Raw genomic sequence first — 117597 nt, forward strand, 5'->3', positions numbered from 1 at the left:
GGTCCAAACATTCTCGGTACGTGGCACTAACAGCTTCTGTATATTGACTCACTTATCCACAAGGGTCCAAGATAAACACAAACTCACACAGGGATATCACAGCCACTAAGAATATACTGTTAAGCTAAACCTGTACAGAATATTGTCTGACTCACTTGCAACAGTAAAGAGCGACAGTAGTAAATATAGTAGTAAATACATCAAAGGTTTACAGTAGGCCCTATTATCAGACTCACTGCTGTTTGTGGGCGAGCTCATACTGTAGGGGTGTGTCGAGTAGTCGGACAAAACAAGTATTTTATTTACAGATTAGGCCATTTTCCTACGATTCTGATCCGAGAATTTTTCTTTCAAAAATATTTATTGGTTGGCAGCGCGCAACTTTCAATCAAGTGCAAGGTGCTAGATGGCCCTAAGAACTCAACTGGCTAGTTAGCCTGTCTGTAAAGAGAAGGGCGGGCTGTACGTTTACCCTCCTTCGCCGATTGGATAGAGCGAAGCTGTATTTCTCAGTCCACTTGCTTCACTCGCATGTTTCGGTCTGATCATTTAGATCGCTGCTGCATCCTACTACAAAACATCAGAACTCAAATGGCGAGGACGTTGGTTAGTTTGCAAGCTATCAATAGGCATAATATCTAACAAGCAGGCCGAGGGCAGGGAAAAAAAGATGAACCGCCGATGCACATTCTGACTGAGTAACAGCAAACTTTTCTGCCTGACCCACTTGTATTTATACATGTATGGCCAGATTGGCAGAACCCCTATCCTACTGGTAGTAACAGTACAGCTCCACTAAGCCTATACACTAAAGGTCAAAACGCCATATTATGTGACTCACTGTTGTTTGTGGGTAAGCTCCTCCTCCTTGCTGACCAGGTCCTGCTTGAGGTTGGCCAGCATCTCCACCGAAACGTCCACCTGGCGGGAGAGCTCCGACGCCTTGTCCTCCAGGTCCTGTTTCTCCTGGCCCAGCCGCTCGCTCTCATGCTTGGCCCGCTCCAGCTCGCCGCTCTTCCTCTCCAGCTCCGCCTGCAGCCGGCCCACGCGTGCAGCTATCTTCTGCTCCACCTGCAATGGAGGAGGGATTTTGGTTCCAGTCCAGTGGTGGTGATGGGGAGTACTTTTTCATTTGAGTGTCTTGGAACATATGTAAAAATATATATATATAAAAAATATAAATACAATTTTTAATTCTGGAAAAAAGGGGAGAAAATACAAAAATATATTTTTTACTTTTCTCTTCCAAAGAGGGGTAGTGGTGGGAAGAAATTCAATTAAATCAGGTGTTTCCCAAACCTCTTCTTGGAGTATTCTCAGCAGTTCCACATTAGTATTCCAGAACTAGCCTGATTCAATTAATGAGTTTCGTGGGCTTGGTGATTAGGTGTGGTAGTACTGGTATGCATTGAATAAATGGAATGGCTCGGGGCACTCAAGGAGAGGTTTGGGAAACACTGAAATAAATAAGATGATTACCATTACCTCCTCTGAGAGTTTCTCCAGCCTCTCGTCCAGCTCCAGACGCTCAAAGGCTCTCGCCTTCAGCCTGGCCAAGCCCTCCTCATAGGCCGCCTCCACCGCGCTCGCAGCCACATTCGCCGCCACTGCCACGGCCGTGCTTTGGTTGCCGTGGGAACCGCGGGGGTCCCCGGCTGCGCTCATGGCTTTCTTCACAAAGATCTCCCCCAGGGGAAACTCTACATTGGGGATGTAGCGAGCCGCGGCGTTGGAATTTGTGGATGAACCGCCGAGGTCGTCCGGGCAGGGAAGCTCACGGCACGGGAAGCGGCGCTCCTTGAAGTCCCTGAAGGCAGAAGGCCGGAGTTGAAGACCGTCGAAGGGGTCGTTAATGTTGTTGCTGCGGTTAATGCCGGGGACAGAAGGAGCGAGGAGAAGGTCTCCGTCGGCCACCAGGGGGAGTAGGGCTGCTGCGTCGCACACGCTGTTGGACTTGGAGAGCACGTAGAGCGTCTCGTAGGTATGGTTGTACTCCAGATGGGCGCGGAGGGAGGACAGCGACCGGAAGCGCTTGTGCTCCCCGCAACGAGGACAGCGGTAGGGCAGGTCCAGAGAAGCCATTCCGCGAGAGGCCGCCGGGGGGGGGCCTCACGCGGCACAGCGCTCAGCGGCGCCGATACGCCGCGGGCTTACTACTCACCGAGTACTGGGCGGATCCTCTCATGGTACAAAAATGGGGGCGGTGAGATGAGGGTGGCGGTGGGAGTTAGATGAGGGTGAGAAGGAAGAGGGATGTCTGAGGGAGGCGAGAAGACGACCAAAGGCCATTCACGCCATCACACATACTGGAAGTCTGACACACACACACACACACACACACACACACACACAGAATCTTCTTAGGTTGTCGTTTTGTTCCTCTTGTCACCGTTACTTCTGCCTCACCATTACCTTTGACCCTGAAAGAAATAGCGAAAGAGAGTTGACATTATTTTCAGTACTTATATAGACAACACTTTTTTTTGCCTTGGAATGTAATGGTGCACAATGCTATTGCAAAAACTAAAAAACAAGTGAGCGAGCATCTACTGCATCTAGCATGAGAGCTACTTTAAAAAAAAAAATGTAACACAGCAGAGCTACTCTTTTTTTTCGAGCTTCAAATAGGCCCATTCTTCTCCTCTTCAACTCTTCCCCAGCTCCCAGCTCTTACAGTGTTCTTTCTTTATACCTGGTAAAATAATGGTTCATCAAAAATAAAAGAATTCATCTGATTTTTTTTCCCAAATGATATATATATTTTTTTCCCCCAAATGATGTTCAGATGTAAAACAAGGGAAAAATACATTTGATACTTTTACTCAACATTACAATTGTTCATAGCGAAACAACGAAAGTGGATGTTCTGAGTCGATGTCATTGCTTCAATCATTAGATTGTTTCTGCACTGAGGAATTACTATCTTCAGATAAATGTTTTTATCATTTATCTGCAGATGATGTATCGAGCTCAAAAAAAGAATAGTAAAAGTATGCAAATCAGGGAGTCAAATTAACATCTTTCACATATGGGATTTGACGTTCACCAAAAAGAGACGTATAAAAAGAGCAGCTTGTTCGCAAACAACCCATCCCTATTGGCTACATATGCAACACACAGACAAAAAGTGGGCAATATTGCTGGGAATTAAGTGGCAGATAGTGTAAAGTATGGCTTTTTAAGCCAATAGTGTCTAACCAGGTTATGTGATAATGTCAATGTTGCGTTGACTAGATAGTAGGTGGGAGCTTGCAGTGTCTGATACTTGTGCGATTTGTTTCAAGACAGTTTGCAGTAGAACACGTGAAAATTGCATGTACTTTTAGAATTGTTTGGCGAGCTACTGGTAGCTTGCGATCGACCTGTTGGAGACCCCTGATCTACTGAATCATTGTATTAAGTCATTTGAGTTTGGTATAGTTAAGATCTAACTAAAGCAATGGTCACCAACTTGAGTCAAGATCACAGAGTCAAAATGTAAGCTGAAACCTACCGCACATCATTTTTTGTTTTACATGACAAAAACGTAAGCCTACGCAACATTAACCAATTAAAAACAGCTTTGTGCAGTAGGCTACCTTCCAGTACATTATCACTGCATATTGGCTATGCTTGAATTGCCTTGCCATTGCTGTTCTTCTCAGACCATTTTTTTTAAATTGTAGGTATACGACACTGGCAATAGATAATGTGTTGTATTACATGTGAGGCACATCTGAGTGAGCTTAATAATATACACTGCTCAAAAAAATAAAGGGAACACGTAAATAACACATCCTAGATCTGAATGAATGAAATATTCTTATTAAATACTTTTTTCTTTACATAGTTGAATGTGCTGACAACAAAAATCACACAAAAATGATTAATGGAAATCAAATTTATCAACCCATGGAGGTCTGGATTTGGAGTCACACTCAAAATTAAAAGTGGAAAACCACACTACAGGCTGATCCAACTTTGATGTAATGTCCTTAAAACAACTCAAAATGAGGCTCAGTAGTGTGTGTGGCCTCCATGTGCCTGTATGACCTCCCTACAACGCCTGGGCATGCTCCTGATGAGGTGGCGGATGGTCTCATGAGGGATCTCCTCCCAGACCTGGACTAAAGCATCCGCCAACTCCTGGACAGTCTGTGGTGCAACGTGGCGTTGGGAGATGGAGCGAGACATGATGTCAAAGATGTGCTCAATTGGATTCAGGTCTGGGGAACGGGTGGGCCAGTCCATAGCATCAATGCCTTCCTCTTTCAGGAACTGCTGACACACTCCAGCCACATGAGGTCTAGCAATGTCTTGCATTAGGAGGAACCCAGGGCCAACCGCACCAGCATATGGTCTCACAAGGGGTCTGAGGATCTCATCTCGGTACCTAATGGCAGTCAGGCTACCTCTGGCGAGCACATGGAGTGCTGTGCGGCCCCCCAAAGAAATGCCACCCCACACCATGACTGACCCACCGCCAAACCGGTCATGCTGGAGGATGTTGCAGGCAGCAGAACGTTCTCCATGGCGTCTCCAGACTCAGTGTGAACCAGCTTTCATCTGTGAAGAGCACAGGGCGCCAGTGCCGGATTTGCCAATCCTGGTGTTCTCTGGCAAATGCCAAACGTCCTGCACGGTGTTGGGCTGTAATCACAACCCCCACCTGTGGACGTCGGGCCCTCATACCACCCTCATGGAGTCTGTTTCTGACCGTTTTAGCAGACACATGCACATTTGTGGCCTGCTGGAGGTAATTTTGCAGGGCTCTGGCAGTGCTCCTCCTGCTCCTCCTTGCACAAAGGCGGAGGTAGCGGTCCTGCTGCTGGGTTGTTGCCCTCCTACGGCCTCCTCCACGTCTCCTGATGTACTGTCTCCTGGTAGCACCTCCATGCTCTGGACACTACGCTGACAGACACAGCAAACCTTCTTGCCACAGCTCGCATTGATGTGCCATCCTGGATGAGCTGCACTACCTGAGCAACTTGTGTAGGTTGTAGACTCCGTCTCATGCTACCACTAGAGTGAAAGCACCGCCAGCATTCAAAAGTGACCAAAACATCAGCCAGGAAGCATAGGAACTGAGAAGTGGTCTGTGGTCACCACCTGCAGAACCACTCCTTTATTGGGGGTGTCTTGCTAATTGCCTATAATTTCCACCTGTTGTCTATTCCATTTGCACAACAGCATGTGAAATGTATTGTCAATCAGTGCTGCTTCCTAAGTGGACAGTTTGATTTCACAGAAGTGTGATTGGCGAGTTACATTGCGTTGTTTAAGTGTTCCCTTTATTTTTTGAGCAGTGTATATATTTTGTTTACTGATGGCATGGTCTGATGGTCAGTCTGAGGGGAGGGAGGGGAGCAGTGATGAGGCTGCCTCTCACTCCCTCCGCTGAGAAAAGGGGACAGTTTTCCAGCTGATGGCGAAACGCAAGTCGCACTGCATTATTTCTGCCTCATGCACCAATTCATGTTGTTACTCCTATGACCAGAAAAAGTGAAATACTCCTCGATATATAAAAAGACAAGCCTTTAATAATAATAATAATAATAATAATAATAATAATAATAATAATACGAGTTTATCAGAACCCTGCTCATTCATTGCAGCTGGTTGTAGCGTGAGTGGAATTAGGGAGAACGTGCATTATGGTTTATAAAAGTTGACAGTGCTGAATAACAACTTAAACATGTACTTACTCAAACAGCAGCTCTTTGCTGTATTCGTTGAGTCGCTCGTCATGGTTTTAAACGGGTTTTTAAACTCGCAGTACCAATTTTACTTTGCGTTCAAGGCTTCTTTTACACTCTATGGCTCCGGGAAACTGTGCAGATTGGAAGATCTGAACTATCCGATTGGCCAGCTGTAGGCCTATAGGTGCACTTGATTTGCTCTCTGGGCCTGCCTGTTAAGCGGAGTTCTACCTTCAGAGACATCAAATGGATCCAAATGGGGACACTGAATCAAGTGCAGCTACGCAAGCAAAGCCAATTTAAAAAAAACAGGAAGGCAAGGCTTTATCGTTGTTGTTTCTTTACACAAATGTTTGGTGATCGACTAGGAATGCCTTGGAGATTGACCAGTCCGTGATCGACCGGTTGGTGACCACTGAGCTAAAGCATAGCGCTAATTGAAATACAGCCACAGAAAGCACTGATGCATTCACAGGTTTCCTAAAATAACAAATCTGCATCTCAGCCCACAAAAGGTGCTTGTTTGAGTCTGATGTTTGGAGGCAATGTGCTGCTGAGTCAACGCTGGAAACAAGAACAGACAGCACAGCATTGTGTCCCAAATGGCACCATATATGGGTCCTGCTAAAAAGTAGTGCACTATATAGAGAATGATGCCATTTGGGACGAGACGTTTTAGAGGGGACAACTGACAGGCTGAGCTCATTTTTAGAAACATCTGACATTTCAGTGAAACAAGGTCGAGAGACTGCCGAGGATGGAAATTGCTGCTGAATGAAAGATGAATCATTTCCTTGCCCTACCCTTCCCCTTCAGTGCATTGGCTTATCAGTTTATTTATTACCTTTTGGTTAGCACTAAAATATAGAACGAGAGACATCTTTCGATCCTATCCTCCCCCAATTATAGATCAGAACGAGATATGATTTTGTTAAAGCTATTTCACTAGACGAGCATTATCGAATGCAGCTCCATTTAACTAATAGCCTACCAGGCTAATTCGATTATTCCTACACACATCAACGGATAAGGGTTTTATAACAGCTAAGTGACCCCCAGAAACACAGACCAGATGGACACTGCCCGCTATAACAGACGCAAGTAGTGGAGAGAAAAAATAATCAGCGGGAACTCCTGCCAGATTCTCTTTGTGTATGGAACGGAGAGTCTCTCTGCCCCCCTTCCCCTAGGCGCATTCCCTCGCTCTATCACTCCCTCACCGTCGCTCTCGCTCCCTCTCTCTCCGATGCATTCTGAATGGATAGACTTCGGGGGCGGAGAGGTAAACATTGGGACCATTAGTCTGTTTATTTCGGTTTACCGCCGTCCTCGCTCGCTACATCTTCAGGGCGACCACGCTAAGTAGCCAACAATGAAGTCTAGAGGGTCGACCCGGGATGCGTGTCTGGTTTACCCCTGCCGCCACGGTCAAAGCCTCACAATTCTGCTCACTTTGTAGTCTCCTCACTCGACCCTGATTTTTTTTCTTCTCTGCCCTTCCATTGCAGGCCTTTGATTCCTGAACTGTGCCTGTCAAAGTCATCCCAAATCTAGGGCGGCCCGTGTTGACAACGACAATATGATTTGGCCAAAACAGAGCTGGGACCTGGCTTATTCCAGACAACGAGAGTCGATGAAAACAGCACCCAAAATGACAAAAGAACTTCAGACCAAGCACGTCAAATCTGATCCCTTTTTAATTAATTAATTTAGCTATGAATATCTCAGACAGTCAGCGTGACAACAGCAGGCTACAACAGTAGGGTCCATGTTAATGGCATTTAACAGTCCAGTGAGCCCACCCAGCCATCTGCCAATTAGAGTTCGGACGCAGAGTGCGAGCAGTTGGCCCGCTGTGGTGAACGTCACAACCGCAGGCAATTAACCTGAAAGTGATGCCCCTCGCTTAATTTAATCGAATTAATTCTGCATGGCATTTCATTGGTTTTTCAGGAACTATTGTGGCGTCCCCTGTACCGTCTGATCTAATGAGTGAAGCACGTTTAGCTTCAGCGCAGATTGTCTGCTGGGCTAAAAAAAGTCCAGCATGTGAGACGTTGAGGTCAGATACTGTATTAAGTAGTGGGTACCTGTACTGAATAACAAGGAGAGACTGGTGGGTTGGAGTTTCAGCTAAATCAGATCTGACAGTATTGATTGTGGAATTGACTGGTGGCCCCAATTTAAATACATGGTAAAAAAAAATCTCATCCTCAGCCACATTACACAAAGTCTTATGAGGATCTGTTAATAGGCGAGAGCAGCATTAGTGTGCTGCTGCCATAGAGACAAGCTCTCCACACACAGCCCCCTGAAGCACTGCTAGAACTTCAACTCACATATTGCAGCGCTGACAAAATCTTCATGACGTGGGACTCTGAAAATAATGTGGGCAGCACAGCCGACCTCTAACCTCACCCTAGCAAAATAGCTCATCGTGATGGCATGTCTATTTACCCTTGAACAAATCGCTTTCGTTATGATTAGCTTGTGCCGCGTTAGTGGCGCTGCCATAGATTGGCATGACGAGCCGGGACAAAGAAATCCCATCAGCGTGCCTCCCTATTCAATAGAAATGTCTTCCAGACACTGATCGTGTGCGTTAAAGGTCTGAGACCCAGCGCATTAGGCAGAGTGGGCTTTTAGGCATTCAGTGGAGGGGGATTAGGCATGAGGCTCTACAATGCTCATTAACATACCAAGCGGGTATGATAGTAGGCATAATAGCCTGGGCACAGACACATCCTTACTCAGATCAGTAGTGTTCTCATACACCGCGATCCCTAGACCAGTGCCTGGGTTCAAAAAGTGTTTGTTGTCTTTCAAATACTTTTGGAGTGTTCACCTGAGCTTGCCTGGAGTGTCAGATGGGCAGGGTTTGCATTTTTGGGACTACTCTATTAGTTACATTTCTGCCAGGTAAGCTCAATTAATACGTTTTTGAAAGAAGAAAAGTTACAATTTGGACGTCTGGATCTGAGGTGATGTGTTGTGCTCCCTATAGACTAAGTAACAATGGAGAAACAAATGCACTATATGGCTGCAACCCAATTCTCCACAAATGTGCACTTTCTTGTGTGGATTTAACAATGTGGTGGAAACTCCCACCTTCCAATGCACACCATTTCATGCTTTTAAATGAAAGGGAATTCCCAAGGGCACACACTTCTGGAAAAAGAGTGAGAAAAATCATCTAGAATGGAAAGAGTACTGCCAGTGTAGAACGCTCATTAAACCAGGAAGGCCATGGTCAGAGACGATAAAAGACACACCCAGAGAGATTTAATTGGCCAATTGGGTGGGAAGGAAGTGAAGCAGCTTGTCAGTCACGTGTCACTTCCTTTGACAGGAATGCAAACGTTGGCATCCCACTGGCCTGCTCTCACAGTAAGAACTCACTTGGATGTACAGTACTGCTTTAGCATAGATAGACACGTGCACCCCGGTACGGTTTACCCGCACACTTTCGCTTGACACAAAATAGCCCCTTCTAAAGCATTCTCCTCAATATCTGACTGTGTACACATCCAGTTCCAAACAGAACAGGAGACAGAGATGAAGCAATCTGATGTGCCAATGACACCACAGGGAGATCCTGTCCGATGCAGCGTTTACCTCAGTCAAACATAAATACACTCAAGCTGTAGCCCACTCACTGCCTGCAATATCCCCCATCCGCCTGCAGTACATGCAATAGTCATATAAAGACCCGGGTTCAAAGAGTATTTGCTATTGGTCATATACCTTCGCTTCAACAGGTGTCTCCAGTTTTGTTGACATATTGCCGTTGGTGATGTATCCCCTTTCCAAACATACCCGAGTTTGCCAATGGAACAATCACAGAAGTGCAAACCCCACTGCACTTGGCACTTCAGGCAGGTTAAAAAGGGTATATGAAAGAAAACAAATACTATTTGAACCCAGGTCTGGATGAACGGAAAACCACTGTCAGGGCCTGGGCGTAATTGAATAACCATGTACCTGACAGTCATGGATGAAGAGACTGTCATGAAAATAAAATGCCCATCAAAAATAGGCCTAAATTCTTTTTTGGATTAACTTTATTTTCATGTAGATAAACTTGACCTAATAACAGGAGTGTTCACTTGTGATTATAAGTATGGTTGCACATTTTGGGGAATATTCAGAGATGGAAACTTTCAATGGGAATTAACAGAAATATATGCAAATGAATACCATTTAAATGTAGATTTTTTTTGCATTAGATATATTTACCATATCATATGGACACAGAAACATAGGTAGACATAATTGCAAATGATTAAACCCTTCCATATAATTTTTAAAAAATATTTAGTTACGAATTGAACTTTAAAAAAGTTCACTCTTCACAAGGGATGATTTCACTGAACAACAAATGGGAATATTGAATGATCCATCGCATCTCCCAAAAACGTTTTCAACATTGATCTGTAAAATGATCATCTAGAAACTAAAGCTTTGGTTGTCTTCCTCTCAGGATTCCATGTCTTCTCCCTGGACCTCCTCAATGTCTACCTCTTGAACATCAGACTGAGGCCTCATCTTCACTGTCACTTTCCAACCTTGTTGAGGATGGCTCATTGTCAGGCTCAAAAAGCCTCAAATGTACAGATAAATAGCTAACACGGAACCCAAACCGTCTGCGCGCGTGCGCCATCGTGCATACATTTATTTTGGCCCCTACATCAAACGCAATGACAACACGCAGGTTAAAATATCAAAACAAACTGAACCAATGACATTAATTTGGGGACAGGTCGAAAAGAATTGAACATATGGCAATTTAGCTAGTTAGCTTGCACTTGCTAGCTAATTTGTCCTGGGATATAAACATTGAGTTGTTATTTTACCTGAAATGCACAAGGTCCTCGACTCCACCAATTAATCCACACATAAAACGGCCAACCGAATCGTTTCTAGTCATCTCTCCTCCCAGGCTTTTTCATCTTTGAACTTATATGGTGATTGGCAAACTTTCATAGTATTACCACGATGACCGGCAAAACAGTCTTTCAATTACGCACGTGGGTATAACGAGGAGATGGCACATGGGTACCTGCTTCTATAAACCAAAGAGGAGATGGGAGAGGCAAGACTTTCAGAGCGATCTGCGTCAGAAATAGAAAGGAGTTCTATTTTAGCCCTTGGCATTGCGCAATAAATGAATAACATGGATTTATAAATTGTTTTTTGAAGCGCACGCGACGTGTCTGGTCAGCATGTAAGCAGTTAGATTAAAACAACTCCTTTGTAAGATACTTTTTTTAAATAAAACATGCATGGAAACAGGTGAATTAACACTCAGCAGGCTAAAACCCACATGGTAGCAAAAACTACAGAGCAGAAATTAACTAATTAGAAATGTAAACACACTTTGCTGTAGGCTACTACTTACTAGTTAACAAAAAAAATGCATGTCATAAAATACACTGCTCAAAAAAAATTAAGGGAACACTAAAACACATCCTAGATCTGAATGAATGAAATATCCATATTAAATACTTTTTTCTTTACATCGTTGAATGTGCTGACAACAAAAATCACACAAAAATGATCAATGGAAATCAAATTTATCAACCCATGGAGGTCTGGATTTGGAGACACACTCAAAATTAAAAGTGGAAAACCACACTACAGGCTGATCCAACTTTGATGTAATATCCTTAAAACAAGTCAAAATGAGGCTCAGTAGTGTGTGTGGCCTCCACGTGCCTGTATGACCTCCCTACAACGCCTGGGCATGCTCTTGGTGAGGTGGCGGATGGTCTCCTGAGGGATCTCCTCCCAGACTTGGACTAAAGCATCCACCAACTCCTGGACAGTCTGTGGTGCAACATGGCGTTGGTGGATGGAGCGAGACATGATGTCCCAGATGTGCTCAATTGGATTCAGGTCTGGGGAATGGGCGGGCCAGTCCATAGCATCAATGCCTTCCTCTTTCAGGAACTACTGACACTCCAGCCACATGAGGTCTAGCATTGTCTTGCATTAGGAGGAACCCAGGGCCAACCGCACCAGCATATGGTCTCACAAGGGGTCTGAGGATCTCATCTCGGTACCTAATGGCAGTCAGGCTACCTCTGGCGAGCACATGGAGGGCTGTGTGGCCCCCCAAAGAAATGCCCACTGCCAAACCGGTCATGCTGGGGGATGTTGCAGGCAGCAGAACGTTCTCCATGGCATCTCCAGACTGTCACATGTGCTCAGTGTGAACCTGCTTTCATCTGTGAAGAGCACAGTTCGCCAGTGGCGAATTTGACAATCTAGGTGTTCTCTGGCAAATGCCAAACGTCCTGCACGGTGTTGGGCTGTAAGCACAACCCCCGCCTCCATGCTCTGGACACTACGTTGACAGACATCAGCAAACCTTCTTGCCACAGCTCACATTGATGTGCCATCCTGGATGAGCTGCCCTACCTGAGCCACTTGTGTAGGTTGTAGACTCCGTCTCATGCTACCACTAGAGTGAAAGCACCGCCAGCATTCAAAAGTGACCAAAACATCAGCCAGGAAGCATAGGAATTGAGAAGTGGTCTGTGGTCACCACCTGCAGAACCACTCCTTTATTGGGGGTGTCTTGCTAATTGCCTATAATTTCCACCTGTTGTCTATTCCATTTGCACAACTGCATGTGAAATTTATTGTCAATCAGTGTTGCTTCCTAAGTGGACAGTTTGATTTCAGTATGATTGACTTGGAGTTACATTGTGTTGTTTAAGTGTTCCCTTTTATTTTTTTGAGCAGTGTATATTCACCTCACCCAGTATTGTAATCAAAATTTACCAGAAAGCATGTAGTCCTTGGCTCAGACAGTTTAGTAGTGTGGACTCAATAGCATCTCATTAGTGTGCAAGATATTGAGAATCAATTGTACACGTGATGGAAGAATGCACTGTGCATGCAGAGGGTTGCAATGCAATTGAATTCGGGACAGTTTAACCAAAATATTCCACAAGACCTAGAATTGCCTTGTGTATCCCACAAAAAAACTTGAGGAATTTAAGCAAAATTCCCCAAATTCCGGCGCTTAACTACCCATTTACAATTTCCTGAAAAATTCCGGAAATTTACTGGAAAGTTTGACCCTTCTCAACCCTAATTATAAGCAATTGTTTTGCCAATATCTGGCATGGTATAGTTTGATACAGAATTTATAGACTGTGCTGCCTGCCCTCCAATCCCCGCAAAGTAGTATACTAGCCTAGGCTATACAGCGTTAGGCCGCAATGCACTTTTATGAAGGCAATGTGGTAGACTGCAGTTTGTAAACAGGGCATTTACCATTAATCCCTGTCATTTGGTTACATTTATGTTAATTTTACCGTTTCATTCTCAGAGTTGAAAAGTTATTTGCAGAGTTCACAACTTGCTACACACAACTTGCTACACTACACTGAGAAACAAGTTTTGGTTTATTTCATACCATCATTTACGCGCTCCATGTTAACGTTGACGGAGCGCACATGCCTGAACACGCATAGAAGTACCTGGCCTGCTTCTCGCAAATGTAGTAAAGTGCCTAACTGGGCTTCTCAGTGTTTTTTTCTTCACCACAAATTAGAATAGTTCCTCACAGTGTTTGAAAAATCTTACCAACACTCTTCCTCTTGAAAATCAACGTTGCTAATAAATAGGCTATGGACATGTTGCGCGATATATTTGTTTCTATTTTAATGATTGTCAAATTAAATCTTCATACTATAGAACAGCTGTCCCCTTCATACTTTCCTTGTCAATTCATTATCTTCCTGCCACAAGTAGGCCTACGATTAATACGTTTTAAGGAAAGGAGAAATATTTGCTTGTGTCTGACATACGCTGTTGGCTGTGATTGACTGGTGCTTTTACCGGGGCGTGCGTGTGTTTCCTAAAGTAGCCTTGGTGAACTCCATCTCTTTAATATGAATCAAAACGCTCCGGTCATAATTTAATCTTGTAAAGGGCCTCTCAATAGCTTAGAATAAATTATTGATTTCATTACGGCTTTCTCTTTGAAGAAAATATATGTTAATGAAACTACCATCGACTGACGGCATTAGCAGGGATTGTGACGTTATGCGAATATTTTGGTAAAAGTGTGAGAAACCCCATCGGACTTAATTTGAAAGGTTTTGTGTCAAATAGGATCTGTATTAAAAACAATGATTTGCAGAAAAGCCAACCGACAAGGTAGCCATAGATCTTAAATTTGACTCCATTAATGTGACAATGTGAAAATGACAGATCCTCTCCAACCTGGCATTTCTTCATTCGTTGATTACTATTTGTAAGTAATAACCGGAATAATACTGAAATACCAAGATAATAACGAAGTGTAATGGCTGGTTTCAAATAAGCATTTCCATGTAAACAAGTATACAAACAGAACTGTTACACACACACACCACCCCTCCCCCCCATGGTTGGCCTGGCCAATTACCTTAACCTCAAATACCAAGACCGTCACAGCCCGAACTACTGCATGTCTGTGAGGGAGCGGCTCCTCCCTTCCACACATAATCCTGTCTCTTCACAGCAGCAGGCACCTGGGGCTTCCACTGTGTTCTCAGAATCATGCAAGCCTGCAGGGGTAAGACTTGTACAAGGCAGTACAGTGTTGAGCTACGATATTTACTGTATCAGATGTTACTGTATTTTATTTTATCACTTATCCTCATGTCTACACAGCATTGAAATGGTTTTGTTCTGACTGACGACATTCAGTTGTTTCCCTGCATGACCCTATTGTGACTAACCTCAGCTCTTCAAGTCTAGACTTTAAAACAATGAAGGGGACCTTTAAAACTGAGATAACGTTTAAAAGAGCCTTCCCTGGCTGGCAGGCAAACTTTAACGATCTCACAAAACCTCTTTATTGGCGTCCGTTTCTATTCAGGCTTCCAGACAAGAAGGAAACAAAATGGAAATGAGACAGGATTAATGCCAAGTCAATATGCCATAAATCCCGGTGAAATAGAGCAACACCGTTATTTCAAATCAAATCAAATTTTATTTGTCACATACACATGGTTAGCAGATGTTAATGCGAGTGTTTTTTTATTTATTTTTATTTCACCTTTATTTAACCAGGTAGGCTAGTTGAGAACAGGTTCTCATTTACAACTGCGACCTGGCCAAGATAAAGCATAGCAGTGTGAGCAGACAACACAGAGTTACACATGGAATAAACAAATTAACAAGTCAATAACACAGTAGAAAACAAAGGGGGAGTCTATATACAATGTACAATGTGTGCAAAAGGCATGAGGAGGTAGACGAATAGTTACAATTTTGCAGATTAACACTGGAGTGATATATGATCAGATGGTCATGTACAGGTAGAGATATTGGTGTGCAAAAGAGCAGAAAAGTAAATAAATAAAAACAGTATGGGGATGAGGTAGGTGAAAATGGGTGGGCTATTTACCAATAGACTATGTACAGCTGCAGCGATCGGTTAGCTGCTCAGATAGCTGATGTTTGAAGTTGGTGAGGAGATAAAAGTCTCCAACTTCAGCGATTTTTGCAATTCGTTCCAGTCACAGGCAGCAGAGTACTGGAACGAAAGGCGGCCAAATGAGGTGTTGGCTTTAGGGATGATCAGTGAGATACACCTGCTGGAGCGCGTGCTACGGATGGGTGTTGCCATCGTGACCAGTGAACTGAGATAAGGCGGAGCTTTACCTAGCATGGACTTGTAGATGACCTGGAGCCAGTGGGTCTGGCGACGAATATGTAGTGAGGGCCAGCCGACTAGAGCATACAAGTCGCAGTGGTGGGTGGTATAAGGTGCTTTAGTGACAAAACGGATGGCACTGTGATATACTGCATCCAGTTTGCTGAGTAGAGTGTTGGAAGCCATTTTGTAGATGACATCGCCGAAGTCGAGGATTGGTAGGATAGTCAGTTTTACTAGGGTAAGCTTGGCGGCGTGAGTGAAGGAGGCTTTGTTGCGGAATAGAAAGCCGACTCTTGATTTGATTTTTGATTGGAGGTGTTTGATATGAGTCTGGAAGGAGAGTTTGCAGTCTAGCCAGACACCTAGGTACTTATAGATGTCCACATATTCAAGGTCGGAACCATCCAGGGTGGTGATGCTAGTCGGGCATGCGGGTGCAGGCAGCGATCGGTTGAAAAGCATGCATTTGGTTTTACTAGCGTTTAAGAGGAGTTGGAGGCCACGGAAGGAGTGTTGTATGGCATTGAAGCTTGTTTGGAGGTTAGATAGCACAGTGTCCAATGACGGGCCGAAAGTATATAGAATGGTGTCGTCTGCGTAGAGGTGGATCAGGGAATCGCCCGCAGCAAGAGCAACATCATTGATATACACAGAGAAAAGAGTCGGCCCGAGAATTGAACCCTGTGGTACCCCCATAGAGACTGCCAGAGGACCGGACAGCATGCCCTCCGATTTGACACACTGAACTCTGTCTGCAAAGTAATTGGTGAACCAGGCAAGGCAGTCATCCGAAAAACCGAGGCTACTGAGTCTGCCGATGAGAATATGGTGATTGACAGAGTCGAAAGCCTTGGCAAGGTCGATGAAGACGGCTGCACAGTACTGTCTTTTATCGATGGCGGTTATGATATCGTTTAGTACCTTGAGTGTGGCTGAGGTGCACCCGTGACCGGCTCGGAAGCCAGATTGCACAGCGGAGAAGGTACGGTGGGATTCGAGATGGTCAGTGACCTGTTTGTTGACTTGGCTTTCAAGACCTTAGATAGGCAGGGCAGGATGGATATAGGTCTGTAACAGTTTGGGTCCAGGGTGTCTCCCCCTTTGAAGAGGGGGATGACTGCGGCAGCTTTCAATCCTTGGGGATCTCAGACGATATGAAAGAGAGGTTGAACAGGCTGGTAATAGGGGTTGCGACAATGGCGGCGGATAGTTTCAGAAATAGGGGGTCCAGATTGTCAAGCCCAGCTGATTTGTACGGGTCCAGGTTTTGCAGCTCTTTCAGAACATCTGCTATCTGGATTTGGGTAAAGGAGAACTTGGAGAGGCTTGGGCGAGGAGCTGCCGGGGGAGGAGCTGTTGGCCGAGGTTGGAGTAGCCAGGCGGAAGGCATGGCCAGCCGTTGAGAAATGCTTATTGAAGTTTTCGATAATCATGGATTTATCGGTGGTGACCGTGTTACCTAGCCTCAGTGCAGTGGGCAGCTGGGAGGAGGTGCTCTTGTTCTCCATGGACTTCACAGTGTCCCAGTGTAGCGAAATGCTTGTGCTTCTAGTTCCGACAATGCAGTAATAACGAGCAGGTAATCTAACTAACAATTCCAAAAAAAAAAAAAACTACTGTCATACACAGTGTAAGGGGATAAAGAATATGTACATAAGGATATATGAATGAGTGATGGTACAGAGCAGCATAGGCAAGATACAGTAGATGATATCGAGTACAGTATATACATATGAGATAAGTATGTAAACCAAGTGGCATAGTTAAAGTGGCTAGTGATACATGTATTACATAAGGATGCAGTCGATGATATAGAGTACAGTATCAACGTATGCATATGAGATGAACAATGTAGGGTAAGTAACATTATATAAGGTAGCATTGTTTAAAGTGGCTAGTGATATATTTACATCATTTCCCATCAATTCCCATGATTAAAGTGGCTGGAGTAGAGTCAGTGTCATTGACAGTGTGTTGGCAGTAGCCACTCAATGTTAGTGGTGGCTGTTTAACAGTCTGATGGCCTTGAGATAGAAGCTGTTTTTCAGTCTCTCGGTCCCAGCTTTGATGCACCTGTACTGACCTCGCCTTCTGGATGGCAGCGGGGTGAACAGGCAGTGGCTCGGGTGGTTGATGTCCTTGATGATCTTTATGGCCTTCCTGTAGCATCGGGTGGTGTAGGTGTCCTGGAGGGCAGGTAGTTTGCCCCCGGTGATGCGTTGTGCAGACCTCACTACCCTCTGGAGAGCCTTACGGTTGAGGGCGGTGCAGTTGCCATACCAGGCGGTGATACAGCCCGCCAGGATGCTCTCGATTGTGCATCTGTAGAAGTTTGTGAGTGCTTTTGGTGACAAGCCGAATTTCTTCAGCCTCCTGAGGTTGAAGAGGCGCTGCTGCGCCTTCCTCACGATGCTGTCTGTGTGAGTGGACCAATTCAGTTTGTCTGTGATGTGTATGCCGAGGAACTTAAAACTTGCTACCCTCTCCACTACTGTTCCATCGATGTGGATGGGGGGGTGTTCCCTCTGCTGTTTCCTGAAGTCCACAATCATCTCCTTAGTTTTGTTGACGTTGAGTGTGAGGTTATTTTCCTGACACCACACTCCGAGGGCCCTCACCTCCTCCCTGTAGGCCGTCTCGTCGTTGTTGGTAATCAAGCCTACCACTGTTGTGTCGTCCGCAAACTTGATGATTGAGTTGGAGGCGTGCATGGCCACGCAGTCAAATTCAAATGGTTTCAGCCAAGGTTTTGCAAGATTAATATTCAGATTGGCTTCGTCCCAAATGACTCCCTATATAGTAGTGCAGTCGGCTTGGGCGGTATACCAGGGTATTTTGAAATACCCACGGCATGATTTTTTTAATACAGTCAATATTAAATACTTAGTAGTCAACTTGTGCAATAGCTCGGTTAATAGATAAAGCAGATTGTGTTCATAATTTTGCCTGTTGTGTTTTTTCATTTTGAAACTGTTCCCCAAAGTAGCCGATTGTAAACAAACATACGATGACTGGCTCAAAAAGCACACGGAAGCATTCGTGTCATGACGATCCAATGCTGTCCAGCTCAAGAGGTGTGGGCAAGTTACTAATTCACTACTAAAATGTTTGCCAGCTAAATACAGTATCTTATAAGTTTCTAAATAAATTCCCTTCAGCTCAGGGCTCCAGCTATGCATTAGGTTTGCTAACTTGCTAGCTCATGTGGCTAGCTTGCAAGATTAAGCTTCTTGGTTACATTGATTACAGCGTGCCTCTGAGTGAGGTATGGTAGTAGGTGCCAGGCGCATCAGTTTGAGTGTGTCAAGAACTGCAAACGCTGCTGGGTTTCACACTCAACAGTTTCCCGTGTATCAAGAATGGTCCACCAAGGACATCCAGCCAACTTGACAACTGCGGGATGCACTGGAGTCAACATGGGCCAGCATCCCTGTGGAACGCTTTCAACACCTTGTAGAGTCCATGCCCCCGATGAATTGAGGCTGTTCTGAGGGCAAAAAGGGTGGGGATCAAGGCTGAGTAGAACATTGAAATAATGTTTGCCTGTGGCTCTGCAGAATCTAGCGGGTCTAAAAATGGAAGTCTCAGGGGATACCAGCTGACTCCAGAATCCCGTTCTGCTGTGATGAAAGGATCGGTGGCATACTAACAGGAAGTTGAAATGACTCATCAGTGAAAGGTTGCAGGGAGAGAAAGAGTAGATCAAGACAAGGTGGTGGCAGTAGAGCGGGAGTGAAAAAAAACGAGTGAGGGCAAGCGGGCACAGAGAGCCGAGGGGTTGAGCTGTGGGTGTCGGGACACACGCACGCACACACACACACACACACACACAGGGTAGAGGAAACAAGTGACATGGAGGTAACAACAGACTGCAGCAGTAGACAGGCCAGGAGGGCCTCAGCCATTGTGAATAACACCTCTGACTTATATTAAGAGGGAGGGAAGAAGAGGAGATTGCTGGTGATTTGGTTAGCCAGCGTCCTAGGAAAGAGGGTGTATCCTTCCCAGTGAGGGTTAAGGAAGTTTAGCATTTTTGCTTTGAATTAGATTATACTAATTATGCTATTATAGTATGCATGATTGCTTTAGCCTTCCTGCCTTGACTGCAAGTCTGCATTGACTGGCCAAGCAGAGACAATAATGTAGTGTTTTGAGTAATCTTTCTGTTGTAGGGCTGAATCTAAGAGAAACCTATTCCCTACTACACAGTGTGCTAGTGATGACAAGAGCACTCAAAAATAGTAGCCTACAATATAACAGCCCCCTTTAAGACAAACAGATTAGAGGTTGACCGATTAAAATCGGAATGGCCGATTAATTAGGGCCGATTTCAAGTTTCCATAACAAATCGGAAATCAGCATTTTTGGACGCCGATTTTTTTTTTTTTACACCTTTATTTAACTAGGCAAGTCAGTTAAGAACACATTCTTATTTTCAATGACGGTCTGGGAACGGTGGGTTAACTGCCTTGTTCAGGGGCAGAACGACAGATTTTTACCTTGTCAGCTCAGGGATTCAATCTTGCAACCTTACGGTTAACTAGTCCAACACTCTAACCACCTGCCTCACGAGGAGCCCGCCTGTTACGCGAATGCAGTAAGAAGCCAAGGCAGGTTGCTAGCTAGCATTAAACTTAATCAATCATAATCACTAGTTATAACTACACATGGTTGATGAAATTACTAGTTTATCTAGCATGTCCTGCATTGCATATAATCGATGCAGTGCGCATTCGCGAAAAAGGACTGTTGTTGCTCCAACGTGTACCTAACCATAAACACCAATGCCTTTCTTAAAATCAATACACAGAAGTATATCTTTTTAAACCTGCATATTTAGCTAAAAGAAATCCAGGTTTGCAGGCAATATTAACCAGGTGAAATTGTGTCACTTCTCTTGCGTTCATTGCACGCAGAGTCAGGGTATATGCAACAGTTTGGGCTGCCTGGCTCATTGCGAACTAATTTGCCAGAATTTTACGTAATTATGACAACATTGAAGGTTGTGCAATGTAACAGGAATATTTAGACTGATGGATGCCACCCGTTAGATAAAATACCGAACGGTTCCGTATTTCACTGAAAGAATAAACGTCTTGTTTTCGAGATGATAGTTTCCGGATTCGACCATATTAATGACCTACGGCTCGCATTTCTGTGTTATTATGTTATAATTAAGTATATGATTTGATAGAGCGGTCTGACTCATAAGCAGGCTCATAAGCATTCATTCAAACAGCACTTTCGTGCATTTTGCCAGCAGCTCTGCTGTTTATGACTTTAAGCCTATCATCTCCCGAGATTAGGCTGGTGTAACGATGTGATGTGAAATGGCTAGCTAGTTAGCGGGGTGCGCACTAATAGCGTTTCAAACGTCACTCGCTCTGAGACTTGGAGTAGTTGTTCCCCTTGCTCTGCATGGGTAACGCTGCTTCGAGGGTGGCTGTTGTCGTTGTGTTCCTGGTTCGAGCCCAGGGAGGAACGAGGAGAGGGAAGGAAGCTATACTGTTACACTGGCAATACTAAAGTGCCTATAAGAACATCCAATAGTCAAAAGGTATATGAAATACAAAATGGTATAGAGAGAAATAGTCCTATAATAACTACAACCTAAAACCTCTTACCTTGGAATATTGAAGACTCATTTTAAAAGGAACCACCAGCTTTCATATGTTCTGAGCAAGGAACTTAAACGTTAGCTTTTTTACATGGCACATATTGCACTTTTACTTTCTTCTCCAACACTTTGTTTTTGCATTATTTAAACCAAATTGAACATGTTTCATTATTTATTTGAGGCTAAATTGATTTTGATGTATTATATTAAGTTAAAATAAGTGTTCATTCAGTATTGTTGTAATTGTCATCATTACAAATACACTTTTTTTTTTTAAATCGGTATCGGCTTTTTTTGTCCTCCAATAATCGGTATCGACGTTGAAAAATCATAAATCGGTCAACCTCTAAAACAGACCCACAGACCAACTGATTGACCTCCTTGAGCTATTAACACAATGAGCTTTCCCGTTCCATCAGTATCATCTCACTGGGTGGATGCAGAGAAGCTGACCTTTAAATTAGGCCCAGAGGGAATCGGAGGGAGACGACCCATCATGTGTCCATCACCATTTGGCTCTTAAAACAACGTCCAGTGGCTTTTAATTCAACAACAATCCATACTGCTGGCCCACAATAGATACCTAATCATCCAAATCAGAGGTTTGCTGAAATCAGAAGCACTGAAATCAGTGCCGAATTGCATCCCATTATCGGTAAGCACTGTACAGTTGGAGAGAGGTGCATCACATCCTCAATCTGATCTATGATAAAGTAAATGTTTTTGCCTGGAGGTGTGGAGAGAATAGAGAAGCAAGACAGGGTGTGGCTGGCTAATAACCAGCACAGTCTTCTACCTCTGCGGTGCTTCACGCGGAGGTGGTGTTGTGGCATTTAGCGGTGCCAAGACACTGCAAGGTGCAACACAAGCATCTGCCTACTCTTAGTCAGCGTTGTTCAGACTGTTCAATGTTTTTATTCTGAAGATGTGAACTAGACAGTTTACGAGTGAGAGGAATTAAATATAAATTTTATACAGGCATGCAATTAAACATATTGGGGAACGTTATGACAATAACTAACATGCGCCTGTGTTTTACTGTGTTCCCAGTGGCTCCACAGATTGCCATATCTCCTTACTGTATAAGGGCTTCTGCTAGGATTGTAAAGTTACAGCAACTTTCCCAAAATTCCCAGGTATTCAAGAAATCACAGTTAGCAGATTACACAAATCAGGAGGGAATAAACAGGAAATACAGATTCCTCCAACCAGGATTTCTGGAAAGGTTACCAGATTTTAGCTACCCTAACATTTGCCTTACCTTTAACACTGTGTTTACTGAAACCCCCAATGCTTGCTAGGCTTTAGCATGAGCGTGTCAAAGTGTTAGTCCTGAGGAAGCCACGGGTTCCTTCCAAGACAGGCCAATCACACAGCCAAGGGCTACGAACCTGACAGCAGAGAGCCAAATCCCATAGCCAGCCAATTGAACAGAATGTCGAAGTCCTCTTCGGGGATGCCCACTCTATTCAAAATGGACTGGACTGTGTCACACAATACCTTTCCTTCATGACAGTTGATAGGTGAAAGCCATGGTGGGAAGTGGAAACCTGTTCACTCCTTTCATGTATAAGTGGTTATGAAGGAAGGACAGGAGATCAGGATATTAATATTGGGTCACAGCTACTGTGTGAAGGAAAATAAGACAAGAAAAAAAAAAGGGTCAGAAACTTTCCAGGACATTTCTGAAATTTTCAGGAAATTTTCCAAGGGACGTTAAGCCCTGGAATTTTGGGAATTTTGCTTAAATTCATTTTTAAAAAGTTAGCTTATAACAGTGAACCTTTTTTGTGGGTTAACATAAGGCAATTCTAGGTCTTGTGGCATATTTTTGGTTAAACTATCCACAATTCAATAGCATTGCAACCCTCTGCATGCACAGTGCACTCTTCCATCACGTGTACAAATTATTCTCAAGATCTTGCACACTAATGAGATGCTATTGAGCCCACACTTCTAAACTGTCTGAGCCAAGGACTACATGCTTTCTGGTAAATATTGATTACAATACTGGGTGAGGTGAATATACACTGCTCAAAAAAATAAAAGGGAACACTTAAACAACACAACGTAACTCCAAGTCAATCACACTTCTGTGAAATCAAACTGTCCACTTAGGAAGCAACACTGATTGACAATAAATTTCACATGCTGTTGTGCAAATGGAATAGACAACAGGTGGAAATTATAGGCAATTAGCAAGACACCCCCAATGAAGGAGTGGTTCTGCAGGTGGTGACCACAGACCACTTCTCAGTTCCTATGCTTCCTGGCTGATGTTTTGGTCACTTTTGAATGCTGGCGGTGCTTTCACTCTAGTGGTAGCATGAAACGGAGTCTACAACCCACACAAGTGGCTCAGGTAGTGCAGCTCATCCAGGATGGGACATCAATGCGAGCTGTGGCAAGAAGGTTGCTGTGTCTGTCAGCGTAGTGTCCAGAGCATGGAGGCGCTACCAGGAGACAGGCCAGTACATCAGGAGACATGGAGGAGGCCAACAACCCAGCAGCAGGACCGCTACCTCCGCCTTTGTGCAAGGAGGAGCAGGAAGAGCACTGCCAGAGCCCTGCAAAATTACCTCCAGCAGGCCACAAATGTGCATGTGTCTGCTCCAACAGACTCCATGAGGGTGGTATGAGGGCCTGACGTCCACAGGTAGGGGTTGTGCTTACAGCCCAACACCGTGCAGGACGATTGGCATTTTCCAGAGAACACCAAGATTGGCAAATTCGCCACTGGCGCCCTGTGCTCTTCACAGATGAAAGCAGGTTCACACTGAGCACATGTGACAGACGTCTGGAGATGCCGTGGAGAACGTTCTGCTGCCTGCAACATCCTCCAGCATGACCGGTTTGGCTGTGGGTCAGTCATGGTGTGGGGTGGCATTTCTTTGGGGGGGCCGCACAGCCCTCCATGTGCTCGCCAGAGGTAGCCTGACTGCCATTAGGAACCGAGATGAGATCCGCAGAACTCTTGTGAGACCATATGCTGGTGCGGTTGGCCCTGGGTTCCTCCTAATGCAAGACCTCATGTGGCTGGAGTGTGTCAGCAGTTCCTGAAAGAGGAAGGCATTGATGCTATGGACTGGCCCGCCCGTTCCCCAGACCTGAATCCAATTGAGCACATCTGGGACATCATGTCTCGCTCCATCCACCAACGCCACGTTGCGCCACAGACTGTCCAGGAGTTGGCAGATGCTTTAGTCCAGGTCTGGGAAGAGATCCCTCAGGAGACCATCCTCCACCTCATCAGGAGCATGCCCAGGCATTGTAGGGAGGTCATACAAGCACGTGGAGGCCACACACACACACACACACACACACACACACACACACACACACTACTGAGCCTCATTTTGACTTGTTTTAAGGACATTACATCAAAGTTGGATCAGCCTGTAGTGTGGTTTTCCACTTTTAATTTTGAGTGTGACTCCAAATCCAGACCTCCATGGGTTGATACATTTGATTTCCATTGATCATTTTTGTGTGATTATGTTGTCAGCACAAACAACTATGTAAAGAAAAAAGTATTTAATAAGAATATTTCATTCATTCAGATCTAGGATGTGTTATTTTAGTGTTCCCTTTATTTTTTTGAGCAGTGTATATTTTATATGGCATACATTATTTTTGTTAACGAGTAAATAGTAGCCTACAGCAAAGTTTATTTAAATCATTTCTAACTTGTTAACAATTTGTTAGTTTTTTCTACCATGTGGGTTTTAGCTTGCTTGAGCATGCTGAGGAGTGTTAATTCACCTGTTTCCATACAGGTTTTAAAACTTTTATCTTACAAAGGCGTTGTTTAATCTAACTGCTTTACTATTTATCTGTACATGGAATTGTATTTGTTTTTTTTTGTTTTTTTAAGTAATCTTTACAGAAAACTGCCACGGGCACTATCTGATGTGTAGAGACATTTCACTGCAGCTAATGGAGAAGGAAAAGCTGTGTACATTTGCAAAGTGTCAAATCACATGTGAAGAATGCAACAAAGATGCATCTGGCCAAGTGCATAAAGTTCCCTCAGTGCACACAACAAGCAACCTCTGACAAAAGTCCCTCTGCTTCTATTCGAGGTGAAAATGATGAATCAGACACCATATCAATAACAACGGCTCATGGTCCTCCTGGAATCAGAAGTTTTTGACTCAATGGAGGAACGTAGTCAGAGAAATGCTGATGAATGTCTTGCTCGAGCTGTATATGCAACTGGTTCACCTCTGATGCTCACAGGCAATGTGTATTGGAAGAGATTTCTGAATGTTCTTCACCCAGCATACATCCCTCCAACCTGACATGCTTTATCTACTAATTTGCTGGATGCAGAGTTCAAGTGAAGGTCAAGCAAATCATAGAGAAATCAGACTGTATTGCAATCATCTCTGATGGGTGGTCGAATGTTGGTGGGCAAGGAATAATTAACTACATCATCTCCACCCCTCAACCACAATTCTACAAGAGCACAGACACACTGGTCTCTACATTGCAGATGAGCTGAAGGCAGTCAATGACCTTGGAACACAGACGGTATTTGCACTGGTGGCAGACAATGCTGCAAACATGAAGGCTGCTTGGTCTAAAGTGGAGGAGTCCTACCCTCACACCACACCCATTGGCTGTGCTGCTCATGCATTGAATGTGCTCCTCAAGGACATCATGGCACTGAAAACAATATATACCCTCTACAAGAAAGCCAAGGAAATGGTTACGTATGTGAAGGATCATCAAGTTACAGCAGCAACAGCCATTGGTGTGGTATTGTCATCAAGTTTGGCAGTCTCCTGGAGGGGAAGGAGTCTCTCCAAGAAATGGCCATATAACAGTCTGCTGATATGGACAGCCCCATCAAGAGGATCCTCCTGGATGATGTATTTTGGGAGAGAGTGGTAAAGCAGCCTGAAACCTATAGCAGTAGCCATTGCACAGATTGATGGAGACAATGCCATCCTGTCTGATGTTCAGACTCTGCTTGCAGATGTAAGAAGAAAGCCGTACTGCCCTGCCCACTTCACTGATGCGCCAAGCAGAGGAAACTGTAGTTCTGAAATACATAATGCATGAAGACTTCTGCCTGAAGCCCATACACACCGCAGCATACATGTTGGATCCCAAATATGCTGGCAAGAGCATCCTGTCTTGTGCAGAGATCAACATGGCCTATGGTGTCATCACTACCATGTCTCGCCACCTTGGGCTGGATGAGGGCAAGGTTCTTGGCAGTCTCGTGAAGTACACTTCCAAGCAAGGGCTTTGGGATGGAGATGCAATATGGCAGTCGTGCCAACATATCTCATCAGCCACCTGGTGGATTGGACTTTGTGGATCTGAGGCTCTTTCCCCTGTTGCCTCCATCATCCTCCAAATCCCACCAACATCGGCCGCCTCAGAGCGCAACTGGTCCTTGTTTGGGAACACACATCAAAACAGGCTGACCAATACAAGGGTTGAAAAATTGGTGGCCATCCGGGCTAATTTGAAACTTTTTGAGCCTGACAACGAACCATCCTCAACAAGGTTGGAAAGTGACCGTGAAGATGAGGCCTCAGTCTGATGTTCAAGAGGTGGACATTGAGGAGGTCCGGGGAGAAGACATGGAAGCATGAGAGGAAGACAACCAAAGCTTTAGGTTTGTAGATTATCATTTTACAGATGTATGTTGAAAATGTTTTTGGGAGATGCGATGGATCATTCAATATTCCCTTTTGTTGTTCAGTGAAATCATCCCATGTGAAGAGTCAATTCATTTATTTAGAGTTCAATTTGTAATTAATGATTTATTTATTTTTTCTATTAATTTTCTATTAATGCGCATATATTCCCGTTAATTCCCACGGAAAGTTTCCACCTCTGAATATTCCCCAAAATGGGACTAAGGCTAGGACAATAATCGTATGGTCACGTTAAAAAAAGTATAATTCCAACAACTATGGACAATAACAGAAATGTAAAATAAGAATTGTCATGAGTGTCAAAGCAGTTATAGGAGCAGGATATTCAACTTCATTTTCAAGTAGTTATAGTTCACCCAATTGGTAGCGACCAAAGTCCAGTTTTTTCTTAAACGCAGGCATGAGATATAAGCCTTCTGACCCTGGGTCTGTAACAAATGGTTTTGATTATACAACAATTGTATTCCTTAACATTCCAAATTATTGACATCACTGCATTTCCATCCAGTCAGTGAGATTTTTAAACAATGTAGAAATATTGTATAGGAGGCCATTGATTTGAGGTGGCAAAGCAACATGTATTGATGCGTGTCCACAATCCATATGTTTAACCGATGTTCGGGGAGACCGAGGGACACCAACTAGTGCTGTACAAATATCCATCGAGGATGGGATGTAATATTTAAATTGATTCAGACCCTGCGATCAAATAGTATTTGAGCCTCCCTGGAGTTTCAGATGGGCGGAGTTTGCACTTTAGGGACAATATCTGCTGCCCCATTGGGATTCTTCTCCACCACTACAGATCTCACACTCACCCAAACTAGACCACTCACTAAGGTGGGAAGATAGAGTTACTTTGATTAAGGAGGGAACTGGTAGATTGGTGAAGGGGCAGCTCTTGGTGAAGGGGCAGCTCTTGGCAAGGGATGAAGAGAAAAGGCAAGTGTCAGAAAAGCAGGCAATGAAATGCTGGGCTGATGGTGGTGTCCCAACTGGCACCCTTTTCCCAATAAAGTGCACTACATAGGGAGCCATTTGGGACATAGGTGATATTCCCCTTCTGACTGGGGATGGCCTTTATTCACACAACGGTAAAAGGTCTGATTGATCTGATTCACTATTATTGGAAACAGAAATATACGTGTCATGCTGATGGCAGAGTCAGGATTTGGCGTAAGCAGCATCAGTCCATGGCCCCATCCTGCCTGGTGTCAACGGTACAGGCTGGTGGTTTAATGCTGCAGGGAATGTTTTCCTGGCACACATTAGGTCCCTTGATACTAATTGGGCAATGTTTTCATGACCCAAAGAATTAAGGCCGTTCTGGAGGCAAAGGGGGGGGGGTCTGAACCAGTACTTGATGGGTGTACCTAATAAACTGTGTATAAGTGGTGCTGTATCGAATCTCCGTTCAAAATTGTGGGGAGAGCAGAGGCAGTCAACAACTGAGGTCTCAAATGTAAACAAAACAATCTCTCGTTACCGTCCCATAGTGGCAGTCAGATAGTGAAGTGGCGCTATGGGACAGTATGAGTACGATCAATGTTGTTTTGCCAGAGGTGATGTGATGTTGTATGTTTACTTGAGGAAAATGACTATGGGATTGGGACGCTCCACTGTCACTGTAGAGAATACTTGACACCTACACAAGTTAAATGACTATGGGAAGATCCACTGTCACTGATGCACGTACACACAGGAATACTTGACACCCAACTGTCTGAGCGACAGACCGAAAACATTCTGCATGAGAATGAAATTTCACTGAATATGCAGCATTCCTCCAAGGTAACTAGTGGTTAAAAGAATGCATTAGTTGACAGAGATAGTGCTCATCGGTCACCATTGTCAAGGAGATTTTCTTGAATTGCTTTGGGAATGTCTTCCACCCTGGGTCACTGTGTGGAAATTGAACAAAAATGTCCCCTGAATTTCTATTTGAAATTCAATACAAATAAATAGGCCTAACCTTTGGAGGAGAAAGAAACTAAATGTCAAATGGGATGTAAACTCTTCTTAGAGCTTAATATATTTGTACTGAACAAAAGTAGCTAAAATAAAAGATTCCAGAAATGTTCCATACATACAAAAAAAAGCTAATTTCTCTGATTTTGTGCACAAATTTGTTTACATCCCTGTTAGTTAGCATTATTCATTTGCGAAGATGATCCAGCCACCTGACAGGTGTGGCATATCAAGAAGTTTAAACAGCATTATCATTACACAAGGTGCACCTTGTGCTGGGGACAATAACTGCACATTTTAGTGGCCTTTTATGACAAACACAATGCCACAGATGTCTGAAGTTGAGGGAGCATGCAATTGGCATGCTGACGTCAGGAATTTCAACCAGAACTGTTGCCAGAGAAATTAACGTTAATTTCTCTATCATAAGCCACATCATTTTAGAGAATTTGGCAGTACGTCCAACCGGCCTCACAACCACAGACCATGTGTAACCACGCCAGCCCAGGACCTCCACATCCGGCTTCTTCAGCTGCGGGATCGTCTGAGACCAGCCAACCCGGACAGCTGAAGAAACTGTGGGTTTGAACGACTAAAGAATTTCTGCACAAACTGTTAGAAACCATCTCAGGGAAGCGCATGTGAATGCTCGTCGTCCTCACCAGGGTCTTGACCTGACTGCAGTGGGCAAATGCTCACCTTCCATGGCTACTTCATAGATTAATACAGGTTTCAACAGATGGCAGACAGCATACATGGCTGTGTGTGGGCGAGCGGTTTGCTGATGTCAGTGTTGTGAACAGAGTGCCCCATGGTGGCGCTGGGGTTACGGTATGGGCAGGCATAAGCTACAGACTAACACAATTGCAATTTATTGATGGCAATTTGAATGCACAGAGATACCATGACAAGATGCCCATTGTCGGGCCATTCATCCGCCACCATCACCTCATGTTTCAGCATGATAATGTACAGCCACATGTTGCAAGGATCTGTACACAATTCCTGGAAGCTTAAAATGTCCCATGTCTTTCATGGCCTGCATAATTAGACATGTCACCCATTGAGCATGTTTGGGATGCTCTGGATCAACGTGTTTGACAGCGTGTTTCCAGTTCCCGCCAATATCCAGCAACTTCGCACGGCCATTGAAGAGGAGAGGGACCACATTCCACAATCAACAGCCTGATCAACGCTATGCGAAGGAGATGTGTCGCCTGCATGAGGCAAATGGGGGTCACACCAGATACTGACTGTTTATCTGTGACCAACAGATGCATAACTGTATTCCCAGTCATGTGAAATCTATAGATTAGCATTTCACTGTAAGGGCTACACCTGTTGTATTCGGTGCATATGACAAATGACATTTGATTAGGGCCTAATGAATTTCTTTCAATTGACTGATTTCCTTATACCAGTGGTCACCAACCTTTTGAGTCAAGATCACTTTCGCAGTCAAAACAAAACAAGCAGAGATCTTCTGCTCAGATTTATTTAAACATGACTTGTAACAATCTAATAAAAACAGTTTTGTAGGAATGATGTTTGGGCAGTAAGCCTAATACATTACCACAGCATATTGGTTATATGCCTGGCAATATTGTTCTTCTCAGACCATATCAGCTTTCAAAACTCAAGCTTTGATAACAAACTAGATCAGTTGGTGTATCACTTGCGAGGCCCTGCGGACCGGACCATAAATTGAAATAATTAGCTTTTTTTTTTTACTGGACTGATGGTACCTGCATCTAATGGCCATGGTGCTTTCAAGACAACTGGGAACTCAAAAAAAAAGAGTCAAAAATCATGAAGTCTGTGATCGTCAGGTCGGAAAGTCAGAGCTCTAGAAAGATGCCAGAGTTTCCGACTTGGAATTCCAAGTTCAAAAGATTTTTCCCAGTCAGATCTCGTTTCGAGTTCCCAGTTGACCTCCCAACTTCAATGTGTTCAAGACGCCAATTTCCAAGTTGTTTTGAACACAGCATTTGTCTCAGCAGAGGGAGGGAGAGACTGACCAGAGACAGGACAGTCTCCCACCGAATGGCTAAACTCAAGTCACACCGCATCTGCCTCAGTCATGCACAAATTCATGTTATCCCTATGACCAGAGAAAGTTAAATATTCCTCTATATTAAAGTGGCCATGAGAAGCTGCTAATAATAATAAAAATGCAAGGATATCAATAGACTTGGCTACTCATTCGTTGCAGCAGTGCGAGTGGAAGTACGGAGAAACAAATGTTATGTTCTGTAATCGCGTTGAATTAAAAAAAGTGTTGAAAGTGCTAAATAAAAACTTAATCATGAACTCGCCCATAAAAATAGCAGCTCTTCGCTGTGTTCTTTGACCGTCTCTGTGGTCAGGGGTTTGTATCAAACTTTGCTGTGGCCGGGGAAGCTCTCTCGGCACGGTGGTTGAGCTAGCCGATTGGCTAGCCAGTAGGCGCACTTGATTTCGTCTAAGATCTCCCGGTCCTCCTTGGTAGGCGGAGTTTGTCTTTTCAAACAGAAATGGTTCAGAATGGAAACACTAAGGCAAGTGCACCTACCGCCAACACTGCAACGCAAACAAAGAGAAGGCAGGGCAAGCCTTTATAGTTGGCTCTTCTACAGAAATGTTTGTCAATCACCTTAGGAATGCCTTGAAGATCAACCAATCGATCGCCATCGACCAGCTGGCGACCACTGCCTTATACGAAGTGTAACCCAGTAAAATCTTTGAAATTGCTGCATGTTGCATTTATATTTTTGTTCAGTGTAAATATGTTACTGAAAGCTGTCATGTGACCTACATTATCCTCATATTGGCTAACTTAATTGCAGTGGTAATTGACAGGGAAGTGAAAATCACCTGTGATAGTAAGCCTGAACGCTCAGCTTATTCTAGTACAGACAGAGATGTTGTGGTGGGCTGACTGTCTTTACCTTTTAAAATGAGAGGAAACGATACCTTTCTTCACGAGCAGTGGACATGCAAATGTATCTCAAATGACTAAAAGTGTGTGCGCAGTGTTTCCTCTGAAAATAAAATGAGCAGTGGGTTTGGGGGGGTTGGGTCTGTGCATGCAAGTGTGCGCTTGTGTATTTGTTTGTGTCCATGTGCATGCAATTTCATATTGTGTTTCTGTCTAAAAGTAATGTCGGTCTGCTTATACAGGTCTAGTGAAGCCCCAGTGCACTACTTTTGTAAAATAAAATATATATAATAAATCCTGTAAAGTACACACACTAAAGCATAGCCGAGGGAAGTAGGGGTGCTGAGAGTGCTGCAGCACTCCCTGAATATCTATATATAATTTTTACATTTCAGGGGGTGCTCTAGCACCCACAGCACCCCTACTTCCCGCAGCTACGCTTTTAGTGTGTGTACTTTACTGTATTTATACTTGGGATATCCCTTTTCAAATGGGAAAAGTTTCAAAAATTACTTTAATTAAAGCTTGAATGACTTGACTTTAGTCCCATCTGATGCCCGACAGAGCAGCATGGACACACAAACAGCAAGTCAGTATTTCCCACAGTAGTCAGCCAGTCACACACAAACAGCAAGTCAGTATTTCCCACAGTAGTCAGCCAGTCACACACAAACAGCAAGTCAGTATTTCCCACAGTAGTCAGCCAGTCACACACAAACAGCAAGTCAGTATTTCCCACACTCAAGTAGCCTGTCTGTCACTTTAGGCAAAGTGCTGCTGTGGCTTCAAGAGCTGTGGGGGCAGATCTGGGAAGTTCTCTAAATGGCCAAGCAGAAGCAGTGCATAATGCCAACTCATAATTTCCTTCGGGACCTTCGCCTTGAGCTCAAGTGTATTTAGAGGGACAGCTGGAATTACTATGAGGCTCATAGCTGAGTAGTGGGATCTTTCAAAATATAAAGACATATTTAAAGTAAATGATATGAGGTATTATCAGATAGGCCCTAATCATATTGCTTTGATCTTTGGACATTATGCCCAAATAAATGTAATTTCTCTGGAGAGAAAAAAAATATGGATATACTGGAATAATAGTGTTTCTGTACTTAAAAGCTTTAAAAAATGTGCAAAAATAGGCTGGCTACATTACACGTTATCCGCTGAATAATGATTCCACCCGAATAGATTGTATCATGTTATGATGGGCATGGGCCAGATTGTCACTAACCGTCACGTAGCCTATGAGAAGCGAATTAGGCCGGTGACATAATGGATTCCGAACATTCGAATGACAACTGATTGATTAAGTGACAATTACGCACGTGCAATGAACGGCTATACATATTGATTGCAACAATCGCACTGACTGAACGTTATCAGTCTTCGTATGGGTGTGAAGACCCAAAGACAAGTGGCATAGGTAGCATACCGCAGCAGGAACATGCTGCTTGACTGTAGCCTGTCATTCATCAATTTAAATAACCCGAAGAAAAACAACATAGCGTAACATTGACAAATATCAATGCAGTCGTGTCGATACGGAGGACAACGTGTCCGGCGCGGGTAGTAGCGTAACACTAGCAGCATGCCCTGATTTTCTTGCCTACCATTTTCTACAGTGCACAGACCATCACTTGTGTGCTGCCTGCTAGCTCTAATTATGCGTTATTTTCAGCCATTCTCTCGAACGTGGTGTCAACTGATACATACACACAAACACTTAGCACTGCCATCCCTCCAAAATATTATGTAGGGTAAAAAGCGCTTCTCACCTTGCAATTTTCTCCCCATTTCTCGCTCGAGCGAAGGAGCCGCTCCAGCATTCGTTGACGTCACACGCCCCACTCTGCAGCATAAATACAGTAGGCTTGCAATAGAACGAGAGGGCGCACTGGGAGAGCGAATGAGAGAAAATAAGGCTGTTCGAGCTCGAATAAAGATTTCTGCCCACCGAAATCTAGAAGATGAAAGACATCCCTCTACCTGTGTGATTCCCAAGGAGCCTTCATTCCTGTGAACACAGGACATTAAAACACGATCATTCCCGGGAGAACTAGGATTTGAGATGAATGCATGCATACAGAGAAAAATACTACAAACAAATACTCTCTTTTTTTTATTTTTTAGAACATCCTTTTTTAAAGCATGTCAAAGTAGGCCCAGTCACTGCAACTGCATGTACTAGTAATAATGATCACCTGTCATGTCATCTATAATGGGCTCCTCACTTTATTTCAACCAATCACATTTGATTTGATCAACAAACCAATCAGTAATAAATGTATCAATGAGATTCTCTCTTTTTTTTAAGCGCCTGTATAAACGGGTAGGCAACAGCCACAAAGTCACAGGCTAATGCACTATAAAAATCAGCAGCTAGTGCAAGAGGACTAGGAGTCCTTGAGTATGGAAGTGAGGTGTCTGTCTGTCTGTCTGTCTGTCTGTCTGTCTGTCTGTCTGTCTGTCTGTCTGTCTGTTGAGGAGTCATGCTCATAGGGAACACAGGGCCATGTGGACATCCTGGTATTTTTTTTGTGTGAAATGTTTAGTTGTTGTGTCTCTGTAATGCTACGAACCACCTAGCAATTTTATGAAGTTGGCTTTAGCTCGCCCAGATTGGGAACCTATCTCCCAACTAGCAGGGATGCAGAGCAGCATATTTGGTTTCTTTAACTAAATAATCACCAGTCAGCTTCAAGATGGCCACCATTGTTCCTGTACCCAAGAAAGAAAAGGTACCTGAACTAAACAACTTCTGTCACATCTGTCATCGTGAAGTGATTTGAGAGACTAGTCAAGGATCTTATCACCTCTACCTTACCTGTCACCCTAGACCCACTTCCATTTGCTTACCGCCCCAATAGGTCCACAGATGACGCAATCACACTGCCCTAACCCATCTGGACAGAGGAATACCTATGTAAGAACGCTGTTCATTGACTATAGCTCAGCATTCAACACCATAGAACCCTCCAAGCTCATCATTAAGCTCGAGGCACTGGGTCTGAACCCTGCCCTGTGCAACTGGGTCCTGGACTTCCTGACGGGCTGCCCCCAGGTGGTGAAGGTAGGAAACAGCACCTCCACTTCGCTGATCCTCAACACTGGGGCCCCACAAGGATGCGTGCTTAGCCCCCTCCTGTACTCCCTGTTCACCCATGACTGTGTGGCCACGCATGCCTCCAACTCAATCATCAAGTCTGTAGACGACACAACAGTACTAGGCTTGATTACCAACAATGACGAGACAGCCTACAGGGAGGAGGTGAGGGCTCTGCATGTGTAGTGCTAGGAAAATAACCTCTCACTCAAGGTCAACAAAACAATGGAGATGATCGTGGACTTCAGGAAACAACAGAGGGACCTCCCCCCTATCCACATTGACCACAGTGGAGAAGCTGGAGAGCTTCAAGTTCCTCTGCGCACATGTCACAAAAAAACTGAAATGGTTCACCCACACAGACAGTGTGGTGAAGAAGGCGCAATAGCACCTCTTCAACCTCAGGATGCTGAAGAAATTTGGCTTGCCACCTAAAACTGTTACAGGTGCACAATTGAGAGCATCCTGCTGGGCTGCATCACCGCCTGGTATGGCAACTGCACAGCCCGCAACCACAGGGCTCCCCAGAGGGTGGTGCGGTCTGCCCAACGCATCACAGGGGCAAACTACCTGCCATCCAGGACACCTACAACACCCGATGTCACAGGCAGGCCAAAAAGATGATCAAGGACAACAACCACCTGTGCCACTGCCTGTTCACCCCACTATTATCCAAGAAGGTGAGGTCAGTACAGGTGCATCAAAGCTGGGACAGAAAGACAGCTTCTATCTCAAGACCATCAATGTTAAATAGCCATCACTAGCACATACAGTTGAAGTCAGAAGTTTACATACACTTAGGTTTGAGTCATTAAACTCGTTTTTCAACCACTCCACAAATGTCTTGTTAACAGACTATAGTTTTGGCAAGTCGGTTAGGACATCTACTTTGTGCATGACAAGTAATTTTTCCAACAATTGTTGACAGATTATTTCACTGGATCACAATTCCAGTGGGTCAGAAGTTTACATACACTAAGTTGACTGTGCCTTTAAACAGCTTGGACAATTCCAGTAAATGTCATAGCTTTAGAAGCCTCTGATAGGCTAATGATTTAATTTGAGTCAATTGGAGGTGTACCTGTGGATGTATTTCAAGGCCTACCTTCAAACTCAGTGCCTCTTTGCTGGACATCATGGGAAAATCAAAAGAAATCAGCCAAGTCCTCAGAAAAAAATTAATTGTAGACCGCCACAAGTCTGGTTCATCCTTGTGAGCAATTTACAATCGCCTGAAGGTACCACGCTCATCTGTACAAACAGTAGTACGCAGGTATAAACACCATGGGACCACGCAGTCGTCATACTGCTCAGGAAGGAGATGCGTTTTGTCTCCTAGAGATGAATGTACATTGGTGCGAAAGTACAAATCAATCCCAGAACAACAGCAAAGGACTTTGTGAAGATGCTGGAGGAAATAGGTACAAAAGTATCTATATCCACAGTAAAACGAGTCCTAGATCGACATAACCTGAAAGGCCACTCAGCAAGGAAGAAGCCACTGCTCCAAAACCGTCATAAAAAAGCCAACTACGGTTTGCAACTGCACATGGGGACAAAGATTGTACTTTTTGGAGAAATGTCCTCTGGTCTAGTGAAACAAAAATAGATCAGTTTGGCCATAATGACCATCCAAGGAACCAACCAGCCGAAGAACACCATCCCAACCGTGAAGCACAGGGGTGGTAGCATCATGTTGTGGGGGTGCTTTGCTGCAGGAGGGACTGGTGCACTTCACAAAATAGATGGCATCAAGAGGGAGGAAAATTACGTGGATATATTGAAGCAACATCAAGACATCAGTCAGGAATTTAAAGCTTGGTCGCAAATGTGTCTTCCAAATGGACAATGACCCCATGCATACTTCCAAAGTTGTGGCAAAATGGCTTAAGGACAACAAAGTCAAGATATTGGAAAAATCCATCACAAAGCCCTGACCTCAATCCCATAGAAAATTTGTGGGCAGAACTGAAAAAGCGTGTGCGAGCAAGGAGGCCTACAAACCTGACTCAGTTACACCAGCTCTGTCAGGAGGAAGGGGACAAAATTCATCCAACTTATTGTGGGAAGCTTGTGGAAGGCTACCTGATACGTTTGACCCAAGTTAAACAATTTAAAGGCAATGCATCCAAATACTAATTGAGAGCATGTAAACTTCTGACCCACTGGGAATGTGATGAAAGAAATAAAAGCTGAAATAAATCACTCTACTATTATTCTTACATTTCACATTCTTAAAATAAAGTGGTGATCCTAACTGACCTAAGACAGGGAATTTTTATTAAGATTAAATATCAGGAATTGTGAAACATTTAAACTCAGTTTATTTGGCTAAGTGGATGTAAACTTCCAAATTCAACTGTATATATGACTTATTTCCTGGCCACTTTAATAATGTTGACATATTTTGCATTACTCATCTCATGTACAGTGCCTTGCGAAAGTATTCGGCCCCCTTGAACTTTGTGACCTTTTGCCACATTTCAGGCTTCAAACATAAAGATATAAAACTGTATTTTTTTGTGAAGAATCAAAAACAAGTGGGACACAATCATGAAGTGGAACGACATTTATTGGATATTTCAAACTTTTTTAACAAATCAAAAACTGAAAAATTGAGCGTGCAAAATTATTCAGCCCCCTTAAGTTAATACTTTGTAGCGCCACCTTTTGCTGCGATTACAGCTGTAAGTCGCTTGGGGTATGTCTCTATCAGTTTTGCACATCGAGAGACTGAAATTTTTTCCCATTCCTCCTTGCAAAACAGCTCGAGCTCAGTGAGGTTGGATGGAGAGCATTTGTGAACAGCAGTTTTCAGTTCTTTCCACAGATTCTCGATTGGATTCAGGTCTGGACTTTGACTTGGCCATTCTCACACCTGGATATGTTTATTTTTGAACCATTCCATTGTAGATTTTGCTTTATGTTTTGGATCATTGTCTTGTTGGAAGACAAATCTCCGTCCCAGTCTCAGGTCTTTTGCAGACTCCATCAGGTTTTCTTCCAGAATGGTCCTGTATTTGGCTCCATCCATCTTCCCATCAGTTTTAACCATCTTCCTGGTCCCTGCTGAAGAAAAGCAGGCCCAAACCATGATGCTGCCACCACCATGTTTGACAGTGGGGAAGGTGTGTTCAGGCTGATGAGCTGTGTTGCTTTTACTCCAAACATAACGTTTTGCATTGTTGCCAAAAAGTTCAATTTTGGTTTCATCTGACCAGAGCACCTTCTTCCACATGTTTGGTGTGTCTCCCAGGTGGCTTGTGGCAAACTTTAAATGACACTTTTTATGGATATCTTTAAGAAATGGCTTTCTTCTTGCCACTCTTCCATAAAGGCCAGATTTGTGCAATATACGACTGATTGTTGTCCTATGGACAGAGTCTCCCACCTCAGCTGTAGATCTCTGCAGTTCATCCAGAGTGATCATGGGCCTCTTGGCTGCATCTCTGATCAGTCTTCTCCTTGTATGAGCTCAAAGTTTAGAGGGACGGCCAGGTCTTGGTAGATTTGCAGTGGTCTGATACTCCTTCCATTTCAATATTATCGCTTGCACAGTGCTCCTTGGGATGTTTAAAGCTTGGGAAATCTTTTTGTATCCAAATCCGGCTTTAAACTTCTTCACAACAGTATCTCGGACCTGCCTGGTGTGTTCCTTGTTCTTCATGATGCTCTCTGCGCTTTTAACGGACCTCTGAGACTATCACAGTGTAGGTGCATTTATACGGAGACTTGATTACACACAGGTGGATTGTATTTATCATCATTAGTCATTTAGGTCAACATTGGATCATTCAGAGATCCTCACTGAACTTCTGGAGAGAGTTTGCTGCACTGAAAGTAAAGGGGCTGAATAATTTTGCACGCCCAATTTTTCAGTTTTTGATTTGTTAAAAAAGTTTGAAATATCCAATAAATGTCGTTCCACTTCATGATTGTGTCCCACTTGTTGTTGATTCTTCACAAAAAAATACAGTTTTATATCTTTATGTTTGAAGCCTGAAATGTGGCAAAAGGTCGCAAAGTTCAAGGGGGGCGAATACTTTCGCAAGGCACTGTATATACTGTATTATATCTTAGCCTATGCCGCTCTGACATTGTTCATCCATATATTTATATATTCTTAATTCCATTCCTTATCTTAGATTTGTGTGTATTGGGTATATGTTGTGAAATTGTTAGATATTACTTAGATATTAATGCACTGTCGGAGCTAGAAACACAAGTGTTTCGCTACACGCGCAATAACATCTACTAAACACGTGCACGTGACCAATAAAATGTGATTTACAGACAGCTCAAGTGTTATGCTTAGAAATGCAGAATAAAATTGATACATTTCTTACATAAAATTAAGCATAATGATGATGGGGGGGGGGACTAGGGTGCATTTGTTGTGCATGCTACCTGTCTGTCACTTTGTGCAAGTGGACCATTAGCAAATTGCTACATGGTTAGGGAGGGTGACAGACAGGAATCTTTAAAAGAAAAGGGCAATGGACAAGTTAACTATTTTAATGTAACTCACTACATTAAAAAAAATGTTTACTAGCCCAACCCAATTGTCTATCAAGAAATTCTCAAAGATTGTTCCTCTGCTACCCTTGTCATTTCTCATCATTACAATCATTTTCCTTTAGATATCGAAAGAAAGCCCTAATGCTGGGTGGCATTCATTAGTGTACGCTAGGAAAACGTAAACAAGCATTACTCAGTCCCTTCCTGTTTGTCTGTTTTATTCAATGTGGTGTCTAGTGAATGCAACCCTGGTGTTTATTGTTCCCAATACGGATGCAGCCAGGACACAGTGTGCAATCAACGTGCAATACAATGCATGGATGATACTGCAGGTGTTGCCTGTCAGTGTGCGGTCTGATGTTTTGATCAGGGGGGGCTAAAGCACCACCTTGTGGCCAAATGACAAGACTGCACTCCATCGTTCACCACATCAAAGGGAAACGCCACCACTTTTCAACCTCATTTTCATTATTTCCAGCACAATACCAGTGTCACGTGTTTCTATGTTTTGTAGAAAAAAAATTAAATATTTAAATAGTTGACTACCTGATGACATCTTCAAAAGTTAACATTTCAAAAACGGATTCTCAAATACAGAGGTTTGTGGTGACTTTGGGAGCAAGAAATGTATTTGTAATTTTTATTTCACCTTTACTTAACCAGGTAGGCAAGTTGAGAACAAGTTCTCATTTACAACTGCGACCTGGCCAAGATAAAGCAAAGCAGTTTGACACATACAACAACACAGAGTTACACATGGAGTAAAACAAACATACAGTCATTAATACAGTAGAAAAATAAGTCAATATACAATGTGAGCAAATGAGGTGAGATAAGGGAGGTGAAGGCCAAAAAAAATGCCATGGTGGCGAAGTAAATAGAATATAGCAAGTAAAACACTGGAATGGTTGATTTGACAGTAGATGAGTGTGCAAAGTAGAAATACTGGGGTGTAAAGGAGCTAAATAAATAAATAAATACAGTAGGGGAAGAGGTAGTTGTTTGGACTATTTATAGATGGGCTATGTACACGTGCAGTGATCTGTGAGCTGCTCTGACAGCTGGTGCTTAAAGCTAGTGAGGGAGATAAGTATTTCCAGTTCCAGAGATTTTTGTAGTTTGTTCCAGTCATTGGCAGCAGAGAACTGGAAGGAAAGACGACCAAAGGAGGAATTGGCTTTGGGGGTGCCAAGTGAGATATACCTGCAGGAACGCGTGCTACGGGTGGGTGCAGCTATGGTGACCAGTGAGCAGAGATAAGGTGGGACTTTACCTAGCAGGGTCTTGTAGATGACCTGGAGCCAGTGGGTTTGGTGAAGAGTATGAAGCGAGGGCCAGCCAACGAGAGCGTACAGGTCGCAGTGGTGGGTAGTATATGGGGCTTTGGTGACAAAACGGATTGCACTGTGATAGACTGCATCCAATTAGTAGGGTGTTGGAAGCTATTTTGTAAATGACATCGCCAAAGTCGAGAATCGGTAAGATTGGTACCCTCCCTTGGGCTAGAAACTGGTTGCAGGGTTTGAAAATCACTATTTTTTTTACATTTAATCCTACCTTGTGACGTCAAAGAAAAGCTTTTTGTTCACCTTTCTTCATCTTTAACAGATAGAAACACACATGTAGACATTGGTTTGGTGCTGGAGATGATGAATAGGAGGTTGACAGTCAAGACTGCCTGGAGCTCTTCAGAGATGGGTCGTTCGTACTCAGGAATGAAATGGACGCGAGTGGGCTGAAACGGGGAGGGACTATCTGAACTTGTCCAATAAGAAACCCTTGTTCTTGTTTTCCGTTGCAAAACGTTTTGCCACACTGTGCATTGGCTGCTGGGTAATATTATCATGCACACTCAAATACATACATTTCCTTTAGGGGATGCTAACGGTATAGTGTATGTCCCAATACAAATCAACCACTATAGTTCTCAAGGATGTCCTATGCATTATGAATGGAATAGGGTGCCATTTGGGATGCAACCAAGGGGAGAATCCTGGTGTTGTTCAAGTGGCAGTTAGCCAGAAGATTCTGACACTACCGTTACGCTTGTTTACACTGAGCTGCACTGGGGTCGGAACGCCATCAAGGTTAGATTAAGACACTGTGGAGCCGGCATGAAATCAATGCAGGGATGGGATATGACACTGTACTCCAAATTGTACTTTTATCCAAACTGATACAGCGAGAAGATTGAAACACTGAGTTTTTCCAGAAAAATGGCCCTTTTTGTCCTCATGCTAGCAAGAGAAGCCACCGCAGCCATTTTGGAATGGCTGTGTCAGCCAATCGGCTCTTTTGTTGTTCAATGCAACAACACATCCTTGTCAGTGTTAGAATAAAACCTTAATTGCTTGGATTAAATTAAGATGAAACTGTACCAAAGTTCCAAGACAATGATGTCAACAAAGTACTGTGACAGATTTAGATCAGACACTTCTCCCATCTGTTCCTTTCATTCAGTTTTCTTATGAGAAGTGACGGCCCCATTGGCTGCTGGGTAATAGTAGGGCTGTGAACCTTTGTTGTCTCTTGATTGGCTGATTGAGACATGCTGTGCTTTGGTCTGCCTTCATCATCGCGCAAACAGCCGCAGCTGGTGTAGATATTATTAGTATCTGTTTGCATAGCAACCATTGTAATAAATAATATATGCCATAACACATGCTTTGACATTTCAGCACAATTGAAGTCACTTTTTTTCTCTTCCCAAGAGTGTATTTTAATGCTGGTTGGCCGTGAGGACGGAGGAATAAGAAAATAATAGAATGTAGGAAGGAAAAATGTCAAGAATGAGATTTGGAGACAACCTCTCTCGTCTAGCCTTTTCTTTGTACCTCGGCAAGGAAATGCATGTGATTCAAAAGACCTTGAATGACTGAGGACGTTGAATGATGCCAGTACATGTCACAGACAATACAGTACAGATACACACAGATCCAGAAACGGGCACGGAACATTTCAGAGACCGTGTCTGCGCCCCAAAATGGCACCCTATTCCCTACATAGTGTACTGCTTTTGGTCCACGGCCCATGAGGAATAGGAAAAGATATCATCCGAGACGGAACTAGTATTGAACATAATACTATTGCTCCCAAATGCAGTGATTATCTCAGCGAAGAATCTCTTTTTGATCCTATTGGGCCGTGTGACTGTGTCAGTTGCCACATGAAGTCAATAACCTTGTGTAAAGACAATATACTTAAGCATAAAATGTTCAATGTAATTGGGTGAAGTACACTTAAGTATCATAAATCATTTCAAATTCCTTGTATTAAGCAAACCGGATGGCGTTTATTTACGGATAGCCATAGGCACATTCCAACACTCAGACATCATTTACAAATGAAGCATGTGTGTTTAGTGAGTCCGCCAGATAAGAGGCGGTAGGGATGACCAGGGATGTTCTCTGGATAAGTGCATGAATAGGACCGTTTTCCTGTCCTGCTAAGCATTCAAAATGGAACTAGTACTTTTGTGTGTTAGGGAAAATGTATTGAGTAAAAAAATACATGAAGGAATGTAGTGAAGTAAAGTAGTCAAAAATATAAATAGTAAGTAAAGTAGAGATACCCCCCAAAAAACGACTTAAGTAGTACTTTAAAGTATTTTTATTTAAGTACTTTACACCACTGGATATTATCTTGAAGGAAAACTCCACTCAAAAAAATATATTTTGGTATTTGTTTCATTAGTCCCAAAATATTATATTCAACTGATGCGAAATGTTTTTAAGATATGTAACTTTCAAAATACAGAAATGATCCCCATATGATGTATTGTGCGTCATATGGTGCCACATTTTGCATCATACGATGCTACGTTTTGCATCAGTTGAATATAATATTTTGGGACTATGTCAACAATGTAATAATGAAACAAATACCAAAAGATAGTTTTGGGGTGGAATTGTCTTTTAGGATGGTGGAATACTGTACAGAACCTGCAGGTGCTGTTTCTCGACAGCAGAGGGCAGCAGTAGTGTACAAATAATAACAGTGTCAATCCATACTACTGTAAGAACTACTCATGATGTGACAGTACCTCATAAATCAGGTTAAACTAAGAACAGCTCCATTTTCAAAATGATTGGGTACTGCTGCTCACTCTTAAAGTGAATAGGAAATATCGGACAATGGACAGGTTATGATATACAGAGGGTTAGTCCCAAATGGCACCCTATTCAGAGCACTACTTTTCACCAGAGCCCTATGTGTGTCCAGGCAGAGTTTCTCCAGATTGATGAGTGCTGGAGGTGAACGGAATATGGTATTGATGAGGGTGAAACAATGGTTGTTGTACACTGACATGGGTATAGGAAGTAAGGGCTCACACGTACACACACACACACACACACACACACACACACACACACACACACACAGAGAGAGAGATCAAAGTCCAATTGTTTTTGTTGATGTGACATTAGTGGTCAGGGACTTGTTGAGAGAGGTAGTTGACTTCAATAGAATGACAACATTTTCACAGTTATATAGGACCTAACCAATCAGAACAGGTCTCACCGAGAAAGCGAGCCAAACTTTTCAAAGTTTGACACGTTCATCAGAAAGTCAAACGAGTTTGGTTTTGTTATCATGTCACTTAGGCAATGAGAAAACGGAGGACAAAACAACAAAACAACAAAAAGTCAAAGGGATCACTGGTCTGTACTCATTTATTACGTCGAGTACCAATTAAACACAATAAGTGGATTAAATGTAATAAATTGCAGGTGAAGGGCTTCATAACGATAGGAGCATTCTATGCATACCAATGTAAATCAGACATGATGATACCATGTGGACCACGGTGTGTAGAGAATCTCCAACGAGATACAGTCCATGGAATTACATATAGAATCCCTATAGATTCTAGATATCAATATACATTTAGACGTAAATGATCTCCATGGTGTAGTAGTCAAACAGATCAATGTTACAGTGTAGTTGCACACACTGCCGTGATGTATACAGAAGATGTGTAAAGGACCATGGATGAGTCCTTCTGTATGAAGAATAAATTCGTTTTTTTTTCCGGACAATATTGAAAGCTCCCTAATTACGACCGGCTGAAACCAGATTTATTCTATCCCATTTACGAGAACGATACATGGGTCTGATAGCGAAATCCATGTACACAATGGCAACGATTATACAGACCTCTGCATTTTCCGCTTGAGCCATACTGTCGATGTTGCCATGGTAACAGAGTATGTCTTATCAAGTATGGCTCTTGTTTTTTTGTTTTTTTTTTCCCAGTGGAACTTATTTTGGGCCGGCTTTCAGTGGGGTAGGTATGACAACAGGCTGGTGAGTTGCATTCATTTGCATATTAATACTGCGGAACAGCCATTGTGTGTTAGTTTTAACCCCTGCCTGAGGGACCTCATCAAATCACTGTCACATTACCTAGAACTTGGGCTAAATATAGAGGCTTTTATGCAAATGGTGTAAAACCCTTGGAAACTATAAATGGGTGGTCATTCAGATACGGATGGTGATATCAACAGCAACATCTTGTTCTCCTTCAGTAAGGTTCAATGGCGAGTTCTTGTTTATCACAAACCATGTGGACGACCATTGTCTTCTTCACACAGTGTATCTCGCGTAACACTATTAAATCCCAAAAGGACACAGAAGCAGAGGGGATAGAGATAAAGGGAAGAGACACAGCAGGAAGGGGCAGACGCGGGATTGAACCCCTGTCTCCAGTGGGAAAGCACGTACAGTATATATGCTACAACTAGACCGCAGGCTCTGCACCAGTGTTTTCTGTCTTAATGGTAGCTACTTTTATCTCCTCTGACAGTCTGACGGGCTCTCTGCCTATAGCAGGCTGGGCAGCCTGTCGATATGGCGTGAATAGCATAACCACAAAGTTCAGATATTATTTGAACTTTGGTCACTTTGTAGCCCCCGCTCGTCATCTCCGTGTACTTTGCGTTTCCTCCCTTGTTGAAAATAATGAGCAGGTTTGATGTAGGGCTACTATGGCCGGTAATGAGAGGAGTGTTGCTGTTCAGGCGACATGAAAGCTCTTCAGTCTATCTGGCCTCACAAGCGGCGGCCATTATGGAGCCGGATAGAGCGGTTAAAGCCCCCATGGAGGTCTAGTTGCGGACTTTATAATGGGGGTTGGCAGAAAGTGACCGAGGCTACAGCTGGGAACCCCTTTTAAACCATACTGGAGGGATGGAGCCGTAATGCACACGTTAGGTTTTACTAGGAATTCCCAACCTGATTCAAGGGTACAGTCAGAAGGGACATCAGAACACAAGCTGTATTGTCGGCTTAATAAAGTGGCTGTCTTGTGTACACAGGCTTTGCAGAGTGAAAGTGGGGGTCAGTCATAGGAGTATGTGTGCTTTCGCTATGTGGAGCTTATCAGAAAATACTAAATGTTGATAGCTTTGACAATAACACATCCACTCAAAGCCATGGCTAGAAGATGTATATTGTGGCACTCTTCAAAATGGTTTGGCAACATACATAAATGTGACAACTGCTTAAGTTAACAATCATAACGTGACAAGCTCTGTCGCTTTGATGTGCGCGTGTGTGTGTGTGTGTGTGTGTGTGTGTGTGTGTGTGTGTGTGTGAGTGAGTGAGAACGTCGAGTCCATAAATTCTTCAGCCATGTCGAGTAACAGGAAACGGCACATTCGTCAGCTGTCAATATCAATCTTGCCGTTTATCCTTATCATTCACGTGCAGGGGGACGCAACTGTCCTCTGTGGTAAACGAAAGAGGGGTGAATGAATGAAGAGGAGACGGGACGGTGATGGAGGGATCAGGGATCCCTCTCTTATCTGTCTACGGGACGAGAGGAAGGCCCCGGCGGTGACACGGTTAACGGTTAACCACCTTGTCCTGGGGACCGTGTGATCTGTTACCCCCTAGAGCAGCCCAGGAAACTGGCTCCCCTGCCCCAGGGTCCTGTACCTGGTTAATGGTTAAACCCAGCATCCTGCCACCAGCCATCATTTTGGATCCATAACAATAGAGGGTGCCTAGACCTGGATGGATGTACTGTGGAGGAATGGAATCCTCTCGTTGTCTGTCTCCCGTTGGCACGCAATGGTTGTTCAGTTAATGGTTAATGGGGGTACGCCTGGTCAATCGGATGGACTGTCAAGAGGGCACAAATACACACACAGGGGGATCCTGAGGATCGACTCATCTGATTGTACACAGATCATCCAGATAGCTTGTTAACAGGAAGTGGACCCTATGCCACCTGAGAGTTGATTGACAGTCGAGATGACTGATGCTATTCGTCTTTGTGTTGACCTCGATCCTTTCCAGTTGTAATATATGTTCTCTTTCGGAAAAAATTCCATGAGTTTGGAACTTTCTTTTTCTCTCCGCTTTGCATGTGCGTAACTTTTATAGGGAAGGATTTGTGAATGAAATAAATCCTTGGCCTCCACTCGAACACCGTGAACTAGATTGTATAGTAAAGTTATATTGTACCAATGCCATGTATTATTTAAACTAGGGGGAAGGATAATGTATACTTTTCAAACAGCCTTGTGGCTCTTCAAGTATAATTCACAGTCTGTTATTCAACAGAAACTTTACATTCTCCTATTTAGAACTTAGAAGTTGTTTAGTTGTCCCTTTCATACCGTTTCCCATATTCACCTGAGTTGAACTCATAATCACCTTAGCCACAAATGTAATTACCCAACACCGAACATTCATTTGCATTGTCACATGATCCATGGGAGTGCTATTAGAGCAGCAGACGACAAGGGAATTAGCGGCAATAACAAGAGAAAGTGTTTTGATTTTCATACGGCCAGCGATGCTCTGAGTCATTCATATGAGACCCCATTTACAAAAGGAAAAGAACAGCTAAACGTCTCTTTAGGAGCTCAAAACGCTCCAAGGGGCTCACATCCAGCGACAGTTTCCGTCAGTGATACTGACAAGGCCTGGGCTCTGGGTCAACTGAGGCTTTTGAGGGGCCCCTGTGTGGCCCCAGCATGGCGTCCATACACTCAGAACAGAGAGAGACGTCACTCTCCCCTTCCTCCCCCAGGTGAGGGTGACAATCCATCACCCGCCCAAAGGCCACAGCACTGGGGGTGCGGGGAGGGAGGAGCAGGGCTATTATGCGTCATTGAGGGGAGGAGAGGAGTGAGGGGGTTGTGACTTTGTGTGATGCTATACCGTTAACCCGGAGGGAGGTAAAACAGCAGGTACAAGCCAGGCTTGGAGGAACAGAACAGGGGATCCTCTAGCCAGCTACTACTACTCCACAACAGTCTGATAGTGTTATCCTATGGAGGTCTCCCTCTCTCTGTGTGTGTGTGTGTGTGTGTGTGTGTGTGTGTGTGTGTGTGTGTGTGTGTGTGTGTGTGTGTGTGTGTGTGTGTGTGTGTGTGTGTGTGTGTGTGTGTGTGTGTGTTTGTGTGTGTGTGTGTGTGTTGTGTGTGTTTGCGTGTGCGCGCGTGCGTCCGTGTGATGCTGGCTGAGGATGCATCCAAAATGGCCCACAATTCCCTATATGGTGCATTTGGTACACAGCCACAGTGTTTCCATATGGAGGTGTGTTTGTGTGAAGCTAGTTGAGGAGGAAGCCACGTGTGACGTTACACTATTGCCTGGGGCTGCAATGTGGTGTTTCGACTGGACGGATTATAATGTGTGGTGTGTCGATATGACAGACAGGTGACGTCATACTGGGTAGCCTACCTTTGTGCCCTGAGCACGGTCAACTTTAATTACTTTTCTGTCGCTTTATCTCAACGACTGATTGGGTCCCATCAGCTCCTATCAAACTGAGTATGAGACGTATTTGGCATGTTTGCCTCTGAGCAATTAGTTGACAATAATTCAGATAAACATGAAATTCAACATCATCTAAGAATGGATCATTTGGTCCTTTGTGGCTCAGCTGGTAGAGAATGCCAGCATAGTGGGTTCAATTCCCAGGACTACCCATATAGTGCATTCAGAAAGCATTCAGACCCTTTGACTTTTTCCACATTTTGTTACGTTAAACCTGATTCTAAAATGGATTAAATCGTTTCCCCCCCATTATCGATCTACCCACAATAACAAAGCAAAAACAGTTTTTTAGACATTTTTGCAAATATATAAAAAATTTAAAAATCAAAATATCACATTTATATAAGTATTCAGACCCTTTACTGAGTACTTTGTTGAAACACCTTTGGCAGCGATTACAGCCTAGAGTCTTCTTGGGTATGATGCTACAAGTTTGGCACACCTGTATTTGGGGAGTTTCTCCCATTGTTTTCTGCAGATCCTCTCAAGCTCTGTCAGGTTGGATGTGGAGCGTCGCTGCACAGCTATTTTCAGGTCTCCAGAGATGTTTAATCAGGTTCAAGTCCGGGCTCTGGCTGGGCCACTCAAGAACATTCAGAGACTTGTCCCAAAGCCACACTTGCATTGTCTTGGCTGTGTGCTTAGGGTCATTGTCCTGTTGGAAGAATTACCGTTGCCCAGTCTGAGGTCATGAGCGCTCTTTCATCAAGGATCACTCTGTACTTTGCTCCGTTAATCTTTCCCTCGATCCTAACTAGTATCCTAGTCCCTGCTGTTGAAAAACATATCCACAATCTTGTTTCTCATGGTCTGATAATACTCTAAGTGCCTTTTGGCAAACTCCAAGCGGACTGTCATGTGCCTTTTACTGAGGAGTGGCTTCCGTCTGGCCACTCTACCATAAAGGCCTGATTGGTGGAGTGCTGCAGAAATGGTTGTCCTTCTGGAAGATTCTCCCATCTCCACAGAGGAACTCTGGAGCTCTGTCACTGTGTCCATTGGGATCTTAGTCACCTTCCTGACCAAGGCCCTTCTCTGCCGATTGCTCAGTTTGGCCGGGCGGCCAGCTCTAGAAAGAGTATTGGTGGTTCCAAACTTCTTCCATTTAAGAATGACGGAGGCCACTGTGTTTTGGTGCCCTTCCCCAGATCTGTGCTTTGACACAATCCTGTCTTGGAACTCTACGGACAATTTCTTTGACCTCATGGCTTGGTTTTTGCTGTGATGTGCACTGTCAACTGTGGGACCTTATATAGACAGGTGTGTGCCTTTCCAAATCATGTCCAATCAATTGAATTTACCACAGGTGGACTCCAATCAAGTTGTAGAAACATCTGATCTGATGATCAATGGAAACAGGATGCACCTGAGCTCAATTTTGAGTCTCAGAGCAAAGGGTCTGAACTTATGTAAAAAGGTATTTTTGTTGTTGTTGTTGACCCCCTTTTTCATGGTATCCAATTGTTTAGTAGCTACTATCTTGTCTCATCGCTACAACTCCCGTACAGGCTCGGGAGAGACAAAGGTTGAAAGTCATGCGTCCTCCGATACACAACCCAACCAAGCCGCTTCTTAACACAGCGCCATCCAACCCGGAAGACAGCCGCACCAATGTGTCAAAGGAAACACCGTGCACCTGGCCACCTTGGTTAGCGCACACTGCGGCTGGCCCACCACAGGAGTCGCTGGTGCGCGATGAGACAAGGATTTCCCTACCGGCCTAACCCGGACGACGCTAGGCCAATTGTGCGTCGCCCCACAGACCTCCCAGTCGGTTACGACAGAGCCTGGGCGCGAACCCAGAGTCTCTGGTGGCGCAGCTGGCGCTGCAGTACAGCGCCCTTTACCACTGCGCCACCCGGGAAGCCGTAAAAAGGTATTTCTGTTTAGTTTTTTTACAAATTTGCACAACTTTCTAAAAACCTGTTTTTCACATTGTCATTATGGGATATTGTGTGTAGATTGATGAGGAACATTTTTTATTTAACCCATTTTAGAATAAGGCTGTAGCGTAACAAAATGTGGAAAAAGTCAATGGGTCTGAATACTTTCCCAATACACTGTACATAAAGAAATGTATGCACGCATAACTGTAAGTCGCTTTGGATAAAGTGTCTGCTAAATGGCATTTATTATTGTTATACTGTCAATCCACTAAGGAGAATTACTAGGTTTACATGGTTAGTTCCCCAGCTAATGGTTATAATTCACTGCTATAGCAACACAGTATTTGACATGCACACCATATCCCCTGCTAGATGATCGATGCTGTTACTACTGTAGTAGGTACATTTTGCATACATTTCACGCGGCTCAGATGTGCGATGCTTGATTTGATGGTTAATTCAGATGCAGGAAACAGAGAGCTGCGTGGAGCCTGGTAAGCGAATGCAAATCCTCACCCTGCTCAAGCTGAAGGTTCAGTGTACTAGCAGAGCCCGCATTCCGTTCAGCCCACTCATTTTATGCTGCTATTCTTTATGGCTCAGGCTTCTCTCTCTCTCTCTCCCTCCCTTCTGCTCTCTCTCTGTCTCTTTCAGGCTCTCTGATTCCATCCTGCCTGTGACAGAGGGGGTATCATTAACACACATGCACATGCACACACACACACACACACACACACACACACAAATGCAAGCATAAATGCACACACACACACACACACACACCGAGTATTCTCCAGGCCTCTGCCATTTGCAGTGACGCTCGGTGGGTGAGCCATCGTTAGAGGAGAGCGGTGCACTGGTGCCATCGCTTGGCCACAGTACATCTCCTTCCCCAGTGTTCGTCTGAATCGCGACAGTACAGCAAGACCGCAAACAGACGGCTCGTAGTGACACAGCTGCCACAAGACATGCCTCGTTAATGCTCCTCGAATGTCACCCCCCGAAGTCATCGCTCACTGTTCACACTGATCTGCCGGCCCTGGACACACGAGGCTTTCTTTTAGGAGAGGATTTGGTGTGATTGTATTCATAATGTATGACTGTTTGTAGATGTTTATTAAATTGGAGAACTTGAAACAGGCTGCCATGAAGCTGGATGCTTTGAGAGCCAGTTGGAAGGGGGGAAAGAAATGGGTCTCCGGCCAATAAAGGGTGGCTAAATGTAGTCGCACAACTATGACATGGTTGAAGTCCAACTCCAACATTCTGATACAACGCTTCGCTGTTGTAATTCGTTTCCACTAAGAAAAATGTATTGCAAGGTGTGAACTACACACACACACACACACACACACGCTACTCTGCAGACACTAGGAGTGCATCGCTGAATCAGCAGAGTGGTGAAGCCGATCCATCCATCACTGGGCGTGGCAGGAACCAGTCATCACAGGGGCCCCAGCGCACTACAGCTCAACCCAATCCGGGGAAAACAGGAGAGGTGTCCTGTAGAATCTATACACAATGACGGTCATCACAGACTGATCCATCACACTACACTAGAGGAAGTTGAGCCGCTGAGAGTCGCTGAGCCTGTTGCTGTGCTGCCAGTGCCACCGGCTGGACCGGGTTAATGGTTAACCCATTGCATCCTGTCATCCATCTTGGATCTGCCGGATGCTGTCCGATACAGGCGGGGCCACTGTCAGGGGCATTGTTATGGCCAGGGGGGCTGATAAAATCCCAATGTAGGCTAAGGCAACACTGAGAGAGGGGGGAGGGGAGGTTGTTGTCGTGACAGAGTGCTCCTGTCTTGGGTTCTCGCTTTGGGGTTTTCCTTGTCATTTCTTTGTTTCTAGTCTCATTGGTTTGGAATCAAAGATCTTCGTAAAAAAAACGACGTAATGACATGTCGATGACTCAGGGCTATAAGTACAACTGTAAGCATTTATTATCCAATGAGTATCAATTGTAATTGAATTTATTTAGACATTCCTCCAAATCTATCAGTTTGACGTCTTGCAAGAAGCCACAGGTATATACAGTGAGTAAACTTGCATTTAGTAATTTAGCAGATGCTCTTATCCAGAGCGACAACTACTGCAGTAGAGTACACCTAAGATATCATTTACATTGGTACAGTACATGATGGTACTGTACATTGCTAGGGTACATTGGTCATTTCCAGGGTAATTCATTCACATTTCCATTTAGAGCCGTGAATTTATAGATTCTCAATAAATGAATCCTACCAGAGATACTGGGAAACTGCATTGTCGCCCTGTGTTAACATGACATGTGTCCAAAATGGCACCCTATTCCCTTTATTTATTTGATTTGTTTCATTTATCATTTATTTATTTGGTCATTTTAAACACAAAACAACCGCATGGGGCTCTGGTCAAAGGTGATGCACTATATAGGGCAGGGATGGGCTCCCCTTTTTTTTTAAGGTTCTGGGTTCAATTTCCACAAAAAAACTCAGTTGGGGCCTCAATTTACGGTGGCGCGTTAGAATAGAATAATAGAACAAGGTGCAATTTCGACATTCGGGTTGTGCATCAGCAGTTTTTCTCTTATGATGTCAGTCACTGATAATCAGTCAATTAGCCCATGTCAGCTAACACTTTTTAGATTGCTAATTAGCTGGCCGCTAAACTATCGAAACTTGTTATCGTGTTGGAATTAACGGCTGGGGGCCCCCATTGATTTTGTTAGTCAGTCTAACTCCGATATCATATTAAAAACAGCAAACATCTCACTCCACCTTATGGCAAAATGTATAGAATTGCATGAAATTAGTTGTAAAACAGCTCATTTTCCTCTCCAACTTATTACAAAATTTGTAGAATTGCATGTTATAAAATTGCTAAATATTCTCTCAGAACCATGGCAAAAAGCGTAGAATTGCAGTAAACATGCTTTAAAATTGCAGCCTTTTCACTACACCCCATGGCAAAATGTGTAGAATTGCAGTAAACATGCTTTAAAATTGCAACCTTTTCACTACACCCCATGGCAAAATGTGTAGAATTGCAGTAAACATGCTTTAAAATTGCAACCTTTTCACTACACCCCATGCAGTAAACATGAAATGAACTCTAAAACGTAAAAAAAAAATGCAGTAAAGCTTTAAAATCAAATTTTCAGGGAGGCCAATCAAATGTTTTGCATGCAGACTCTAAAACGTAAAAAAAATTCAGCTGTCAAATAGGGTGGCCAATTCAAATTTTTGCATGCAGACCCCCAAGCCCCGTTCAATTTTCCGTGACCCCCCACATCCCTGATCCCTGATGCACAGTATACTATATAAAGCTGCACGTGCCATTTGTGACTCATCAACGGTAAAATTAGAGCAGACACTGCCTGCAAGGATCTTCAATCAATATTTGTCTCCAAGAATGCCTGTCATGGCAGATGCCCAGTACACTAACAATCCAGGGTTATTATGAGGGCCTTTGCTTTTTAACGGCTGCATCAAGGACGGTGGTGAATTGTCCAGCAGTGATTGAATTGCATTGAAGTCATTTACCTCGCGCCACGAAATGTTCACCTTTCTGTGCTGTGCACCCGTGCAACACCTTTGACTGGAGCTGTTACCAAGGAGATGTTGCGCGCGGGAATATAACAGCAAACGAAGACTCATTGACCCTTTGGTTTGATATGCAATTTGTCAGGGGAAGAAATAAGATAAATTAGTACAGTGCGTTTTCCCTCCCGTCCATCCGCTATAAGTGCCTCGCCTGATCAGTCATATTAATGAAGAAATTTGGCGCCTCCGGAACAATGGGAAAGAATTAGACACTTGGAGAACATGTTTGCATAACGAGCTCCTTTGCCGTTTTCAACAGTTTCTAGTCTTAATCACCTGGCGCTCTCCAGAACACCTACACCCTTCTTCAGGATCAGATATGGGGACCACCGGACCGGGAAATGATCTGAGCCGCGGCATTAATCCGCTAAACCTGATTGCTATTACCGCGGTGTGATTATGCAGCTTGATTACCGAGCCCACCCCAAGGACCATGGCGCGCCTGCTTCTACGCGTTCTCTAGGTGCGAATCAAATTACGCAGTGATTACTTTGTAACAGATCAATCGAGACGTGGCGGCCGGTGTGGTCATACACGATATAGACGTGCGTCTGAAGAAGGATGACTGTGATTATTAATGGGTACTTGAGGTGGCCTGAACGCTGTAGACTTGAACTGTTAAATCGGACCCTGATGCGTAATATAACCAAATGCATTCATAATACGTTTCAGAAGAGTGATTATTGGATTATTGCTGTAGACACAGAAATGTTTGGAGTTCAAGCATAGACAAGGGGGTTGTGTTGTGCTCTTGAGAGGCCTAGGGCAATAGCTACTTAAATAGGCGTTCCTTACCTCATTTCGGCCCGAATGTAGTGGACAGCTTGCGCAGTGGATGGAGTGCAACTTTTTTTTGATCGATTATAGGCATTTTAGTAGTGATTTTTTGAAATGTTATTATGGAGCTGTCTGTACCTAAACCATACACTGACCTGAACCACACAGGGGTTATTATCTAACCGTAACCCTTCTAGGTTATTGCATCCTAAGTCATAATGTTTGCAGATGTTGGATAAATGCCAAGAACAGAAGTGTGCTTGTGAGATCAAGATGGTATCCAACAAACCAAATGTACATGGAATCTTTTGAGTTTCCAATAGACCTAGTACACAAGGCCACACATAGGGTTGATAACCCTAACCCTAATTCGCTACATTGGTGTCGGAAGTGGGATGGCAGCCATGGGAGAGATGTGTACACGAGAGTGACTTGGCATAGAGAAGCGTGAGGACACGCTCTCCCAAAGGAAGGGGTAATGTAGCGAACTTAACCCAACACCTAGCATCCTCAACAACAAGGCATAACTGGCATAACGGATAAGGTGTTGGCTTGAGAGTCGCTGGACACGGGTTCGAGTCCCGGTCGAGGCTACCCCTGAATTCAGTACAATATCTAATCCTGTACTAGGTTTCATTCCCCGCGTCAGGGTTTTTCATTTTAATCCTCAGCCAAAACACGAATATCGTTCAGGTTGACTTCATATCCTGTTGAAATGCGATTAAATGGAAAAGACAATAGACAACTGGGCTACGTGTTTTGTCTCACTTGCCCCTTGGAAAGCATCAATCACACAGAAATTGTAGGGGATAGTCTCGACATATGAATTGAATTACTAAAACTCAATACCCATCACAGAACATTGACTTGAATGGGGATTTCCGTTCTAGTAATTCTACTTTTATGACTCTCCCTTTCTCCTGTAGTTGTCGTTTGCTCTTCATGTCAACCCTATGCATTACGGAGCTGACGGCTGGGGTCTGATTGACACAATGAGTTGTCATCGCCGTCGTGCAGGGCCTACCCCTGTGAAAACACAGGTCTCCGCGGGGGGTTCGCCAGCTTTCCCGACTGGACTACTTAATAGCCTTCATATAATTATTAACAACCACCGTGCGGCTCCAGCTCCATAAATGTCAAACTCTGAAAGTGGAGTTGATGCATTGCGGACTGGACTCTCATCTCCGTGAAATACATGGTTTGAAAGAACATTACCCATGTGTCTGAGAGCAACTCGTGTTCAGGCTGTTTAGGGGGGTTTGGTAATTACAGCTGAGATGGTTGAGGCTGCAGTCATGGGGTTCACCGGAGTCATGTTCTAGATCTGAATGCGGAAAAAGAATACCAGTTTAAGCTGCTCTGTGCGGAATTCCATCAGTGGCACAGTTCAACAGCTCTTCAGACTTCAAGTGTCTGGATAATGAATCACTGTAACTGCACAGCTATGCAATTCAGATTTCAACCACCCTCCACTGGACATGTTGGCTACTTAAACAATGTGCTATACCACTGAATACCCTGTCCCCCCCGTCCCTGTCCCCCTGTCCACTGTGCTTTTGGAAGTGGTGAGGATGGATTGAAGAGAACTGTTGCCATCCATAAGGGATGATGGACAGGAGTTGGTGATATACATTGAGCTCCATGTGGTAAGGGTCACATGTTTCACGCTGCCTGGTATGGTGCGTTGTGTTGTCAGAGAGACCGGGAGAGAACGCAGGCTCTTACGCACTGGTGTGGGCAAGGGGCAATGTTCTGCCAGGCAGCCACGTCACAGGCACACAGGGTGTTCTAAATTGCCTGCCTGTTTGCATGCCTATACACTACCAACGACAGATTGCCCGGAGAGAGTCCAAGCGAGTTGCCTGCAGAAGGAAGTGTGCTGAAGATCTCGATGGTCTCTCCTGTGTTATCCCGATATAACTCTCTCTGTCTCCTCTCTTGGTAATCACTACTCCCCTTCCGTGGAGGACACAACGGGCTGAGTTGCCTTGACCACAGTCAGGGAAGTTCCTGCTCTACTCTGCTCTAATGTTGACAAACAGCCAGAAAGACCATGCATAGAATAGAATAGAATAGAATAGAATAGAATAAAATAACTTCATTTTTTGGAGATGTTACTGTAGGCCTTTTCGCATGCAAGTGTTGGGAATTGAACTTTCATGACACAACGGCTTAACACTATATGATGTGACTGTGACACAGTATAAGTATTGTATTCAAAGATATTGGTTATTAAAAGCTCAAGTGTAGCACAATAATGGGCAATAATAATACATGAAGAATGCTTGTTTCTGTTCAGGCAACCTTATCAAGTCTAATCTAACTCATAAGTGACCAATGAGATCCCTGATCGCAAGCTCAAGAGCACAATAGCCAGATAAGAGTGCAATCTGTCATTTGCATAGAAATAATATTAGAAATTGAAATATCTCTTTCCCTTTTTTTCAACCTCTGACACATTGATTCAAATGGGCTCATTTGCATTTAGTAGACATACTGTATACTGGTAAAGACCAGCACCACACAAAAAGTCACAGTACCATTGAATTAGCAGGGCGTGTTATTGAAAATGTTATTTCCTTTGTGCATATTTCTTTTGATAAGTGACATGAAGGATACGAATGATGAGCGAGTCAGAGCAACAACTGTCAGTGGGTAACATTCTCTCGACACAGACTGCATGAAAAGGAGGAGGTCAAAAGGGAAGATTGCAATGCTACTGGGTCACAAGGAGACAAAGAGAGAGAAACAAACAATCATCGATCTCTTATCTATCCGCATTGTGGGAATGAATGACAGGTTAGACGGGGGAGAGGCTAAACATAGAGACATACAGTATCTCTATGGGGCCCTTTGAGGTGAACAACATACAGCAGGCCATGGACCTCCATGGAAAGAGGAAGTATGGTTAAGGTGTCTTTCTGATGAAGGTCTGTTTAGACCGAAACATCTGCACCCGAGGTTATACCAAATAAATACCAATTATAATGGTGTCCTCCCTCAGCTAATGTGAGTGTCTCATCTCCACATTTGGTAGCTATAAACCCATGACCTTTTTCATGTCAGAGGGACCAGAATCACAACACTGAGTAATAGGGTATTCACTTTAATGTGTTGGAGCCCAAAGCCTCGTGAGTCAACATTACATAGAACTGTGATGTCTAATGTTAGGATTCCACTATCTGCTGGTGCTAGGTTGCCCCGTTAGAACGTGTATTTTTAGGAACAGCCGCAATAGTCATCCATATGACTGCTTTTGGTGGAAGATACTGTGTTACTTACATAAAGGAAGTTGTCAGCATAGGTGAGGAAGGACTGAGGAATTTCTATGCATGGACAAATGACTCTTGCAATGTTTCCAGAAAACCAAACATTTTATTCATAAACATTTGTCATAAAAATAACAACATCAATATTCAATTTATCGAAAGTATTTTCGTATAAACTGTGTATATATACAAGATTCATGATATACCCAAGCAGTTAATATAACTTAATGCGAGTTAAAACACTTTTTTTTTTACAGTACCCTGACTGATTGGTGACATTCTCGCCAAGCCATAACCATAGTTTTTGTTTTGCTAAAGTGAATAGCTTCCTCATCAGCAATGCCTTGTCAAGTCTTAAATCATCTCATCTGAAAAGTACATAAACTCGCAGCAATGTGTGCTACCTGATTACTCAACAGCAATGTTTTTGTGTTGTGCTGCTAGTCAATTCTGGCTTGACAGTTCAATACAGTACATCGTACTGTACCAGAGCCATGTATAATGACTTACTAGTTTAACACTATAGTCCTCATCGCGAACTGATTAGCAGTGGAATCAAATGAGATTTCGAGTCGCTATTATACGAACAGTTAGGTCATCTTTCACTTGTCTTAGAAATATATTTATATCAAATGACAATCTCTCTAAAACACTATTTTGCTACCAGCCCTCCAAAAGATACACGTAAAACATTGTGAGTACGTTTCAAAAAGAAAGAAAGCCTTTTCCACTTTAACAATTCAAGGTTAAACAGTGGTCTTTTGAAATATGTATATACACAGCTATAAAAATACAAAGTACAGTCATACAAATATATTTATTTTCCATTTATGGTATAACTTTCACGATGTAATAATTCAACCATTTTGTTTAAATACAACACAAAGACCAATCAATAGAGTACTGATAGCAAAGCAAAATAAATTCTCAAAACCTTGGCACAAATGGACCGCTTCGTGACTAAAGCCAAGAATAATGTGTTACATTCATGTCATAAAACGAAGTCTCCTGTACTTCCATTCGGCAAGTGGAGGACTACGTTATTTGTTGGCTATATTCAATAATACCACATGAACATAAGCATGCATTTGAAGAAACACTATCTGACTGGTTGCAGTGTTAGTGGAATAAAAAAAGCCTCGAAAGCATAAAATATAAGACTTTCTAGTGGATAGAGGATATCTCAAATTAGATATAAGCGCAATACAGCCCAGCACTTTCGATGCAGTTCGTTTTCTTATTGGTATATTTCTTCGTCGAGGTTTGAAGTTGGAGCTGTCCAGACGAAAGGGTGCTGAACTGCTGCAGGCATTTGTTATGATGCCTTGGTGTTTGGTTTGGCATGACCAAATTGGTTGATTGTAACAGAGAAATACAACACGTGTCTGTTGAGCTGTCAACTCGGGAAGGTTTTACAATCAAGTTATGCATGTGTTGCATAGAGTCAGCAGCAGCAAGTAAACCAGGGTCGAAAGAGCAGACCCTTTTCACAATTCACTTTCCGATATAGCATTATGCAAATCAAACTCGCAAAACATCCTTATTCTAAGACTCCCTATAGAGACTTTCACAGTCAAACCAATTTCACTCGACCTATATGTCACACCGCAAACGTTGATACGTCGACCTGTAATCAGCAATGAACTGTCAAGCTTTTTATCTTCGACGGAAAGATTGTAATGTTGTGTGGACAGAGCTACTCGTGTGCCTAGTGGTGTCTCTTCAAATTCCATCGGGAAGAGTAAATGGCCACGCGCTGATCACTTGTGGCTTCAGCTCCATCTTCTCTTTCTGTTTCAGGTGCACGCGACCGTGCCTTTTCCTCTCGTCGCTCCGGGCGAACCTTTTGCCGCATACGTCGCAGGAGAACGGCTTCTCTCCCGTGTGAGTCCGGGTGTGGGTGGTGAGGTGATCGCTACGGCTGAAACTGCGCAGACAGATGCGGCACTGAAAGGGTTTGTGTCCGGTGTGGATGCGGATGTGCCTGTTGAGTTCATCCGAGCGGGAGAAGCGCCGGTCGCAGTTCTCCATGGGGCAGGTGAAGGGTTTCTCTTTGGCAGGCCCGGTGGAGGCCGCGGGGCTTTTTCTGACACGCGGTGCCTTTTGCGCGCGCGGCGTGTAACTTTGGGCAAATGAGTCTGGCAATAAGGAGGAGTAAAGAATTGAGTCTATAGTACTGGGTAAAGCTGGTGAGGTAAGCTGGCAAGACGAATCGCACTGATTAGATAATGGCGGAAGTTCCATGTTGGGAAACATAGCTGGCTTGAGGAGGTTGTTGGTTGAGAGGTCCATGACTGGCACTGGGTAGTTGGAGTAAAGAGAACTGCAGAAACTCTGAGAGCAGGTGTCAGAATAGCACTGCTCCTGCTTGATTCCGCCTTCAACTTTGAACTCCATCGCTGAGTTAGGACACATTGGGGAAAATGAGTCCAAAAGGTCCTTTACATCCACTTGTTGGTCAGACGGGAAGTCAGTGGACATCGGGAACGTTTCTGATGATTGGAAGCCCGTTTCCAAATAGGAGTCCGATTTATTGAACGTGCCCCATTCGTAACAGCTGCTCTCGAACTCATTCTTGACCACTACTGGAAAAGACGCAGCTTCTGACTGTGGCTCGGTGGTGCTGTTCTGGTTTCGGACTTGAGCTGGGGAGCCGAAGCTCACCTGGGGAGAGGCTGAATCTTGAGCTTGGCCGCTGGATTGACCGTCGGGGTAGCTGGGACATGTCTGCCCCGGTGAGTACAGGGGCGGGGTGGCGCTGCAGGTGGATTGCCTCTGGACGCCGGCGTCGCCGAAGCTGCTGCTGTCCATGGTGCTCAGTTGAACTTCGGAGATTGGTAACGTAGAAATACCGACAATTTCTGTGATCATGTTGAGCAATGTCTCTGTGCTGCACGGCCCCCCCTGAGTCGCCTCGACATAGAAGCTGCCTGAGTAGGCGAGGGAGGAGGAGTAGCTGCCTTTGGGCCCCTCGCAGGGATTAAAGGCGAAATCTGAGTTGGAGGCCTCGGTTTTCAGGGTTACAGGTGCTCCCTCTGAAAAAGAAAGAGGGAAAGTTTGTCATTACAAATGTTGATTTTAGACTGAAAAATGCACATAAATTAAAGTCGTTATGTAATCAATAAGCATACATGCGTAACATGCACCGCTACAAATGGGACAAATTAAATCCATGCGATGTTTTTAATAAAACACAATGTGCAACCACAAACTATGTTATTCAAACTATCAATGCAAGCATATTGATTTATCACATTATGCAATGCAGCAAGAGGCTACTGCGAATTTACCAGCGGTAAACTGGGCAGGTGTTCCTCTCTCTGCGTCCGAAAACATCTCCTGGGTATCTTTCCGAGCGCTATTTTCCATCCCCAGGGAAGAACCGTTACAATTCTCAAACTGAGGGTAGAAGGAATCTTTAGAGTTCAAATCCATGTTATTCAGCATGATTGCGAGATTTATTTCAAGTCTGTCAATCCAGGTAAGTGTAGGTAGATTTTTTTTTAAACTAAACGAAACAAATAGAAATTATGTGTCCTTTCCCCTCTGATGCACGGGGTCGTCAATTATCCCCGAAATGTGCTGGTGGTCGTTTGAGTAAAAAGGTGTCAATAAATATTTCGAAATTTCCTTTTTGTCCAGATGACTGCGTGTTGTATCGCTTTGTAGCTTTTCGGCTATCTGTTGCTGTGGGTAGGTTTCACACCAGTGGCTTCCCTCTCCTTATATACACTCCGGCGGGTCGATAGACCCCTCCCCCCATTCATCGGCTCCAGTGAGAGGATTCCCCGCTGCGTGTAAACTTCATGCCCATACATGGACAGAGGATGTGACGGGCTTCCCCAAAAAAAGGAGAGTTACGATTCTGACGTTGCAACAAGTCTCTTGGATCTGCGAGAGAGACTGCCATTGATTTACCATCGGGTATGTTAATACTATGTATGAGAATAAACGCTTGATTTATCAAATCATGATAACAATATATCATGGCTGTGGCATGGCAAGTGTTCTTGCATTTAACTCGGTCGACTAGAAAACATGGTAGCTTTTAGACGGTCATTCGATGCCGTGTGGAGATGTACAATGTCTTCTGCCACCAATCAACACACTTGATAACTTAATTTCTCATAAAGTAAACAAATTAAGATTGGGAAGGCTTTAGGCCATATGACGTTACGGTTAGGCTACTAAGCATCAATTTCACTTCACTGTAGGATTAATAGAAGAGATACTATACAAATCAAGTTAACTGTGATGTAGCCAAGGAAGAAGAGATACCCCCCCCCCTTCTATTGTGGCAGCTGAAGTTACTGCACCCATCAATATTTAACTGGTTCTGAAAGTTTGACCATGGGCTTGGATAACATAACAAGGTAACAGTTGTAGGCACCCTGTTTCCTTTGTAGTGCACTGCTTTTGACCCAGGACCCATGGGGAATAAGGTGCCCTTTGGGATGCAACCTGTAGGTTATCTAGGCAATGCACTTGCTCACATCAAAAGATGACACACCTTAAACTCAAAAGAGAGGCACTGGGTCACCTTATAACAGAGGTTATAGACCTAATCCTTGAAACATTTGAGATTATTGTTGTACACTACATGACCAAAGGTATCTGGACACCTGCTCGTCAGACATCTCATTCCAAAATCATGGGCATTAATATGGAGTTGGTCCCCCCCCCCTCTTTGCTGCTATAACAACCTCCACTCTTCTGGGAAGGCTATCCACTAGATGCTGGAACATTGCTGCAAGAGCATTAGTGAGGTCGGCACTGATGTTGGGCAATTAGGCCTAGCTCGCAATCAGCGTTCCAATTCATCCCAAAGGTACTTGATAGGGTTGAGGTCAGGGCTCTGTGTGGGGTTGAGGTCAGGGCTATGTGCAGGCCAGTCAAGTTCTTCCACACCGATCTTGACAAACAATTTCTTTATAGACCTCACTTTGTGCACAGGGGCATTGTCATGCTGAAACAGGAAAGGGCCTTCACCAAACTGTTGCCACAAAATTGGAAGCACAGAATCATCTAGAGTGTCATTGTATGCTGTAGCGTTAGGAATACCCTTCACTCGATCTAAGGGGCCTAGCCCGAACCATGAAAAACAGCCCCAAGGCCATTATTTATTATCCACCAAACTTTACAGTTGCCACTATGCATTGGGTCAGGTAGTGTTCTCCTGGCAACCGCCAAACCCAGATTAGTCTGTTGGAATGCCAGATGATGAAGCGTGATTCATCACTGCAGAGAACGTGTTTCCACTGCTCCAGAGTCCAATGGCGGCGAGCTTTACACCACTCCAGCCGACGCTTGTCAATGAGCATGGTGATCTTAGGCTTGTATGCAGCTGCTCAGCCATGGAAACCCATTTCATGAAGCTGCCGGCTAACAGTTCTTGGGCTGACGTTGCTTCAGAGGCAGTTTGGAACTTGGTAGTGAGTGGTGCAACAGACAATTTTTACGAGCTATGCACTTCAGCACTCGGTGGTCCCATTCTGTGAGCTTGTGTGGTCTACCACTTGACGGGCGAGCCATTGTTGGTCCTAGATGTTTCCACTTCACAATAACAGCACTGACAGTTGACCGGGGCAGCTCTAGCAGGGCAGAAATTTGATGAACTGACTTGTTGGAAAGGTGGAATCCTATGATGGTGCCACGTTGAAAGTCACTGAACTCTTCAGTAAGGCCATTCTACTGCCAATGTTTGTCTATGGCGATTACATGGCTGTGTGCTCAATTTTGTCATCAACGGGTGTGGCTGAAATAGCCGAATCCACTAATTTGAAGGGATGTCCACATACTTTTGTATCACATACTTTGTATATATAGTGTAGCTGCTGCTACTTCAAACTCGATCAGTTCTAATGTCGTGGCCCCACTGAGCACATGTGGGCGACAGAAAGGTAGGCCTGGATGCTGTTTTCTTTTATAAATGCAACTCAGGAAAAGTCCTTGCTGGTAATTGCTTCCTACACGCTGCTGCTGCTCAGCACTGAACTGTTTTCACTCATTCACTTCCATCGTTGTCTAATAGCAAACGTGACCGCTGTGGTGGTGTTGTCACCGTGCTGAGAGCCTAAACTACAAAACACTAGGCTATCTAAAGGGTTGGCCTTTCAGGTATGCGGGGGAAATCGATAATACCCCGAAGTGTTCAGTGGTTGAACCAACCTGTCCTCACAGACGTTGACATTTCAAACAATAAAAAAGGCGTTTTATTTTCACTATCTGATGCTGGGTCCATAGAGGCGATGTAGCACATGTCCCTATGGGGAAAGTAGTTTAAATCGAGGGGACAACCTGTTATGTGCATGAGTTTTCTTTCTATGATGTCAAAAAGTCGATAAACACTGAGTGTACAAAACATTAAGAACACCTTCCTAATATTGAGTTTCACCTGGTCAGTCTGTCATGGAAAGAGCAGGTGTTCTTAATGTTTTGTACACTCAGTGTACACTTTCACACCGGCAGCGCAAATCAGTCGTTGCGCTGTCCACGGTCCTGAAAGCACCCTTGTATAGCCACATTCCATCGCCCTTACATGGGTGATTTCAGGAACACGCCAGTGCAGATTTGAGCACTGTCACCATATAAACGCTATGGAAGCTCATTGGATCATATTCCCTGCTTAATTAATTTCACATGTAATCTATATTATTGCACAAGTGTATTGAAACGAGAGTCTAGGCTACATATTGCAATATGATGACAAGTGGTAATGGTATTGCCTACCTAAACTCGCTAAAGCCAAATACATGTGGGGGGTCTCCTTGTAAAACTTATAGGTAGGCAATTTCAAATAAAACACACATGGTTTGCCATCTCAGTTGTGTTCTCTCCTAGCTCGCAAATTACACCGATTTGAAGAGTAAGAATGGATCTTCAAAATCGTTGCCGTAACTGCATATGGAGAGAGGAGCACTCCCCGTCCACTTTCTAAGTTATGATAATAGCCTAATGCGCTACTGCTCGCGCCAGCCAGCGAGGCTTTGACATTCTCTGGAACAAATCGTTTTCACCTCAGTGACGTGCCTCTAGCTGCTCTAATTCTAGGGCCTCGAAATGTTACGTCTCTCGGAGATGTCTTCAAGTAAACCCATTGAAGTCTATTAAAACAGATCTGATCACACAGAGGTATCCGTCCCGAATAGCACCATATAGTGCACTACTTTTGACCAGGTCCTGGGTCGAAGCTAGTGCACTATATAGGGAATAGTGTGCCATTTAGAGCCACAGGGTTTAGAACGCTGTTAAGATAACTGCAGAGTGCACGCTAACCTCTCTGCTCCCTGGCGAAATACCACAGGGCCAAGAAGCCTAATGGATTTGCGTAATGTCAGCACTTACCGAGATTATTGCACAGAGCCCAATTTAGTGCATGTAAAAGTTTAATCAGACACAGGTGTTATTGTATTCTGTGTAAAAGAAGTCGGATTTCTATTATGGAATTTGGTAGGCTAGTTTTAGGATTGGATGCTCGTTCTAGATCATAGCATGGCGTTGACATCAAAGAATAATGTTCAACGAGATGGCTAGTGCTAAAACACAAAACATGGCTGGAATGAAAGGATATCTTCCCAGGTTCAGGAGGCACACTTTGAATAATGTCCATCCCAAATGGCACCCTATTTCCCATATAGTGCACTACCTTTGACCATGGCATGTAGGGAAAAGGGTGCCATTTGGGACACATAATAGAAGTACAACACAATCATTGCTACACCACTATTAATAAAGTTACAGATGATGAAACACACTTCCTTTACCAGGACAATAATGACCTACATATTGAATAAGGACCTTTGAAAACTGTCCTAGCCTGGTCAACTCCTATGGTCATTGTCAAGTTGGCGAGACAGCACATACAGATCTGGGACCAGGCTATCTTTTTATTGAACTGGGTGTGATTTTTTAAATTTATTTTTAAACCGGGCTGTTAACCAAATGGCACCTATTTCCTTTACAGTAAAACATTTTTTTTAACCCGAAGCCCTATGTAGGGAATACAGTGCCAGTTGAGACATATCATGGATGACCTACAGTAAACATGGTGCCTATCCCATTGCTGAAAGAGCACACAAAGAAGGATGCTTGAGGGAAACTGCAGAGCATGCTGAAAGGCCTAGGAGACCTATATAAGGATATAGGGATAAGGGTTAAGCATGCACTCTCTCTTTAGCCAATTGAATGAAGGTGCCAATTAACCCTCATCAAAGCATAACATCTGTGGTCATTAGAAGCTCCCCATTGGACATATACAGTTCCTGGTAGAGAAGAGAGATAATACTTTATATACAATTCCTTATAGAGGGAAGACTGTATACAGAGCATAGAGAATCCTCCCCTGAAACCATCCATATGGTAATGAAATGCATACACTATCATACTCTATAATGCAGGACTGTGTCCTAAAATGGCACCCTTTTCCGTATTTAGTCCCCATAGGGCTTTGGTCAAAAGTAGCACACTATGGGGAACACAACCATAATAATTTATATCCAGTATCTAGGCTTGAGCTCAAGAGCTGTTTATTCACCGATACATTTGAATTTAATTACCTAGATACAACAGGTTTTTGGAGGAAATACCACAAAAAGAGAAGGAGAAATCCTATAACCGCCCCCCACCCAGTCCATTTCTGACAAGAAAGTCCCCCACATTAAAATATGAAATAGCCCCTTAGGCAACAGATGAGAGAACATCTCAGTCTAAACCTGGATGGATGTAGAATAGGGCTTCTGAAGAGAAGCGAATAAAATGGATTGGGAGTGCTAACACCAAGAAACCTCTGCCGGAAACACGACTCGCTATAAATACAAGATGCTCGCCTCGGCTGCCAAGTTTTTTTTATCCCTTCCTTCTCTCTATCTCTCTCTCGTTGGGCCACGCATAGTTACATATACCATCATTCAAACACCGGGTGATGGAGAGAGCAGAGAGAAAGAGGGAGAGAGAGAAAGAGAGAGAAAGAGAGAGAGAGAGAGGAGCGGAAGCGTGGTTTTTCTTTTGAAGGAGCAGCTCTTTCTCTCTGTCTCTGTGGGAGTGATGGGTTAGGGAAGCCCGGGTAACTAGGCCCCTGTCTGTTGGTCGGTGTGGCAGGTTTCCCTTGTGTTCTTAAAATACACCCGTCCGCTCGCCCACCTCTGTCCCCGGCCGCCCCTTCCCTCTCTCCTCTCTTTTCCTCTCCTCTCCAGCAGCGATGGGATTAGAGCCTGCACTTCTTTCTCCAATCGGGACTGCAGATGGTGGCAGTGGGCTCCAGCTCCAGCGGTTCACCCAGCCCTCCCCCTCCCCAAAACACCCCCACACATCTCACACTCATCTGGGCCCCTACCCAACCCTGCGCTCCTCTCACCACAGGATCCCCACTCGAGTAGCACTCTGACAGGCCAACTTGCTGGTCCCACTGGCCCTGTGCCAGCTACCTGCCGTTACCTAACTACTCAGAGGCTTGGAAGTTAAAGTGGCGTAATGGAACGCAGAGTGAAATTATAACAGTGAAATGATACCCTTTGTGGTCGATGTTGAGGGTAAGGGCAATATTTAGCTTGGTTGGAAGTTACTCAGGGTGAAATAGAACCTGAAGTGCTAGGCTGTCATTGTGTTGCGAGTGACAGATGGCCTTGAACAGTGAAAATCACATGTACAGTAGGGTGATGATTATACAGTTAAAACAAAGCTGAGGAAAGCTGTAGGATTTTCTCTGCAAGGTGCAACAACTACCTCCAAGGGCACAAAATGCTCTACCCAAATGTCCACGCAAAATATAGACCCCACTTAAAAACCATCTGTACTATTCAAAATCAATAGGGACCAACATTCTGACTGCCTTCGACTGCCATTTGTGAGATATTCTACAAGCATATATTGACTGCTGAGTTTGAAGCAGGCTTGCTTATTTGATCCATAGACAATATGCAACAGGGAGAATGGGTTATGATGACAGTCCACGCTCGAAATAAAGGATATCTGATAGGCCAAACAGTGATTCAATCACCTTTTTGATGCACAATCACAAGAGAGAGATAGATAGATAGATAGATAGATAGATAGATAGATAGATAGATAGATAGATAGATAGATATATAGATAGAGATAGATAGTGAGAGGGAACAGTGAATACAAACAAATAACTTGCAGCTGTTCTGAGGCAACAAGACTGAGAGAATGCAAAGGCTCGGTCGGGCTAACAAAAGTAACTATGGTTACGGCCGCTCGGCATGGCACTAGCTTTCCACAGCTTCACTCCAGATATAAAACTGTTGGGCTAAGAGCGAAGAGCAGGTAAAGACAAAAGATCCTGGGTGAGCACTATTTATAGCGGCCAGGCTTTACATAACCAGCACAGAGGGCAGTGTGGGTACTGTAGAGATACTGGATGGAGCGACTGCTGCTGGGTGCTTCTGGTTGCTGGAATGCACTGTAGGCTTCTGAAGGGGGCAGAAGTGTAGAGGTGCTGGGCACGAGGGCGGGGAGAGGGTCACGGAGAGATGCGAGAACCAGTCCTGGGGTGAGAGAAGGAAGGGAGGGAGGAAGGGAGTGAGTGTGGTGGCATATCAGGGGAGCTCTATTATGAAAGATAAGAAAGTGTGGAGGGCATTTGTTGTCGGTGGTGGTGAGGACAATAGGCCTAACTAGTGAGGGGAGGGAAGACAGGGAACTGCGCAGGAAGAGGATGTTGTTTTGTTTTGCTAACGGACGGACGGACACACACACACTCAACGCTCCGCTCTTGCGTCTATCGACATCCCATTCTCCCCTGGGAGAGGCAGTGATGTCAGAGGCGAGGCGCCACCAGAGTGTACGCCCGCCGCTTGGCGTCAACATCAGCATTTTAATCATTGTGAGACGCGCTAATGAGTGTTTGGGAGCTGGGAGTGAGGGAAAAACATTAGCCGAGCTCAGAGGGGCCAGTTTAGCCACGGGGTGTGTTGTGGAATCCACACACAGTCACACGCACAAACAAACCTAAACGTCATAGCGTGAGCTCATAGACAGAGCCAGAGGCTGCCGGCATTCTCACCTAATTTGAAAACCTGTGTCAGCGGAGAGTCAGGTGATTCCCCCCCACATTATCATATCACCCCAGGACAAAGCCGCTGACAAGTCTCCCTGTATCTATGAGAACACGCTCCATTGACTCTAATGTACGTGCCAGCATGAAACAATGATCTAGGATCTACGCACAGCCAGTGAATTGCCTAGAGATACTCTTCATTACCACCATCACATGTTACACAAATTGATCCATTAGCATAATTACCCATTTATAGGGCTAATGTACTGCACTTCTCAATTGTAAGTGTAAAGCGATAGTCGAACTGTATTCAAAAAGAGCTTTTCTCCAACTCCAGAAAAGCTTGATTCGTTGGAAGTGTTGCTATATGCGGCCGGCAGATTTTGTATGGTGCCTGACGTCGGTCAGACTCACCATATGCCTAACCAAATCAAATCAACATTTATTTACAGTGTATTTTACCAACAAATGTGTCAAAATACTCCTTACACACAAAACAAAGAAAGAGGGAGAAAAAAATGACAAAGGGCAAAAGGTGAGGGAAAACAGTCAAATCTGACCATAACTTTCACCCTAACCTCAGCCCCATTAACCTAACTCTAACCCCAAACATTTCCTTAACATCCCGACGTACAAATCTGCCGGCAGTACAATGTTCAATTCCGAATGGACCCCTTGTCCTGGACACTCCTGTAGATCTGAAAGGATTGGATAAGCAAAACTCCACCCAACCTATCAGAGGGTAAGGTAAAGTTATTTACCATACTGCTTACATTCATCCAAGCCTTCCATGTCTACAGGAAGTCCTAAGGGGTAGGAGGCAGGGGATTAAGGGTCCATTTGGAATAAATAAACACTTGGTTATTAATCAGCTCCCTCTAGCATAACTTTCTAGTCATTGCATTCTAGATAGCTGTGCTGAAAGAGGGGTTCTTCATTTCGATCTCCAACCAGCATTACTTGAATGATGCTCTCCATATGTCATTTGCTTTTTTTAAAGGCAAACAATGCAATAATTGAAATGTGAGACTTTGCCCAACACATTGCTTCCTTCTAACAGGGTATTGGGCAGTCACAAATTCTCCAGAGGAAGCTCACATATTGTTGGCTGTAAATCCATACAGAGAAAATGCACCAATGAATAGACCGACACCATGGGCCTGACTCATCTGTTTATTATACAGCCACATTAGTGAGCTCCGATGCCATTTGGCTATTATCCCATTTCACTGTGAAAAAAGGGGTCTTCGGAACAGGGGAAATGCTCGGTGAATGCTTTAGTCACACTGATGGGCCGCTCTCTTCAAAGGAATTAACACATTTTTTTCTGACTGACTGCCATTGCTTGGAGGGGATGTGGAAATGTGGAATACATTTCCTCAGTGTGAGAGTGAGAGAGGTGTGTGCTTGTGGTTCTACCGTATTACTCAGGCCCAAGGCCCATGATGACCAGCATTGCATTATCAGGTCAAGGGGTCAAATTCTAAAGCAACAATATATTACCCTTGCACATTAGACCCAGCAGCACTGTGCTAAACCGGTCACGTGGGAACTGCAGTGGTTTCCCCAAAATGTGATAAACAAATATATATAATATTTAAGAGTACAGATTATTGTATGGAACAATATACATGTGTTTTTTAGAAATAAAATTTTATTGAAATGTTGAGTAAATGTACTTATGTACTTATTTGATAAGAGATAAATTCATTGCATTTAAGGTTATTTGTTGATGTAAAAATCTAAATTGACCGATTTTAAGGTTGTCTCACTTGGGGTGGGGTTGCAACAAATACTTGTGGAAAAAAAATGGGGTCCACTGAAATTCTGGTGGAAAAATTACGGTCTCCGCTGAAAAAGTCTGAATACCACTGTGCTAAACCCTGTGCACTGTCGGCCTCTGATGTGGAACCTCTGACACATCTGCTCCCTACTGAACAACAGAGTGAACTATCACTTCCACACTCCACTCGTTGGTTGCTAACATTCCCAAAATTCCCAGGTTTTTTTTTACATTATAAATTTTGTTTGGGATGTTCCCGGAATCAGTAGGCTGGAAAACCTGGGAATTTGGGGAAAGTTACGGGACTTTTGCAAACCTATTCTACATTGGGCTAACGACGATGAACAATAAATGTCTCTCTCTATGTATATCAATAAAAAGGATAAATCACCATTAGCAGAACGTGAAATAAGGACTATGGCAGTTGCGCTTCTGTTTTTTAATACATTTCCAGTAGCCTACTTCCCAAAAGTGAGGGGAATTACAAGAACACAGAAAAGATGTCTGCTTTATGTTGGTGATGACAGTTTTAAGATAAATACTGAATGTTGCGTTGCTCTCTTTTTCAACTTTTGCAATCATTCTCTAACTGCACTTTGGAGCCAGACTAGCTACAGCCAGTGCCTCTTCCTCCTGAGCATAGGCCTATTTATAGAACTGCAAACCTGACAGCGCCGAGACCAACCTTGAACTACACATCTAATCAAAGGCTGTGATAACATGAAAGCCAGAAAGGATTCTGTCCCAGGGTCACGTGGAAGCTGGAAACCAACATCAGTGCAATCAGGAGCCAGGCCCTCTGTAATGGTGTTCACACACACACTGCTGTGTTAACAAAGATCTAGCCACTGTACACTATGCTCCTGTCGTGTTTGTATGTGTCTCGACTCTCTACATGTCAACACTTGAAAAGAAGTTGACACCGGCGATGCACTCCGAGCCTGTCCATTTTATCCAATTTGCCCATGGGCCCCTTCACAACGACGCCTCGCCATGGTAACGGGCACCGCAGAAACAATGACTCTCTGCGGATTGACGTCAGCGGCTGTCCTTCGTGTGTCGCAGTCTGACAAAGGACCAGGATCAGGCTCCCATAGTGGCTCTTTCTCAATTCATCTTTCCTCGCCTCTCCTGTTTCTTAAAACCCATCGGAGAAAGAGCTCCCAGGGAAGGATCCATGGACCATCTCGTCCAATATGGTTGAGGAGGTTAGGAGAGAGGATGCAAGGAATCAAAGCGAGACAAATTGACCCAGTCACCGGTTACCGATCTGGAGGGTCACTCCTATTAGAAGTGTAAATTAACAGCTGTAGTTTAATGCACCTTAATAAGCACTGCTATAAACTATTTAAAAAAATATCTACTTTCATTGAATTGCTAATATGTAATGATTGGTTACCAAAACCAGAGGCTAGAGTAACACCACACAATGGTAGATTTTGAGCAAATATATGCGTCTTTCCTAAAAGGCGATAATGACTTGAATGTAAATCATCCTTCCCACAGACACTGAAAAAAAAAAGGAAATCAGCAGTCAGAAACAATACATAAGGGTTTGACATATTTATTGTTCTTTCCACTGAAGATGTAACAAACCAACGCAATGAAGTTAGTCATGTTAATCCGTGCCACTCACGGTATCTGCTACCAGTGGAGATACAATACATCTTCGTCTTGTTTTGCATTGTTAAAATTAACAGGAAACCGTTTGTTCGCAGCAAAACATTTGACGACATCAAAACTTATTTCTCAATTTTATACGGGCTTAAATGAGATTGTATGACAGGACAAAGCAACCCGAAAACAAAATTAACCTAGGGATCAAATATTTTAAGACTGAATACACTATTTCTCAATACAAGTATTATTTTGTTCAACAGAAAACATCTGTGGAGACAAAAAAAAAAACACTTGAATGATTGACTTTGAAAAGTGCATTAGTTCCTGCTGTAGTCTTGATATGATACCATTTGAATGATTTATGTCAAGACTATTCTTTTGCTACTACTATTGTTACTATAGTTCTTAAAAGGTTTCTGCCATCAGACAGACTTCTCTCAGTCAGGCGGCACTTGGGGAGTTCATTGAGAAGTATATGGGGTAGTCAAAAATAACCTTTCATGCGTTCTTTGGGGTATGGGCTTTGTGCACACACTCAATGAGACAGCCAAAGGTGAAGAATTGGAACATTGGAGTTGTTTAGTTATCATTTGAGAAAATCATATTATTTAAGAAAATCTTAAAATCATAGACCTAACATCTGTTGGCATTAAGAAGACAGATGGAGGGAGTAAAAATGGCACATTTTAAGAGAGCATCTTACAAAAAGCGAGATGATATTTTTGCATCAGTGTCAATACTGCTCAGCCATTATCAAAACAGTTAGTGCCGACCAGCCGGTGAAGGGGTGGCTCCCTTGCCCACTGCCCGTGCTGTCATTGTACTGTTCCCATATATACCCAGTCTCTGCATACTGTCTGTAAACATTGTTCATGATATTAGTTCTGAGTTCCTGGTAGAGGGTGGCCGCCTTCTCCTGATATGGCCCCTCAGTGTTGCCATAGTGGTGCAGGGCCCTGACAGCCAGGTAGTTAATGTTGATCCATATGGGGCCCCGCCAGTAGGGGGCATCGTGCTCCGTGTTGCGTTTCATGTAGAGTGGGTCGGCCCTGGACAGAGAGCGCAGGCCGTAGGGCGTCCACAGCTTGTCCGCATCCCGCATGTCTCTGAAGATGTGCTCTAGCTTGGGCGAGTCGGGCGTTAGGACGTGCAGCAGGAAGGGGAATAGGCTGATATAGCCCAAAGCATTGACGAACTGCGGCTTGGGGGCCCGGCGGACCGAGCGCACCAGGCGCGCCACGGGAAACTGGTGCCTCGGCTGCCCTGGGGGCACGTACACCTTCTCCTGCTGCAGCGACACCGCCTGCGTGTGGTTTCCATAGTCGCTGAAGGAGCGAAGCTGGTCTGACCAGTGCAGCTCGTCCAGCAGTGCGTTGTCGCTGAGCGTCTGGTGGGTGCGCTCGTACTCCTGGTGTGGCTCTCCCAGCAGCCGGGCTACGCTGGCCATGGTGCCTGACGCCAGGGCCATCCAGCAGTGCAGGTCCACGTGGCGCTCCTCCGCTGATGGATGCGAGGCCCGCGGATAGTCATCCAGGCCGGATGTCAGCGTCTTGGGATTGAGGAAGAGGTTGGTGTCCTTGTCACGGCCCCGCCAGCGGTAGGAGTTGGGCAGCGGGCCTGTCTGGGTGGTGTTGTACCACTCAAACCACGTCTGGAGCCGGGGGTAGAGCCTGCGGAGGAAGGGCAGGGTGGGCCGTGAGGACTCTGCGTCCGGGTTGGCTTGGAGCTGCTCCACTAGCTTCTGCAGGGCCAAGAAGAGGGTGGGCGGGTTGGCGTTCTCATTGCGCTGCACCACAAACTCGGCAGGAACCTTGCTGCGCGCCTCGTCGCCAAGGATCTGCTCCCGGGGAATCCATCCCTCCATATTGACCAGGTCCAACCAGTGAGCCGTGGCCTCCCGCGTCACCTGGGGGTCCCACTTGCTGAGCAGCAGCTGGTGGAAGCCTTCGTCCCACAGGAACCCCCGGGGGAAGAAGGAACGCGAGGGCACGGCGGTGAACAGGGCACCCTCGGGGTAGAGCAGCGGGTACTCATTGTACACCGACTGGACCACCGACTGGCCGTAGAAGTAACCCATCCCGCCCAGCATGTTGCTCAGCGCCGCCTTGCTGAACTTCACCTGGGCCTGGCCCAAGCCTTTGGCTTGGAGGCCGAACGTCTTCTCGAACTTGGCGTCGAACGCCGCCTTCCTCTTCTCCAGCTCCTCTGTCATGGCCGCCGCTGACAGCTGGTTGGGACGATCGCGGAAGCTACCAGACTCGAACAGGACCTCAATCTGGAAGGGCGTCTGGACGGTGACCTGGTGCAGGACAAAGTCGCTCTCCTTTCTGGGGTCGGCTGATTTCGGCTGGTGCTGGGGTTTGTAGGTGTCCACCGCAATGTACTGCCTCTTCTCGCCAGAGGGGTGGCTGTAGACGAATCTGCGGTTCAAGCTGTTCCTCACAATGTCCGTCAGCCTCTCCAAGCCTGGCGACATGGTCTGGAGGTAGTTGTAGCTGAGGAAAGGAGAGAAGACAAAGGTGAACCACCCTGAAGGTAGCAGGAATCTCTCATGTTCTAATTTTTCCAAAGCTTCCTCTCAGCATTGGAGCAAGGCACCAATATCTTTGACCTGCAGTCACCATAGGGTTTTATACCCTTCAGAGTGCATTGGCCTCCTGGAAAGTGGCAAGACCTGTGATTTCATACTACTTCAGCCAAGGGTCAGGGACAAAGAGTACCGCATACTGACCGATGTGTTATGTTGAATGAAAACTGAAAAGGAGCCTTGTCCTTTCCTGTCTAAATGGCAGACACACTTGTGATCGGCTTGTTTTGGTTGCTGTGTTCCTGCTCTTCCGACCTTCTATTCAACACTCTTTTCTGGCCTGCATTGTGGCTTGATTATGCAACCTCCTCATGAAATCTTGCTGTTCCTTCAATTCCTATGCATCGGAGTCTCTATTGACTTTGTCCTCACCACTGGAACAGATCAATGTCTCTCTGTTCTGTCCCTCAAAAGGTTGAACAAAACCTTTATATCAGAGCCAGAACAGCAGTTTGGTTGGCCATCTTCATCGCAGACACTGAGGACATGTCCTAGCTCTGCTTTGTGTCTCAATGCATTGCGCTAGCAGCTGTGCCTTTATTATTTGCAATGCTTTGTTTCATACTACATGATTTCTTTCACATATCACGTTTCCCTCTTGACAGGCTCACTGACTTTATTGAAAAAGATTGATTATGTGCTATTTCTATTTTTCACTTAGAAAATCTTCTTCTGATTTTCTTCATGTATTTAATATTGCTTGGTATTATTTACATTATATTAATAAGGTCTATTGTGGCATATTTGTCCACTGTTTTCAAAAGTCTTTCTCTGTTGATGGTTTTTGGGTTAGAAAATGCTAACGTTAGCAGTTTGGGAGGAGTACCTACCTGGCATATTTGGCACTGGAGGACTCCCCAGCGACAGGCTTGCGGAAGGTGATCTTGAAATTCCCCAGCTCCTCTGAGAACCCAGTGATGGAACCTAGACGGTTCCTCTCTTCCACGTGGGCCTCCAGGTAACCCTGGGTGTCGGCAGCAGCGTAGAACATCAGGGAGATGACCGGCGCGTGGGGAGCCGAACTCTGGGGGAAGGAGAACTGGGTCATGTTCAGTAAGATGGAGAAAATGTTTTGAAACTTAGTGAAATGGGAGAGAAAATCTCTGTGTTCAGTAGCATTCTAATTCTTTTTTTTTCATACCATTAGACAATATGAATAGTTTCAAAACTCAAATGTCTTTCAATGTAGGACAAATAATCAGAATAAAATATGGGTTTAAAGGTATGTGAATGTATCCTGCCACACTCACATGCTGCTTGGCTGTGATCCTCCAGGTCCAGTCCCCTCCGTGCTCACCGCCCATCCGCTTGACAAACTCTGTGGTGAGCGTAAAGTCGCTGTCGTGGATCTCCTGCACACCAAAGCTGAGGCCATCATGCATCAGCCAGCCATAGCCCTGCAGCCTGTCGCCCTGCTCGCATGTGTGCCTGAGGTTCACGTCCACCTCAGAGAACTGACGCATCCACATCATCCCTGTAGAAAAATGGAAACACATTATTGATTTTATTTATTTCATCATTCCCCAAAATATGAAATGTTAAACATGTTCATGGATTATGTATAAATTAAAATGGCTGCTGGTCAAATGTCCAGCGCCACATTTTTCTAACGGAAACCCAAAAATCCAGGGTTTCCGTTTGAGAAATGTGGCGCTGGACATTTGACCAGCAGCACTTTAATTTACCGGACATTTAATAAATGTAACGGATCCATACGCAGTTAGGTGCGTAACCTGGTTAGAGCGTCCACCCATGGTGCTCAGAATGAAATAAATCACATTACGGTTATTCATCTTAACAAAACAGGCAATTTGAGGATGCAATGGCGTGTGTCCTACCTACCGAATTCTGATTAGCAATTTGACGAATAGCTGTCCACATGTACTTTTCCGCAACCAACGAGACGAGTAACGAAAAGAAAAATCACTCGCCTATGTCAATCTACTATCCCCCATAGTAGAAAAGTTGACCTATAATTTTGGTCAGCTTGTTCTGTACGAGAAAGAAATAACAGACAAGGACAGTTGAGACGATAGATCCCAAAACCATACAACCAGTAGGCCTAGGCTACATTTTTTTTTTAAACACAAAAAAACAACGAGGCTCATATAACAGATCCGAACGTTTAGCTTAAAATGTTGATCAAATATTGTTTATTCACATTATAAATGCGCAAACGGCATTAATGCTATGCGCGAATGTTCGTTCCCTAATACAATTAGCGGTTTCACGAGACAGATGAAAATATCCATTAGAAATTATGAAAGAGTGGAGATCTAAAGACAACTAGCCTGGGTTGTTAATACGACTAGGATAATGCCTTTGGCTACGGGACAGTTGGTTTCAATGGCGTATGGAAGTCTTTATAAAAAATAATTACCTGCACGTTTGTTTGAATTTTGGCTAGGCTACTTTGAAGCAAGGGAAGACATGCCTCATAATATGTAGTAAGACGTTACGGTTTCAAACAATTAAGTATATGTTTTCAAAATCCATACTGCCTCCAGTTCATTGCAAAGTGGTGTGTGACGCGCTGAAGCCTGCCTAGTTGTCTATGCACCTGAATGGCAAGCTCGCTTCAATTACCATTTGAGAAATAAAAAGATAGGGTTCGTCTTCCCACGCGGTCTTATCTCCATGTTATAGCGAGTGTTTACGGTAGACAAACGGTCACCCTGTGCTTACTAGCATGCTCCGAACACCTGTGTGTAACGGAAGAAGGCCGCCAGAAACGTGTCGTCACTGAAAAATACTGTTGGCTGCAACTGTGATAAAGCCGGATAAAACACTGTACAGTATAATTAGCATTTGTAAAATGATTTTTGATGTGACATGAAAGTAAAGGGCTTTATATTTCTAGAACCAAATCGCAATTAATAATCGATCACGTTTAGATAAGGGTATTTGGCTGTTTTAGCTGCCAGAGCCAGTCTACCTCTGAAAATAAGATAAAATCCTTCGACCTTAAGGGGTAATGATAGGCTCCTTAAGAGGTAGGCTCCTAACATAAACCCTGATATAATATGAGGTTAACACTTATACATCTTATTTCCATTGTGTTCCTCTGGCAAGTAACTAACAGGTTAGTACTGCTTGCCACAGAGCACACACAGTTATTGCCAACTGCCACTTTAGTCAATGGTATTAGCAAATATTTAAGGATGAATGTAGAGAAACGACAGTCTAGTACCTGTGACAACAGATCTTGGGCTCCTGGTTTTCATCCCAAAGTAGACCTGGGGTCGGTAGGATCCCCAAAACCTCTCAGGGGAGACCTCAGCGCTGGTGCTGTTGACATCGAGGACAGGCGGCGAGTGGTGCAAAGTTACCACCCGTTTGGCCAGCGAGGAACGCATGTAAAGGGCATAGAAGAACCAGATAAGGCTGAAGATGCAGAGGCCGATGGAGATGTTGATGAAGATTTTGCCAATGTCGAGCTTCTTTTTTTTCTCCTTGCGTTGTAGGGTGGCAGGCTTCTCGTCTTTCCTTGTGGGAGGGGGGTCAGCCTCGCCGGTCACCACTCTCTTCCTCTGCCTGCCCATCCTTCCAGCTGAGGAGGAAGAAAAGATACAGGCATCCTTCCTAACTTAGTTGCATGAGAGGAACGTAACCGCTTAGGGATTTTGCCATGAGGTCAATGGTGACTTTAAAACAGTTATAGGTGATAGGAGAATACTGAGGATGGATCAACAACATTGTAGTTACTCTACAATACTTACCTAATTGACAGTGAAAAGAAGGAAGCCTGTACAGAATAAAAACTATTCCAAAACCTGCATCCTGTTTGCAACAAGGCACTGAAGTAGCACTGCAAAGAAAATGTGGCAAAGGGGTTTTTCAGCTGTTCGTGCACATTACATTTTTCCCTTCGTCGCTCATTGGTCAACAGTAGGGATTCTTCAATGAAGTGTTCACTGTCATTCAACAATAGACGACTCGTTTTCATGCACATTTTTTATTTGAGAAATACTGCATCAAACATCCTAGTTAACTTAAGAACGTAATTGCTATATCTTTGATTAATTCGGGCTATTTTGTATACTGCCTATGGCATCTCACAGTACTATTGCCACTTGTTTTTCAAAGTGAAGGTCTTCAAAGGGAGTACGAGAGCACACTTGTTCACTCCTCTAGGTGCCAGCCGATCCAAAGCATGCAGAAGCCTTTAGTTTCTTCCCAGCAATGAGTCTGGATCTGAGTACCCACCCAACTATTTATAGAACGCAAACACATTCTAACCATTCTAATTGGTCACTGAAACCGATGGGTTGGGCCAGAGCCACACGTGGTTAAAGCAGCGTTTTGAAATCATTCATTGGCTTTGATACTTCAATTGCTGGCTACTTGCTCTGTACAACCCCCAAAACGACTGAAGTATGTAGCAAACATAGAGCAGCAGAATAACTCTGTTTAAATTGTCTGGCAAATCTCGCGGAGGAACTACATGGGTCTACAACAGTCCTACGTTTGGGTATTGTTTATTTCTACATTCAGATTTTTTTCCCCTCTTAGGGCATTCCGCCTACAGTCAATATAGAGTAAATTGAAAATGTATTTAACTTCTGGCTTCCGGGGGAATATTAAGTTGTTTTGTAAGCTAATTGACAACGCTAGTGTGTAAATACTAGTTGCTAAAAGCAGCTAGCTACCTAGACCTCATCTTCAGCAGTAGGCAACAACATTGCTTGCAACTACTGTACAGTACAAACTAGTAGTTTTATAGCCAATGTAATGTTGCCTCGTCGACTATGAAAAGAAATACCTTTAACTATTACAACGTATTACATTATTTTAGGAACTGCGCTAGGCAAAGCATACATTAAAGCTTTTCGGCTAAAGCTAACTGGCTAATGAATGGTTAGCAAACCGGTGGCTGTCACTAAGGTATCGGGCAGACCCGTTTTAGAACGAGTTTGCAGATTTTTGAAAGAAGCTTTCATGCCAATAATGCAGCACATAAAAAAAGCACCGAGAAAATGTCATATGGACAGTAAATGGGGGAGAAGACTCACCTTTCAAATATACAGAATATCAGCTGCACATAATTCGCGCTACTTCCTGGTCCCCTAGCTCTCGTGAAACACTGACGTGTACATAAGTGTTGACAACCCACGCAAGGGGCATATTCATTACGCCTATTGTTGCAAAGCGTTTCTTAAAAGGAAGAAAACGAAAATACCTACCCGAATTAGTCCAAATTAAACTCCTTTGTTGCAAAACGGAACGTTGCAACTGACTAATGATTACACCCCAGCTCGAGTTGTCTGGCCAGAGGTCACAACATTGAATCCATGCAAACCATACTGTACAGTCAACTACTGATGCAATGACATTTGGGACTACGCGATCCTAAATGTTCACTAAACCAGAATATGCAGCTATTCTTAAATCCAAATTCATGTAGTTGAATTGGGACAGGTTGTGCAACGCATTCCAGTGTTGATCATTCAATCCTATCAATTTTCTATCCAGTATGGATCGAGCATTTATTTGCCATATGACTACCACTATCATGTAGTGTGTGATAGGAACTGGTTATACAAAAATGTCCCCAAAGAATATTACACTGAAGAGAAATATGGAATTTTATTGAAATTGTAAAATGAACTGCATGAGGAAGGGCATTGGAAACAGTTCCAACCTTTTTAAAAGTGGTTCATAGCTATACAAAGATGGCTCTGTGGGGCTTATGTATAAAAACCCTCAGTATTCGTTTTGGACATATTCACATAAGCTGGACACAATGCATTGAACTGTGAATATGATTGAGATACTTATCAAACTGCAGTTGCGTGATTTGTATAAGTAACAAGACTAAAGATTTCCCTTTATGTATCAGTTATGAACTTCTCAATTTAAAACGCTGTAAAATAAGTGATTGTATGGAGAATGGCAATCAGGAACATGTGATTCAGACCTGATGACTCGGAGCAAACGCTGACGTCAGGCACATCCTCTGAGCCCTAGGTAGCGATGACCACTCACTTCTAGCTCATTCTTAAAGCCATTCCCAAACCAGTTTATGTAAACAAACAGGGGTGATGACACTCAACCCCAGTTTTGTTATGATTGTTTTCCCCATCCAGATCCCTCACATTACGAATCGGAGCTTATTACTTTACATTGGTCACCAAAGACAGGAAAAACCCATTGCATTCTCATACCAGACACTCGATCAGCGATAAGACTGGTTTTCTTCGCACTCTCCTGTATTTTCTTTCACATACTTATTGAGCTTTTGATGTAGCCTGCCTGGAGTGCCAAAGGTAGGGAGACTCATTTATTGTTTCCATTGGACCAGAAAAGTGTCATCAAGAGCAATAATGTATTTGATGATAACCCTACTTTTTAAACCCAGGTCTGCCTAAAAGAGATTCCACTGGTTGACATCTAACAGTTGGAGTTTGTGAATGAAACATCACACTACAAAAGCCTGCAGGGTGTTCCAGTTTGTCTTTGAACAGCTCAGTGAAAGGAAGAGGGGTTCTAGAGATCCTGAGTATTTGTACTGTATATTTCGAGATGCTGATTCCCCACTCCCATTCTGACACTCAAGTACAGTGTACTAGTCAGGAGAATCCTCCACTAAGGGGAAGGAGGAAGGCCCTGATCTGGGCTCTTTTTATAAACCAGACAGACTTTTGTAACTGCTGCTGTGCTTAACAACCCTGCCTAGGATCGAGATACACAAACGTGGAGTGGACAGAAATAATCCAACTGACACAGAGCAAAACCACCAACAGAAAGAAAAAATAACTGTCGTCTTTATGTAATTACAGAACGCTTTGGCCAAAAATAAATGCAGAGGTCCAGGTCATTCCAAAGAGCGATTCAGTTCATAAGAGCTTGCAATGCAGTATGCTGACAAGTTGTCTTTTTTGACAAGTGCTTTGTATTTTTTTTATGAGCGTTATACATGCTAAGCAAAAATAAAAATTTTAAGACAGTCAATGTTGTAGCAAATAAAAATGTCAAAAGCCAAAATAACCCGTGGCCAGCACAAGACAATACATAATCCTCTTTCCACTTCCCCGTTGACCCTTAAACCCATGATGCCATCTTAAGTGACTCCATTGACCCCCCTTTCTCCATGGTCTCAACTCAAGACTCAAAGAACAGACTGAAAAGAATAATCACCAACCCCATGTTTTTTTGTTGCCTTCTTACAAAAATGACCAAAGAGAAAAAAAAGATTGCCTGGGCCTTTCTCCTCGGTCCTCCTTCACCTGATGTCGGTGTGTGGTGGTGATGAGTGGGTCGGAGATAAAGCAGAGGAGTCTGACCGCGAGCCTGCCCAGCCTCAGGCCTGCGGATCTACGGGCGGGGGGGATGTCGAGCAACCCCCTACACACTAGTTCTTGATCAGGCCCCCGTCTCCCTCACTCACAAACCGCTTCCGCCCCCTGGTGGACAGAGAACAGGTGTTTCAGTACATCATAGGCTACCAATGAGTTTAGAGACGAGTCCTCAGCCATACAATATAAAACACTTGGGGCCTAGTGAAAAGCCTTTCCTAAAGTAATTCATATACTCATTGAGTGGGTTTACATGTACGCTAATAACTTCATTGAGGTGATGGGTCAATGTTTTTAGTCTTATGCAGAAATAGTGCAGTGATTCACCCTCATAATATGCAGGGAATTGTTGATTTTTCTCAAATGCAATCGCAGAATCCTGGAGGGACTGACTATACCCAAGTGACTAAATGAAAAGGGAGTTTACAACACACTGACCTGGAGGGACAGGAGTCCCTCAACTGTTTGGTGATAACAGACTCCTGGTAGCAGAGGTCTGTAAAGGACTCCATGATGGAGTGGGCATGAGGCACATCCAGGTTAATCTCTGGCAGCTCGTCATACACACGCTGGAAGCCCTGGAAGTTACAACACAATACTTGATGAGTAAGCCAATCATAGGGCAATATAAGAGAAGATGAATCAATTCAGTCACTTCAGAGCTTGTCAGGTAACAAACAAATGCCTTGACAGTGACTACAGAGAACAATATATATACTGTAGTTATAGGGAGAATATGACCGAATACTGTAGCTATATCAGCAATCAGTAAATATGCCTTGACTGAGGATGTTTACGGATGGGTTTAAATCCACAAGGTCTGACGTTGACAATTACTAATTTAACATTTGATTCATGCCATGTTAATTGTAGTGCTGGAAAAGGAAAACCTGCAGTCATTTCACTGGAAATAGTTTAGAAGTTCAAGTTATTTTTGTGTGCTAGTGCTACCAGTGAATTTGGTGGTACTTTCTGGTGCGTAAGGGGACGTACCCGGTTCATCTGGTCCACTGTGATGAGGCCAATTTTCCAGAAGGCCTGGAGGAGCTTACACATCTTGACTGCCGTGTCCCCCTTGGACTCTAGCACCATGACAACAGCCTGGTGACCAGCCAGGAGAAGAGAGGAGAAGAAAATGCATTAGAGTTCATGCTAACATCCGAACAGGATGTTTCATGTACAAAATGTTGTAAAATAAAATTTAAAAAAGTGCCCTAAATGGCACCCTATTCCCTATGTAGTGCATTACCTTTGCCCAGCGCACTATAAAGGGAACAGTGTGCCATTTGGAACACCGGTTATGTCATGGACAGTGTTAAATTCTCTGTTATGTGGATTGTCAGCTTGACCAAGATGAGACTGAAGAGTGGAGGAAGAATGACAAAAGGCGCTGGTCATCTTGCTATTTTCAGTGAGGTTTCAATCCCTTATTTAACCACATTGGGGCATCATTGCTTTAATTCTCACCATACTGCATGGATTTGGCAATCTTGAGTAACATATTACATTTAATTAGTATCTAGAATACTGTTGCTGGTGGAATAATGTTAAGTAATAGTTTGCAAGATAAACAAATCAAACTTTATTTGCAGCAGAATGGACCGTAAATGCATTTAAGATAGGTTTGACTTAAATCAAATCAAATTTATTTATATAGCCCTTCGTACATCAGCTGATATCTCAAAGTGTTGTACAGAAACCCAGCCTAAAACCCCAAACAGTAAGCAATGCAGGTGTAGAAGCACCAATTATTAAAAAGGTTTGACTTAGTCTTACCATTATTAAAAAGATTACGCCACACATATTCAACATTGCACACATAGCCAACTAGCTACATAACTATTGAAAGTACAGTAGCGCTATCAATATCCTTGTGCTGACAGCAAAGACAATGTTCAGTATAGAGAAGGAAAAAAAAAAAAAAAGAAGATACTCCATGTAGTCAAAGATGACAGATATTTCACCGGATGTATAAATGAGACATCTGGTTGGCTTTTCCTCTCACTACCAAATATGCCCAGTGGCCAGCAGTGTGAGAAGATTGAGCTAGATGGATTTAGCTAATTTTCAATGAAACATTTGATCTCCATGCAGTTAAAAAAAAAAAATTATAAACAGAAAATATGTAGATACAGTTCTCTTGCATTTTACAATAGCTAACTTTTAGCTACCTACAAACAGTAACATTACTTTAGCTAATGCCCTCTACAAAACATTTGATCTAATTTAGATAATGTATCAAATGTAACTATTTATCTTGGTGGCATTAAGTCTCAACAACGACTAGTTACTCCCTCTTCAAATTTCATCTAATTTTTAACTTAATTTGAATATGACAATTATTGACGTCACTAAGCCATCTGATAGACCAATAAACGAGACTTTGAAAAACCCATCGACACTTGATCCCACCTACTCGGCTCGCTTGCCTCCCATTGGAAACGACAGGATGTGGCCTCTCTTATTAGAACATCTTTGATATGGTTGCCAAATAACATTTTTGCCTTCTGTTGCAAAACATTTTTTGATACATTGTGCCCTTCTATACTGGACCCAAAGCGCTTTTAGTAGTGTTTACCTCGTAGACAAGCTCGTGGTGGAAGTGAGGTACTTCTAGGTCCCGCAGGCAGCGTTCCGCCTCCTTCACCTCTCCCGATACCAAGTACTCCTTCAGCAGAAAGTTCATCTGAAACACATATCGATAAAGTATGAATCAAATCACTCCATCATTCACCACCCATGGTGAAAATATTGCCCAATGTGGATTTGACCGACCAAGAATCGAAGACTTATCCCACTGAACTAAAGCCTAAATTCAATAGATAAAATATCTATAGTTTGACATTTCTCAACAGTGACTACCGGGCCTGGTTTATTTGGTAGTACAAGGTTTTCCCTGTCAAACGGTAATCATGAATCGGGGAGAGGACTCCAAAGCGATTACTGGCTGGACAAATGGAGCAAATAGTCAATCACAATGCTCAATGACAAACAATGTCTGGTTTTGTGTGTAGTACTCAACCCTCATTTCTGTTCAGTTATGAACCTTGAGTACAACTGCAATTCCGCAAACACTTGGTGCTTCGCTGGCTGTTGGTCGACAAGTCTTTAGTTGAAGATATGATGTTTTTTAAACGGCATGGTGTACAAGACACCTGTCTGAGTAGACTAATCTATTGTGAAGGCAGTGGGGATGGCACAGTCCATCAGACCAAGACATGCTACTGAAATTGTATAGGGTTATAATACGTAAGGACAATGATGCAGCACTAATAGTATTTTATATTTTCTCCTGCTTTGGATAGAGGTCGCTGCTGTACATACCAACACGTAGACGAGTCACAAGACACAGACCTCCTTATTGTCCTTGGAATTTCTAGGCAAACAGCTGGAGGCAGGGCTTTCTCCTATAGAGCTCCATTTTTATGTAATGGTCTGCCTATTCATGTGAGAGACGCAAACTCGATCTTGACCTTTAAGTCTTTATTGAAGACTCATCTCTTCAGTAGGTCCTATGATTGAGTGTAGTCTGACCCAGGGGTGCAAATGTGAACGGTAAGGCACTGGAGCGACGAACCATCTTTGCCTGGCCGGCTCCCCTCTTCACTGAGATTCTCTGCTTCTGACCCTATTACAGGGGGCTGGGTCACTGGCTTACTAGTGCTCTTGCATGCCTCCCCTTGGAGGAGTGTGTCACTTGAGTGGGTTGAGTCACTGACATGATCATGTCTGGTTTTGCACCCCCTTGGGGTCGTGCCGGTGTAGGAGCTCTTCGTAGTCTATAGTTAGCCCCTTCTCAGGGTAGTACAGTGGTGTGGAGGCTGTGTATAGTGGGTGGGGTGATATCCTGCCGGGTTGGCCCTGTCCGGGGCCCTGTCTATGCTGGCCCTGTCTATGCTGCAATAGTCTGTGCTGGGGGGCTAGAGTCAGTCTTATATCGTGTAATTCTCCTGTCTCATCTGGTGTCCTGTGTGAATTTAAGTATGCACCCTCCAATTCGCGCTCTCCCTCTCTTCCCAGAGGACCTGTGCTCTAGGACCATGCCTCAGGAATGCCTGGCCTGATGACTCCTGGCTGTCCCCAGTCCACCTGGTTGTGCTGCTGCTCCAGTGACAACTGTTCTGCCTGCGGCTATGGAACCCTGACCTGTTCACTGGACGTGCTGCTGTTTTCAACTCCCCCTCTCCTGCTGTTTAGAACTCTGATTGCTCGGCTATAAAAAGCAAACTGATATTTACTCCTGAGGTAATAACCAGTTGCGCCCTCTACAACCACTGATTACTAGTTGACCCTGCTGGTCATCTATGAACATCTTGAAGAACAATTTGGCCTTAACCTGTCTGGGAACGGGGTACCGCTAGCCAACAGCCAATGAAATTGCAGGGCGCCAAATAAAAAAAATCAACAGATCTCAAATCAAATTTCTCAAACATACAACTATTAGGCACCCTTTTAAAGATAAAATTCTCGTTAATCCGGCCAGTGTCGAATTTCAAAAATGCTTTACAGGGAAAGCTCCACAAACGATTTAGGTCCCCACCAAGTCACAGAAAAACCCAGTCATTTTTCCAGCCAAAGAGAGTCACAAAAAGCACAAAGAGATTAAATTAATCACTAATCTTTGATGATCTTCATCAGATGACACTCATAGGACTTCATGTATGTTTTGTTCGATAGTGCATATTTATATCCCAAAATCTCATTTTACATTGGTGTGTTATGTTCAGTAGTTCCAAAACATGCGGTGATTTTGCAGAGAGCCACATCAATTTACAGAAATACTCATTATAAATGTTGATGAAAATACAAGTGTTATGCATGGAACTTTAGATAAACGTCTCTAATGCAACCGCTGTGTCAGATTTTTTAAAAAACTTTACGGAAAAAGCATACCATGCAGTAATCTGAGTACGGAGCTCAGAGCCCAAACCAGCCAAAATAAATATCCGCCATGTTGCGCAGTCAACATTAGTCAGAAATAGCATACCTCTGACTCATTCAGCCCCCCTTCATAGTAGAAGCATCAAACAACATTCTAAAGACGGTTGACATCTAGTGGAGGCCTTAGGAAGTGCAACAAACAATATCCCACTATCTTCAATAGGGACTGAGTTGAAAAACTACAAACCTCAGATTTTCCACTTCCTGTTTGGATTTTTTCTCAGGTTTTTGCCTGCTATATGAGCTCTGTTATACTCTCAGACATCATTCAAACTGTTTTAGAAACTTCAGTGTTTTCTATCCAATACTAATAATAATATGCATATATTAGCATCTGGGACTGAGTATGAGGCAGTATACTCTGGGCATGCTTTTTATCCTAAAGTGAAAATGCTGCCCCCTATCCCAATGAAGTTAATGGCAGTGTCCCATCCGGGTACCTCAGAGCCAGGTACCTCTAGGTTCTTGCTTTTCTAGGGTGTTTTTCATAGCCCCCATGCCTATACATACATCTGCATTGCTTGCCATTTGGGGTTTTAGGCTGGGTTTCTGTATTTGCACTTTGATAAATCTATTTATCAGCAGATGTGAGTCATTATTTGAAATGCATTTTAGTTTTAAAATAAGTGACTAATTAGCGTAAACAATAAATAAACCGCTCCATGTCGGCAATTGCATGAGACTTTAGTCTTTGCTGTAATTAAGGGCCACACCAAGATTTCCCCCATTTCAACTTTCACGTCATCTGCATCCATTTTGCTCTCTCATATTCCGGTGTTCAGAGTTTATAACAAATGTATTAATATAATATGCTATAGGTCAGGCCCGATGCGATTTATACACCTGTCATGTAAAGAGAGCAAGGGTTGAGGGAATAAGGAATGTTTTTCCTGAACAAATCATTTTGGTAACAGAACCGTTCAGTCAAATGGCTATAATTATTTTGCCGGTTCAGCACCACCGAAAGCGTGGTCACTGCAGCAGGGAAAAAGAGACAATGGGTCAGTCAGTCTTATTTTTTATTGCAAGTCTGAGCCCGGCCAGGCACAATAAAATCAATTGCGGTCGGACTCCCTCTAGTCATGTGTCATTTCATCAAACGGTGCACTTAAAGCATCAGACAAGCTCAGTGCGTATAGTTGATTTGATTAAAACAAAGGATGAGTCGATATGAAAAAAATGTTGTAACCAATCGATTGGTCGAAAGAACAGACGAGACTCAGTCGACCAAGTACATTTTTTGTCTTTGTTGTCTGGGATAGCCTTATTGGTTCTGTTGGTACGGCCCCAGCTGTAAACAATCTCTTATGGAAAGCACTTGCAGGAGAGAACACCTAGCCCCCCCAAACACACCCCCTCTCCAAACATCCCTCAGCTGGAGCAGGCACACTGCCGACTACCCCCCTCCATAGTGAAATAGGGGCAGGGTTCCAGCGGTTGCTGCCGCTGGGGGTTTAACTGGTGTTCAATCTTCAATCTCGTGACCAAGGCTTCACCCCTGAGCAGTAAGCATGGTACTGCCATACAATACCAATCCCGTCCTCTGGCAGACTGTGTTTAAGTGGTGAGAATAAGGGCATAAAGGCACGGCCAGGGGGATAAAAGCCCAGATTAAGAGAAGCCAGACAGACAGACAGACTTGTGTCCCAAATGGCACCCTGACCCAATTCCCTTTAAAGTGCACTACTTATGGGCTCTGGTTAAAAGCAGTACACTAAAGGATATAGGGTGCCATTTAGGACACAAAAGATGCTCACGAAGACTCCTAGTCACTCACAGCACTGACTTATCAGTCCTATTCGGTTTGTGTATTCAATGGTACGGTATTCAATAAACCCTGGCTTAAATGTTTGTGCAGTAGTCACAGGCAGCTTTGTTTACAAATATACTCTACACACACCCAGGGGAATAAGGGCACTTGTCTGACTACACACACATCCCTGTATCATCCGGTTCTTGGAGCATGTTGTCAAATCACACCCTGAAACGGTTATTTCCAGGTCATGAAAGAAAGCTCCAGGGAACCTCACCACAGTACCAAATCCGTGTGAAAACGCCGCAGGGGGATACTGCTATTCAAATCTCTTAATATCCATACTCTTGACTTCAATGTAGTCTGTGGCAGAGCGATTTGATCAAACCCAGACGAAAGAGGCAAAATCTGTTTCCCTTAATAACCCTATCCCCCATGTTGTGCACTACTTTTGGCCAGGACCCGTAGGGTTCTGGTCAGTAATGCAGTATACAGGCGATAAGGTGCCATTTGGCACGCACGCTAGTAGCTCCTGTTCTGGCAGGCTGTGTGCCCTCTGTAGCCCAGTGAAGACCCACTCGATCAGGGCCTGAGGCCCAACAAGGACAGGCAGGAAATTTAAACCTGGTCTGGAGTCTGCAGCCTACAGAGACTAACATATAATGAGTTACACAATACTCTTGCTCTGCATACTCATTCCTGACACATCACATGCGTGTGTGTAGCCGTGCACATTCACACACACGGGTGCCAAATTATCCATTTAGTTCAGGGAGCAAAGGCCCCTTTGACCACTCTAGACTATACAAATGCATGCACACACCCCTCATGACTTGAAAACCTGCACTCAGGTGTGTGTGTGTCCCTGTGCATCGGTTTACCCTGTGAGTGTGAGCATTGGCCTCTTTGTTCCAGGCTTTGCAGTCAGATCCAAGCTCTGAGGGACAGCGTTGTGCTGACATCAGCCTAGCAGGGCTTCCCGTGGCTCTTTTCCCAGCATGCAGTTCTCTCTCCGCCTTGTGTTTACGTTACATAACAGACGAGTGCAGATCCAGAACACCAGACAGGCAGTATGTGTCCAAATGGCACCCTATTCCATGTTTAGTGCACTACATTTGGGGACTATATAGTAAATAGGGTGCCATTTGGGACACAGCCTGACAGAGCCCGTCTCTCTGCACCGAGAGTATCAGTTCAGGTGGAGAGAACAAAAAGGTAATCTCGACTGTGTGTAAATACAGTTGATCCACAATGAAAGGCTGCAGAGAAATATAACAAAGCTCTCCATTGATTGGTTTTGCATGTTTCTAGCTCTGATAGCTGAATATATTGCACTTCAAATAATAAAACAGAACCCAGGTGTTGCCATTTACCCATATTTGATTCTCATTAAGTTTCTCCTATCACTTCCAACAAGGCATCACATTTCATGCATGCAGAGACAACATCCGGAATGGGAGGTTGCTTGTCTAACTGGAATGTTTTGTTATGAGTCACAAGATACAACACTGGCATGTGATGATTGGCAGGCAGGGAGCCAGGTCTACTTGGCAGCGATGGCCTCTTACCTCTTTGACAAGGTGTTTGACAGGTCTGAGGCCACCACCCACGCCCCACACGTTGTCTAGCCGCACCATCTCCCTCTTCATGGAGAGGAGCACCGCCGCGCGGTCCAACGCAGCTCTGTGGGGAGGGGAATAACCACAACAGTCATCCTCGTGACCATAACCACGGAGACGCAATGAGAAGAAGGGGAACGTGTCAAGTCACGGCTAGATATTGAACATGGTCACATGAATTCAGAACAAAATGATTTTCTGAATAAAATTGGCCAGGGAATGTGTATTACAAAACAGTGTCAGGTAACAGCAGGTTAACTACAACATGGACATTCCCAACTCATCAGAATAAATAACAGTATTATTTGCATTGGAATTTGCATTCTCAGGTTGGAGTAGTGCAGCTAACAGAAAATGGAAGATTAAACATTAGGTAAAACCAAAAATGGTAATCCTAGGCATGACATGTGGCTACAATCAGTTCTGGAGAGGGATCATTCAGTTGCTTGGAGAATGACTACGCTTTCATGGTGAGAAGACGGAAACATTTACCCTGGCCCCTTATAGGCGGTTCTTAAGCGATTATCTGACGACATCAGCGACAGAGGTAGGTAACCACCGCTTTGATGTGGAGTGGGCTATTCCCCCATGTTCCTTGTTGGCCACAGATCTAAGGTCAATTTCTTTGGGATAGGGGGCAGCATTTTCACTTTTGGATGAATAGCGTGCCCAGAGTGAACTGCCTCATACTCAGTCCCAGATGCTAATATATGCATATTATTATTAGTATTGGATAGAAAACACTGAAGTTTCTAAAACTGTTTGAATGATGTCTGTGTATAACAGAACTCATATGGCAGGCAAAAACCTGAGAAAAAAACTCAAATAGGAATTGGGAAATCTGAGATTTGTAGTTTTTGAACTCACCCCTATCGAATACACAGTGGGATATGGGTTATTTTGCACTTCATAAGGCTTCCACTAGATGTCAACCGTCTTTAGAACTTTGTTTCAGTCTTCTCATGTGAAGGGGGGCCGGATGGGAGCTGTTTGACTAAGGGGTCTGCCTGCAGCCTCGTTCTCAGTCATGCACTTTCACATGAGGTAGCCCTCGTTCCATTGCTTTTCTACAGACAATGGAATTCTCCAGTTGGAACAGAATTGAACTTTTATGATAAAAACATCCTAAAGATTGATTCTATACTTAGTTTGACAAGTTTCTTCGCCCTGTAATGTAACTTTTTGAACTTTTCGTCCAACTGGACCAGATCACGCTTTTGGATTTGTTTACCAAGCGCCCTAACAAAAGAAGCTATTGGACATAAATGGACATTATCGAACAAAACAAGCATTTATTGTGGAACTGAGATTCCTGGGAGTGCATTCTGATAAAGATCAATGGTAAGTGAATATTTATAATGCTATTTATGAATAATGCTGAATACCCAACATGGTGGATATTTCTCTGGCTGGTTTGGGCTCTGAGCGCTGTTCTCAGATTATGATTTTTCCGAAGTTTAAAAAAAATCTGACACAGCGGTTGCATTAAGGTAAACGTTTATCTAAAGTTTCATGCATAACACTTGAATTTTCATCAACATTTATAATGAGAATTGACCTCTAACCCCTGCTCACCTAGCGTGGTCGCAGTCCACCTTGCCTTTGTAGCGGTCCAGGAATGCCATAGGTAGAGCGTGGTCTGCGATGGCTCGGGCAATAAACTGTCCCAGCATCTGTAGAGTTGGAGAGAGTTAAAGGTTAAACCTACGGTATATGATCGGTTATTCTAAGTAAATAAAAAAATGAGGTTGGGTTTAAAGCAGCATGACAAATTATAATTTGTCTTGAAGAAAATGTACAAAGACTGCATAACAAATGGCACCCTATTTATTCCTTATATAGTGCACTACTTCAGACCAGAGACCCTTGGTCCCTGGTCAAAAGTAGTGTACTAAATAGGGAATAAAGTGCCACTTGTGACGAAGACAATGTATTTTCCCCCAATCCAGTACCTGTGGAGCCTCTGGCGTGTCCAGCATAAGATCGGGCAGCTCTTTGAGGATTTTGTCGAAGGCGCGGGCCATGTCGGACTCCGAGAGCACCTTGCCGACCAGGTCACGGAGCAGCCTGGAGGTGAGCTCCCGGTGGCTGGCCTTCCCCTCTAGAGACAGGGACACTGCCAGGCTGGAGAACTCGTACTTGTGGTGGCCCAGGTTCAGCTCCTTCAGCAGCATCTGGGAGTGGAAGAGGGGGTAGGGTACACACACAGAAAGAGAAACACGCACATAAAGACAGTTAACGTGAAGTAAAATGATATGTCGGAACTCTGCGTGGTAGAGACAAAACAGTAAACAAAAATGGATGCACCATCACCTAAAGGCCTCCTCAAATAACCAACCTCTTCCTCTCTTTAGTACAACATCAAACACTTACTTGGACCTCTTTTGTGTCCCCGTGCTCAAAGTACTCCCGTACGATGGGGTTGACGGTCTTCTCCAGTTCCCTCTCGTCCACCTCTGGAACAACTGTTGCGTACACAGTGTCTCCCTTCAAAATTAAAATGGACATTATAGGTCAGGAATAGCCATCTAATAACATGGCCGGCCCGCTCATTAGGCAGGATTAGCCTGTAATTCTGAAATGCTACTGATGCATTTGTTAAGTCCAATGCAGCTGTTGTTATTTCAATATCAAACCATTTCTGGGTAACAATGAAGTACCTTACTGTGATTGTTTTCAATTAATGGTCAAAAATAAATAAAATGGCTTCTTAGCAAAGAGCAATTTTCAAGCAAGAATTCTGCTAGGTCTGTCCAAGTGGTGAGGCGAAAACTAATTTACTACATAATGACGTCACCATGGAAGGCCAAACTAAACTAAAAAAGGGCAAATTCATAATTTGTACAATTTCACAGTACTATTCCAACCTTGGGTCAAAATCTATGTAAAACACAGGAAGAAAATCACTGACTGCACTGGGCCTTTAAGGTATATTGCAGGGGTCAATAACTGCCATCATATTTAGGCTGAATGGCCGGGATATGGCAAACGTAACAGCAGACAGCAGTTCTGTGCCAAGTGCTGCCGACACACACAGTGTACTTCTAAAACTTCTAATATTAACACCCCAGTCGCTCTGGTGAAAGGTTTTTCTAAACACGAGCAGATGAGTGCCTTTGGCTGATTCAAGAGAAAGCAAACTTCCTCAGTGAGCAGGGCTTCAGGAAACTAGAGCGGAGTGTGAGACCTCTATTGTTTTGACCTGCATTGAAAAAAGGGGAAAATATCACTAGAGGGAGGGAGGGTTTCAGCCATTACCCAATACACTGACTCACTTTCCTGTTTTCCCCTCCCGGTTTCAGAAGTATACTTGACCTTTAAGAATAACCACAAATGTTCAGACTGCACCAATGACCTGTTCTGGTATTGTTGGAATACTTTAACATATTCTGCAACTCCCTTAAAGTAACCATTGATCTAACTTGATTGAATTTGATCACACCATTTAACTTCCACAGACCCAGCCGTGATTGATGAGCGATTACTTCCAGGAAGGGAGGAGGACCCATGGGTCAAACAGGATCCATGGGACCCTAACCACTCCCTTATGACACATACCACCTAGCTAGTGGGGATCCCAGACACACTACTACTGGGATATGCTGGAGAGCAGACCTGTGTCTCAAGAGAATGTTGCGTCCAAATGGCATCCTATTCCCTATATAGTGCACTACTTTTGACCAGGGGCAGGCCCATAGGGCTATATACTTTTAGAGGTCAGTAGAGCTGCGCTCCAGTGTCACCAACTCTGTCCTAGTTATCTGCTGCCACAGAACAACTGCTCCAGTACTGTTTCTGAAACAGCGGCACTCAAGGCCAAACTGCAATTTGCACCGTTCTTTTTCTAGGTTCTCTTAAACATTAGCCTTGGAGGCACTTTCCCACTACACAGGATAGCAAACAAAGCCTGTGACATCCACTTTTAACTGATGTGTTTAAAGTAAAAAATATAAACAAATTATAAGCAACAACCCTCAGACCGAAAGAACCTGGCCCATAGTAGACCCCTCATCTAAGCAACTGTTGTCGTAACAACGTGGGACACTGGTGTACAGGAGAAGAGGGGTGCGTGCAGAGGCTCTATTGTATAGGTTGGGGTTAGAGAGCGCTCATGTTGTTCACACACGTACACCTCACCTGTGCAACCTCATCGTAGTTGGGGTCCTTGACATCTGGTTCCTCTACCTCGTACACCATCCCGGCTGCTCCCCACACACCTTTACCCCCTGCGCCCCCTGTAGTGTAAGGACCACATCAACATCAGTGCTAGTCAGTTAGCACTATAGACACGTTTAGAATATGGGTTTTGCTCTATGATCAGTTTACCAGACTTCAATCCTAAACAAACTGTTATGGCCCCAGACCAAAACTAGCACGAGACCACCAGGGCTTAGAGTAAATTACTTCCATCTCAACCATTATTAGCATAGTTAGCATTATTAGCCTAGCACAGACCTTTCAAAGGCAGGCCCCATTTAGTCTTCCATCTCAAAGGTTATTAGCATTTTTAGCACATACCTTTCTTGGGCAGGCCACGGCCCTTGCCTGTCCTGGACTTGCGGTCGTTGGGGACGGGCACCTTGCCCTTGGAGCTGTAGGAGTCGCCGTCGGCCAGCTCACCCGACAGCGACTCAGAGAGCGACTCGCTGCGGGATGACGATTTGCGCACACGCCGCTTGGCCTTGGCCTTGAGCCGTGCCTCGTGGAGCGCCTTCTCCTGTGGCGTCCAGTTGCCGTTCACCTCCGCCTCGAGCGCAGCCTCGTCCTCATCGCCATAGGGATGGTCCACATCGTCGAAGGATAACACCCCTGCAATTGGATACAAGGACAGGCAGTGAGTTTAAAAGGTGCAGTATGGAGTTTAATCAATTACATGTAAATATTAATAACATTGAATCGGCAGGACTGAACCCTGGTTGGCTTAAATACATGTCTGCATATATCTATTTTTTTATTAAACAATTTTTGTGCAGTTCTTCCAGTGGCCACAGGTGAACAAAGACAAGAATACACCTTTGACAACAGGAGGTATACATTTGGTTGTGTAGCCTACATTCAGTGTTGCAAATTATGGAGATGGGTATTCAGAAGATTTAGAGGTCTGTGGAAACATGACAACTATTTGGATGTCAACTGCCAACACTTCTACCACAAATTACACAAGCAGAATCCCCAAGTATGAGAAACGTGTCCAGTCAGTCATGAGATAACTAAAAGATTACAGAGAGAGAGAGCCAGTCAAGGAGAATATTCACAACTCGATGTTCAAAAGAGACTTATTTCCCTTACAGATAACGAATTCTCTCATACCTGCAACGTTATTTTGGCACCGTGGACAATGTCTAGTGTAAATTGAGACGGGTGGCTTTTTAAATGGACAGGACACATGTTAACCTTTGAGAATAGCTTAAATAACAATAACTTTTTGGGCAACCTGACCAAACTCACATTTCTATGTGAATTTTCGTTTCCATGGGGGCTGCTTGCTAAATATGCTAACAAGCGCAAATGAAAAAAACTAACTACAAAGACAAGCAATCTAACTTATAAAAAGGTATACATATATAGGTAGGAGGCTGTCATTTTTAGTACGTTTGGAAACTTACAAGCGAATGTGAGACATTGAACAAAGTTGACGCATGCTTGTCTGAAGGAAGAACAGTACTGGCTGTTCTGTGTGAACTCTGGAGTCGCTAAGGCAACAGGCCTACCTGCTCTGCTCGGAGAAGAGTGGTGGCAGATGGGCAGAGAACTGAAGAAAAAGAAAACGCAAGGAAATGAAGCTAGCAGCATCTATACAGATTTCTCAAACACGGCAGAAAGCTAACACTGATGCCCCGTCTTCCTTATTAATTCAGCCACAGTTAACAAACCAAAAAAAACATCTTGCTACACTCCTGAGGTGCCGCCCTTGACCGGGAGCCCCGGGTTAGGGGAGAGCTTGGCCAGGATATTTCCTTGACTCGTCGCATTCTAGCAACTCCTTGTGGCAGGACAGGCGCCTGCACGCTGACCGCGCTCGTCAGTTGAATGGTGTGGCTGGCTTCCGGGGTAAGCGAGCAGTGTTAAGAAGCAGCGGTGCTTGGCGGGTCATGTTTCGGAGGACGCATAACTCCGCCTCTAGCGAAGAGACAAGATCAACTATCAATTTGGATATCACGGAATTGGGGAGAAGAGGGGGGTAATGTCATTTCTGCTCGGTCTCAAGACTAATTTTGTGTTTCAGTTGCACTTCTCCACTGAGAAAAGAGCTCCGACTGTGTAGCTACTTTTCTCCTCTAATTTTCGGTGTAGCCTACTTTTCTCAGGTAAAATGCAAGATACATTTTAAGCTAAACATTGGGAAATGTAGCTGCCTACATTCTTTCTAGGATAAACATTAGAAAAGAAGACCTTAATTATATGAGCTTGCTAAGAAAAATTGTGGCTGCCAGCCAAATAGCATTGCACTTCTGTTATCCGATGAAAATGAAGCCATTTTCTGCCGAATGTGTTGCACCAATGCATTTTTCTGTGAAGGAAAAAAGTTGCACTCCCCTGATCACTGTATTGAAGCAAAAAAATTAAACTTAATCCACTGAAGCAAAATAAATGCAAATGTAAAGTGTTGGTCCCATGTTTCATGAAATAAAAGATCACAGAAATGTTGCATATGCATGAAAATCTACTCATTTTTTGCACACATTTGTTTACATCCCTGTAAGTGAGCATTTCTCCTCTGCCAAGATAATCCATCCACCTGATAGGTGTGGCATCAAGAAGCTGCTGAAACTGCATGATCATTACACAGGTGCACCTTGTACTGGGACAAAAGGCCACTAAAATGTGCAGTTATCACAAACACAATGCCACAGATGTTGACTGCAGGAATGTCTACCAGAGCTGTTGCCAGATAATGTAATGTTCATTTCTCTACCATAAGCTGCCTCCAATGGCCATACAACTACATATGTATGGCTTCAAGTGGGCGAGCAGTTTGCTGATGTCAACATTGTGAACAGAGTGCCTCATGATGGCTGTGAGGTTATGGTATTGGCAGACAAGCTATGGACCACGAACACAATAGCATTTTATCAATTTGAATGCACAAAAATACTGACGAGATCCTGAGGCCCAATTTATTTTTTAAAGGCATCTGTGACCAACAGATGCACATCTATTCCAAGTCATGTGAAATTGATAGATTAGGGCCATATTAATTTATTTCAATTGACTGATTTCTTAATATGAACCAACTCAGAAAAATTTACATTTTATCTTATCCAGAGTGACTTACACAACCAATTTTGGTAAAGTGGCTTGTTCAAGGGCACAGAGTTTTCACCTAGTCGGCTCTGCGATTTGAAGCAGGTTACTGGCCCACCTGTCAATACACAGTTGGACTCACCTACTCCCGCTTTCTCCCATCGTGTTATTGGCTAACAAACACATGACTGGCTCAACAGTAAGCTTCATAATGTAAAATAATGTGACAGGTGAAATGAAGAATGTGATCTTATCTCCTAGTTGACTGCATGTGTTTAACGTAGCTACAAATATGATCATTTACAGAAAAACTTTGAACAAATAGTTTAAACTGTATTGAAAAACCATCCTGTGGTTATTTCCAAATACCCCAGTATACCGTAGCGGAGCAATTTCTGCATATTGCACCTTTTAAACCAACAACCAAAGGGCTTCACATCGGACGCGGTTCTGCCATGTCAAAAATGTGCCCGTGTCCATTTTTGTGTGCTTGTGGCTTTAAACATTTTTTTTTTTTTTTTTTAAAGGGTCCATCTGAAGTCAATCAATTTTGTGACTTTAATTTAATTACAAGTAACCATTGAATCTTGAAGAATATAACCTATAAATGCCTCATGATCTTAGTTGAACTGTCCTATCCCATCAGAATCCAAAACATGCTTGTTTTTCTCCAATGTTCATAAACAAACACTGTATAGCCTCAAAACATGATAAAAACTAGTCCTTGCATTGATAGCTCGGTCTATACATTTGAGAGTGGTTCCATTTCTCCAGCCCATCCCCCAGCTTTAGTACAACAGTGGCAGGGAGATCTTTGTTGTTTAAACTGCTGATTGCTGCTTTAAGAAAATTATGCAATGTTATCAACTGCACGATCGAATGGGGCCCTACAGAGTTTAAGAGCTTTACTAACCAAACTGCTTAGACCCATGAAGCCAGAATCATAAAAAGGTGTCTTAAATGGTAAACAGTCCAGCTTTAGACTAGGCCGTTACCTTCCTCTGTCAAGTGTCGAGCCTCCTCCCTATTTCACGATAAAGCCTTATATTATCAGGTCAACTCAAGAATTGGGTGAACGGAGGTCAGTTCTGATCAATATTGGTCTGTTAAGCATAACCCATCAGTCCTATCTGCTTTTAAAGGGTTTAGTGATAAACGACTAGCCAATGGTTTGGTCAACGATAGCGCTTCAATCTCTCCAGCTCCAACATCAACAACACGTCAGTTCAAACAGCAGAGCATGCTCAGGCCCCGTGGGACGTTACCAGCTGGTGGCTGCTCACACTACATAGCTTAATAAGGTGATTCACAGAGGCTAGTCCACACGTACACAACATATGCAAACCAAAACGCACCTAATAGTCTACACCTAAGTCTCGAAACACCTTTGAGCTACAATAACAGACCAGGAGAACGAGATAATTACATGCATTATGCCAATCACAGTAAGACACATTGCCAGGACTACGCCAGCATAGTTGGCCAACTTCCAAATATTAGACAGTTGTGCGGCGACCCTTTTAGCAGGCACATGGTAGCCTGTGCACACAGAAGACTCAAAGGCCTCTGCCCTTACAACACCAGGGAAACCCACTAATCCCAGTTTATTATGGACACGGACCACACAACACAAGCCACACACTCTCCTGCACTCACCAGCCATTCAGCCCACAGGTGCAGTAGCTAGTTAAGACTGTTAGAGGATTAACAAAACATATAATTCCCTCATGTGTATGGAGCCAGGGAAAAGGACAAGTCCCAGTGTACTGTAAGCATCCTGTGGGAACAATAACAAATGAAGTGGAGCCCTAGTAGTGGTGGGGGCAAGCAAAGGGCATATGGGGGGGATGCTGACGTGGGGGCTTTTTCAATCCTCCTTGTCGCTAATCCTCTGCATGGGTCTGACTACATATGGCAGTGTTGGGCCCAGCCAGTCAAATGACCCCTCAAGAGGAGCAGGAATTTCTAAGGGTGTAACGAATACCCCAGAGCCCTCCTACAAAGCCCACTGGAGAGCCCTAAGAGGAGGTATGGCCCTATAGATTACAGGGACAAGGAGGGTGGCCCAACCACAGAGCAGATCCAGCACTGTCTGGAGACTGGAGTGGAGCTAGCACCAGCCAAACTACTTTTACTGGCCATGAGTGCTGTGTGTGCCTAAATCCAAAATGGCACTCTGGTCCCTAGATATTGCACTACTTCTGAGCCCAGTGGGCCCAGTTTAAAAGTAGTGCACTTTGGGACAAAGCCTGTGTGCCTGCTCTCCTAGAAGGGCTGTATGAGCCAGGACCCCCACAGGTACCTCAATCATTCAAATGAGCTAGCAGTCAGTACATGGAACAAGTGAAGAGAATTCCTACAGGGTGTAAAAGCTGTAACAGATTGCTGTACAGTATGCACATACACAAGATGAGTCCTCGCTCTCTGATTCTAAACACAAGCGTGGGCCGGCCTACCATTGGTCAGAACCACTCCCTGGGCCTGTAAACAACTGACCAAGTCTCTCGTCCTCCTCCAACTCCCTTCAAATAGGCACATGCCAGAGCAGTAAATTAGGGAAAGACCAATGTCAACCAGCCAAAAACAGGCCTGGCCAATTGGAAACAGGAAGAAAAGGAAGAGAGCAGAGAGGAAAATAGGGTTCTGCCAAGTCAAGCATTGCAAACCCAAAAAACAAAAAGTGCTACCTAACAAGCAAAGGTAACTTTATACCTCTTGACATTTATAATGCAGTGATCTGTGGTCTGAGGCCATGTGGGTTGTCACCGACTGTATAGGCAACTGAACGTGCTAGAAACTAGTTTTTCTACTTCAGTATAGTTTGTTTTACTTTTTTTTTTAAACAAGTGTCTATCATAGGCAGCTTAGCTGTATGTAGAAGTGCTTTCTGTAGCCATAAGTGTCCAGATATGTCCTTTGAAATAAATGTTTGAATCCGTCAACTGTATTGCAATTGGTGGATTCAAAAACTATTTTTAAAAATGTGAGTGACAAGTTTCTGCCTGGCGATGACTGATGCAAATCAGACAGGTCCATTCTGCACTCTATTTAATGCAGACTTCCCCACCAGCACTCAGACAATAATATTACTAGCTCATAGGCTACCCCCCCAGTCTGAAACTCATTTTCTCTCAATCACTCCTCGTAACAGTATTACAGTACCCTTAGTAAATTAACCAGAATAAAAATAAAACACTAAACAGCAGGGCAGACAGCAGATCCTCCTAAAAGCTTTGGGCTTGATCCAAGTCAGCGGGGAACTTTGCTGTCAAAAACAACCCCTTGCATTCCTGTGTTAGTAGCCAGTAGGCTACATGGGTAATCGTGAGATTAACTCCCACTATAACTGTAAACGGTATTCAGTTGGCCTGTGTGTGTGAACGTTTGAATGAAATTGGGATCTCTAACTGAAATTGTCATCGTCCCCTCCCCACAAAATGTTAAATCACATTGCAGCTGGCTCGCCTGCCCTCTCTCTACACTAATGTTGCGAGCGTGTGTTCAGTCTGTAGCGTATAGAATATCCTAGCCTACTCATTGGTGATAGGCCCTGCTTTGCTGACGTTGCGAGACATTGCAAGCCAGGAAATACAGCTTTTGATTGCTGATAGATAGGCCTAGTACACGGTCCTGATTCAGTCTGTCTGGTGGCCGACCTGCCGTAGCCTAGGTGGTTAGAGCGTTGGGCCAGTAACTGAAAGGTTGCTGGATCAAATCCCCGAGCTGACATGGTAAAAAAAAGTAATTCTGCCCCTTTACAAGGCAGTTAACCCACTGTTCCCCGGTAGGCAGTCATTGTAAATAAGAATGTTCTTAACCGACTTGCCTAGTTAAAGATTAAAATATAAACTCAGCAAAAAAAGTACTCACTGTCAACTGTGTTTATTTTCAGCAAACATAACATATGTTCATACAAATATTTACAAGCTTCAACAACTGAGACAAACTGAACGAGCCGCTCGAATTGGGCTTCAGAGCCTTTTCCGCTATGAATCGACTCATCTTTCTACTAAATGTCTTGGTAAGTCACAGTATTTAACTAACTTTAAAGTACTTTTTTTTAGGAAAGAGTGGTCTGCGAGCAGGCAGCTCAAGATTATTTGATTGACAGTTCTGGTCGCCTAGTGGACGGCATTCCTTTCAGAAGCAGCATTCCTTTACAGACAAGTAAAATACCAGTTCAGTGGCGCTTCGAAACTATCTCCAGAGAAGGTTTCGTGTCGTCGTTAAAAATCCAGTGTACACTTGCAGTAGCCGAGTTGCATTCAAGGGTATATGACTGCGGTAGATATAACTTCATTGCCTGGCCTTAGCGGTCCTACATGCGTAACAGGACCATTACTCTGCATTGTGAATTTACATTGGATTTTAAGATTTTTTGTCTTCAAATTTTAACAGAACATGTAAAAATGTGCAGTTTAAAGGTTAAGCAAAATTGTTCATTTGTCACATCCCTAGTGTGTGTACACTGTTTACACTTAGCACTGGCTTGGATGTGGTGAGAGGCTGGGGCCTTGGGGGTCAGTGGAGCTGGGAGAATTGACCCAGATCCACAGTTGTAATGGCTGCTGTGTGTGAGGTGATAGTGGCAGTTCAGTAAGGTCACTTACAGCCAAAAAGATTGGAGTCCGCGTGGTAATGGGCTTAAAGTAGGTTTGAAAAATTCCGTAAGCTTTTTCAAGATTCCGTAAACTGGTTGGAAGATTAGAATCAGGAAGGAATAGGCAAGAAATCCTCCAACCAGGATTTCTAGAAAAGCTGAGGATTTTGGTTAAGTTACCAAAGTCTTGCAACCCTAAAGACAAGGCAAGGGAGGGGGCCTTCACATGATGAAATGCAGTCCAAAACTGCCGTCCGACATGGCCGTGTTCAGTGTGGAGAATTTGCTTTCAAACCGGGTGAAAGGGGGAGATGCTACTACCTGGACCCACAGCACAAATTAATTTCTGTTGCTAAATGTATTTATTCGATGTGCCCTGCTGAACACGAACAACCACTCTGGGGCCTGATCCTAGACAGACTTATCTGTTGTGTTTTTACAAATTGGGTTAAGGAGGGAGAGGGAGGTGTGTGGTTGGTTGATGGTTCTGTCCTGAGGGGGGAGGGGGGGGTTGTCCAACTGTCAGAAAGGGGTGGACAAACAGAGGATTGTCCAGACAGACGAGTTGACTGGGCTTAAATAGGAAGATATTGGACAATTTCCAATTAGATCTATTATTGAATTAGGCTTTTTTTAAAAGTTTTGTTTTGGCCTCCTTTAATTGACACATTGAGAGTAGATAATCGTTGGCACTAAAAAGAGCCAATGAGGCTCAGTGTCTTTTGCTTAGACTTAAGCTGCATACCAAATAGCATAGGGTGATAGGAAATATGGTGCCATTTCGGACAGGCTATATCTTTTCCCAGCTGGGTTTGTCTTCGGTCCTCATTTTGAAATTAAGCGGCCGTTTCAGTGTAGTGCACGCTCCAGTATGCTTTACTTTTCAGCCTGTCTATATACATGTTCTGCTGACAGGTAGTACCCTACAATGCTGCTAAAATAACACTATTTCAGCAGCCTATCACATTAATACTCGATAGGCAGGTTGCTGCTCCATTCAAAAGCTGGGTTACGTTCCACACCTGCGTCAGATAATCATAAAATAAAGACATGACAAAGCAAGTATATTATCAGAATGTCACCAAACAAGTATACTACTAATAATTCAAATGCAATTTGTTCCAGTTGCTGCTAGGCTATATGTAAGCGGTGGTGTGGACGTTGCAGCATTTCAAGGGTGAAATAATTTCAGACAGTTGTGTTGAACTCAATAGACCCACATAGGCCTGTTTGCGGAAGGGTTTTTACTCCAACCCACACAAAGGCGTCTTTGACAGGGAGTGTTACCACCACAGCAGCTGAGCTGTTTAACCAAGCGCGACAGGCCTTCCTCGAGTAGACTTGGGCCAACAGAGCTCATATGGAAGAGCAACACTATAGAGGGTACCATTAAAGTGCACTTTCTTGTCTTACATATGAGGGGGGTGTTTTCTTAAAATATTTTCAGTAGATCTGAGTGATTAACCCCAACAACAAAAAATCAGTTATTAAACAACTAATTGGACAAATTCGGTTCAATTACTTGAATTCCATTTAGTTTCGTTTTTTTCATGAGCCCAGCACGCCGATTCCTGCAGGAGAGAAATCATGCCAAGGCCTATGTGGGACGCTGGGCTGAAGGGAGTTGTAGTTTTTCATTTAAAAAAAAAAAAAAAAAAAAAAAAAAAAAAATCAGCCTAGTTCAGTACAACAATGTGGTAATTAACTGCAATGACCATAATCCATTGCGCCCATTTTTCCAGGCTCGGACCGAGATGAACACACGTTTATGCCTGCTATGTTAGACACACACAGACCGCATGAGAGAAGAACACAACCAAGAGAGGGATAAAGACAGTTCATAAAAGTATGCCCGATCTACTTTGAAGAACTAGTAAAAATGATTGTCAGACAGCTCTGCAGCATGCCTAGCTATATAGGAGGACTAAAGACAGTACAGTATGGGGTGCACAGAGAATGTTGTCTGGCTGTTTGATTGCTACTGCCTGCACAGAGATGAGATGACGGAGGAATTAAAAATAACACTAGTTAAATAAAAAGCAAGTAATATACAAAATTTTATTATTTCATAGTCATTTCCATTTTTTAAATGTCATTATGTAAAAAAAAAAAAAAAAAAAAAGGAAATCAAAATGACTTTCAACACTAATTGCTTAGCAACAATTTTTTTGTTGTTGGAGAAATTCCAATGCATGTACTTTACAAATGGCAATAACTTGAGTATTTTCACACGTGACACTAGAATGAAACCCTGGCTTTAATTATGCTTAACACTTGTTGGATTTAATGTTCATGAATAAAATATTTTCACTGAATTGTAATCATTATTTGAATCCTTATCAGAAATTCCAAGTAGGAATTGTAGGTTGGTTTTAGTAATACTTGAACAAATGACACAATTGCAACCCGATCTCCAAACCATAATCTATAAACTATAAATAAAAAAGGGCACCCATTTCACATTAAAACCTGTTGTGACTAGGGGGCAGTATTTTCATTTTTAGAAAAATAACGTACCCAAAGTAAAACGGGATATTTTGTCAGGACAAGATGCTAGAATATGCATATAATTGACAGCTTAGGATAGAGAACACTCTAAAGTTCCAAAACTGTAAAAATATTGTCTGTGAGTATAACAGAACTGATATTGCAGGCGAAAGCCTGAGAAAAATCCAATCCGGAAGTGACTCATGTTTTGAAAGCTCTGCGTTCCAATGCGTCCCTATTGAGCAGTGAATGGGCTATCAACCAGATTACTTTTTCTACGTATTCCCCAAGGTGTCTACAGCATTGTGACGTAGTTTTACGCATTTATGTTGAAGAATACCCGTAAGCGGCTACATTGTGTAAGTGGTCAGCTGATGGCTCTCAGAGTGATTCTCGCGTAAAATACAGAGGTAGCCATTTTTCCAATCGGTCCTACTGAAAAACCAATTGTCCCGGTGGATATATTATCGAATAGATAATGCCATGTTTCTGTCGATATTATGGAGCGAATTTAGAATATTTTTCGGCGTTTCCGTGACCCCAATTTCCGGTCGATTTCTCAGCCAAACGTGAAGAACAAACAGAGGTATTTCGCCTACAAAAATAATATTTTGGGAAAAAAGGAACATTGTCTATCTAACTGGGTGTCTCGTGAGTGAAAACACCTGAAGCTCAAAGGTAAACGATTTAATTTGATTGCTTTTCTGATTTCCGTGACCAAGTTACCTGCTGCTAGCTAGACATAATGCTATGCTAGGCTGTCGATAAACTTACAAATGCTTGTCTTGCTTTGGCTGTAAAGCATATTTTGAAGATCTGAGATGACAGGGTGATTAACAAAAGGCTAAGATGTGTCTCAATATATTTCACTTGTGATTATCATGAATAGGAATATTTTCTAGTAATATTTATGTCCGTTGCGTTATGCTAATTAGTGTCAGTCGATGATTACGCTCCCGGATCCAGGATGGGGAGTATCAATAGGTTAAGCACCTGCCTTACATCAAGCATTTCTATTGGTCCATATAGCGAGCTATACATGCCCACGTCACTAATCTTGTAAGGCTTGATTGCTGCATTAGTAACCAAGTGGGAAGTGAGAATTTCCCACCAGAGTTAGATAGGACTCCAGATAGATAAAACCCAATTCGGAATGTACATTGCCCTTGAGGGCTTCCACCATTTTAAAATGGTGAACTGGGTGGGCAAATTGGGTGGGCCTTCCCATCGGTGAAGGAAGGATCACACGATTCCATACAGGTCATCAGCCAATGAATTACACACATTCCATAAATATAGGTGGCATTAAATCACTAACCTTGTTTGAAGAGGTATTAAGGCAACATACTGACAGTACACACCCTTGCACTTTTTTTTGCCAACACATAGAAGTAGTAGAGAAGGAAAAGTACTACTTCAAAATGGAGATTGCCTCACTGGCGCTGCCCGTGCGCTCAGATGCCATAATGGGACATGTAAAGCTGATATTCATCATTCTTTACCACATAAGACTGGGGGGAAAAAAACATTTGAACGGCCCTCCAACTGGTAATTCCTTGTGGGAAACTTATTTATCGTCGCTGAAGTCAGACTTCTCCCGCATGGCGACCTGTGACGTCACCTACTAAGGAAATTACCTTGCATTAAAAATATTTTGTAGTTGCATTTATCAATCTATTCATATGATTTTTGAACACTAGAATTTGTTTACAAGCCTGATAGCTGTACTTTTAGTTTATGGTTGACACAGCTTGTTGGCTATTAGCCAAATTGGGTGTTTCTCAATGAGTTCAAAGTGTGCAAATGCATCCAACTGGTATTCACAACTTGAAATGGTAAATTAACCCTCCCACTTGGAGCTGAAGGATGATCGACTAGTTTCCCCACTTGTATCTACCAGTTGGAGGGCCGTTCAAATAGATTTTTTCCCAGTTGTATGTGGCAAACAGAAATATAATCTTTGTATATGTCCCATTATGGTGTCTGTGAGCACACAGACGGCGTGATTGAGGCCATCTCCATTTTGAAGTAGTCAATTTTCTTCTACTATTACGAGTTGGCAAACAAACTGAAAGGGTACATACTGCCATCCAGAGTTGTTTGACCAGGTATAAAGTAGAGATCAAACGATTAGGATTTTTCAACGCCGATACAAATTGGCGGACCAAAAAAAGCAGATACCGATAAAAATTGTCCGATTTAATTTATTTTATTTGCAATAATGACAATTACAACAATACTGAATGAACACTTATTTTAACTTAATATAATACATCAATAAAATAAATGTAGCCTCAAATAAATAATGCAAAAACAAAGTATTGGAGAAGTAAAAGTGCAATATGTGCCATGTAAAAAAGCTAACGTTTAAGTTCCTTGCTCAGAACATGAGAACATATGAAAGTTGGTGGTTCCTTTTAACATGCGACTTCAATATTCCAAGGTAAGAAGTTTTAGGTTGTAGTTAATATAGTATTTATCGGACTATTCCTCTCTATACCATGTGTATTTCATTATTAATATTATCTTGGTTTCATTGTGTAGTTCTGATAGAAAGGATGAGTTGAGCTCATTTACAAATCTGTCCCATTCAACATAATGAATGATGTTCAATGTCATACACGTTGTATTTAACTAATATGCATAAAAGTTATTCAGATGTTTAAGTATTTTTCAAGTATCCCAATAAAAATGATATTGCACGCAACGGATTGCGCTTCTAGTAAGGGGGCGTGGTGTTGTTTGACAACATGGAGTTCGTCGTTTGACCGCATGCTTATGCAAACAAAGGGGTTTGTCAGGGTATTTAGCATTTAATCAAATTACCGAGATTGCTATATGGTTTTTAATCATTGGCCAAAAATGAAAGCACTGTTGCATCAATGTTTATGGACATTCCAGACAAGAGGTACAGGTAATGTGTTTTTCAAAGCAGTAACGTTAATCACAAAACAACCCTTAATACAAATAAATGTGTCAGCAAATGTCCGTAATTTAAACATTTGACAGGACAGTATATAACTGCTAGTGATTGCGCAACAACGGTGTACTACAGCATGTTGATTGGCGAAAGGCTAACGTATCTGGCTAGCCAGTTAGGACACTGCAAAAACACACGTTTCGAATGGGTTAAATATTAGTGTGTGTTCACATATGCCCAGCAAGACAATGGGTCCATAAAAAAACTATACAGACTCAAATTTGTCGTTCAGCAATTTGTGAGTTGGCCGTCGAACTAACTTGCTATCTAGCTTCATTGCTAACTGTCTCGCGCTAGTACAAGTGCTCGAGCACGGAGAGCACATGGTGGAGTGTGGCTGGAACTGCAACCCAACCCTTTGAGACAATAGCGAAGTGGGCAAACATGTTTTCCTCGTTCAAGCCAAACGACTTACTGCCTTGAAATAAGCATGCATTCGTGCATATGCTATTCAACTAACTCACCATCATGCTTTTGAACGGTGGTCCATGTCTCCCCTTCAGTCGCCATGGCGCTGTCTTGAAATGGTTGTTTACCGTTTAATAGCAATCCCCACCGTTTGATCTGTCACGAAAACAAATAGCAGAAACGTGCAAAACAGCGTGAACAAACAAAATGTGCATCTAAAGTATACATTGATGTTATGCACATGCATGGCGAAAATTGTGAGAACGTTCATCCTCACCCTCAGTTCGCTTGCTCGCGCTATATAACGTCAGCTATAATACCCCCAAAATATGAAATGCAGCAGCAAAATTAATATCAAATAAATTCAACACTTTCTTTTTATGAAAGTAATATATAACTACTACTTCTTTCACAATAAATCTGACAAGAGCATGAGAAAACTGATGAGCAAAGAGAACTAGTCCGTGCACCTTTCAGCAGCGATCTGAAAAATAAACAAAGTCTGTTTTTAACTTTGGAACGTCTGTCTTAATATCACGTGAAGAAAGCGCGAGCTGGGAGTGGTTAATACATGGGCAAGTCCTTATCTGTTCTGGCCAATCATTTGGGGTTAGTGTTATCCGAGATCCTTGGGACGTCCCTACCCTAAACCCTAAATTTAACCCCTACCGTTACCCTAATCATAACGGTACCTAACCGTAACCATTTTTTATTTCAACTTCAATGGGGTCGTCCCATGGAACCGAGATTGCAAGGACCAATCATACAATATAGACAGGACAATGGAGGTCATAGATTTACAATCACAAGCAACAATCGATACATTTCATGAAGCTTGACCATACTCCTCATAGCATGTTTCAATGCTGTTGAAACATGCTATGAGTAGTATGTTTTTTACCTTATGGTGTTCTAGCAACATTACACCACAAAATTATTATCTGCTTGCATTTGTAAAAAAGGAATGAATCCTATGTATGAATGAACAAGGCAGCTTTAATTTGCATACAAATGTAATAACACAATCATATGCTCTGATGTACACACACAATTGCCTTTAGTACAACTGAGCAAGGCACATTAAATGCAAAGCTGCATTCTCATTTCTAACAAATAGCTCCAGTGGCAAATGTGAGTGAGGTATGGCTTCCTCTTCCTTCAGTTGGATTGGGGTCAGAGTCAGACTCGTGTCTCTGACCTACTGACGACACCAGCTCCCCATGAATATCCTTGTTACTGGTTTATTTCCAATATATTTTATATAAAACACAAAAAATCTAGCTAAATGTTTATCAAATCCATATAAACAATTGCTTGATTTAAGCAAATTGGAGTCAATTTATCCCTGGTCATGGACCACAGTCCCACTGCTCTGCAGCCTGATCTGAGTAAAAGCTTGCTCCCTGTTTTGCACCTAGGGGCCAATTACAGGAAAGGACCCAGGGTACAAACATTCAGTGAGCTCTGGCTGCATGGCCCTTACACAACTTTATCGACTCTGTTTACTTGGAGAGCCACAGAAGTATAAAACGTGTAGCCATTGGTGCTTTAGAGACAAAGATGGGTGAAGCTAATGCCTAAGTTGGGAAAGAGAGGAGTAAACAAAAGGTGGCCAATTGGGATGTCACAAAGGGGGTGAAGGAGTTACTCAGCAAGAGTTGATGTGGGTATTTTTCTTCCTCTTTCAAGAATTTACTTATCCCCAAATCCCTTCCCCTGCTTACTGATAACAACAAGAGTGGGCCTTAGAGCTGAGAGAGAGAGTGTTGACTCAAATATTATATCCAGTTAATGTGGGATATAAAAGGATAAGGAGATCCCCCCCCCCCCTACACTTTACCCATGGGGTCAAGAAAAGGGCCGGGTTAAAATGTTTAAAATTATAAACTGTAAAAAAATACATGTATATTGAAGCAAAAGTGTGTCGCTAAATTATTTCTAAAAGTTTTGATTAAACCCTGAACATTAAGTTATCTTTTACCCCTTGGAGCAAAAAAACAACAACAACCTAACAAGTACATGATGAGGTGGCCGAGTGGTTAAGGTGATGGATTGCCAATCTATTGTGCTCTGCACGCGTGGGTTTGAATCCCATCCTTGTCGGTGGAAGAAATTTTAATGTAGGTGTTGTAGCTAAATTACTAAGTGTAAATGGCAAATAATGGTATCTCTCTACTACCTACTCTCCCTCAGGAGGCTGAAAAAAAAGCTGCTTGGCCACTAAGTCCCTCACAAAAGTCTACAGATGCACCACTGAGCGCATTCTGTCAGGCTGTGTAACCGCCTGCATTGCCAGCAACCGCAGTGCTCCCCAAAGGGGGGTGCGTTCCAACGCATCACCAGGTGCACACTGCCCGCCCGCCAGGAAATCTCCAGGACCTGGTTTCACAGGAAGGCCAAGAAGATCATCAAGGACTTCAACCACCTGAAGCACAGCCTGTTCACCCTGCTAGGATCTAGAACAGTGATTTCAAACCTTTTTCGGTTACTGTACCACCAACTGAAATTTTTCTCCAACAGGAGTACCCCTAAAGTACCCCCTCATGTGCATTTTACCAATAAGTGTATGGTCTCATGAGTCTTCTCAAGTACCCCATGTAGATAGGCCCAGTACCCTTGGTTGGGAACCACCGATCTAAAAGACGAAGACAATACAAGTGCATCAAAGCTGGGACCAAGAGACTGAGAAACAGCTTATATCTATCTACAGGCCATCTGACTGTTAAACATTAATCACTAGCTAGCCTCCGCCTGGTACCCTGCCCTGAACCTTAGACACTGCACTCTACCCTGCGCGTTAGACTGCTGCCCTATGTACATAGTCATTGAACACTTGTCACTTTAATACTGAATTATTGTCATGGCTCATCCTATATTTTTTTTTCATACAAAAACATATAAAACATAAAAATACAAAAAAAAACACTGAAAACAAGGCAGGGAAGGAGTTCAATAAAGCATTGAATTTCAAATGAATACATGATTGACAAGATTGGATATGATTAAGCTAGAGTTTGATGATATGAGAGTGCAAGAGACAGACAGAAATAGAGAAAACCAAAATAGTATCAGAGAATGAAATAGAGGGTAAGAGAGATATGTTAGGTTGAATAAGGGAGCCTATAGTTACCCTACAAATGATTGACTGGAATGAATCAAATCAACATAAAAGTGATGACATACTGTATGAATAACGTCTGAATCACAGATGTCTGTGTTCATGATGCGATGCTGCATAAAGCAAGCTCAGCCCTGTTAGTAGCTCTATTGTCCAATTGTAATTGTTCTCTTTTTCTGTGTAAAGGGCCTAGGGTGACCACATTTAAAATATTAAAATGTAGGACAACAGGATGATTTTGCTGGACATTCACAGGACAGTCTCACCTACATGACATTTTCTGAGGAGGCATCACCGACAGATGTAGCCTATTGAATCTCATTATACACTGAACAAAAATATAAAATGCAACATGCAACAATTTCAAGGATTTTACTGAGTTACAGTTCATATAAGGAAGTCAGTCAATTGAAATTAATTCATTAAACCCTAATCTATGGATTTTAAATGACTGGAAATACAGATATGCATATGTTGGTCACAGCTACCATAAAAACAAAGGGGTGTGGATCAGTAAACCATTCCATATTTGGTGTGACCACCATTTGCCTCATGCAGCGCAACACATCTCCTTCGCATAGATGGGTGGTGACATGCTCAATGGGTGGTGACATGTCTGGTGAGTATGCAGTCCATGGAAGAACTGGGGCGTTTTCAGCTTCCAGGTATTGTGTAAAGATCCTTATGACATGGGGTCGTGCATTATCATGCTGACATAGGAAGTGATGGTAGAGGATGAATGGCATGGCAATGGGCCTCAGGATCCCATCCCATCATGCATTCAAATTACCATCAATAAAATGCAATTGTATTCATTGTCCGTAACTTATGCCTGCCCATACCATAACCCCACCGCCACCATGGGACACTCTGTTCACATCAGCAAACTGCTCGCCCACACGACGCCATACACAATGTCTGCCATCTGCCCGGGACAGTTGAAACCTGGATTCATCCCCGAAGAGCACACTTCTCCAGTTCGCCAGTAGCATTCGAAGTTGAGCATTTGCCCACTGAAGTCGGTTACGACGCCGAACTCCAGTCAGGTCAAGACCCAGGTGATGACGACGAGCACGCTCATGAGCTTCCCGGAGATGGTTTCTGACATTTTGTGCAGAAATACTTTGGTGGCTGGTCTCAGACAATCCCGGAGGTGAAGAAGCCAGATGTGGAGGTCCTGGGCTGGCGTGGTTACATGTGGTCTGCCAAATTCTCTAAAACGATGTTGGAGGAGACTTATGGTAGAGAAATTGACATTACATTCTCTGGGCAACAGCTCTGGTGGACATTCCTGCAGTCAGCATGCCAATTGCACTGTGGTGTTGTGTGACAAAACTACACATTTTAGAGTGGCCATTTATTGTCCCCAGCACAAGGTGCACCTGTGTAATGGTCATGCTGTTTAATTAGCTTCTTGATATGCCACACCTGTCAGGTGGATGGGTTATCTTGGCAAAGCATAAATGCACACTAACAGGGATGTAAACAAATTTGAGCAAAATAAGCTTTTTGTGTGTATGGAACATTTCTGGGATATTTTACATGTTGTGTTTACATTTTTGTTCAGTGTATAATATGCATCCTCCAATTGCAACGTCTGCCTATTCCTATACATATTCTCTTAAGAACAATATAAAGCCTTCCTATATTTTGTTTCATTCCAATCACATTCTGCCTAGTGGCGCGTGCGGTTGAGTTTTGGCCACATGAGAAAACAATTGTGACTATTCATCTAACCATCCTAAAATCTCATTAGAAATTAGGTGGTGCATTTGTGTAACAGTAACTTTTTATACAGTATTATTATATTTGTTTCTGTTATGTAGAATACTAATGAATCATTATGTGATCTTCCAAGGCGCTGATTAAGCTTTGATTTAACCTTACTCACACCATTGTAAGAAGTGGTGGAGAGACACTCAGGATGGAATCTAGTGCTGCTGGAGCACACCCATCTTTTAATATTGTGGGGTGGTTTTGTGCTCTATGGAACACTAGTCAGATTGAATAAGGTAATACAAATCTGTGGGAAGATCATTGGAGAAAGCCAGGAACCCCCCAGGGACATCTATATAAAACAAGTGATGAAAAAGGGGATACAAATATCCTTGGGCATTACACACACACTCAGGCATTGTGGCCCTTCCTCCCGCTAACCAATCAATCATGTCCCACATTAAATCAACAAATTCAAACACCACTTATTTAGAAAAATCGTTGATTTGTCCTATATAGACGTTCCAACCTTTCTCTTGGAATCACGTTGCGCTTATGAGAAGATATATAGATGGTGTGGTAGGCCTAATGGGGACATTAAATACCTCTCCATTGTTGAGATCTGATATTCTGCACAGTGCGTGCCAATATGTCTGGCTACTGAACTCTCATCTCCCTGACCTTGGCCAGCTGACCTGATTGGTTGCCATGTTGCTGGGCAACTATTATTCTGATGCCAGACATATTTAGCAAATCAGCTGCAGGCAATTATCTGGTTTGTATCGATTTGGCTACTTTGACCCATCTCCACCAGTAGATGCTGTATATCTGTGCTACAAACTCTGGACTCCTTAGTGTTTGTGTTTCACTGTCAATGTAAGTGGACTTTGTGGAGCCAGAGTGCCTTTATTACTTCAAGTTATATTGGCCTACATATTGTATATTCCTGTTCCCTATATGTAACAATCCCTTTATTACATTGTCACTAGCCAACTATACCTAACTGTCAGCCAGTATAACTTGGTTAGTATTTCACCTGTATGTAATATGCCATGTTACATCGCATGTTTTGTACCCTTTTGGTTTAGTTATAATAAGTAGGTCTACTTTGGTTGTTGTCTAATTAGTAACACCAAATATGTTATGTGGTAACACCCTTGCCATTGAGGCCTAAAATGGCCACAGCCGCCATGTACCGCATCCAATACAGCTGCCGCTTCCAGTTGTTATTATTGTCATGTGACCATTCCAAGATGGCGGCTATGTATGGATTAATACTTGCCTATGTATGGATTAATACTTTTTATAATGTTCTGTTAGCTTACACTGTTCATAATGTTTTAGCCTTCTGGCTATATTAGCTTATCCCCTTCTTTAAAACTATGGGTCCACCTTACCCGGGTGGTGCTCTCCTTTCACAGAGGTTTGAAGCAGAGGAAGCAATGGAAAAATGCCCCTCACTCAGTAGTGTTAGTCATTAATCCCCATTAATTGAAATAGGCCTACCTTGGACATTGACGTGACAAACAGATATATACCCTTCAAAGTAATTACCTAGATTATAATGGTCTACATTAACTATTATTTACATATATGCTATAAAAAAAAATGCTATAAAAAATGTTTTTATCAAGTAAAAAACTTGACGTGAGAAATGCATAGAGATTAAAATTATGTTTGATATGCCTTGAGGAGTATAAAGACCGTACTGGTTGCACTTCAGGAAAAAAAAATCGCGTGGGTTATATTGCATGCAATTACTGAAATCCGCAAAAGATGCGACTCCGGTGGGACTCGAACCCACAACCTTTGAATCACTCCTCAAGTGCTTGACTAGAAGTCCAATGCGCTATCCATTGCGCCACGGAGCCACCTGTTGATAGGCTACGCGCTAGCTAATATAAGGTTGCGGTGTCCCGAAATACCTTACATAGTAATGTCACAATGGTCGCGTCATATGTGAAGGAAGACAAGTTTATTATTATTCATTTTTTTGTTAAGACAGGCAAGTGTAGATGTCAAATGCTGTTTGTGTACATACAATAAACTCAGTTCCACAAAAAAAAAGAGGAGTGCATTGTAAGTGAATAAAGTATAATCTACATTAGCCCAGATAATTTTGCTGTGGTATGCATTGAGTAACAATAATGTAATTTGCTGGTGGCTTCTGGCCGAGATCTGAAACAGTTGAAGTTTAGCTTGCCACGGACGAGTTTTGCAGTGAATGGAACAGAAAGGGACAGCTATTTCGCATTGTCAATAGGGAAAGAATCACATGTTGTTTAGTGAAATAAGCGAATATATGGCGCTAGCTGACAATGTAACTATATGAACAGCTGGCCCTGAGACGAGATTAGCGTTTTAGAAATTTGTTAAAATAACATACGTGGCTAGTTGAAGCAAGAGCCCGGATAGCTCAGTCGGTAGAGCATCAGACTTTTAATCTGAGGGTCCAGGGTTCAAGTCCCTGTTCGGGCGATGTCTTTAATATTTTTACCTGCTAAATATTACTGGACAATCTTACATTTCATTAGCTAGCTAGGCGGCTGAACGAAATTTTGCACTCAAAGGCACATTGAAGACCCCGCCCAAGTTGTATTCTGTGTTTACACTAATTTGTTAAATTCACAAGGTTCGTTTCTTATATTTGAAAATAAAAGAGAACCGCACACTCTAGGAGCTCAGATGCAAAAATGTAATTACCAACGTTTCGACAGCCAAGCTGTCTTCATTAGGGTATAGTCACAAACACTGCGGGATGACTCGCTTATATAGTGTCAAAAGACACAGGTGTCTGTAATCATGGCCAAGAGTGGCCTAATATCATTGGTTAATTATCAAATATTAAAATGGCATACAAACAGCAGCATACAAACAAATGGATAGCATACGATCATACATTCCTTTTAGACTACACAAGCTTACAAACAATTACAATGGCAAAGTCACAATAATCACAAGACGGGAACAAGGGTCTTTAAGTTAAATATCCAGACAGCCTCTCGTTTTAACAATGGAGAAACAGACTATTTTCAACCCTCTCAAAAATGTTTTCTTGCCTAACATCATTATTTGGAAACGGTATATTGATATTTTTGTTCTATTGGAGAGGTGATGCAAAACTGCTCCAGGCTTTCCATGCTTTTCTTAACTCCTGTTCTGATCATTTGAGATTTACTATGCAATCTGATACACGTCAAGCTTTATTGATCTTCTGATCTTGTGTGAAGATAATGTTCTATACACTGATCTTTACAGGAAGCCTACTGATCGTAACAGTTTGTTGAGGGCTGATAGTTGTCACCCACTTCCCTTGAAAAAAAGAGTTTGCCCTACAGCCAATTGTCGAATCAAAATAATTTGCAAAAAACAGATTTCAACAGAAATATATCTGAGACAAAAAGATCAGGGGCTACAAAAATTATCAGATTAATATTGCCATTGAGAAAATTCAAAACAAAACGAGACGACCTTTTTCAAGGTCAGTCTCGCAAAAAGACGCATTCTTGTGTTCTAACTACCCGCTATTCAAAGCGTTCTGAACAATTAAGGGAATTGGCACATTCTAAAATCCGATGATAGTCTCGGTAATGGGTTTTCGAACCTTTCCTTGGTCGTATTCTCGCGGGGCAGAAATCTCAGAGACCAATTGGTACACTGATTTACCAACCCAAGATATTCCTGAACAACGTCTATTTGCGCCCCTACTGGATGTAATGGTTGTGCTCAATGCAATGGCACTTATAAGTGTAGATCCTTCAAACACCCACAAACAGGGAAATCGATCCCAATCAAAAGGTGTTATTACGTGTTCCACTAAGGCAGTTATCTAGAACTTGTCCTTGTGGTAAAAATTGTGGGTAAAACAATGCGCGAATTAAAAGTACGTATCTCATAGCATCGTAGCACCATTAGGTGTAAAAACGTTACTTACCCAGTTGCGGCCACCTTCTTGGAGGCAGGCCACTCGATTTCGTCTCTGCGTTATATTGGCATCGAACATGTCACCCTTCCTAGGAGAGGGGGTGACCTTGATCATTTATTGTTAAAACGAGAGGCAGGATCTTTAACTTAAAGACCCTTGTTCCTTTCGGTCTCAACGTAGACGTTGATCTGAAGCCATTATTGTGATTATTGTGACTTTGCCATTGGTTTGTATGCTTTTGTCGTCTAAAAGGAATGTATGATCGTATGCTATCCATTTGTTCTTTGTATGCCATTTTAATATTTGATAATTAACCAATGATATTAGGCCACTCTTGGCCATGATTACAGACACCTGTGTCTTTTGACACTATATAAACGAGTCATCCCGCAGTGTTTGTGACTATACCCTGATGAAGACAGCTTGGCTGTCGAAACGTTGGTAATTACATTTTTGCATCCGAGCTCCTAGAGTGTGCGGTTCCGTTTTATTTTCACGTTTTCTAATCCGCTAGCCAGCACCTCGCCTAAATAGGTGTGCGTTTATTTTTCTTCTAGATTGTTTCTTATATTTACCAGTTTGTAAGGCCTCCAAGCTGTAATTATGTAATAGTCAATAAGAAATAAAGAATAGCAGTCTACTTTCACATAATTTGATTGGAATATCACTTTCAGGGCCCTCTGGTGAACGTTTCTCGATGTGGGGCTCATCTGGGCATTTCCCAAACATGCCGCTATGTGGAGACATTGACCATGTACTGTTTGTCTTTATGGGCTGACCTAGGCCCCTTTTCAGTGCTCGACTTTCGCCTACATAAAGAAAGTGGGTGCCCATTCAACGTAGCCTAGAATTACGTTTCTATTACTTCTAAACAAAATAACTTTGTTCTCATAGGCTTACAATGTCATTTTAACAGTCACTAAGGTTATATTTGGTGGTGATCTTTGCAAAATTATTTTGGATGTAGCAATTGTGAGCTAGAACTCTAACGCTCATTGACAGTCTGTAGCAAAACATTTTACTTGAAGTTGACGTGTTTAAGTGTGCCGTTTATTTGC

At 43.4% G+C, this 117597-nt stretch overlaps 4 protein-coding genes and 2 non-coding genes across 12 annotated transcripts in view; 1 reads left to right on the plus strand and 5 right to left on the minus strand.

The window, feature by feature from the left end:
- LOC112231585 (F-box only protein 41-like) overlaps positions 1-33603 on the minus strand; it is a 134202-nt gene extending 100599 nt beyond the window's left edge. Inside the window, exons 1-3 of the mRNA XM_042312104.1 lie at positions 33289-33603; positions 1486-2420; positions 842-1071 (exon numbers count right to left, since the gene is read on the minus strand). Of these exons, the coding sequence (XP_042168038.1) occupies positions 842-1071; positions 1486-2082 (827 nt within the window). The 5' untranslated portion in view covers positions 2083-2420; positions 33289-33603. The remainder of the gene's footprint in view (positions 1-841; positions 1072-1485; positions 2421-33288) is intronic.
- Positions 33604-57534: 23931 nt separating this feature from the next.
- On the minus strand, positions 57535-62054 carry LOC112231728 (early growth response protein 4-like). Its single transcript, XM_024398471.2, has 2 exons — positions 60739-62054; positions 57535-60483 (listed from the first exon to the last, which is right to left on the minus strand). Exons 1-2 carry the CDS (start codon positions 60893-60895, stop codon positions 59171-59173), a joined length of 1470 nt encoding a protein of 489 aa, XP_024254239.1. The 5' UTR covers positions 60896-62054; the 3' UTR covers positions 57535-59170.
- A 9739-nt stretch (positions 62055-71793) lies between these two features.
- LOC112231722 (mannosyl-oligosaccharide glucosidase) lies at positions 71794-79570 on the minus strand. 7 transcript variants are annotated; one of them, XM_024398454.2, is made up of 5 exons: positions 79465-79570; positions 77643-78002; positions 75703-75926; positions 75283-75476; positions 71794-74360 (listed from the first exon to the last, which is right to left on the minus strand). In XM_024398454.2, the coding sequence occupies exons 2-5, from the start codon at positions 77992-77994 to the stop codon at positions 72599-72601; spliced, it is 2532 nt and encodes an 843-aa protein (XP_024254222.1). In that variant the 5' UTR covers positions 77995-78002; positions 79465-79570; the 3' UTR covers positions 71794-72598. The 7 variants fall into 7 exon arrangements, with proteins under 7 accessions (XP_024254222.1, XP_024254220.1, XP_024254221.1 ...); XM_024398452.2 differs by having other exon boundaries at positions 75283-75491; XM_024398453.2 differs by lacking the exon at positions 79465-79570 and adding an exon at positions 78172-78465 and having other exon boundaries at positions 75283-75491.
- A 2215-nt stretch (positions 79571-81785) lies between these two features.
- Positions 81786-108282, minus strand: LOC112231732 (programmed cell death protein 4). The gene is made up of 12 exons (XM_024398477.2): positions 108058-108282; positions 107837-107936; positions 94579-94869; positions 94198-94295; positions 92434-92547; positions 92013-92234; positions 91636-91733; positions 90010-90124; positions 84326-84433; positions 82741-82848; positions 82186-82325; positions 81786-81855 (listed from the first exon to the last, which is right to left on the minus strand). The coding sequence occupies exons 2-12, from the start codon at positions 107880-107882 to the stop codon at positions 81804-81806; spliced, it is 1392 nt and encodes a 463-aa protein (XP_024254245.1). The 5' UTR covers positions 107883-107936; positions 108058-108282; the 3' UTR covers positions 81786-81803.
- Positions 108283-114393: 6111 nt separating this feature from the next.
- trnar-ucu lies at positions 114394-114485 on the minus strand. Its single transcript is given in 2 exon segments — positions 114394-114429; positions 114449-114485. It is a non-coding gene; the product is annotated as a tRNA-Arg (tRNA).
- Positions 114486-115019: 534 nt separating this feature from the next.
- On the plus strand, positions 115020-115092 carry trnak-uuu. The gene has a single exon. It is a non-coding gene; the product is annotated as a tRNA-Lys (tRNA).
- The last annotated feature ends 2505 nt before the right edge of the window (positions 115093-117597 follow it).

The sequence above is a fragment of the Oncorhynchus tshawytscha genome, linkage group LG34, assembly GCF_018296145.1.
Source record: "Oncorhynchus tshawytscha isolate Ot180627B linkage group LG34, Otsh_v2.0, whole genome shotgun sequence".
NCBI classification, from domain to species: domain Eukaryota; kingdom Metazoa; phylum Chordata; class Actinopteri; order Salmoniformes; family Salmonidae; genus Oncorhynchus; species Oncorhynchus tshawytscha.

What these genes read in the sequence shown, in the direction of transcription:
- LOC112231728 (XM_024398471.2), bottom strand. Translation starts at nt 60,895, where the DNA reads ATGCTGAATAACATGGATTTGAACTCTAAAGATTCCTTCTACCCTCAG. An exon ending in ACCTGCCCAGTTTACCGCTG is followed by an intron (nt 60,484 to 60,738) that starts GTAAATTCGCAG and finishes TTTCTTTTTCAG; the next exon opens with AGGGAGCACCTGTAACCCTG.
- LOC112231722 (XM_024398452.2), bottom strand. Translation starts at nt 77,994, where the DNA reads ATGGGCAGGCAGAGGAAGAGAGTGGTGACCGGCGAGGCTGACCCCCCT. An exon ending in GGATCACAGCCAAGCAGCAT is followed by an intron (nt 75,492 to 75,702) that starts GTGAGTGTGGCA and finishes AACATGACCCAG; the next exon opens with TTCTCCTTCCCCCAGAGTTC. An exon ending in TCCAGTGCCAAATATGCCAG is followed by an intron (nt 74,361 to 75,282) that starts GTAGGTACTCCT and finishes TCCTTTCCTCAG; the next exon opens with CTACAACTACCTCCAGACCA.
- LOC112231732 (XM_024398477.2), bottom strand. Translation starts at nt 107,882, where the DNA reads ATGGCGACTGAAGGGGAGACATGGACCACCGTTCAAAAGCATGATG. An exon ending in GTGGACTGCGACCACGCTAG is followed by an intron (nt 90,125 to 91,635) that starts GTGAGCAGGGGT and finishes CCCTCCCCACAG; the next exon opens with AGCTGCGTTGGACCGCGCGG. An exon ending in TCAAACACCTTGTCAAAGAG is followed by an intron (nt 84,434 to 90,009) that starts GTAAGAGGCCAT and finishes TATGTGTTTCAG; the next exon opens with ATGAACTTTCTGCTGAAGGA.